The sequence below is a fragment of the Ranitomeya imitator genome, chromosome 5 (genome assembly GCF_032444005.1).
Source record: "Ranitomeya imitator isolate aRanImi1 chromosome 5, aRanImi1.pri, whole genome shotgun sequence".
NCBI classification, from domain to species: Eukaryota; Metazoa; Chordata; class Amphibia; order Anura; family Dendrobatidae; genus Ranitomeya; species Ranitomeya imitator.
In genome coordinates, this window is record NC_091286.1 from 709073957 (window position 1) to 709214744 (window position 140788).

General features: G+C 50.3%; 1 protein-coding gene across 2 annotated transcripts; it reads right to left on the reverse strand.

Moving 5' to 3' along the window:
• Positions 1-18139: 18139 nt before the first annotated feature.
• On the reverse strand, positions 18140-67287 carry NRBP1 (nuclear receptor binding protein 1). 2 transcript variants are annotated; one of them, XM_069728622.1, is made up of 19 exons: positions 67155-67287; positions 57540-57762; positions 53475-53597; positions 52027-52128; positions 49736-49825; positions 49616-49656; positions 44061-44155; positions 38177-38200; positions 33640-33723; positions 33454-33512; positions 33217-33315; positions 32861-32993; positions 29332-29434; positions 29209-29259; positions 28848-28983; positions 28717-28770; positions 19417-19480; positions 19286-19341; positions 18140-19211 (listed from the first exon to the last, which is right to left on the reverse strand). In XM_069728622.1, the coding sequence occupies exons 2-19, from the start codon at positions 57729-57731 to the stop codon at positions 19113-19115; spliced, it is 1605 nt and encodes a 534-aa protein (XP_069584723.1). In that variant the 5' UTR covers positions 57732-57762; positions 67155-67287; the 3' UTR covers positions 18140-19112. The 2 variants fall into 2 exon arrangements, with proteins under 2 accessions (XP_069584723.1, XP_069584724.1); XM_069728623.1 differs by lacking the exon at positions 38177-38200.
• Positions 67288-140788: the final 73501 nt, after the last annotated feature.

Genomic DNA, 140788 nt, shown 5'->3' on the forward strand with positions numbered 1-140788 from the left:
CACAGATCGAGTTACGTCAGACACGCCGAGGAGTGGGGGGAGAAACAGTGATTTCACAACGCCCTTTTTGACCAGACCAGCGTGATTGACAGGCGAAAACGGTGACTTTACTAAGGTATTTTGGCAGCAAAGGTGGGGATTCAGGGGACAATAAAGGCACTATTGTAACGCACAGCTCAGGCCCTATTTAATGCTATTTTTAGCTCATATTGAAAAAACGGGGTGACAGGTTCCCTTTAATTACCTGTTTCCAAAGGAGGAGTCAGCTGCATACGGGATCACGTGAACGTAACTTGCTAGATTGCAAGCTCTTTTCTCACTTTTCTGGAGATGTCTGTAAGGATTTTAATTTTTTCTCTATGATATTCCATCTTAGCTTTTTCTTTAGTTATTGTAAGTTGTGAATTTTTATTAGCTTGCTGCTTGTCTGTAAAGTATCTGTGGTCCTTCTGACCAGGTATTAACCCTGTGCCTTCTGGAGATCAGTGTGTGTCAGGAATCCCCAGAACTCATAGTTGGTGGCAGCGAGTTGTATAACAGGGATGAGGAATTTGCTGGGGGCAGTTTATGCTCCATTTACTCCAGGCATTTACATAATTAACCCATTAGTCCCCCAATATTGTACTGAAACATATTTACTTTACAGTCCTTTATTTGCACTATTGGTGAGTGTTGTTCAAATATCGACAATGGTCACCATCGTCCCACCATGTCACCTCCATATAAAGTAGGTAAAAATGCCAGATGTGAACATCCTGTGACAAGAGGCCACAGGAGACATAATCTAAATAATGAGTATTTCCTGGAGGTCACATTATGCTGGACTTCTTGAGGTTGTCCATTGGCCAGAGCAGTTGGCCATAGGTGTGGTTTTCTTCCTCTCGGCGACTTCTTTGATGTGTTCCTCCAGTTTTTGGAGATAATACTCATTCAGGAAGGTGGGCCGTTCACAGATGATGACAATTTCTGATGGTTTCCGGAGTTTTGGTTTCAGGAGCTCCACTGATCACTGGTCTCTCGACAGCAATGTTTCCAGATCAAAGATGCAGTTTGCCCAGTGTTGATGGCTCTTCCTGCAACTCTTGTGGTGCTTCCTCACTTTCTGATCACAGTCTTTAAGTAATGGAGATGATGTTGGGTTAAGTTCAGGTTTTTCGGCCTCAAGGAAAGTCTCACAATCTGTAACAGTGGTCACATGAGGAGGTCTGTAAGGATGGAAAACAAACATGAAACTACTAACAGGGCTATTAGCCAGGTCACACATAGGAAAGTCAGGACAAAATGGGGACTGAGCAGTCTGAAGTGGTGGTGGGCTGAGACGAGGTCTGAGGTCTAGGAGGAGGACAGAAAAATCTGGAGGACAGGACCGAAGAGTATGGAGGGGAAAAAATGGTCTGGAGGATGACAAATGCATCTGGAAGAGAATGACAGATGAGTCTTGATGCTGGAAAAGAATCTGGAGGAGAGGACAGAGGGTTCTGGGGGATCGCAGACGGGTCTAGAGGATAGAAGCATATGGAGAGGAAAGAGGAGTCTGGAGGAAGGGACAAACGAGTCCAGATGGTTTTGGAGGATGGGACAGGAATATTAAGGGAAACAGAGTACTTCAAAAGAGGACAAATGAGTCTTGTAGGAAGGAGCAAGAGTTTGCAAGGGGACAAAGAAGTCTGAAATAGAGGACAAATAGAAGAATCAGGAGGAGCGCACAGATGAGTCTGGAAGAGGGGACAAAAGAGTCCATAGGGGAGCAAAGAAGTCTGGAGTAGGGGACAGAGGAATCTGGAGGGGCAGAAATGAAAAGGGGAATGTATAAGTTTGGAGGGAAACAGAGTATTATTAAAGGATGACAGATTTGTTTGGAAGGGGAAAGTGGGAATTAGAAGGGGACAGAAGAGCCTGAAAGGATGACAGAGGAAGACTGGAGAGGGACTGAGGAGTATTGAGGAGGACAGAGAAATCTGGAATAAGGGACCGAGGAGTCTGCAGGGGCACAGAGAATTCTACAGAAGGACCGGAGAGTATAGAGGAGGGGATATGTGGCACCCCAGGAGTTTGGGTACCACAGTAGTGCTGTCTTCCCCACGGGGAGGATAGTGCTATGTCTGGAGACAAGTAAGTTTTCCTTTGGCAGGTTTACGCACACAACACCTTCCACTTCCAGGCCAGGAGGGGGAGCTCCAAGCCCTGTTTTAGAGCAGCTTCCCTCAATAAAGATCCTGGTTTAGAGGCGGAGAGAGCCCAGTTTGTACTAGCAGGAGTCTGTGTGTGAGGACAGACAGGAGTGGAGCACAGAGGAAAGAGAGAGCTCCAAGAGGCCACGAGCAGGCCTCTGAAGAGTGTCAGCGCAAGAATCCGGGTACCGGGAGCCTGAGGCTTTTGTGGATTATAAAACACAGAGCAGAACCGGAGGTTGTTGTTCTACAAGGACTTTGCCCATAATTACCTGTGGCACAGCAGCACCTAGGAGCCTGGAGTCACCGAGAACAGACCCCAGTTCACACGGCCCAAGCTGCCTGCCATACAGGTACCTGTCCTAGGACAGCAGAACAATTAAAGACCTTGTTGAGACACTTAATGGCAGCAGGGACTTAGAGACAGAAAGCCCAGAGTGGTAGGCTCCCACCTGACTTAACCAGGGGAACTCGCTTGTCTCTGGACTGGCCGGACTTCTTTGCCTGCCCTGTGGTCTGGTGCTGTGGACAGTGGATGCTGAAGTCTTCAGTAAAGGTAAAGAGACTGCAACCTTGTGTCCTCGTTCTTCTCTGAACCTCTCACTATATCACCATCTACACACTGGCAGCCCTGGGGATATACTTCACCTGTGGGAAGATATACCATCTAGCTGCCCTAACATCCCCCAGCGGACCCCCTAAAGCAGCGTCGGTCATCCTGACTAAATACCACAGGTGGCGTCACAAACATAAACTCTATCCCTTTAAAGACCTTTCCCTTTTACATGGGCACCCTGGGCCACAGACTGGGTCGCAGCCACCGTGACATCCCCCTGTGAAGTATCGGACCCAGTACCGAATAACCCCTAGCCCGTGGGGCAACCCAGAGGAGTCTCTTCTATGGTAGGACAGTGGTCTGGAGGGGGACTGAGTAGTTTGAAAGAAAGGACAGGATTATGGAGGTGGAAAAAAGTATTTGGAGGAGGTGTCATAGGAGTGAAGATTATGGGACAGAAGATTATGAGGAAGGCGACAGTGGAGTCTGTAGGAGGGGAAAAACATGAGAGGACAGAGGAGTATGGAGGGGAACAGAGGTCTGGAGGAAAACAAAGAAGTCTGGAGGGGGTAGGGGCATCTGAAGGATTTCAAATTATTCTAGAAGAAGGAAAAGGAATCTGACAGAGGGTAGCAGAGCAGTGTGCAGGATGACAGAGGTCAGGAGGAGGAAAGAGGACTAAGAAGTCAAAGGGAACAAATACATTTTCAGGGGAACAGACAAAGCTGGTGGAGACAGAAGGGTCTGGAGGATGATGGAGGATTCTAGAGAAGGGAAGAGTAGTATGAAGTTGAGGAGTCTCTTTGAAGAGGAACAGAAAAGTCTTATGGGATAAAAGAGGAGTCAGGAGGGGAACAGATGAATCTGGTGGAGGGAACAGTGGAGTCTGGAAGCGCGTAAAGAGGAGTCTGGAGAATGACGGGAGGACTAAAGGATGACCGCATTGTCTGGAAAGTGAAAGAGGAGTCTGGAGGGGAGTGAAATGGAAGAGGTCATCGGAGATTGAAAGGATGACCGAGTGGTCTGGAGGAAAAGAACAGAGGAGACTGGAAAGGGAGAGAAGAGGGAAGATGAATCTAATGTAGGGAACACAAGAGTCTAGAAGAGGATGGAAAAGTCTGGAGTGGACAGAGGACAAAGAATTGTAACACCCCAGTTAACCAGCTGTTACCGTGGCATTGCTTTCCTCACGAGGAGAGTGATGTCACACTGGAAGCGAGGAAGGATCCCTTTATCAGGTATCACAAACATGCAACATGTTCTTACTCCAGGCCAGAAGGGGGAGCTCTGATCCAGCTTGTGGGTGGCATATATATATATATATATATATATATATATATATTCTGGCTGGAGGGAGAGTTAGTCTGTCACAGAGGAGTGAGGAGAGAGGAAGAGACAGAGAGAGTCAGGAAGACAAAGGGGCCGTACTCCCGGAAAGGAAAGAAAGGACGGAACAGTTTGTAGAGAGCGTGAAGGAGGAAGGAGCAAAGGAGAGTGAAGAGCTGGAGAGAAAAGCTGCGACTGAGCTTCCTCCACACTGAAGCGCATGAAACCAGTAGCCGGAAGACCGAGGTTGTGGGTGTAACTTCATGCCCCAAGGCAGAAACCGGCGGACAGCAGATTGCAAGTCACCTGTCCACCATTAACACCCGAAGACACATCAGCAGATAGAGCCCTGGTCGTGATAGAGATCCTGTAAAAAGGCTCGAGTTTCCTGTCATGCGGGTAGAGTCCTTCCAAAAGGGGGACAGAGAGAGAACGTGAGGACCTTGTGTGAGGCCTAAGGCAGCAAGGGAATACAACACCACCGCGCTAGTAGAAAGGCTTCCAACCCCACCTGGTAAAGGGGACTCCAGATTCGCTTCCAAGCCAGCCGGACAATAACAGCGTCTGTAATCCGGTACCCTGGACTGCGGTTGCCTGAACTCTACAGTAAAGAGGTAAAGAGACTGCAACTTGTATCCTCTGCTGTTTCTTTCTACACCATCTTCCACCTGTCCCAACTACACCGGGAGCCCTGGGGACCCAGTTTCACTTGTGGGAAGCCATACCATCCCAGCTGCCATAACATCACCCCAGAGGACCCCTTTAAGCAGCATCGGTCAACCCTGACCGAGTACCACAGGCAGCGTCACAAACTTATTTCACAAACCCCTTTAAAGACCGTCCCTTTTACTTGGGCGCCCAGGGCCACGGAGCGGTTTGCCGCCACAATGTCACATCCCTTTAAGTACTAGACCCGGTACAGAGTACCCTGAACCCAGAATTGTAAAGGAGGACAGATGAGTGTGTTCTGTGATGAGATGGTGGTCTTGAGGGAGACAGAAGTGTGAAGGAAAACTACAGGAGAGCACATCAAATTGTAGAAAGGTCTGAGCAGAGACAGAGCAGTCTGGGGGGGATGGAGTCTGGAAGAGGAGTCATAGCAATTAAGAGGAGGGGACAGAGGTATCTGGAGGAAAATGGAGAGGTCTGAGGGGGACACAAGGGTCTTGAGGAAGGTAACAGAGGAGACTGGAGGGGGACAGAGGGGTCTGGAGGAGAGGACAGAGTGGTCTGAAAGAGGATAAATAAGTCTGGAGGAAGGAAACAGTGGAGGGGTCTCCAGGATGACATGGGGGTCTGAAGGAAAGAACAGCGGAGTTTGGAGAAAGGGACACAGGAGTCAGGGAGGACAGAAGGGTCCGCAGATTGACAGAGGAGTCAAGAGGACGGAAGAGGAGTCCGACATAGGGAACATAAGGGTCTGGAAGAAGGGACAGACGAGTCTAGAGACGGACAGAAGGTTCTTCAGCTTCACAAAGGGGCAAGGAAATGAGGATAGAAGCATAGAGGAGGATGAGAAGGGTCTGGAGAGGGACAGAGGAGTCTGAGGTGACAATGGAGTCTGGAAGAGGGGACACAGGAGTATAGAGGGGTACAAATGGTTCTAAAGCGTGACGGGTCTAGAAATGGGACAAAGGAATCCAAAGGAGGGGCAGAGAAGTCTGGAGGAGGGAATAGAGGAGGCAGAGACAAGAGGTGGGCGACGGGTGGATTTCGAGGATAGACTGCAGATCTGTATGGCTGACTGCTACGTCGGTGGACATTTTCCTTTACACACCCACAGTTATTCGGTGGCTTATTGTGGAAAAAAAAAAGAGCAACTTTGCCTTTGGGTAACATTCTGTGGTGCAATTTCCAGGGAGTCGCACAATAGGGGCATCACAATGGTGGGATTGTGATGCAGGTGCACCTTGGTCCTGGAGCATAGGGGGCCACACTCCTTTATTGGCCACCTTCGGCAGTGGCAGGGTTAGACGGAGGACGTCTCTCATAGCTGTCACTTAGTGCAGGTCCCATCTCTTCTCCGTTGCTACTTTCCTCACCTGCTGAGTTTGGTGGCAGCGATTGAAGGTTTTGGGATCAGAGCTCCTGTTTCCGTCATCTTCTGGGCTGATCTGGCGATATGTTCCTCCAGACGTTGACGAAGATGTTCCTGCAGAAATGTGGCCCTCTTCACAGTGATGACAACCTTTGGGCCAGTCATCCTTGTGCCGTGTTGCTTCATTTTCTCAGCTCCTTTGTCTTGAGCCGCCGGGATCGAGCCTTCGGGGTTTTCTCCCTATTGGAGGAAATGTGGCGGTAATATCAATCTACAGAAGCTTCTACCACTGACGTCACAGAAGAATGGAAAATGGGAGAAGCCCTTCCTCACCTTGTGTAATGCCGGGGACTGGAGGCGCGGATATGAGGAGAGGCAGCTGTGGGAAATGGAGAAGCAAGGCTAGCTGGGGTCTGCCGAGGAGCCGCTGAGAGTGGCGGTGGGGGGCTTAGAAATATGGAGAAGGCCCGATGCAGACAAGCGTATTTCTTGTTATCTGATAAAATCGGATGAATTATGCTAGCCACACACTGGTCAGAGCTTGATCAGGGTGTGATCATAGTATGGTCCGATTCTCTCAGATGAGGAGAAGATGGAGAAAAAAAAAAGTCTCCATCTTCTCCATTGTGTCACTGCAGTCAGATGTCATCAGAGTGGGTCCGATGTTTTCCATTGAATCTCATGGCCGAGTGTGATATGATAATTGGATCAAACTCTGACATGCTGCAATTTTTTCTTTTACAGACATTATCTGAGGAAGATATCGGACGATATCCGTGTGATACATACTGGCACCTGGGATAAGCAGTACAGTTTGCGCTATTTGTGCTGTTCCATGTAAGTTATGCTCTTCAGTTTCTATGTATTGTATTTTCTATGTATGTTCTTACATTTTACTCTGCTGCCACCCAGTGGCCTTATTCTGTATGGCAGCTTGTCATTAATTTATTCTTGTGGGCATGTCTTTCACTTCCGGTTCGGGGGTCAAGTCTTCTCTTCCTCTGGCAGCCATTTCATTTTCAGTTTACATGCTGTTGTGAGAGGACACGCTTGAATTGGGCTTAGGAAGGCATCAGTCTTTCGACCTCTTGCTGCTCACTCGCTGTCACTGATACACCTGCTGTACCCGACTCAACTCTGGAGAAGTTACTGTATACCATCCTACGCTGTATGTCCAGATTTCCAAATAAACAAGTCTGGATTGCACAATCCCTGGTGTGCATCATCTCTCAGGACGCTGAGCAGCATTGGTCCTGTCTGCCTCACATCGAGGAAAACTGAAGGTACGAATCTCTCTCACAACACCTATTAGTCAATCACACCTCCATTCGCCTCATGTGGGGACAGAACACTATTCCCAGGCGCCGGCGGCTGAAGGCAGCTCTCATCATTGGCTCCTGGTCTCCCTGAGATTAGCGTAACCAGGCGACAATGAGTTGCATTCAGCTCTCGCTGTATACATCATGTATTAAATGATTGAAAAAAAAAAATGGCCTGGGCCCCTGCATAGTTTTCATATCCAGCAGAGGCGGTTGATGCTACAATTCCGGGAAAGGGGCCAATATCCCAAAAGGTTCCCAGACTATTAACAGCTCACAGCAGTTTGCTTGACCAGCGATTTCTCATTTTATCAACAAAACTTACAAAACCATTTTTTTTAGGGACCACCTCACATTTGAAGTGTTTGGGGGGTCTATATGACAGAAAATACCCCAAACTGACACCATTCTAAAAACTGCACCACTCAAGGTGCTCAAAACCACATTCAAGAAGGTTAACCCTTCAGGTGCTTCACAGGAACTAAAGCAATGTGGAAGGAAAAAAATGAACATTTTTTTTTTTGTTTAAATAGTTTTTTATTGAAAGCAAATGTGAACAATACAATTTATGCATTTTCCAGTATTTTGCAAAATTTTAACATTTTCCAAGCCCCCAACAATCCCAACAAAACCCAACCCCCCCCCTCCCCTGACAGCTCATACCCAGTTATACTTTTGTTACCAGTATTGATGGTTCTTTGAGCCATTTGACTCACTTATGTCCGCTTGTTCCTCTAGCACTCTCTTCCTTTCAGAGGCCCTCATCCTCCCATTTCCCATAACTACTCATCCCAGCTCGAGCCACGGAGACCACATTTTGTCAAACGTTTCTATTTTCCCACGTCTTTTGTATACCCCCTTTTCCAAATTGAGACCATATTTAACATAATTCAGGAATTCACCCCTTGTAGGCGGTTCCTCTTTGATCCAGTTCCTTGCTATTACCTTCCTTGCCATATATAATAGCCTAGCTATTGCTATCTTCCAGGTGTTATCCACTCTGATTTCCTCTACATGTCCCAGTATACACACTATCGGATCCCTCGGCACTCTGCATTTATACGCCCCTTCCACACGGCTCATTACCACCAACCAGAAAGCAACCAGTCTTGGACATGTCCACATCATGTGGTATATTCCTGCATTCTCAGTCCCACATCTCGGGCATTCGGAGTCAGCACGCAACCCCGCTCTGTGCAACACTTCCGGTGATTTATAGACTCTGTGTAAGATGTACAGCTGCGATAGTCTGTACGGCTCACTCAGTGACACTCGTGGAACCCACTCCAACACCGACTCCCAGGTTTCATCCTCCATTGGGCCTAAATCTCTTTCCCATTTCGCTCTCGCTTTTAAAGGGAAGTCTAGCAGATGTGCATGTAGAAGGTCCTTATAAAGGGTGGTAATGACTCCCCTTGTGGACCCTTCCCCACACACGTATTCCAGAACTATGTCCTCCTGGATCTCAATACCACCACCCTTGTTCTGAGCTTTAAAAGCATGTTTCATCTGAGCATATTGATACTCCCCAGTCGGTCTCAGTCCAAACTCCCCTTGCAGCTGCGAAAAGGACTTTAATCCTCGTTGTTGAACTATCTGAGCCACCAAGTGGATTCCTTTGGCCTGCCACTCCGCCAGCACTCCAAGGGCCGCAAACTCAACCAAATTATTATTAAACCATATCGGTGTAAATTTAGTCAGCCCCGTGACCCCCCGAATCTGTCGCAGTCTGGTCCATAATTTATATATCAAAAACATAGTTGGGTATAATTTCCCCAATGCATCCAAGGAACCATCCTCCAGACACTGCGCTACCGGTCGTCGGTCCGTCATCCCCTCCATCAAGTGCTGTACCGCACTGGAAGACGCCTCCCGCGCCCAGCCCTTTAAATGTTGGCTCTGGGCTGCAAGAAAATATAACTCAGGATTAGGTAAAGCCAATCCTCCATCTTCCTTGGGTCGCTGAAGCGTCTCCAGGCGAATACGTGGGCACCGCCTCCCCCATATCAGATTTCTAAATAGAGCATTAATCTGCCGGAATTTCCCACGTGGAATCCAAACTGGCGCATTATGTAGGACGTAGAGTAATTTGGGCATCACAACCATTTTAATGAGATTAACCCTACCTACCACCGATAAGTGTAATTTATTCCACGCATCCACTTTTGCTTTAAGAGCGCCCATGAGAGGTGTCAAATTCCTATATAAAAACTCTGTAACTGGCATCGAGATCCATATTCCCAGGTATTTGAAAAGGGATACTACCTTAAGCCGCCCCTCTCCCAATGGCTCACTTCTACTCTCCTCCACCTCATCCACCTCAAAGAGGACCGATTTATCCCAGTTTATCCTCAATCCCGATAAGTCTCCAAATTTCCCAACGATCTCGATAGCCCCCTTCAAGGCTTCATCCGGGTCCGCCAGGAACAGTAAGATGTCATCTGCATATAATGCAATCTTCTCCTCCACACTCCCATATCTGAACCCAGGGACTTCATCCGACTGTCGGATCTTGGCGGCCAGTGGCTCCACAGCTAAGGCAAACAGAAGGGGCGACAGTGGGCAACCCTGCCTCGTACCTCTGGCCAGCTTTATAGGCTGAGAAAGCTCCCCATTCACTCTAATTCTAGCTGTTGGTAGTGAGTATAACAGTTGAGTCCACGCCACAAATTGCGGGCCAATACCCATACATTTCAACACCCGCCAGAGATATCCCCACTCCACACTGTCAAACGCCTTATGGGCATCCAAGGATGCAATAACCCTTCGGCCACAATTGTCAGACTTCAGCTGCAGGTTCATATGCAGCCTCCGCAGATTAACCGCTGTAGATCTGTCAGGCATAAAACCAGATTGATCCGGATGTACAAGGTTAGCAATGACGCTGGACAAACGGGTAGCTAACACCTTGGCCAAGAGCTTGACATCGATGGTTAACAGAGAGATTGGCCGATATGACTCAGGCTTCCCCAGATCCTTATCCTCCTTCGGAATAACCACTATATTAGCCTCCCTCATAGATGCTGGGAGAAACCCTTGGCATCCAGCCTCCTCCAGTACTAACTTTAATCTGGGAATCAGCACTTCCTCCAAACTTTTATAGATTTCGGCTGGTAACCCATCAACCCCAGGTGCCTTCCCATTGGCCATAGACTTCAGCGCCCGACTCAGTTCCTCCTCGGTGATAGGGGCATCGAGGCTCACCCTATCCTCCTCACTCAATTTCGGAAGACCCAGACTCTCAAGGAAAGTCTCCGTTTCTCCGGCTGACTCATTGACCTTGGAGGAATATAAGTCCGCGTAAAAGTCCGCAAAGACCTTTATAATATCCGGTGTTTCAGATACCCTGCTCCCCCCATCCGAAACCAACGAGTGTACATACGAGGTACTACGCTGAGCCGCGGCTACCACCGATAGCATGTGTCCAACTGTCTCTCCCTCCTGAAAATAAGCCACCCTCTGAAACTCCCGCTTCCTTTCAGCTTTCCCCAGCAGAATCTTTTCCATACAATTTTGCGCTGTTCTCAATCTTTTCTCTGCCTCAGAAGTCCCCAGCACAACCATCTCGTCCTCCGCGGCTTTCAGCTCCTCCAACGCCACTCTCTCCGCTTCCCTCGTCTTCCTCTTACACCTACTAATGTCTCTAAATAGTAACCCTCTCAGGTACGCTTTCATTGCATCCCAAACGGTTAGAGCATCTGTACTCCCATCATTTAACGCAAAGAATTCCGTCACCTCCTTCCCTATACCGTCCAAGTCAATGCTCTGTAACCAGTTAGGATGGATCTTCCATTCTCTCCCGCTTGCGGTCCGTGTCCCCAACAACCTAACCTCTACCTCAATTGGACTATGATCCGAAAGGGCCCTCGGCAGATAACGCACCTCCCCCACCATTGTGTCCAACAGGCGATTACCCAGTGCCATATCAATTCTGGATAGCGTAGCATGAGCCGGTGAATAGCACGAGTATCCTCTCTCCCCAACATGTCTGACTCTCCATAGATCAATCATGCCTAATTCACGCACATAGGTTCCAAATGTTGTAGTGTGCCCCTCCGACCTATTCTGGGTGTTCTTATTTTTATCCCAAAAGTCATCACAGATATTGTTCAAATCCCCAATAATTAAGATTGGCAGTGGTTCCCATCGTCCCACCCTCTCCAATACCTCCCTGATCTTCTTACTTGAATATGGAGGTGGAATATACATTGCCGCAACACACAATCTCACTCCATACAATATACATTGTATCACCACATACTGACCCTCAGCATCCACGCATACTTTCACCTCTTCATACTGCACTCCCACCGGCACCAACACTGACACACCTCTTGAGTACGTCGAAAAGGTAGAATGATACCCCTTCTGTATCCAACGTCTATTCAGTACGTCCACTTTCTCCTGTATCAAGTGCGTCTCTAGCAAGCATATCATAGAAGCCCGCTGATCCTTCGCATACTGCAAGCTCGCAGCTCTCCTAGATTTATCCGCCAGACCTCTCACATTCCAACTCAAAATCTTAAAGCGGTCCCCTATTATGTGACTCATCATCTTTAGTTGTGTCGTTACTCCCCGTTCTGAGCTGTCTAACTTCCCTTCCCACCCTCCCCCACACCCCCCAATATTATACATTCTGCCTCTTATCAAGAGTGGGGCACCATCACCCATTGCGAACACTCTTGTTAACGTAACCTTCTCCTTCCGCCTCCCGCTACCGTTTATAACAGAATTCGGCGCAATTCTTAGAAGAACAATATAATTGAACCTGTATTGTATTACAACTGCAAGAAACTAAATAAACTTTTAGTACGCTGCACACCCTTCCTCCCTCGTACTTCTCCGCCGCACCAGCTCTCCCAGTGCTTTCCCTGAGTAATATCCAACTCCACCCTCCAACCTTCACATTTCAATTACCAGTGTACTGTCAATCAATCTCTTTTTTTCCCCTTTTTGAAAGAATTAAGATACCTCCCGACCAACCCGCCCCACATTTTCAATCTCCTTTCCCTTTAAGTTTTTTAGCGTTAAGATCTATCCACTGGGTAGCGTCCTCCGGCGTCTGGAAAAAATGAATCTTATCCAACGCTACCACTCTCAGTCGTGCCGGAAACATCATGGAGTATTGCACTCCCAGTTCTCTCAGCCGTCTCTTGATACCCGTGAACATCATCCGTTGTTTCTGTACCAGGGCGGAATAGTCAGGGTAAATAGCAATTCTTTGACCTCCAATTGTCAGATCCGTCATGTCTCTAGCCTTCCTCAGGATAATGTCTCTGTCTCTGTAGTTTAGGATTTTGGCAAGCATGGTACGGGGACTTGCTCCAGGGACAGGTGGTTTCGGTGGGACCCTGTGGGCTCTCTCTACCGCAAATACTTTTGTCAGTGCTGCATCACCAAAGGTCTCAAGGAGCCAGCTTTCAATATACTCCGTGGGATTCCTCCCCTCAGTTTTTTCAGGGACACCCACTATACGAATGTTATTTCTTCTGGACCTATTCTCCAGATCCTCATTTTTTGCAGCCAGCTCCGATATTGTTTGAGCAAACTTCCTCTCCGCTTTCTGCAGCTGCACTATATGGTCTTCTGCCGTGCTCACTCTTTCCTCCACAGCCCCCACACGTTTGTCAATCTTCTGCAGGGCTGCATTTATCTGGGCTGTATCCCCTTTAACCTCCTGTATCTGCTGGGTCAGGGATTGTTTGCAGGATGATACCAGTGCAAAGACATCTCTAAGGGTGGGCTCTGCTCCTGACTCCTTATCTTCAGGTCCCCCCGCTACCACCGCCATGTCCCCATCCCTGCTCCCCTGTTGTACCTCCTGCTCCTCTGCTGGGCTTTCCTCCTCTCCTTCTGTGTCTGTGTCCCCTCCGGCGTCCTCCTCTGCTTTTCCTGTGTTCCCTGCGGCTTCCACTCTAGCAAACTGCTGGAGCTTTGCCGCCACCGCCATTCTTTTCTGGCATGCCGCGTTGTCCTTCTCCGCCTTCTCCCTGGCGTCGGCGCCATCTTGGCCGGTCCCTGCCTCGCCGGCTCCGGCGTCTCTTTGTCTCCTCCTGGTCATGTTTGCCGATCTCGGGGCCGCCGCTATTCACCGCCGCACTCCCGGGACTCTCCTGCAGCCGGTAAGCGCTTTGAATCGCCGCTCAACTGCGGCTTATCAGGATAAACTCAGCGTTAGCAGCGGGAGCGCTCTGTCACGCGTCCGCTTACATGGACGTTCAGGCCACGCCCCAAAAAAAAAAAAAAAAAAAAAAAATGAACATTTTACTTTTGACAAAAAATTTCCTTTAGACTTTTTTTTTACTTTTACAAGAGTATCAGGAGAAAATGGTCCATACAATCTGTTGTGCAATTTCTCCCGAGTACGCCGATACCCCATGTGGGGGAAATCTATTGTTTGGGTGCATGGCAGCGCTCGGAATGGAAGGAGCGCCGTTTTGTTTGGCAGCCGTCACAAACTAAAAGACGCTTTTTATTACAAAAAATAGTTTTTGCGTCTCCACATTTTGAGAGCTATAATTTTTCCATATTTTGGTCCACAGTCATGTGAGGTCTTGTTTTTTGTGGGTCAAGTTGACGTTTTTATTGGTACCGTTGTTGGGCACGTGACATTTTTTGATCGCTTTATAGTCCGATTTTTGGGAAACAGAATGAACAAAAACCAGCTATTCATGAATTTCTTTTGGGGGAGGCGTTTATACCGTTCCGCGTTTGGTAACATTGATAAAGCAGTTTTATTCTTCGGGTCAGTACGATTACAGCGACACCTCATTTATATCATTTTTTAATGTTTTGGTGCTTTTTATACGATAAAAACTATTTCATAGAAAAAAATTATTTTGGCATCGCTTTATTCTGAGGACTATAACTTTTTTATTTTTTCGCTGATGATGCTGTGTGATGGCTCGTTTTTTGCGGGACAAGATGATATTTTCAGCCGTACCATGGTTATTTATATCCGTCTTTTTGATCGCGTGTTATTCCACTTTTTGCTCGGAGGTATGATGATAAAGCGTTGTTTGCCTCTTTTTCACGGTGTTCACTGAAGGGGTTAACTAGTGGGACAGTTTTATAGAGCGGTTGTTACAGACTTGGTGATACTAAATGTGTGTACTTTTATTGTTTTTTTTTTATTTACATGAATCTATTTATTGGAGCAATATTTTTCACATTGTCCCAGGATGGGACATAATAATAATAATAATAATAATTTTTATTTATATAGCGCCAACATATTCCGCAGCGCTTTACAAATTATAGAGGGGACTTGTACAGACAATAGACATTACAGCATAACAATAATCACAGTTCAAAATATATACCAGGAGGAGTGAGGGCCCTGCTCGCAAGCTTACAAACTATGGGGAAAAGGGGAGACACGAGAGGTGGATGGTAACAATTGCTTTAGTTATTCGACATCACTATATACAGTGCAGAGCATCAGACCAGGATCTGACAGGCAGGGAAGGAGACATCTCAGGTCCTGCTCCCAGCAGGCGCTCACAAGCCACCTCCCTGCAGGACCCGGAAGGACCCCGCGGCCAAAGGGTGCCGGGGGTCTCCAAGGAGACCCTCAGGACATTGCGATCGCATTGCATTGTTCAGATGGAAGCACCCAGGGAACTCCCTCCCTGCGCGATGCTTCTCTATGCCAGGGGTTACATGCCCACGATCGGTGCTGGCATCGATCGCGGGCATTGCTGCGGGGTGACAGCTGTCACACACAGGTGTACGCTCAGCGTGAGGCCACACGATCAATGCGCCGTACTAGTACTGCTGTTTGCAGGAACGCATCTCCCGCAGAGCAGTATATGTACGGCGCATGTCGGGAAGGGGTTAATAAAAGTGTCAGCTCAGGGCACAAAAAAATAAGCCCTCGCCCGGCTCCAGATCACGAAAAATGGAGACGCTACGGGTACCGGAAAATGGCGACATGAGTGAATTTTTTTTCTTACAAATTTCGGATTTTTTTTCACCACTTAAGATAAAAAAGAACCCAGACATGTTCGGTGTCTGAACTCGTAATGACCTGGAGAACCATAATGGCGGGGAGTTTTAGCATTTAGTGAACCCAGCAAAAAAGAGGAACAACAACAGGAAAAACAAAAAGGAAAATGGCCCGGGGGTGAAGGGGTTAATTCCATGAAGTCCCAATCCATCACCTTTCTGTGGAGGAACTCGCAGGTGGGGTCCATCAGACTGGAGGATTGTGTCTCCTGTGATGTCGCACAGATGATCGGGAGGGTCCACAGTCGAGGCTCGGTGGCAGCTGCAGCTCTGACCTCAGCACCACGGGGTGGAATGTAGTGTCTCACTGTGACCTCACAAAGAGCCGCCGTATAAAGAAGCCAAGGTCCAAGTTACCCTGCAGCTGCCGGCAGACACTGACGTGGCACCCGCCATATATACTGCTGTCACTGACGTGGCACCCGCCATATATACTGCTGTCAGACACTGACGTGGCACCTGCAATATATACTGCTGCCAGACACTGACGTGGCACCTGCAATATATACTGCTGCCAGACACTGACGTGGCACCCGCCATATATACTGCTGTCACTGACGTGGCACCCGCCATATATACTGCTGTCAGACACTGACGTGGCACCCGCCATATATACTGCGGTCACTGACGTGGCACCTGCAATATATACTGCTGCCAGACACTGACGTGGCACCCACCATATATACTGGTGTCAGACACTGACGTGGCACCGCCATATATACTGCTGCCAGACACTGACGTGGCACCGCCATATATACTGCTGCCAGACACTGACGCGGCACCCGCCATATATACTGCTGTCACTGACGTGGCACCCGCCATATATACTGCTGCCAGACACTGACGTGGCACCTGCAATATATACTGCTGCCAGACACTGACGTGGCACCCACCATATATACTGGTGTCAGACACTGACGTGGCACCGCCATATATACTGCTGCCAGACACTGACGTGGCACCGCCATATATACTGCTGCCAGACACTGACGCGGCACCCGCCATATATACTGGTCACTGACGTGGCACCCGCCATATATACTGCTGCCAGACACTGACGTGGCACCTGCAATATATACTGCTGCCAGACACTGACGTGGCACCCACCATATATACTGGTGTCAGACACTGACGTGGCACCGCCATATATACTGCTGCCAGACACTGACGTGGCACCGCCATATATACTGCTGCCAGACACTGACGCGGCACCCGCCATATATACTGCTGTCACTGACGTGGCACCCGCCATATATACTGCTGCCAGACACTGACGTGGCACCCGCCATATATACTGCTGCCAGACACTGACGTGGCACCCGCCATATATACTGCTGCCAGACACTGACGTGGCACCCGCCATATATACTGCTGCCAGACACTGACGTGGCACCCGCCATATATACTGCTGCCAGACACTGACGTGGCACCCGCCATATATACTGCTGCCAGACACTGACGTGGCACCCGCCATATATACTGCTGTCACTGACGTGGCACCCGCCATATATATTGCTGTCAAGACACTGACGTGGCACCCGCCATATATACTGCTGTCAGACACCGACGTGGCACCCGCCATATATACTGCTGTCAGACACCGACGTGGCACCCGCCATATATACTGCTGTCAGACACCGACGTGGCACCCGCCATATATACTGTCAGACACCGACGTGGCACCCGCCATATATAATGCTGTCACTGACGTGGCACCCGCCATATATACTGATGTGGCACCTGCCATATACAGTACAGACCAAAAGTTTGGACACACCTTCTCATTTAAAGATTTTCTGTATTTTCATGACTATGAACATTGTACATTCACACTGAAGGCATCAAAATTAACACATGTGGAATTATATACTTAACAAAAAAGTGTGAAACAACTGAAATTATGTCTTATATTCTCGGTTCTTCAAAGTAGCCACCTTTTGCTTTGATGACTGCTTTGCACATTCTTGGCATTCTCTTGATGAGCCTCACGAGGTAGTCACCGGGAATGGTTCTCACTTCACAGGTGTGCCCTGTCAGGTTTAATAAGTGGGATTTCTTGCCTTATAATTGGGGTTGGGACCATCAGTTGTGTTGTGCAGAATGAATGATAATGGGAACCGTGCCAACTGCAATGCCCAATTCATGAGCGATAACTTTGACGACGTTCTTCCAAGGTCATGTCCTTCACCTTAAGGCACATGTCCCTCGAAGATGCTTCAACAGGTTGCCCTGAACTTGGGGTTATTGTTAATTGATTCCGTACCCCATTGAAACTGCTTGGCACAAAGGTTTATTTGATAGTAGGAAGGTGCATCGTCATTTCATGGATGTCGTTACAATTCTTACAAAGGCGGAAATTAAGGTAATCACGGAAGGAAGCTCCAGATGGCCGACTTCTTGTAGAGCTGCACTGTACTTTCCATCCTGTCACTTCCACAGTGTGGGTTACATGTCCCACGATGTACAGCGACGCTGGCAGGACCCTCGTGTGTGTAGATTCCATACCCTTATATCTCGGGGAATTCCTGCTCACACTGAGCGGCCGCTCGTCCTCCTTTTCTTGATGTTGGACTCCATGGATTTGTGTCTTACCCATTCTATAGGGTCCAGCGTTCCGTATCTTCACCATTTGTAGAGCAATGTAAGTCGGACGCTGCGCAGAACGCCGTCTCCTCCACCACTGCGTGGATTTTCAGGAAAAACTCTGACAATTTTCAGCAGGTAAATACAACAAACGTCAACTTTATTTACAGGGAAAACAAAAAAAAAAATAAAAAGTTATTAGTTACACATAAAAATGACGACACAAAGAAATACAGGTTAGGTTCATAGTGTGCAAAGCTATAGAGCGCCGTCTCCATCGCATGGCCACACTGGGGTCCAGCAGCTGTCACCGTCGTGTGCCCCCCGCCGCTCCGACACTGCTGACCCCGGAGACGACACCACATAACAATACGATCCGTGTCCTCCCACGGAGAGGTCTCAGCCGCACAAACAACTCCGACCTCCGCCAGTCACCAGCGTCCTTACACAGCGGCACAACGCTGGACCCGCCACGGCTGTAAACACTACACATGAAGCTCGAGCACTAGGAGGCTGTAGCCAGCGACAGCGGCTGCATGAAAAGCACGACAAGGCAGGAAGCCATGGTCCCCCGTCCTCTGCTGCGCAGCAAAATAGGATTGTCCCACCACCCACAGAGAGCAGACAGCAGAGTGCGGCTAACCCTCCAGAACATGGCGCTTCCACCATCAGATACATTACTCCACAAGGACGGCCGTTCTGTAGGACTAACAGGCTACTACTACGTAAACCGTGTCTAGCCTGGACATGCCAGAGAGCTTAGTCGCACCACTCACTACCTCCAGCCCAGGCAGTCCAAGGATCTTAACCAAATTGACATCTGCCAAGTTTGTCCTAAAACTGCAGAAATGCAGCTGTGACACACTGTCTGTGGCCACCATAGCCCCATGTCTGTGACCAGTCCACCATTGATCTCTGCGTCCATCCAGGAGAGTCCACAGCCGGCAACCAGATGAACTGCTGTGTCCGGCTAGGACAGTCCAGAGACCTCGAGGTTGGGCTTTCCCGTACTGTTCCTGGCTGCAGGGAGGTGGAAATGTTGAGAGAGGAGGACGATATTCCTGCTGCAGCGCGGTCTGCGTAGCTGTCCAGCCGGCTGATACTACTAATTGCTATGATGACACCGTAACAGCCATCGCATTCCCATTCCGAGCAAAGAAGAATTTACTGAAGGCTTCTTCAAGTAGACCGACAAGTCGGCTCTGGTCGGCCTGAAACATGAAGACAAGATTAGCACCGGGGGCACAGCACAGTCCTGTACGGACTCCATAGACGGGGCCCTCACCTCACTGACAAAACCCAGCTGCACCAGCTCCATGGCCAGGTCGGGGATGTGCTCATCTAAAAAGAAACGGGATAAACATGATCACAGTGGCCGACCCTAGAGAACAACCCTGCCCTCAGCTCCATACTCACTGGGCAACACGTCACAGCTCAAATGTCTATTCAGCTTATCCTCCAGCTTCAGTAACAACGTCACCTGAGGAGCAAAACCAGATGTCACGGACTAGAAGATGGAGGAGGAAGCGGACAAAGCAAGGGCGAGAGGGAGGAAGGTCTGCAGAGAAGATGAGGAGGAAGCGGACAAAGCAGAGGGCGAGAGGAAGGAAGGTCTGCAGAGAAGATGGAGGAGGAAGCGGACAAAGCAGAGGGCGAGAGGAAGGAAGGTCTGCAAAGATGAAGGAGGAAGCGGACAAAGCAGAGGGCGAGAGGGAGGAAGGTCTGCAGAGAAGATGGAGGAGGAAGCGGACAAAGCAGAGGGCGAGAGGGAGGAAGGTCTGCAGAGAAGATGGAGGAGGAAGCGGACAAAGCAGAGGGCGAGAGGAAGGAAGGTCTGCAGAGAAGATGGAGGAGGAAGCGGACAAAGCAAGGGCGAGAGAGAGGAAGGTCTGCAGAGAAGATGGAGGAGGAAGCGGACAAAGCAAGGGCGAGAGGGAGGAAGGTCTGCAGAGAAGATGGAGGAGGAAGCGGACAAAGCAAGGGCGAGAGGGAGGAAGGTCTGCAGAGAAGATGGAGGAGGAAGCGGACAAAGCAGAGGGCGAGAGGAAGGAAGGTCTGCAGAGAAGATGGAGGAGGAAGCGGACAAAGCAGAGGGCGAGAGGGAGGAAGGTCTGCAGAGAAGATGGAGGAGGAAGCGGACAAAGCATGGGCGAGAGGAAGGAAGGTCTGCAGAGAAGATGGAGGAAGCGGACAGAACAGAGGGCGAGAGGAAGGAAGGTCTGCAGAGAAGATGGAGGAGGAAGCGGACAAAGCAGAGGGCGAGAGGAAGGAAGGTCTGCAGAGAAGATGGAGGAGGAAGCGGACAAAGCAAGGGCGAGAGGGAGGAAGGTCTGCAGAGAAGATGGAGGAGGAAGCGGACAAAGCAGAGGGCGAAAGGAAGGAAGGTCTGCAGAGAAGATGGAGGAGGAAGCGGACAAAGCAGAGGGCGAGAGGGAGGAAGGTCTGCAGAGAAGATGGAGGAGGAAGCGGACAAAGCAGAGGGCGAGGGGAAGGAAGGTCTGCAGAGAAGATGGAGGAGGAAGCGGACAAAGCAGAGGGCGAGAGGGAGGAAGGTCTGCAGAGAAGATGGAGGAGGAAGCGGACAAAGCAAGGGCGAGAGGAAGGAAGATCTGCAGAGAAGATGGAGGAAGCGGACAGAACAGAGGGCGAGAGGAAGGAAGGTCTGCAGAGAAGATGGAGGAGAAAGCGGACAAAGCAGAGGGCGAGAGGAAGGAAGGTCTGCAGAGAAGATGGAGGAGGAAGCGGACAAAGCAAGGGCGAGAGGGAGGAAGGTCTGCAGAGAAGATGGAGGAGGAAGCGGACAGAACAGAGGGCGAGAGGGAGGAAGGTCTGCAGAGAAGATGGAGGAGGAAGCCGACAAAGCAAGGGCGAGAGGGAGGAAGGTCTGCAGAGAAGATGGAGGAGGAAGCGGACAAAGCAGAGGGCGAGAGGAAGGAAGGTCTGCAGAGAAGATGGAGGAGGAAGCGGACAAAGCAAGGGCGAGAGGGAGGAAGGTCTGCAGAGAAGATGGAGGAGGAAGCGGACAAAGCAGAGAGCGAGAGGAAGGAAGGTCTGCAGAGAAGATGGAGGAGGAAGCGGACAAAGCAGAGGGCGAGAGGGAGGAAGGTCTGGAGAGAAGATGGAGGAGGAAGAGGACAAAGCAGAGGGCGAGGGGAAGGAAGGTCTGCAGAGAAGATGGAGGAGGAAGCGGACAAAGCAGAGGGCGAGAGGGAGGAAGGTCTGCAGAGAAGATGGAGGAGGAAGCGGACAAAGCAAGGGCGAGAGGAAGGAAGGTCTGCAGAGAAGATGGAGGAGGAAGCGGACAAAGCAAGGGCGAGAGGGAGGAAGGTCTGCAGAGAAGATGGAGGAGGAAGCGGACAAAGCAGAGGGCGAGAGGAAGGAAGGTCTGCAGAGAAGATGGAGGAGGAAGCGGACAAAGCAAGGGCGAGAGGGAGGAAGGTCTGCAGAGAAGATGGAGGAGGAAGCGGACAAAGCAGAGGGCGAGAGGAAGGAAGGTCTGCAGAGAAGATTGAGGAGGAAGCGGACAAAACAGAGGGCGAGAGGGAGGAAGGTCTGCAGAGAAGATGGAGGAGGAAGCGGACAAAGCAAGGGCGAGAGGGAGGAAGGTCTGCAGAGAAGATGGAGGAGGAAGCGGACAAAGCAGAGGGCGAGAGGAAGGAAGGTCTGCAGAGAAGATGGAGGAAGCGGACAAAGCAGAGGGCGAGAGGGAGGAAGGTCTGCAGAGAAGATGGAGGAGGAAGCCGACAAAGCAAGGGCGAGAGGGAGGAAGGTCTGCAGAGAAGATGGAGGAGGAAGCGGACAAAGCAGAGGTCGAGAGGGAGGAAGGTCTGCAGAGAAGATGGAGGAGGAAGCGGACAGAACAGAGGGCGAGAGGAAGGAAGGTCTGCAGAGAAGATGGAGGAGGAAGCGGACAAAGCAGAGGGCGAGAGGAAGGAAGGTCTGCAGAGAAGATGGAGGAGGAAGCGGACAAAGCAAGGGCGAGAGGAAGGAAGGTCTGCAGAGAAGATGGAGGAGGAAGCGGACAGAACAGAGGGCGAGAGGAAGGAAGGTCTGCAGAGAAGATGGAGGAGGAAGCGGACAAAGCAGAGGGCGAGAGGAAGGAAGGTCTGCAGAGAAGATGGAGGAGGAAGCGGACAAAGCAAGGGCGAGAGGGAGGAAGGTCTGCAGAGAAGATGGAGGAGGAAGCGGACAAAGCAGAGGGCGAGAGGAAGGAAGGTCTGCAGAGAAGATGGAGGAGGAAGCGGACAAAGCAAGGGCGAGAGGGAGGAAGGTCTGCAGAGAAGATGGAGGAGGAAGCGGACAAAGCAAGGGCGAGAGGGAGAAAGGTCTGCAGAGAAGATGGAGGAGGAAGCGGACAAAGCAAGGGCGAGAGGAAGGAAGGTCTGCAGAGAAGATGGAGAAGGAAGCGGACAAAGCAGAGGGCGAGAGGAAGGAAGGTCTGCAGAGAAGATGGAGGAGGAAGCGGACAAAGCAGAGGGCGAGAGGAAGGAAGGTCTGCAGAGAAGATGGAGGAGGAAGCGGACAGAACAGAGGGCGAGAGGAAGGAAGGTCTGCAGAGAAGATGGAGGAGGAAGCGGGCAAAGCAAGGGCGAGAGGGAGGAAGGTCTGCAGAGAAGATGGAGGAGGAAGCGGACAAAGCAAGGGCGAGAGGAAGGAAGGAAGGTCTGCAGAGAAGATGGAGGAGGAAGCGGACAAAGCAAGGGCGAGAGGAAGGAAGGTCTGCAGAGAAGATGGAGGAGGAAGCGGACAAAGCAGAGGGCGAGAGGAAGGAAGGTCTGCAGAGAAGATGGAGGAGGAAGCGGACAAAGCAAGGGCGAGAGGGAGGAAGGTCTGCAGAGAAGATGGAGGAGGAAGCGGACAAAGCAGAGGGCGAGAGGAAGGAAGGTCTGCAGAGAAGATGGAGGAGGAAGCGGACAAAGCAGAGGGCGAGAGGAAGGTTTGCAGAGAAGATGGAAGAGGAAAGGTCTGCAGAGAAGATGGAGGAGGAAGCGGACAAAGCAGAGAGCGAGAGGAAGGAAGGTCTGCAGAGAAGATGGAGGAGGAATCGGACAAAGCAGAGGGCGAGAGGAGGGAAGGTCTGCAGAGGAGAACAGGTGGTGTGAAAGGAGGCAAGAGCCAGGAGGAGGACGAGAAGAGCCCGGAGGCTGAACACAGTGTGAGAGGAGGGAAGGTCTGCAGAGAAGATGAAGGAGGAAGCGGACAGAACAGGGGGCGAGGGGAAGGAAGGTCTGCAGAGGAGAACACGTGGCATGAAAGGAGGCAAGAGCCAGGAGGAGGAGGTGAAGCAGGAGGGAAGGTCTGCGGAAATGACTGGCAAACAAAATCTGGTGGAAAAGTGTGGAGAATGGGGGCAGTAATAAATAGAAGAGTAGATTATCTCTGGAAAATGAGGGCAGTAGTATATAGGGGTGTAGACCGTCTGTGGATGGTGAGGGCAGTAGTATATAGGGGTGTAGACAGTCTGTGGAGGGTGAGGGCAGTAGTATATAGGGGTGTAGACCGTCTGTGGATGGTGAGGGCAGTAGTATATAGGGGTGTAGACCGTCTGTGGAGGGTGAGGGCAGTAGTATATAGGGGTGTAGACCGTCTGTGGAGGGTGAGGGCAGTAGTATATAGGGGTGTAGACCGTCTGTGGAGGGTGAGGGCAGTAGTATATAGGGGTGTAGACCGTCTGTGGAGGGTGAGGGCAGTAGTATATAGGGGTGTAGACGTCTGTGGAGGGTGAGGGCAGTAGTATATAGGGGTATAGACATCGTCTGTGGAGGGTGAGGGCAGTAGTATATAGGGGTGTAGACAGCCTGTGGAGGGTGAGGGCAGTAGTATATAGGGGTGTAGACATCGTCTGTAGAGGGTGAGGGCAGTAGTATATAGGGGTGTAGACATCGTCTATGGAGGGTGAGGGCAGTAGTATATAGGGGTGTAGACAGTCTGTGGAGGGTGAGGGCAGTAGTATATAGGGGTGTAGACATCGTCTGTGGAGGGTGAGGGCAGTAGTATATAGGGGTGTAGACCGTCTGTGGAGGGTGAGGGCAGTAGTATATAGGGGTGTAGACCGTCTGTGGATGGTGAGGGCAGTAGTATATAGGGGTGTAGACCGTCTGTGGATGGTGAGGGCAGTAGTATATAGGGGAGTAGACAGTCTGTGGATGGTGAGGGCAGTAGTATATAGGGGTGTAGACCGTCTGTGGATGGTGAGGGCAGTAGTATATAGGGGTGTAGACCGTCTGTGGAGGGTGAGGGCAGTAGTATATAGGGGTGTAGACGTCTGTGGAGGGTGAGGGCAGTAGTATATAGGGGTGTAGACGTCTGTGGAGGGTGAGGGCAGTAGTATATAGGGGTGTAGACAGTCTGTGGAGGGTGAGGGCAGTAGTATATAGGGGTGTAGACCGTCTGTGGATGGTGAGGGCAGTAGTATATAGGGGAGTAGACAGTCTGTGGATGGTGAGGGCAGTAGTATATAGGGGTGTAGACCGTCTGTGGATGGTGAGGGCAGTAGTATATAGGGGTGTAGACAGTCTGTGGAGGGTGAGGGCAGTAGTATATAGGGGTGTAGACATCGTCTGTGGAGGGTGAGGGCAGTAGTATATAGGGGTATAGACATCGTCTGTGGAGGGTGAGGGCAGTAGTATATAGGGGTGTAGACATCGTCTGTGGATGGTGAGGGCAGTAGTATATAGGGGTGTAGACAGTCTGTGGAGGGTGAGGGCAGTAGTATATAGGGGTATAGACATCGTCTGTGGAGGGTGAGGGCAGTAGTATATAGGGGTATAGACGTCTGTGGATGGTGAGGGCAGTAGTATATAGGGGTATAGACGTCTGTGGAGGGTGAGGGCAGTAGTATATAGGGGTGTAGACCGTCTGTGGAGGGTGAGGGCAGTAGTATATAGGGGTGTAGACCGTCTGTGGAGGGTGAGGGCAGTAGTATATAGGGGTGTAGACATCGTCTATGGAGGGTGAGGGCAGTAGTACATAGGGGTGTAGACAGTCTGTGGAGGGTGAGGGCAGTAGTATATAGGGGTGTAGACATCGTCTGTGGAGGGTGAGGGCAGTAGTATATAGGGGTGCAGACAGTCTGTGGAGGGTGAGGGCAGTAGTATATAGGGGTGCAGACAGTCTGTGGAGGGTGAGGGCAGTAGTATATAGGGGTGCAGACAGTCTGTGGAGGGTGAGGGCAGTAGTATATAGGGGTGTAGACAGTCTGTGGAGGGTGAGGGCAGTAGTATATAGGGGTGTAGACATCGTCTGTGGAGGGTGAGGGCAGTAGTATATAGGGGTGTAGACAGTCTGTGGAGGGTGAGGGCAGTAGTATATAGGGGTGCAGACAGTCTGTGGAGGGTGAGGGCAGTAGTATATAGGGGTGTAGACCGTCTGTGGAGGGTGAGGGCAGTAGTATATAGGGGTGTAGACGTCTGTGGAGGGTGAGGGCAGTAGTATATAGGGGTGTAGACGTCTGTGGAGGGTGAGGGCAGTAGTATATAGGGGTGTAGACAGTCTGTGGAGGGTGAGGGCAGTAGTATATAGGGGTGTAGACATCGTCTGTGGATGGTGAGGGCAGTAGTATATAGGAGTGTAGACATCGTCTGTGGAGGGTGAGGGCAGTAGTATATAGGGGTGTAGACATCGTCTGTGGATGGTGAGGGCAGTAGTATATAGGGGTGTAGACATCGTCTGTGGATGGTGAGGGCAGTAGTATATAGGGGTGTAGACATCGTCTGTGGATGGTGAGGGCAGTAGTATATAGGGGTATAGACGTCTGTGGAGGGTGAGGGCAGTAGTATATAGGGGTATAGACATCGTCTGTGGAGGGTGAGGGCAGTAGTATATAGGGGTATAGACATCGTCTGTGGAGGGTGAGGGCAGTAGTATATAGGGGTGTAGACGTCTGTGGATGGTGAGGGCAGTAGTATATAGGGGTATAGACGTCTGTGGAGGGTGAGGGCAGTAGTATATAGGGGTGTAGACAGTCTGTGGAGGGTGAGGGCAGTAGTATATAGGGGTGTAGACAGTCTGTGGATGGTGGGGGCAGTAGTATATAGGGGTGCAGACAGTCTGTGGATGGTGAGGGCAGTAGTATATAGGGGTGCAGACAGTCTGTGGAGGGTGAGGGCAGTAGTATATAGGGGTGCAGACAGTCTGTGGAGGGTGAGGGCAGTAGTATATAGGGGTGTAGACGTCTGTGGAGGGTGAGGGCAGTAGTATATAGGGGTGTAGACGTCTGTGGAGGGTGAGGGCAGTAGTATATAGGGGTGTAGACAGTCTGTGGAGGGTGAGGGCAGTAGTATATAGGGGTGCAGACAGTCTGTGGAGGGTGAGGGCAGTAGTATATAGGGGTGTAGACGTCTGTGGATGGTGAGGGCAGTAGTATATAGGGGTGTAGACCGTCTGTGGAGGGTGAGGGCAGTAGTATATAGGGGTGTAGACGTCTGTGGATGGTGAGGGCAGTAGTATATAGGGGTGTAGACCGTCTGTGGAGGGTGAGGGCAGTAGTATATAGGGGTGTAGACGTCTGTGGAGGGTGAGGGCAGTAGTATATAGGGGTGCAGACAGTCTGTGGAGGGTGAGGGCAGTAGTATATAGGGGTGTAGACGTCTGTGGAGGGTGAGGGCAGTAGTATATAGGGGTGTAGACAGTCTGTGGAGGGTGAGGGCAGTAGTATATAGGGGTGTAGACAGTCTGTGGAGGGTGAGGGCAGTAGTATATAGGGGTGTAGACAGTCTGTGGAGGGTGAGGGCAGTAGTATATAGGGGTGCAGACAGTCTGTGGAGGGTGAGGGCAGTAGTATATAGGGGTGTAGACATCGTCTGTGGAGGGTGAGGGCAGTAGTATATAGGGGTGTAGACATCGTCTGTGGATGGTGAGGGCAGTAGTATATAGGGGTGTAGACAGTCTGTGGAGGGTGAGGGCAGTAGTATATAGGGGTGTAGACGTCTGTGGAGGGTGAGGGCAGTAGTATATAGGGGTGTAGACGTCTGTGGAGGGTGAGGGCAGTAGTATATAGGGGTGTAGACGTCTGTGGAGGGTGAGGGCAGTAGTATATAGGGGTGTAGACGTCTGTGGAGGGTGAGGGCAGTAGTATATAGGGGTGCAGACAGTCTGTGGAGGGTGAGGGCAGTAGTATATAGGGGTGTAGACATCGTCTGTGGAGGGTGAGGGCAGTAGTATATAGGGATGCAGACGTCTGTGGAGGGTGAGGGCAGTAGTATATAGGGGTGTAGACATCGTCTGTGGAGGGTGAGGGCAGTAGTATATAGGGGTGCAGACATCGTCTGTGGAGGGTGAGGGCAGTAGTATATAGGGGTGTAGATGCCTGTGGAGGGTGAGGGCAGTAGTATGTAGGGGTGCAGACAGCCTGTGGAGGGTGAGGGCAGTAGTATATAGGGGTGCAGACAGTCTGTGGAGGGTGAGGGCAGTAGTATATAGGGGTATAGACATCGTCTGTGGATGGTGAGGGCAGTAGTATGTAGGGGTGTACACAGTCTGTGGAGGGTGAGGGCAGTAGTATATAGGGGTGTAGACGTCTGTGGAGGGTGAGGGCAGTAGTATATAGGGGTGTAGACAGTCTGTGGAGGGTGAGGGCAGTAGTATATAGGGGTGCAGACAGTCTGTGGAGGGTGAGGGCAGTAGTATATAGGGGTGCAGACAGTCTGTGGAGGGTGAGGGCAGTAGTATATAGGAGTGTAGACATCGTCTGTGGAGGGTGAGGGCAGTAGTATATAGGAGTGTAGACATCGTCTGTGGATGGTGGGGGCAGTAGTATATAGGGGTGCAGACAGTCTGTGGAGGGTGAGGGCAGTAGTATATAGGGGTGCAGACAGTCTGTGGAGGGTGAGGGCAGTAGTATATAGGGGTGTAGACATCGTCTGTGGATGGTGAGGGCAGTAGTATATAGGGGTGTAGACAGTCTGTGGATGGTGAGGGCAGTAGTATATAGGGGTGTAGACAGTCTGTGGAGGGTGAGGGCAGTAGTATATAGGGGTGTAGACATCGTCTGTGGATGGTGAGGGCAGTAGTATATAGGGGTGTAGACAGTCTGTGGATGGTGAGGGCAGTAGTATATAGGGGTGCAGACAGTCTGTGGATGGTGGGGGCAGTAGTATATAGGGGTGCAGACAGTCTGTGGATGGTGAGGGCAGTAGTATATAGGGGTGCAGACAGTCTGTGGAGGGTGAGGGCAGTAGTATATAGGGGTGCAGACAGTCTGTGGAGGGTGAGGGCAGTAGTATATAGGGGTGTAGATGGCTGTGGAGGGTGAGGGCAGTAGTATATAGGGGTGTAGACGTCTGTGGAGGGTGAGGGCAGTAGTATATAGGGGTGCAGACATCGCTTGTGACGGCGGCTATGGTGGGGGCAGTAGTATATAGGGGTGCAGACAGTCTGTGGAGGGTGAGGGCAGTAGTATGTAGGGGTGCAGACAGTCTGTGGAGGGTGAGGGCAGTAGTATGTAGGGGTGCAGACAGTCTGTGGAGGGTGAGGGCAGTAGTATATAGGGGTGTAGATGCCTGTGGAGGGTGAGGGCAGTAGTATATAGGGGTGTAGATGCCTGTGGAGGGTGAGGGCAGTAGTATATAGGGGTGTAGATGGCTGTGGAGGGTGAGGGCAGTAGTATGTAGGGGTGCAGACAGTCTGTGGAGGGTGAGGGCAGTAGTATATAGGGGTGCAGACATCGCTTGTGACGGCGCCTATGATGGGGGTAGTAGTCGCACTGCACAGTCTTACGTGGGTCTTCGCTCCTTCGTCCACAGACTCGATGTTGCACTGCATCTGCACCACCTGCACAGCACAGACATAGAGCGTCAGCTCTGAGGATCACGGCAACGACCGCTCTAACGATGAAACCTACAACTCGCCTTCCGTGTCTCCAACTCAGCCGGTTCGGGAGTTGGGGTCTTCACAGAGGGAGGAACGACAGGGGATTTAACCACTTCCTGCTGAGGCTGCTGAGGTCGAGGAATTCCAAATGCGGTCAGGGGGTAAATGCCATTTCTACAGGACAGGAAATAAATCTGTGACCCACTACAACTCCCAGCCGACTCTCCCCTGATCTCCGTCAGCATACATAGCTTTCTCTGGCTGCGACGGACTACGACACCCAGCTGGCCTATAGCTAATATTCTCTTGCATTCCTCCTACCGAAGGTGTGATCCCAGCTGTGATGGACTACAACACCCAGCTAACCCCCGGATCTTCTCTGAGTGATTAACTGCTCACCTGACATCTTCCAGAAACTTGTCCAGCTCCAGAGCCGGGGACTGAGAGAACCTGAGGAGCAGAGAGAAGTGACAGCCAGTGGCCGGGAGGATGGAAGCAGGCATGATGGCTGACAATACTCACATCATCTGCACACCAACACGGTCACAGTGATTGATCTCCGCCAACACGGCGCTCATATCCCGGTTCTTCGTCATTTCTTCTAAGGCATTTTCAGGTATCATGTCTGTAGGAGGAGAGGACACTGCAGACCCGAACACCAGGAAAAAGGCCAGGCACAGGGCAAACGAGCAAGCCACAACTCAGAGAGCATGAGGAGGACGAGCGAGCCATGGTAGAAGGGAGAACAGGGAAGATGAGCGAGCCCCGACCAAGACGGCGAAGGGGAGGGAAGACGAGTGAGCCATGGTAGAAAGGGAAACAGGGAAGACGAGTGAGCCACGACCAAGACGGCGAAGGGCAGGGAAGACGAGCGAGCCATGGTAGAAGGAGAAACAGGGAAGATGAGCGAGCCCCGACCAAGACGGCGAAGGGGAGGGAAGACGAGTGAGCCATGGTAGAAGGGAGATCAGGGAAGATGAGTGAGCCACGACTAAGGGGAGGGAAGATGAGCGAGCCATGGTAGAAGGGTAGGGAAGACGAGTGAGCCACGACTAAGGGCTAAGGGGAGGGAAGACGAGCGAGCCATGGTAGAAGGGGAAACAGGGAAGACGAGTGAGCCACGACTAAGGGGAGGGAAGACGAGCGAGCCATGGTAGAAGGGGAAACAGGGAAGACGAGTGAGCCACGACTAAGGGGAGGGAAGACGAGCGAGCCATGGTAGAAGGGAGATCAGGGAAGATGAGCGAGCCACGACTAAGGGTTAAGGGGAGGGAAGACGAGTGAGCCATGGTAGAAGAGAGAACAGGGAAGAGGAGTGAGCCACGACTAAGGGCTAAGGGGAGGGAAGACGAGCGAGCCATGGTAGAAGGGGAAACAGGGAAGACGAGTGAGCCACTAATAAGGGCTAAGGGGAGGGAAGACGAGCGAGCCATGGTAGAAGGGAGAACAGAGAAGACGAGTGAGCCACGACTAAGGGGAGGGAAGACGAGCGAGCCATGGTAGAAGGGGAAACAGGGAAGACGAGTGAGCCACTAATAAGGGCTAAGGGGAGGGAAGACGAGTGAGCCATGGTAGAAGGGAGAACAGGGAAGACGAGTGAGCCACGACTAAGGGCTAAGGGGAGGGAAGACGAGCGAGCCATGGTAGAAGGGGAAACAGGGAAGACGAGTGAGCCACGACTAAGGGCTAAGGGGAGGGAAGACGAGCGAGCCATGGTAGAAGGGGAAACAGGGAAGACGAGTGAGCCACTAATAAGGGCTAAGGGGAGGGAAGACGAGCGAGCCACGGTAGAAGGGGAAACAGGCAAGACGAGTGAGCCATGGTAGAAGGGGGAACAAGGAAGACGAGTTAGCCATGGCTCATAGAGAGAAAAGAAAAGCAAGAGACGGCATACAAGGGAGTGAGAGAAGATAAGCGAGCCACGACTAACACAGGGCGAAGGGGAGGGAAGACGAGCAAGCTACGATTCATATAGGGAGACAGGTGAGAGAAGACGAGCGAGCCACGAATCAGACAGGGCGAAGGGGAGGGAAGACAAGTGAACCAAGGTAGAAGGGGAAACAGGGAAGAAGAGTGAGCCACTACTAAGAAAGGGTTACGGGGAGGGAAGACGAGCGAGCCATGGTAGCAGGGAAATCAGGGAAGACGAAAGAGCCATGGTAGAAAAGGGAACAGGGAAGACGAGCGAGTCACAACTAAGACTGAGAGGGAGAAAAGACGAGTAAGCTACGACTCACAAAGGAGTGAGAGAAGACAAACAAGCCACGACTAAGACAGGGCTAAGGGGAGGAAAGAAGAGCAAGCCATGGTAGTAAAGGGAACAGGAAAGACAAGTGAGCCACGACTCATAGGCAGAAAAGCAAGAAATGGCTTACAAGGAAGTGAGAGAAGACAAGCCAGCCACGAGTCAGACAGGGTAAAGGGGAAGGTAAAAGGGGAAACATGGAAGACGGGTGAGCCATGGTGGAAGGTGGAACAGGGAAGACGAGTGAGCCAAGACTAAGAGGGTTAAGGGGAGGGAAAACGAATGTGCCATGGTAGAAGGGGAAACAGGAAAGATGAGTGAGCCATGGTAGAAGGTGAAATATGGAAGATGAGTGAGCCATGGTAGAAGGGGGAACAGGGAAGACGAGTGAACCATGACTAAGACGGCGAAGGGAAGACAAGCGAGCCACGACAAGACAGGGCTAAGGGGAGGCAGGAAGAGCGAGCCATGGTAGAAGTGGAAACTTGGAAGAAGAGCGAGCCATGGTAGAAGTGGAAACGTGGAAGAGCGAGCCATGGTAGAAGAGGAAAAAGGAAAGACGAGTGAGCCACGACTAAGAAACGGCTAAGGGGAGGGAAGATGAATGAGCCATGGTAGAAAGGGGAACGGGAAAGACGAGCGAACCATGACTAGTAGGGAAAAAAGAAAAGCAAGAGACGGCTTACAAGGAAGTGAGAGAAGATGAGCGAGCCACGAGTAAGAAAGGTCTAAGGGGAGGGAAGACGAGCGAGCCATGGTAGAAGGGGTAACAGGGAAGACGAGTGAGTCATGACAGACAGAGGGAGAAAAGACGAGTAAGCTATGAATCACAAAGGAGAAGACGAGCGAGCCATGACTAAGACATGGCTAAGGAGAGGGAAGACGAGCAAGCCATGGTAGAAGATGAAATGAGTGAGCCACGACTAAGACAGGTTTAAGGGGAGGGAAGACGAGCGAGCCATGGTAGAAAGGGGAACATGGTAGACAAGTGAGCCATGGGAGAAGGGGAAACAGGGAAGACGAGTGAGCCACAACTAAGATAAGGCTAAGGGGAGGGAACATGAATGAGCCATGGTAGAAGGGGAAACAGGGAAAATGAGTAAGCCACGGCTCATAAGGGGAAGAAAAGCTCACAGCTCACATGATGGTGGGGGGGGGGTGGAGGGAGGACAGTTGAGCCATGACACACATGGGGGGAGAGAAGATGGGCGATCCATGACTGAGGGAGGGAAGACGGGCAAGCCTATAAGGCAAGGGGGGAGGGCAAAAGAAAATGAGCGATCCACGAGTCAGGGGAAGGGAAGACAAGTGATTCAAGACTCAGACAAAAAAGTGATCCATGCTGGACGGGTGTAGGGCCTAGTCAGATGAACATGCCGTGGCTCAGATGGAAGGAAACAAGCGAGTCATGGCTGACAGGGGGAGGGAAGGCAAACAAGCCATGACACATATGGGAGGATGAGCGATCCATGAAGGACGTGAATAGTGCGGATGAGCGGGCCATGGTTCAGATGGAGGGGGCATATAGAGAAGCTGAGCGAGCCAGAGCGCAGATGATGGTGGGGGGTGCAGAGGAAGAGTAACAGGAACCACAGCAAGATGGGGAAATGAGACAAAGGACCGCTGGTTAAGACAGGAGGCAGTGGAGGAGACATACGTGTCACGGTTCAGACAGTGGTAAGGGGAAGGAGACGCAGGAACCACAGCTCAGACGGGGCTCAGGGAAAAGGCACAGAAACCACGGCTCAGACTGAGGCATGGGGCAGGAGACGTACAGGCCATGATTCAGGATGGCAGTCTACTCACGCTGATGAGCCACAATACAATGAGCTGCCAGTAGCTTCAGAGACGGCACCTCAAACAGAGCCTGGTGGAAGAGGAGCTCCCGGGCAGTGGGACGTTTACTTGGGTCCATCTCCAAACACTTCTGGATGAATTCCTACCATAAAGTGACACGTAAATGAGGCCACAGTGCCAACAAGGCACCTTGTAGATATCACAACACCCAGACAGCCGGGGACGTCATCTTCCAGTTACCATACAACCAGCACATGGAGGAATGGCGTACTATCACCAGAGAACACCCCAACAATCCCTACAGACCTCCAAATTCATCAGAAGACCATGCACGGGAACATGTGGACACTCATGGGGATACTCACCCTCTGTAGGGGGTCCTCCAAAGACTGGATGGCATTGTTTATAGCCTCCTGGGGGACATAGGACGACTCTCCATTTCCTTGGATCTCTAGAACTGCCATCTGCAGACACAAAGGTCACAGTTACGAGTAGCGCCGTTCACACACAGTATCACAGCGTCAGTGGAGATTATATCTACAGCAACACCTATCAGACTGCTCAGGATACCGGCAACTCTGCCCCATCAGCCGTCACCTCACCTCCAGGGCACACATCCCGAATGAGTAGATGTCGACAGCGGTTGTCACATTTGTCACTTCTGTAACAGAAGAGACATCAGTCACAATGCTGAATACGACCTCATCGACCTGACATCCCAGAACTGGACCCAGACCCAAAACTTCCACCACAATATCACATGCTGAGCTTGCCCAATGACCAATTACCTCCATATTCAGGTGCAAAAAAGTGCAGGTTCTTCTGCTCTTCCCGACAGGTCTTCACGTGGTTGTTGATGGTGTCTGGTGCCACTGGAAAAAGGAATAATAGATCTCAAACACCACCCACAAATAGCAGCACAGAAGAAACGCAAAGGCATCGAGGAATGAGAACCCAGAAGAGTCTGCACGGAAGATCGATATCATCACTGCCCCCTCGCAGCCATCAGGCAACTAAATCATAGTCCACAAACATACACTACCCCACCCAAGGGCAAAAATCACTGAACAGCAAGCCAACCAAAGGGGAACGACAAGTAGCTAAGCATCACAGCTGACGAGAAGGCCATAAGGTCACTGTGTGGCTACAGAACACACAGGAAGTCCGAGATCGCAAACTGAAGACACGTGAAGACCACTTGTGTCCATTGTGCTTATGAGACGACCAGGTGGGGTCACCAGAGACGCGAGGCCCTAAATGGTGAGGGACGTTTTCTATAGATTACATGTGGTCACTAAAGGGCCACAGATATGAAGCCCTTAATGGTCACTGACGTCACCCAAAGACAACTCATGCTCATTATGGCCATGATAAACTGCTGGTTGATCATCATACACGTGCAGGTCCTGTAGGCAATCACTCTGGGGTCACCACCTGCTGATAATTGGGATTGTAAAGTTACAGAAAATCTTGTGGTCTGGGATAAAGTCAGACTTTAATATGAAAGTTATCAATAAACTCAAGTGTTTAAGATGGCGCATCCGCATCTCCGAGCAGAAGCCTTCTCCAGTAACCACCTTGGAGAAGAACTCAAATACGGAAAAAGGACAATAGTGGAATGTGATGACGAGACGTGACCGCCACGAAGCATTAATGTCCTGCCTGATGGAGCAGACACGTGCGAATGACACGGGCTGCGCCTCGCAATGCCGAGAGGTGACCAGAGAAAGGAACGAGAAATGCTGAGCAAACCTAAGAGCGAAGAGATTCTGGATCAACGTAACGCTCACTACATCCGGCTGCACGAATCACCCAACAAGTGTATGTGACCAGCACCGGTGAGGGGATACCAGGCAGTAGGTGCTGTTGCCCCCTACATCATGAAGGTCAGCAACGGCTTCACAGTCAAACCTCGTTCTCCATAATCAAAAGGTCTTCTGGACTCCAAACTAGGGCTACTCAGAAGTCAAAGTCACTGAAGAATTCACACCCCAACCTGGAGAACAAAATAATGGGGCCAGAAAACCTCCGGGTCACATCACAGGAGAACCAACCACTACTCCAATCATCAGGAGCCCAATGTCTGGAGCATCTCAACCTGAGCAACCCTAAAATACAAACTCGATGAGCTGATGCTTCCCTTCCGTGTCTCCTAACAGTGGTCGCTCTGGAGGCCTGACCACCATCCATCCATCGAAGGTGCCAGTGCAAAATATGGAGGCCATAGCAATGCCCCATGTGCACTATGCGATACCAACAAGTCCCAGCACATAGCTGCAATCAATCATTCACCCCACTGTACACGCGGGTTATCAGGAACATTGCTAAACTCTCTGCAAAGAAACAATGAACAACAATGTAAATCTCTGATCACCAGTAATCTAACAGAGGGTTCTCCAAATTCACCACAAATGCCAGCATTACTGACTGATGAGGCCTCAAGATTGTTCATCCTTTCACGAACGACCATTTTGGCTATGCATCACATTGGCATCAGGTTACAACAGCCAGATTCCTAAGGAATTTCAGTCCAGTCCTTGTAGACAGATCACTAATATTAAAGGTTTTGCTGCAGCTACCTTCTTCACATCTCAAAGATTTACTAAGGGATTCGAGTCAGACGACTGATGGCCCCTCCAGAATCTTCCAGGACTTCTTCCACGCCTTAGTGGACTGGGAGGTGCTGGGATCATTGTCTTGTTGGAAGGCCTAATGATGCCGGAGCTTCAGCTCCACACAGAAGGCAAGACGTTCTTGTAGGATTTTACTGTAGACATTGCCGAGCCTCCATCATACTTCACTGTAGACATCACAGAGTCCCCACCGTGCTTCACTGTAGTCATTAATAAGCCCCCGCCTTGTTTCACTGTAGACAGAGTCCCCACCATGCTTTACTGTAGACAGAGTCCTCACTGTGCTTTACTGTAGACATCAGAGTCCTCACCGTGCTTCACTGTAGACATCACAGAGTCCCCACTGTGCTTCACTGTAGTCATTAATAATCCCCCGCCTTGTTTCACTGTAGACAGAGTCCCTACCATGCTTCACTGTAGACATCAGAGTCCCCACCATGCTTTACTGTAGACATCAGTGTTCTCACCGTGCTTTACTGTAGACATCACAGAGTCCCCACTGTGCTTCACTGTAGACTGAGTCCTCACTGTGTTTTACTGTAGTCATTAATAAGCCCCCGCCATGCTTCACTGTAGATATCAGAGTCCTCGCCATGCTTGACTGTAGACATCAGAGTCCCCACCGTGCTTTACTGTAGACATCACAGAGTCCCCACCATGCTTCAAAGTAGTCATTAATTAGTCCCCACCGTGCTTCACTGTAGTCAGAGTCCTCGCCATGCTTCACTGTAGACATCAGAGTCCTCGCCATGCTTTACTGTAGACAGAGTCCCTACCGTGCTTGCTTCACTGTAGACATCACAGAGTCCCCACCATGCTTCACAGTAGTCATCAATTAGCCCCCACCGTTCTTCACTCCTCATCTTGGCATGCTTAGCATGTCAATCTCCGCAAGAAGAAACGATACTCACTGTAGACATCACAGAGTCCCAGCCATGCTTTACAAGACATCACCGATTCCCAACCGTGCTTCTTTGTGGACATCACCGCGCCCCTTTTGTGCTTCACTGTAGTCATTACCAAGACTCTGCCGTGCTTCTCTGTAGAAATCAACGAGCCCAACCATATGTCTGGAAAGCTCCAGAGATTTGTCAACAGAACAGAATCCCAGAACTTCTGTGGTTGTGTCTAGGATTTGAGCACTTTGGAGGTGACTTTTCTTGAGCTTTTGGGTGTATATCTTCTCCAGGTCTTCAGAAGTCCCTGGAACGTTTTTGAGCACCTGCAGGAATCTGTCTACCACATCCAGGCAGTCTAGCCGGTGTTCCTGCGGCTTTGTGCAAGGAGCTCTTCTCTTACAAGCTGGGAATTTCAGCGAGCTGGAGAGGATTACCCATAAGGAGGAGAGTAAGGTTCCACAAGCTGGTGTCTGGCGATGCTTCACGTCAGCAGGTCCCACCAGCCATTGTGGTCTGCTAAGTACTAAACAGGCTGGTCATGAAGGGGGAAATCATTGCGAGCAGTCAGTAAAGAGGCGATCCGTGGAGATTTGTGACCAGCGATTTACATTATTTGTGTTTACAGCAGAAAGATTGTACATTTTAGTAATAAACCGAAATGACAACGTGACTGACTGCAGTCGTGGATCGCGGGATTTACAACCTCACCGGCGTTGACTTTTCAGAAACAATCAATGATATTCGGACATGGTAGCCGTCTGGATATCGTTTACTGCAGACTCTGCTCTGCTAATGTGCAGCCATGAGGTGACCACCATTACCTGAAAGCGAGCCCCCAGCAGGGTCCGCAGAGATCTCACCCCCCACCCATCCATTCCCCAGCACAGAGCATCGAGAAGCAAGCAGCGGAGGGCGAGCATCAGAGCCCCCCACCCACAATCCCTGCAGAGGAGGTGGAAATGCAATGAAGATGAGAAAGGGTTAAAGAGAAGCCATCTATGGGGACATGCACACATGGAGGGGCTCCTACATGCTACGGAGCTACAAAAGTCAGCAGCAAACAAACCCGGAAAGGCGGCCGAGCTCCTGACCGGCCAAGCCAGAGAGAGGAAAAGGGTACAAGCGATCCCACCGCCCCGAGCCGCAGTCACCCATGTAACCAGGATTGTCAGGAGGGACGCCGCACTCTCCAGGAGGGACGCCGCACTCTCCAGGAGGGACGCCGCACTCTCCAGGAGGGACGCCGCACTCTCCAGGAGGGACGCCGCACTCTCCAGGAGGGACGCCGCACTCTCCAGGAGGGACGCCGCACTCTCCAGGAGGGAAGCCGCACTCTCCAGGAGGGAAGCCGCACTCTCCAGGAGGGAAGCCGCACTCTCCAGGAGGGAAGCCGCACTCTCCAGGAGGGAAGCCGCACTCTCCAGGAGGGAAGCCGCACTCTCCAGGAGGGAAGCCGCACTCTCCAGGAGGGAAGCCGCACTCTCCAGGAGGGAAGCCGCACTCTCCAGGAGGGAAGCCGCACTCTCCAGGAGGGAAGCCGCACTCTCCAGGAGGGAAGCCGCACTCTCCAGGAGGGAAGCCGCACTCTCCAGGAGGGAAGCCGCACTCTCCAGGAGGGAAGCCGCACTCCAGGAGGGAAGCCGCACTCTCCAGGAGGGAAGCCGCACTCCAGGAGGGAAGCCGCACTCCAGGAGGGAAGCCGCACTCCAGGAGGTGACATGGGCGAGTGCCACAAGCTGAACACAGATACAATGCAACAACAGGAACATCACAGAGCTGAAGAGTCGTCTCACCATTAGCAAAAATCCTATGAAAGACTGGTGTGGAGACAGAGCGGCCGAAGCAGGAGATAAAACGAGACAAGTCAATGAGTGGATGGAACGGCTGGGGTGGAGGAGGATGTCATAAATACAGGAGGTGGGACATGCACCGCCGCGCTCACACCAACCCGCCAGCCACAGGGGACCGCTGCACCCGCGCACACACACGGGGACCGCTGCACCCGCGCGCACACACACGGGGACCGCTGCACCCATACAATCACACACGGGGACCGCTGCACCTGTACAAACATACTGGACCCGGGGACCGCTGCACCCGTACACACACACGGGAACCGCTGCACCCGTACACACACACACACACACGGGGACCGCTGCACCCATACAATCACACATGGGGACCGCTGCACCTGTACAAACATACTGGACCCGGGGACCGCTGCACCCGTACACACACACGGGAACCGCTGCACCCGTACACACACACACACACACACACACACACGGGGACCGCTGCACCCATACAATCACACACGGGGACCGCTGCACCTGTACAAACATACTGGACCCGGGGACCGCTGCACCCGTACACACACACGGGAACCGCTGCACCCGTACACACACACACACACGGGGACCGCTGCACCCATACAATCACACATGGGGACCGCTGCACCTGTACAAACATACTGGACCCGGGGACCGCTGCACCCGTACACACACACGGGAACCGCTGCACCCGTACACACACACACACACACACACACACGGGGACCGCTGCACCCATACAATCACACATGGGGACCGCTGCACCTGTACAAACATACTGGACCCGGGGACCGCTGCACCCGTACACACACACACACACGGGAACCGCTGCACCCGCACTGGGCCTGGGGACCGCTGCACCCGCGCGCACGCACACGGGAACCGCTGCACCCATACAATCACACACGGGGACCGCTGCACCTGTACAAACATACTGGACCCGGGGACCGCTGCACCCGTACACACACACTGGGCCCGGGGACCGCTGCACCCGTACAAACACACTGGGCCCAGGGACCACTGCACCCGTACAAAACACACTGGGCCCGGGGACCGCTGCACCCGTACAAAACACACAGGGCCCGGGGACCGCTGCACCCGTAAAAAACACACTGGGCCCGTGGACCGCTGCACCTGTACAAAACACACTGGGCCCGTGGACCGCTGCACCCGTACAAAACACACTGGGCCCGTGGACCGCTGCACCCGTACAAAACACACTGGGCCCGTGGACCGCTGCACCCGTACAAAACACACTGGGCCCGGGGACCACTGCACCCGTACAAAACACACTGGGCCCGTGGACCGCTGCACCCGTACAAACACACAGGGCCCGGGGACCGCTGCACCCGTACAAAACACACTGGGCCCGGGGTCCGCTGAACCCGTACAAACACACTGGGCCCGGGGACCACTGCACCCGCGCGCACACACGGGGACCGCTGCACCCGTACCAACACACTGGGCCCGGGGACCGCTGCACCCGCACATACATCCACACACACGGGGACCACTGCACCTGTGCACCCGCCTGAGGACCGCTGCACCTGTGCGCACACACACGGGGCCCGCTGCACCTATGCACGCACACATGGGGCCCAGGGACCGCTGCACCTGTGCATGCACACATGGGGCCCATGGACCGCTGCACCTGGGCACAGAAATGAGAACAGCTCCACATGTGCAAACATACTGGGTCCGGGGACGACTGCACCTGCGCAAGCACACACACACAGGAACCGAGAACCATTGCACTTGTGCACAAATGCACGGGGCAGCTACACTCTTTCCAATCACCTTAGATAAAGCAGCGGCACACACTCCTTTCCCTCCTCTCAGGAGCGGCAGCAAAACTAACGCCTTACATTCCTCCTTCCAGGAATAGCAGCACTAACTCCTTCCACCAGTAGATGCAGCGGCACACACTCATTCTAACCCTCCCCCGAGGAGCGGCACACACTCCTTCTAACCCTCCCCCCAGGAGCGGCACACACTCCTTCTAACCCTCCCCCCAGGAGCGGCACACACTCATTCTAACCCTCCCCCGAGGAGCGGCACACACTCCTTCTAACCCTCCCCCCAGGAGCGGCACACACTCCTTCTAACCCTCCCCCCAGGAGCGGCACACACTCCTTCTAATCCTCCCCCGAGTAGCGGCACACACTCCTTCTAATCCTCCCCCCAGGAGCGGCACACACTCCTTCTAATCCTCCCCCCAGGAGCGGCACACACTCCTCCTAATCCTCCCCCCAGGAGCGGCACACACTCCTCCTAATCCTCCCCCCAGGAGCGGCACACACTCCTTCTAATCCTCCCCCCAGGAGCGGCACACACTCCTTCTAATCCTCCCCCCAGGAGCGGCACACACTCCTTCTAATCCTCCCCCCAGGAGCGGCACACACTCCTTCTAATCCTCCCCCCAGGAGCGGCACACACTCCTTCTAATCCTCCCCCCAGGAGCGGCACACACTCCTTCTAATCCTCCCCCCAGGAGCGGCACACACTCCTTCTAATCCTCCCCCCAGGAGCGGCACACACTCCTTCTAATCCTCCCCCCAGGAGCGGCACACACCTTCTAATCCTCCCCCCAGGAGCGGCACACACTCCTTCTAATCCTCCCCCCAGGAGCGGCACACACTCCTTCTAATCCTCCCCCGAGGAGCGGCACACACTCCTTCTAATCCTCCCCCCAGGAGCGGCACACACTCCTTCTAATCCTCCCCCCAGGAGCGGCACACACTCCTTCTAATCCTCCCCCCAGGAGCGGCACACACTCCTCCTAATCCTCCCCCCAGGAGCGGCACACACTCCTCCTAATCCTCCCCCCAGGAGCGGCACACACTCCTTCTAATCCTCCCCCCAGGAGCGGCACACACTCCTTCTAATCCTCCCCCGGCAGCGGCACACACTCCTAATCCTCCCCCCAGGAGCAGCACACACTCCTTCTAATCCTCCCCCGGCAGCGGCACACACTCCTAATCCTCCCCCCAGGAGCGGCAGCGGCACACACTCCTCCTAATCCTCCCCCGAAGAGCGGCAGCGGCACACACTCCTTCTAATCCTCCCCCAGGAGCGGCAGCAGCACACACTCCTTCTAATCCTCCCCCAGGAGCGGCAGCGGCACACACTCCTACTAATCCTCCCCCCAGGAGCGGCAGCGGCACACACTCCTACTAATCCTCCCCCTAGGAGCGGCACACACTCCTCCTAATCCTCCCCCAGGAGAGGCAGCAGCACACACTCCTAATCCTCCCCCCAGGAGCGGCAGCGGCACACACTCCTCCTAATCCTCCCCCGAAGAGCGGCAGCGGCACACACTCCTTCTAATCCTCCCCCAGGAGCGGCACACATTCCTTCTAATCCTCCCCCCAGGAGAGGCAGCGGCACACACTCCTTCTAATCCTCCCCCCAGGAGCGGCAGCAGCACACACTCCTTCTAATCCTCCCCCCAGGAGAGGCAGCAGCACACACTCCTTCTAATCCTCCCCCCAGGAGAGGCAGCGGCACACACTCCTTCTAATCCTCCTCCCAGGAGCGGCAGCGGCACACACTCCTTCTAATCCTCCCCCGAGGAGCGGCAGCAGCACACACTCCTACTAATCCTCCTCCCAGGAGCGGCACACACTCCATCTAATCCTCCCCCGGCAGCGGCACACACTCCTTCTAATCCTCCCCCGAGGAGCGGCAGCAGCACACACTCCTACTAATCCTCCTCCCAGGAGCGGCACACACTCCATCTAATCCTCCCCCGGCAGCGGCACACACTCCTTCTAATCCTCCCCCGAGGAGCGGCAGCAGCACACACTCCTACTAATCCTCCTCCCAGGAGCGGCACACACTCCATCTAATCCTCCCCCGGCAGCGGCACACACTCCTAATCCTCCCCCCAGGAGCGGCACACACTCCTACTAATCCTCCCCCCAGGAGCGGCAGCGGCACACACTCCTTCTAATCCTCCCCCAGGAGCGGCAGCAGCACACACTCCTTCTAATCCTCCCCCAGGAGCGGCAGCGGCACACACTCCTTCTAATCCTCCCCCAGGAGCGGCAGCGGCACACACTCCTTCTAATCCTCCCCCAGGAGCGGCAGCGGCACACACTCCTCCTAATCCTCCCCCCAGGAGCGGCAGCGGCACACACTCCTTCTAATCCTCCCCCAGGAGCGGCAGCGGCACACACTCCTACTAATCCTCCCCCAAGGAGCGGCACACACTCCTCCTAATCCTCCCCCCAGGAGAGGCAGCAGCACACACTCCTTCTAATCCTCCCCCCAGGAGCGGCAGCGGCACACACTCCTTCTAATCCTCCCCCAGGAGCGGCAGCGGCACACACTCCTTCTAATCCTCCCCCGAGGAGCGGCACACACTCCTTCTAATCCTCCCCCCAGGAGAGGCAGCGGCACACACTCCTTCTAATCATCCCCCCAGGAGCGGCAGCGGCACACACTCCTTCTAATCCTCCCCCAGGAGCGGCAGCGGCACACACTCCTTCTAATCCTCCTCCCAGGAGCGGCACACACTCCATCTAATCCTCCCCCGGCAGCGGCACACACTCCTAATCCTCCCCCCAGGAGCGGCACACACTCCTACTAATCCTCCCCCCAGGAGCGGCAGCGGCACACACTCCTTCTAATCCTCCCCCAGGAGCGGCAGCAGCACACACTCCTTCTAATCCTCCCCCGAAGAGCGGCAGCGGCACACACTCCTTCTAATCCTCCCCCCAGGAGCGGCAGCGGCACACACTCCTTCTAATCCTCCCCCAGGAGCGGCAGCAGCACACACTCCTACTAATCCTCCCCCGAAGAGCGGCAGCGGCACACACTCCTACTAATCCTCCCCCAGGAGCGGCAGCGGCACACACTCCTACTAATCCTCCCCCAAGGAGCGGCAGCGGCACACACTCCTCCTAATCCTCCCCCCAGGAGAGGCAGCAGCACACACTCCTTCTAATCCTCCCCCCAGGAGCGGCAGCGGCACACACTCCTTCTAATCCTCCCCCAGGAGCGGCAGCGGCACACACTCCTTCTAATCCTCCCCCCAGGAGAGGCAGCGGCACACACTCCTTCTAATCATCCCCCCAGGAGCGGCAGCGGCACACACTCCTCCTAATCCTCCTCCCAGGAGCGGCAGCGGCACAAACTCCTCCTAATCCTCCCCCGAGGAGCGGCAGCGGCACAAACTCCTCCTAATCCTCCCCCGAGGAGCGGCAGCGGCACACACTCCTTCTAATCCTCCCCCGAGGAGCGGCAGCGGCACACACTCCTTCTAATCCTCCCCCGAGGAGCGGCAGCAGCACACACTCCTTCTAATCCTCCCCCTCAGGAGCGGCACACACTCCTCCTAATCCTCCCCCCAGGAGCGACGGCAACACACACACTCCACTCTCTTGATGGCAGCACACACACACTCCACTCTCTGACGGCAGCACACACACACACTCCACTCTCTGACGGCAGCACACACACACACTCCACTCTGACGGCAGCACACACACTCCACTCTCTGACGGCAGCACACACACACACTCCACTCTCTGACGGCAGCACACACACACACTCCACTCTCTGATGGCAGCACACACACACACTCCACTCTCTGACGGCAGCACACACACACACTCCACTTTCTTGACGGCAGCACACTCTGGCAGGTGCGGACATACACGAGGTTGGAGGAGCTCAGGTTAGTGTCTGTGTCCTCAGTGCCCTGCTCTATTTTTTCCTTCTATCTCATCGCCCATTTATTGCAACATACAAGTGTTGTTAATACCAGCAGCTACAAAGCAGATATTAGTATTACTGCCTGGCAGGTGTGAGCTGCTGTCACCGGAGACAGCGAGCGGAGACTTACCGGAGCCAATCTTGATGAGTCCATTATGCTGAATGAAGATGGTGTCACAGGTCAGATTTCCATGGATGATCGGAGGGTCACAGGAGTGGAGGTAACTGTGGGAAAAAAAGAGACAAAAAGCTTACCACCTATACACCCTCACAGCTGAGCACAGGGCAGTAGACCACGACTGACACCGACTGTAATATTATAATACTACCCCCTACACGAGTCACCATCTACTGCTATAACCTACACACCCTCACAGCTGAGCACAGCGTGGTACACAGCGACCGACACCTCCGACTGTAATAGTATAATACTACACCCTAAACAAGTCACCATCTACTACTATAACCTACACACCCTCACAGCTGAGCACAGCGTGGTACACAGCGACCAACACCTCCGACTAATAGTATAATACTACACCCTAAACAAGTCACCATCTACTACTATAACCTACACACCCTCACAGCTGAGTACAGCGTGGTACACCACGACTGACACCCCGGACTGTAATAGTATACTACTACACCCAGCACAGGTCACCATCTACTACTATAACCTACACACCCTCACAGCTGAGCACAGCGTGGTACACAGCGACCGACACCTCCGACTAATAGTATAATACTACACCCTAAACAAGTCACCATCTACTACTATAACCTACACACCCTCACAGCTGAGCACAGCGTGGTACACAGCGACCGACACCTCCGACTAATAGTATAATACTACACCCTAAACAAGTCACCATCTACTACTATAACCTACACACCCTCACAGCTGAGTACAGCGTGGTACACCACGACTGACACCCCCGACTGTAATAGTATAATACTACACCCTACAGAAGTCACCATCTTCTACTATAACATATACACCCTCACAGCTGAGCACAGCGACTGACACCTCCGACTGTAATAGTATAATACTACACCCAGCACAGGTCACCATCTACTACTATAACCTACACACCCTCACAGCTGAGTACAGCGTGGTACACCACGACTGTAATAGTATAATACTACACCCAGCACAGGTCACCATCTGCCACAATAACCTACACACCCACACAGCTGAGCACAGGGTGGTACACAGCGACTGACACCCCGGACTGTAATAGTATAATACTACACCCAGCACAGGTCACCATCTACTATAACCTACACACCCTCACAGCTGAGCACAGCGTGGTACACAGCGACCGACACCTCCGACTGTAATAGTATAATACTACACCCAGCACAGGTCACCATCTACTATAACCTACACACCCTCACAGCTGAGCACAGCGTGGTACACAGCGACTGACACCCCGGACTGTAATAGTATAATACTACACCCAGCACAGGTCACCATCTTCTACTATAACACACACCCTCACAGCTGAGCACAGCGTGGTACACAGCGACCGACACCTCCGACTGTAATAGTATAATACTACACCCAGCACAGGTCACCATCTACTACCATAACCTACACACCCTCACAGCTGAGCACAGGGTGGTACACAGCGACCGACACCTCCGACTGTAATAGTATAATACTACACCCAGCACAGGTCACCATCTTCTACTATAACACACACCCTCACAGCTGAGCACAGCGTGGTACACAGCGACCGACACCTCCAACTGTAATAGTATAATACTACACCCAGCACAGGTCATCATCTTCTACTATAACACACACCCTCACAGCTGAGCACAGGGTGGTACACAGCGACCGACACCTCCGACTGTAATAGTATAATACTACACCCAGCACAGGTCACCATCTGCCACAATAACCTACACACCCACACAGCTGAGCACAGGGTGGTACACAGCGACCGACACCTCCGACTAATAGTATAATACTACACCCTAAACAAGTCACCATCTACTACTATAACATATACACCCTCACAGCTGAGCACAGCGACTGACACCTCCGACTGTAATAGTATAATACTACACCCAGCACAGGTCACCATCTACTACTATAACCTACACACCCTCACAGCTGAGTACAGCGTGGTACACCACGACTGTAATAGTATAATACTACACCCAGCACAGGTCACCATCTGCCACAATAACCTACAAACCCACACAGCTGAGCACAGGGTGGTACACAGCGACCGACACCTCCGACTGTAATAGTATAATACTACACCCAGCACAGGTCACCATCTACTATAACCTACACACCCTCACAGCTGAGCACAGCGTGGTACACAGCGACCGACACCTCCGACTGTAATAGTATAATACTACACCCAGCACAGGTCACCATCTACTACTATAACCTACACACCCTCACAGCTGAGCACAGCGTGGTACACAACGACTGACACCCCCGACTGTAATAGTATAATACTACACCCAGCACAGGTCACCATCTACTACCATAACCTACACACCCTCACAGCTGAGCACAGCGTGGTACACAGCGACTGACACCTCCAACTGTAATAGTATAATACTACACCCAGCACAGGTCACCATCTACTACTATAACACACACCCTCACAGCTGAGCACAGGGTGGTACACAACGACTGACACCCCCGACTGTAATAGTATAATACTACACCCAGCACAGGTCACCATCTTCTACTATAACCTACACACCCTCACAGCTGAGCACAGCGTGGTACACAACGACTGACACCCCCGACTGTAATAGTATACTACTACACCCAGCACAGGTCACCATCTACTACTATAACCTACACACCCTCACAGCTGAGCACAGCGTGGTACACAACGACTGACACCTCCGACTGTAATAGTATAATACTACACCCAGCACAGGTCACCATCTTCTACTATAACCTACACACCCTCACAGCTGAGCACAGCGTGGTACACAGCGACCGACACCTCCGACTGTAATAGTATACTACACCCAGCACAGGTCACCATCTACTACTATAACCTACACACCCTCACAGCTGAGCACAGCGTGGTACACAACGACTGACACCTCCGACTGTAATAGTATAATACTACACCCAGCACAGGTCACCATCTACTACTATAACCTACACACCCTCACAGCTGAGCACAGCGTGGTACACAGCGACTGACACCTCCGACTGTAATAGTATAATACTACACCCAGCACAGGTCACCATCTTCTACTATAACACACACCCTCACAGCTGAGCACAGCGTGGTACACAGCGACCGACACCTCCGACTGTAATAGTATAATACTACACCCAGCACAGGTCACCATCTTCTACTATAACACACACCCTCACAGCTGAGCACAGCGTGGTACACAGCGACTGACACCTCCGACTGTAATAGTATAATACTACACCCAGCACAGGTCACCATCTTCTACTATAACACACACCCTCACAGCTGAGCACAGCGTGGTACACAGCGACCGACACCTCCGACTGTAATAGTATAATACTACACCCAGCACAGGTCACCATCTTCTACTATAACATATACACCCTCACAGCTGAGCACAACGACTGACACCCCCGACTGTAATAGTATAATACTACACCCAGCACAGGTCACCATCTACTACCATAACCTACACACCCTCACAGCTGAGCACAGCGTGGTACACAACGACTGACACCCCCGACTGTAATAGTATAATACTACACCCAGCACAGGTCACCATCTTCTACTATAACACACACCCTCACAGCTGAGCACAGCGTGGTACACAGCGACCGACACCTCCGACTAATAGTATAATACTACACCCAGCACAGGTCACCATCTTCTACTATAACCTACACACCCTCACAGCTGAGCACAGCGTGGTACACAGCGACTGACACCCCCGACTGTAATAGTATAATACTACACCCAGCACAGGTCACCATCTACTACCATAACCTACACACCCTCACAGCTGAGCACAGCGTGGTACACAACGACTGACACCTCCGACTGTAATAGTATAATACTACACCCAAAACCAAAACGAAAAAAAGATGATCAGGAGGTCACTGGGCAATTCTTATGGTTGCTCTACAGATGGAGATTTCTATAGACAGGCGGAGGATCTTGACGAACGCCTGCGGGAGCGAGGATTCAGTAATCGTATGATCAATAAGGCATATAACCGTGCCAGATATTCTTCCAGAAACGGTTTACTACACGCCAATCGAAAGACTGTAATGACGGGAGATTCGTCACTAACTTCCACTCACACTTTCCTAAGATGAGGAAGATCCTTGATAGATCCCGGCATATTTTGAAGGCCGATCCGGTCATTACTAGATTTATCCCTGAAAGGGTCATTACAGCTAGGAGGTCGAGTAACCTGCGGGATCGAGTGGTCCATCGCCATTACACGGGAGACACATATCATTTCTGCAGATCTGCATTTATATACTGCCCGGGTGTTCCTATATCCCATCCGTATATTACATGTAAGATATATTAGGCTGTCTCCACCTAACTTTTCCTCGTATATGTTGTAAATCATATCTCCATGTATGGCTAATGTTTTTATACTCCTATTGGGTATTGATCGTGTATAGCGATGAAGTTGTTATCCCTACCCTGCACGCTCCCGCCGCCTTGTCGCCGCTGCCCATTGTCGGCGTCTCTACACGCGGGTCTAGTCTCGTGACTTCTCCTCCTTGTGATGCCGGCGCTGGCTGTTGCCTCGGCGGTGCGTCACTTCCAGGCCGGGAGCGCAACTTCCGGTGACGCGAGTCACTGAGCGCCTATGCAGTGCTATTTAAGACGGGCTGGGAGCAGTCTCGTCAGGTCCCTTGAGAAAGGAAAGGTCCGAAACGCGCGTCGGGGTGGATGCGCTTCCCTGCACTTCAGCTTTACCCCTGTATCTCTGCCACTGACAGGTAAATATTGGTGACCGGTTTACATGGTCCTTGTTGGACACGGTCTCTCCCATTTGGAGGACTCTGTGGTGGTGTTACTTTAATATATAGAGAGATAGACATAGGGGCATGGTGACCGGATGATATTTTACTATGTGGCTGCGACTGGTAGCGGTTTATTAAAGGGACTACCCTATGGTTATATCACCTAGTTAAGCTGCTGTTCCAGGCGATGGCGTCGCTTACCATGTATTACACTAAGTGAATGTGTCGCTCTATTTCACCTTCTTCCCCAATTTGGTGCTATGTAATTGTAATATTTTGTTAATAAAATGTATATGCATCTTTTTTCTGACCTTTTGATCATCTTTTTTTTGTTTTGGTTTTGTATGACATGTGATGATAGGTCTGGTAATCCAGCGGACACATGGAATGGGTTAATATGTGGCGAATAATTATGATTGTGTGTCTGTGTCATTTTTGCTTTATATGGTGATACTACACCATCTGCCACAATAACCAATAAACCATACGTGGACGTATACAGGGACGTGGAGGGGCGCCACCCTATTCGGAGCCCATCTATTGGGCACAGTGGATGCGTGCAGCGAGAGGTGGCTATGGCTGGGGAGGACTTGGCACATTCAGTGCTTGTAACCATGTCCCCTGGCAGATTACTGCCGATCCTGTGACCTCATCCGATGATGACAACACGCCTGACAATAAAGAGTTGTCAGAGTCAGCACCGAGGCCCCACTCACCTGAGTGCAGACAGGATCTGCGTGCACCATCTCTTCCAGGCCTGTGGACATAAGTACAATCATCAGACATGGCGGACGGAGCAGCAGGGTGCGCCATCACACCACAGGGCTCATCCTCACCTTCTCATTCATCGTCTTATGGTTTTTCTTTGTCTTTTTCAGAAATTGTTTGAGGCTCCCGGACGACATGTATTCTGTGATGAAAATCACCTGTCCGGATAAGAGGCGTGAAAATGGTTGTCAGCAAAGATAACGGGGTTGTCAGGAGTCCAGGGACCTGTAATACGGCTGCAGGACGGGCACAGGGATACGTGAGGGTGGTACATAACAGCGACACCTATGGACAGCGCCCCAGAGAGACACATGGTGCCAATGCGTGCACCATGGAGGTAAACTCACTATACAAGCCAGCAGAGGGGACAGCAGTGAGGAGCAGCAGTGGGGGGCAGCAGTGAGGAGCAGCAGTGGGGGGCAGCAGTGAGGAGCAGCAGTGGGGGGGCAGCAGTGAGGAGCAGCAGTGGGGGGGCAGCAGTGAGGAGCAGCAGTGGGGGGGCAGCAGTGAGGAGCAGCAGTGGGGGGGCAGCAGTGAGGAGCAGCAGTGGGGGGGCAGCAGTGAGGAGCGGCAGCAGTGAGGAAGCAGCAGTGAGGAGCAGCAGTGGGGGGGCAGCAGTGGGGGGGCAGCAGTGAGGAGCGGCAGCAGTGAGGAAGCAGCAGTGAGGAGCGGCAGCAGTGAGGAAGCAGCAGTGAGGAGCGGCAGCAGTGAGGGAGCAGCAGTGAGGGAGCAGCAGTGAGGGAGCAGCAGTGAGGAGCAGCAGTGAGGGAGCAGCAGTGAGGGAGCAGCAGTGAGGGAGCAGCAGTGAGGGAGCAGCAGTGAGGGAGCAGCAGTGGGGAAGCAGCAGTGAGGAGCAGCAGTGAGGAGCGGCAGCAGTGAGGGAGCAGCAGTGAGGAGCGGCAGCAGTGAGGAGCGGCAGCAGTGAGGAGCAGCAGTGAGGGAGCAGCAGTGAGGGAGCAGCAGTGAGGGAGCAGCAGTGAGGGAGCAGCAGTGAGGGAGCAGCAGTGAGGGAGCAGCAGTGAGGGAGCAGCAGTGAGGAGCGGCAGCAGTGAGGGAGCAGCAGTGAGGGAGCAGCAGTGAGGAGCGGCAGCAGTGAGGGAGCAGCAGTGAGGAGCGGCAGCAGTGAGGAGCAGCAGTGAGGGAGCAGCAGTGAGGGCGCAGCAGTGAGGGAGCAGCAGTGAGGGAGCAGCAGTGAGGGAGCAGCAGTGAGGGAGCAGCAGTGAGGGAGCAGCAGTGAGGGAGCAGCAGTGGGGGGGCAGCAGTGAGGGAGCAGCAGTGAGGGAGCAGCAGTGAGGGAGCAGCAGTGAGGGAGCAGCAGTGAGGAGCAGCAGCGGGGGGGCAGCAGTGAGGAGCAGCAGCGGGGGGCAGCAGTGAGGAGCAGCAGCGGGGGGGCAGCAGTGAGGAGCAGCAGCGGGGGGGCAGCAGTGAGGAGCAGCAGCGGGGGGGCAGCAGTGAGGAGCAGCAGCGGGGGGGCAGCAGTGAGGAGCAGCAGCGGGGAAGCAGCAGTGAAGAGCAGCAGTGGGGAAGCAGCAGTGAGGAGCAGCAGTGGGGGGGCAGCAGTGAGGAGCAGCAGTGGGGGGGCAGCAGTGAGGAGCAGCAGTGGGGGGCAGCAGTGAGGAGCAGAAGTGGGGGGGCAGCAGTGAGGAGGAGCAGCAGTGGGGGGGCAGCAGTGAGGAGCAGCAGTGGGGGGCAGCAGTGAGGAGCAGCAGTGGGGGGCAGCAGTGAGGAGCAGCAGTGGGGGGCAGCAGTGAGGAGCAGCAGTGGGGGGGCAGCAGTGAGGAGCAGCAGTGGGGGGCAGCAGTGAGGAGCAGCAGTGGGGGGCAGCAGTGAGGAGCAGCAGTGGGGGGCAGCAGTGAGGAGCAGCAGTGGGGGGCAGCAGTGAGGAGCAGCAGTGGGGGGCAGCAGTGAGGAGCAGCAGTGGGGGGCAGCAGTGAGGAGCAGCAGTGGGGGGGCAGCAGTGCAGATATTCATTATAGGGTAACAACCTTAAACGTTTTTTTTCCATGAAGATTAATTTCCTGCAGATTGGTGGGGTCCAAGTCCAGTAACAGCCACCGATTGCTTAGCAGCCCCCCTCCCACCCCCCTGAAAAGCACACAGGTCCTGTCTGAGTGCACACATACAGCGAGGTACGGATTCAATAGAAAGCATAACCTTCGCAGTTATCGAGCATTTGGTGGAAATCTCAGGACCCGGACCACCACGGATCTGCAGGCAACAAATTCAAAATGAAGTTACTCTGCAAATCAAGCTTCGGCTGAGGAGCTGACGGCACATGGTGACCTGTGTGTACAGTGTACATAGGGCGACCCACATTCACACACATCGGGAGACACGCGGACAGATGGCAGGGACTCACCCTCGCTCTGTTCTCCTTCACGTCCGCCCAATACTTGTGGAACTTGACAATGTTGAGATGTTCCAACTGGATGAGATTATCAAACACGGCCTTCACCTTTTCCTGGAAGAGACGTCACCAGAGAACACGTCAACCAACCTGAGCCACCCCAACATTACCAGGACCACCTCACCAGAGACACCCACATTATTACTTATACTTATGGTCTGGCTCCTTATGTATGGCTCTAAGTATACAGCAGAAATATTCCCAGAAATGAACCACTTTTATTAAATGTACTAAATTCCTTTCTCTTCCTCTCACCATGCTGACTTACGCTTAACAGTTTTGGCTCCATTACTCCTCACTCTCCTTTAATATCCGCATACCCCAGCACCCTTTAACCAAATAATAATCTCTTCTGCCCTCTTGCCTCCCCCCCCCCCACCTGACCTCCTCCTCATCACATCTCTCCTACATAAAACAAGCTGGCCACTGTCTCTGCTTCTCCTCACCGCTGGCGACATACCTCCCATTATTTCCCCCTCCTATCGCTCCAAACCCAATATCAACACCCGAAATCTCGCCCACTTCAAATCCGTGCCCCCAACGCCCACCACCCTGCTCCCTCTCTCTGGATCACTCTGGAATGCCCGCTCCAACTGCAAATAAACTCCATTATGATTCACGACCTCTTAATATTTCCTTCTTGGGCCTCAGCGAAACATGTCTGACACCGCCTCCCCTGCTGCACTATGTTATGGCAGCCTCTACTTCACCCACACTCCTCGCCCTGGCAACAGACATGGTGGAGGAGTGGGCCTTATTTCTTCCAACTGTACCTTTAACCCAATCCCACCTCTACCCTCTCTTATCCTCCCCTCTTTTGAAGTCCACACTGTCCGCTTCTACTCTCCCTCCAACCTCCTAGTGGCCGTCATATACCGACCTCCGGGCCCGACCACTGCCTATATTGACCACTTCTCCACCTGGTTTCTTCTCTTTCTCTCTGCTGACACTCCCACCATCATCATGGGTGACTTCAACATCCCCACTGATACCCACAAGTCTGCAGCCTCAAAACTCCTGTCGCTCACTTTATCTTTTGTACTTACTCAGTGGTCCTCCTCAGCCACCCACACAGATGGACATACATTAGACCTGGTCTTCACGGGTTTCTGCTCTCTCTGTCACTTCACCACCTCCGCTCTCCCTCTATCGGACCACCATCTACTCGCGTTCTCATCCCTGTCCCCCTCACCTGTCACCCATGTCCACCAACTTCCCGCACCCCCGCAGAAACCTCGCACATCTAGACACTTGCTCAATATCTGACTACCAGGACCACCCCACCAGAGACACCCCATCATTACCAGGACCCCCACCAGAGACATCCCATCATTACCAGGACCCCCACCAGAGACATCCCATCATTACCAGGACCACCCCACCAGAGACCCCGTACCCACCTCCTGCAGCTTGAAGTTCTTCCTTTCAGAGAACTGCACCTCGTTCCAGACCACCTCCACCCCTTCTTCGGTGTCCATGGCGAGATAGGCGCTGTCGATGCCTGGCACATTTCGCTGGTTCACCTGCAGGGGGCGACACCATTCACACTGTTCAGTTCCTGCCATATGTGAAAGGATCTTACTACAGTCAGCAGCTACTGCCAGAGGGGCGTCCGGCCCCCCAGGGAAGGCGGAGGAAATAGCGTACATCGATGGTGGTACCGTGTGATTGGAGGAGGACGCCGCTGGCAGATGTGCGAGGTGTCCTATAGTTCTCCACCGGTGGCCAAATACAGAGACGCTCCACAAGAGAGGGGTCACGAGCCTCTGCGGGACATCAGGGGCGTCCGGCCCCCCAGGGAAGGTGGAAGAAATAGCGTACATCGATGGTGGTACCGTGTGATTGGAGGACGCCACCGCTGGCAGATGTGCGAGGTGTCCTACTGCCCCACAGAAACGCTCCACAAGAGGGGTCCCGAGCCTCTGCGGGACATCAGGGGCGTCCGGCCCCCCAGGGAAGGTGGAGGAAACAGCATACATCGATGGTGGTACCGTGTGATTGGAGGACGCCACCGCTGGCAGATGTGTGAGGTGTCCTACTGCCCCACAGTTCTCCACCGGTGCCAGATACAGAAACGCTCCACAAGAGAGGGGTCCCGAGCCTCTGCGGGACATCAGGGGCGTCCGGCCCCCCAGGGAAGGCGGAGGAAATAGCGTACATCGATGGCGGTACCGTGTGATTGGAGGACGCCACCGCTGGCAGATGTGCGAGGTGTCCTACTGCCCCACAGAAACGCTCCACAAGAGGGGTCCCGAGCCTCTGCGGGACATCAGGGGCGTCCGGCCCCCCAGGGAAGGTGGAGGAAACAGCATACATCGATGGTGGTACCGTGTGATTGGAGGACGCCACCGCTGGCAGATGTGTGAGGTGTCCTACTGCCCCACAGTTCTCCACCGGTGCCAGATACAGAAACGCTCCACAAGAGAGGGGTCCCGAGCCTCTGCGGGACATCAGGGGCGTCCGGCCCCCCAGGGAAGGTGGAGGAAATAGCGTACATCGATGGCGGTACCGTGTGATTGGAGGACGCCACCGCTGGCAGATGTGCGAGGTGTCCTACTGCCCCACAGTTCTCCACCGGTGCCAGATACAGAAACGCTCCACAAGAGAGGGGTCCCGAGCCTCTGCGGGACATCAGGGGCGTCCGGCCCCCCAGGGAAGGTGGAGGAAATAGCGTACATCGATGGTGGTACCGTGTGATTGGAGGAGGACGCCACTGGCAGATGTGCGAGGTGTCCTACTGCCCCACAGTTCTCCACCGGTGCCAGATACAGAGACGCTCCACAAGAGAGGGGTCCCGAGCCTCTGCAGGAGTAATCAGAGGGGGGTTCTGGATAACATGGAAGGGAAAACATAAAATAATGATGGTGCAAGGAGTAGAAGGTTCAGCCGCCTCAGACACCGAGCCGCTGCAATACCGGGCCATGAACAGGAGGGGCGCTGTGTCCACAGATAACAGCGTCCATAAAGTAATGATAAAGAAGCGCTGCAGCAGCCCACCGACACCTACGGGGTATAGCCTCCGGCACACAGACGTCAACGGGATGGAGAAGCGGCTGCAGGACAGCAGCACAGAGGACAGAAAACTGAGCATCAGAAGCAGAGAAACGGCCGAGGAGGGAGACGGCCGCTGCTGAGTCAGGAGGAGGCAGCAGCCAGGAGGGCTAGGGAGGAGGAGGCCACCGCAGCCAGGAGGAGGAGGCTGCAGCCAGGAGGGCTAGGGAGGAGGCTGCCACCGCAGGCAGGAGGGCTAGGGAGGAGGGGGAGGCCACCGCAGGCAGGAGGGCTAGGGAGGAGGGGTAGGCCACCGCAGGCAGGAGGGCTAGGGAGGAGGGGTAGGCCACCGCAGGCAGGAGGGCTAGGGAGGAGGGGGAGGCCACCGCAGGCAGGAGGGCTAGGGAGGAGGGGTAGGCCACCGCAGGCAGGAGGGCTAGGGAGGAGGGGGAGGCCACCGCAGGCAGGAGGGCTAGGGAGGAGGGGGAGGCCACCGCAGGCAGGAGGGCTAGGGAGGAGGGGGAGGCCACCGCAGCCAGGAGGGCTAGGGAGGAGGGGGAGGCCACCGCAGCCAGGAGGGCTAGGGAGGAGGGGGAGGCCACCGCAGGCAGGAGGGCTAGGGAGGAGGGGGAGGCCACCGCAGGCAGGAGGGCTAGGGAGGAGGGGGAGGCCACCGCAGGCAGGAGGGCTAGGGAGGAGGGGGAGGCCACCGCAGCCAGGAGGGCTAGGGAGGAGGGGGAGGCCACCGCAGCCAGGAGGGCTAGGGAGGAGGGGGAGGCCACCGCAGCCAGGCACACGGGCAGCGCCGGCGGGGACGACGGCACACGGGCAGCGCCGGCGGGGACGACGGCACACGGGCAGCGCCGGCGGGGACGACGGCACACGGGCAGCGCCGGCGGGGACGACGGCACACGGGCAGCGCCGGCGGGGACGACGGCACACGGGCAGCGCCGGCGGGGACGACGGCACACGGGCAGCGCCGGCGGGGACGACGGCACACGGGCAGCGCCGGCGGGGACGACGGCACACGGGCAGCGCCGGCGGGGACGACGGCACACGGGCAGCGCCGGCGGGGACGACGGCACACGGGCAGCGCCGGCGGGGACGACGGCACACGGGCAGCGCCGGCGGGGACGACGGCACACGGGCAGCGCCGGCGGGGACGACGGCACACGGGCAGCGCCGGCGGGGACGACGGCACACGGGCAGCGCCGGCGGGGACGACGGCACACGGGCAGCGCCGGCGGGGACGACGGCACACGGGCAGCGCCGGCGGGGACGACGGCACACGGGCAGCGCCGGCGGGGACGACGGCACACGGGCAGCGCCGGCGGGGACGACGGCACACGGGCAGCGCCGGCGGGGACGACGGCACACGGGCAGCGCCGGCGGGGACGACGGCACACGGGCAGCGCCGGCGGGGACGACGGCACACGGGCAGCGCCGGCGGGGACGACGGCACACGGGCAGCGCCGGCGGGGACGACGGCACACGGGCAGCGCCGGCGGGGACGACGGCACACGGGCAGCGCCGGCGGGGACGACGGCACACGGGCAGCGCCGGCGGGGACGACGGCACACGGGCAGCGCCGGCGGGGACGACGGCACACGGGCAGCGCCGGCGGGGACGACGGCACACGGGCAGCGCCGGCGGGGACGACGGCACACGGGCAGCGCCGGCGGGGACGACCGCACACGGGCAGCGCCGGCGGGGACGACCGCACACGGGCAGCGCCGGCGGGGACGACCGCACACGGGCAGCGCCGGCGGGGACGACCGCACACGGGCAGCGCCGGCGGGGACGACCGCACACGGGCAGCGCCGGCGGGGACGACCGCACACGGGCAGCGCCGGCGGGGACGACCGCACACGGGCAGCGCCGGCGGGGACGACCGCACACGGGCAGCGCCGGCGGGGACGACCGCACACGGGCAGCGCCGGCGGGGACGACCGCACACGGGCAGCGCCGGCGGGGACGACCGCACACGGGCAGCGCCGGCGGGGACGACCGCACACGGGCAGCGCCGGCGGGGACGACCGCACACGGGCAGCGCCGGCGGGGACGACCGCACACGGGCAGCGCCGGCGGGGACGACCGCACACGGGCAGCGCCGGCGGGGACGACCGCACACGGGCAGCGCCGGCGGGGACGACCGCACACGGGCAGCGCCGGCGGGGACGACCGCACACGGGCAGCGCCGGCGGGGACGACCGCACACGGGCAGCGCCGGCGGGGACGACCGCACACGGGCAGCGCCGGCGGGGACGACCGCACACGGGCAGCGCCGGCGGGGACGACCGCACACGGGCAGCGCCGGCGGGGACGACCGCACACGGGCAGCGCCGGCGGGGACGACCGCACACGGGCAGCGCCGGCGGGGACGACCGCACACGGGCAGCGCCGGCGGGTGGAGTTTGGAATAACGCCAGTTACATGACTGGAGAAGAATGAGAAGAACATAAGATACATGTCACCTCTTCTCGCCTCTTCTGCCAGCGCCCACACGGCGACTCCTCCAGGATCTCGGACTCGTCCTCACTCTCCTCCTCCTCTTCCTCTTGGGCCGGCACAGAAGGGGCACTCACTGGGGGCGACATGGAGACCGCACTGTCCAGTTTAGGGTCCGAGCCTGTACTGGGGGCCGCTTTATTTTCCCCTTCAGACATTATGGTGGACTGGAGTCAAAGAAGAAGGCACCTGAAAATGAGAAGAGGAGCGAAACATAAGAAGACCCCAAACTGGGGACCACCGGGGGGCAGAAAGATCAGCACAATGCACGGGGGAGGGGCGGTATAGCATATAATGTACGGGGGAGGGGCGGTATAGTATATAATGTACAGGGGGAGGGGCGGTATAGTATATAATGTACGGGGGTAGGGGCGGTATAGCATATAATGTTCAGGGGGGAGGGGCGGTATAGTATATAATGTACAGGGGGGAGGGGCGGTATAGTATATAATGTACAGCGGAGGGGCGGTATAGTATATAATGTTCAGGGGGTAGGGGCGGTATAGTATATAATGTACGGGGGTAGGGGCGGTATAGTATATAATGTACGGGGGTAGGGGCGGTATAGTATATAATGTACGGGGGGAGGGGCGGTATAGTATATAATGTACGGGGGGAGGGGCGGTATAGTATATAATGTACGGGGGGAGGGGCGGTATAGTATATAATGTACGGGGGGAGGGGCGGTATAGTATATAATGTACGGGGGGAGGGGCGGTATAGTATATAATGTACGGGGGAGGGGCGGTATAGTATATAATGTACAGGGGGAGGGGCGGTATAGTATATAATGTACGGGGGGAGGGGCGGTATAGTATATAATGTACAGGGGGAGGGGCGGTATAGTATATAATGTACAGGGGGAGGGGCGGTATAGTATATAATGTACAGGGGGAGGGGCGGTATAGTATATAATGTACAGGGGGAGGGGCGGTATAGTATATAATGTACAGGGGGAGGGGCGGTATAGTATATAATGTACAGGGGGAGGGGCGGTATAGTATATAATGTACAGGGGGAGGGGCGGTATAGTATATAATGTACAGGGGGAGGGGCGGTATAGTATATAATGTACAGGGGGAGGGGCGGTATAGTATATAATGTACAGGGGGAGGGGCGGTATAGTTTATAATGTACAGGGGGAGGGGCGGTATAGTATATAATGTACAGGGGGAGGGGCGGTATAGTATATAATGTACAGGGGGAGGGGCGGTATAGTATATAATGTACAGGGGGAGGGGCGGTATAGTATATAATGTACAGGGAGGGGCGGTATAGTATATAATGTACAGGGAGGGGCGGTATAGTATATAGTGTACAGGGAGGGGCGGTATAGTATATAGTGTACAGGGGGAGGGGCGGTATAGTATATAGTGTACAGGGAGGAGCGGTATAGTATATAGTGTACAGGGGAGGGGCGGTATAGTATATAATGCACGGGGAGGGGCGGTATAGTATATAGTGTACAGGGGAGGGGCGGTATAGTATATAATGTACAGGGGGAGGGGCGGTATAGTATAAAGTGTACAGGGAGGGGCGATATAGTATATAGTGTACAGGGAGGGGCGGTATAGTATATAATGTACAGGGAGGGGCGGTATAGTATATAATGCACGGGGGGAGGGGCGGTATAGTATATAATGTACAGGGGAAGGGGCGGTATAGTATATAATGTACGGGGAGGGGCGGTATAGTATATAATGTACAGGGGAGGGGCGGTATAGTATATAATGTACAGGGGAGGGGCGGTATAGTATATAATGTACGGGGGGAGGGGCGGTATAGTATATAATGTACGGGGGGAGGGGCGGTATAGTATATAGTGTACAGGGAGGGGCGGTATAGTATATAGTGTACAGGGAGGGGCGGTATAGTATATAGTGTACAGGGAGGGGCGGTATAGTATATAATGCACGGGGGGAGGGGCGGTATAGTATATAATGTACAGGGGGAGGGGCGGTATAGTATATAATGTACGGGGGTAGGGGCGGTATAGCATATAATGTTCAGGGGGGAGGGGCGGTATAGTATATAATGTACAGGGGGGAGGGGCGGTATAGTATATAATGTACAGCGGAGGGGCGGTATAGTATATAATGTTCAGGGGGGAGGGGCGGTATAGTATATAATGTTCAGGGGGGAGGGGCGGTATAGTATATAATGTACGGGGGTAGGGGCGGTATAGTATATAATGTACGGGGGTAGGGGCGGTATAGTATATAATGTACGGGGGGAGGGGCGGTATAGTATATAATGTACGGGGGGAGGGGCGGTATAGTATATAATGTACGGGGGGAGGGGCGGTATAGTATATAATGTACGGGGGGAGGGGCGGTATAGTATATAATGTACGGGGGGAGGGGCGGTATAGTATATAATGTACGGGGGGAGGGGCGGTATAGTATATAATGTACAGGGGGAGGGGCGGTATAGTATATAATGTACGGGGGGAGGGGCGGTATAGTATATAATGTACGGGGGGAGGGGCGGTATAGTATATAATGTACAGGGGGAGGGGCGGTATAGTATATAATGTACAGGGGGAGGGGCGGTATAGTATATAATGTACAGGGGGAGGGGCGGTATAGTATATAATGTACAGGGGGAGGGGCGGTATAGTATATAATGTACAGGGGGAGGGGCGGTATAGTATATAATGTACAGGGGGAGGGGCGGTATAGTATATAATGTACAGGGGGAGGGGCGGTATAGTTTATAATGTACAGGGGGAGGGGCGGTATAGTATATAATGTACAGGGGGAGGGGCGGTATAGTATATAATGTACAGGGGGAGGGGCGGTATAGTATATAATGTACAGGGGGAGGGGCGGTATAGTATATAATGTACAGGGGGAGGGGCGGTATAGTATATAATGTACAGGGAGGGGCGGTATAGTATATAATGTACAGGGAGGGGCGGTATAGTATATAGTGTACAGGGAGGGGCGGTATAGTATATAGTGTACAGGGGGAGGGGCGGTATAGTATATAGTGTACAGGGAGGAGCGGTATAGTATATAGTGTACAGGGGAGGGGCGGTATAGTATATAATGCACGGGGAGGGGCGGTATAGTATATAGTGTACAGGGGAGGGGCGGTATAGTATATAATGTACAGGGGGAGGGGCGGTATAGTATAAAGTGTACAGGGAGGGGCGATATAGTATATAGTGTACAGGGAGGGGCGGTATAGTATATAATGTACAGGGAGGGGCGGTATAGTATATAATGCACGGGGGGAGGGGCGGTATAGTATATAATGTACAGGGGGAGGGGCGGTATAGTATATAATGTACGGGGAGGGGCGGTATAGTATATAATGTACAGGGGAGGGGCGGTATAGTATATAATGTACAGGGGAGGGGCGGTATAGTATATAATGTACGGGGGGAGGGGCGGTATAGTATATAATGTACGGGGGGAGGGGCGGTATAGTATATAGTGTACAGGGAGGGGCGGTATAGTATATAGTGTACAGGGAGGGGCGGTATAGTATATAATGTACAGGGGGAGGGGCGGTATAGTATATAATGTACAGGGGGAGGGGCGGTATAGTATATAATGTACGGGGGGAGGGGCGGTATAGTATATAATGTACGGGGGGAGGGGCGGTATAGTATATAGTGTACAGGGAGGGGCGGTATAGTATATAGTGTACAGGGAGGGGCGGTATAGTATATAATGTACAGGGAGGGGCGGTATAGTATATAATGCACGGGGGGAGGGGCGGTATAGTATATAATGTACAGGGGGAGGGGCGGTATAGTATATAATGTACGGGGAGGGGCGGTATAGTATATAATGTACAGGGGAGGGGCGGTATAGTATATAATGTACAGGGGAGGGGCGGTATAGTATATAATGTACAGGGGAGGGGCGGTTTAGTATATAATGTACAGGGGGAGGGGCGGTATAATATATAATGTACAGGGGGAGGGGCGGTATAGTATATAGTGTACAGGGGAGGGGCGGTATAGTATATAATGTACAGGGGGAGGGGCGGTATAGTATATAATATAGAGGGGGAGGGGCGGTATAGTATATAATGTACAGGGGGAGGGGCGGTATAGTATATAATGTACAGGGGGAGGGGCGGTATAGTATATAATGTACAGGGGGAGGGGCGGTATAGTATATAGTGTACAGGGAGGGGCGGTATAGTATATAGTGTACAGGGAGGGGCGGTATAGTATATAGTGTACAGGAGGGGCGGTATAGTATATAGTGTACAGGGGGAGGGGCGGTATAGTATATAGTGTACGGGGGAGGGGCGGTATAGTATATAATGCACGGGGGGAGGGGCGGTATAGTATATAATGTACAGGGGGAGGGGCGGTATAGTATATAATGTACGGGGAGGGGCGGTATAGTATATAATGTACAGGGGAGGGGCGGTATAGTATATAATGTACAGGGGAGGGGCGGTATAGTATATAATGTACAGGGGAGGGGCGGTTTAGTATATAATGTACAGGGGGAGGGGCGGTATAATATATAATGTACAGGGGGAGGGGCGGTATAGTATATAGTGTACAGGGGAGGGGCGGTATAGTATATAATGTACAGGGGGAGGGGCGGTATAGTATATAATATACAGGGGGAGGGGCGGTATAGTATATAATGTACAGGGGGAGGGGCGGTATAGTATATAATGTACAGGGGGAGGGGCGGTATAGTATATAGTGTACGGGGGAGGGGCGGTATAGTATATAATGTACAGGGGGAGGGGCGGTATAGTATATAGTGTACAGGGAGGGGCGGTATAGTATATACAGTGGAGCAAAAAAGTATTTAGTCAGTCAGCAATAGTGCAAGTTTCTCCACTTAAAAAGATGAGAGGCGTCTGTAATTTACATCATAGGTAGACCTCAACTATGGAAGACAAACTGAGAAAAAAAAATCCAGAAAATCACATTGTCTGTTTTTTTAACATTTTATTTGCATATTATGGAGGAAAATAAGTATTTGGTCAGAAACAAACAATCCAGATTTCTGGCTCTCACAGACCTGTAACTTCTTCTTTAAGAGTCTCCTCTTTCCTCCACTCATTACCTGTAGTAATGGCGCCTGTTTGAACTTGTTATCAGTATAAAAGACATCTGTCCACAACCTCAGACAGTCACACTCCAAACTCCACTATGGTGAAAACCAAAGAGCTGTCGAAGGACGACAGAAACAAAATTGTAGCCCTGCACCAGGCTGGGAAGACTGAATCTGCAATAGCCAACCAGCTTGGTGCGATGAAATCAACAGTGGGAGCAATAATTAGAAAATGGAAGACATACAAGACCACTGATAATCTCCCTCGATCTGGGGCTCCACGCAAAATCCCACCCCGTGGGGTCAGAATGATCACAAGAACGGTGAGCAAAAATCCCAGAACCACGCGGGGGGACCTAGTGAATGAACTGCAGAGAGCTGGGACCAATGTAACAAGGCCTACCATAAGTAACACACTACGCCACCATGGACTCAGATCCTGCAGTGCCAGACGTGTCCCACTGCTTAAGCCAGTACATGTCCGGGCCCGTCTGAAGTTTGCTAGAGAGCATTTGGATGATCCAGAGGAGTTTTGGGAGAATGTCCTATGGTCTGATGAAACCAAACTGGAACTGTTTGGTAGAAACACAACTTGTCGTGTTTGGAGGAAAAAGAATACTGAGTTGCATCCATCAAACACCATACCTACTGTAAAGCATGGTGGTGGAAACATCATGCTTTGGGGCTGTTTCTCTGCAAAGGGGCCAGGACGACTGATCCGGGTACATGAAAGAATGAATGGGGCCATGTATCGTGAGATTTTGAGTGCAAACCTCCTTCCATCAGCAAGGGCATTGAAGATGAAACGTGGCTGGGTCTTTCAACATGACAATGATCCAAAGCACACCGCCAGGGCAACGAAGGAGTGGCTTCGTAAGAAGCATTTCAAGGTCCTGGAGTGGCCTAGCCAGTCTCCAGATCTCAACCCTATAGAAAACCTTTGGAGGGAGTTGAAAGTCCGTGTTGCCAAGCGAAAAGCCAAAAACATCACTGCTCTAGAGGAGATCTGCATGGAGGAATGGGCCAACATACCAACAACAGTGTGTGGCAACCTTGTGAAGATTTACAGAAAACGTTTGACCTCTGTCATTGACAACAAAGGATATATTACAAAGTATTGAGATGAAATTTTGTTTCTGACCAAATACTTATTTTCCACCATAATATGCAAATAAAATGTTAAAAAAACAGACAATGTGATTTTCTGGATTTTTTTTTCTCAGTTTGTCTCCCATAGTTGAGGTCTACCTATGATGTAAATTACAGACGCCTCTCATCTTTTTAAGTGGTGGAACTTGCACTATTGCTGACTGACTAAATACTTTTTTGCCCCACTGTAGTGTACAGGGGAGGGGCGGTATAGTATATAATGTACAGGGGGAGGGGCGGTATAGTATATAATGTACAGGGGGAGGGGCGGTATAGTATATAATGTACAGCGGAGGGGCGGTATAGTATATAATGTACAGTGGGAGGGGCGGTATAGTATATAATGTACGGGGGAGGGGCGGTATAGTATATAATGTACAGGGGGAGGGGCGGTATAGTATATAATGTACGGGGGAGGGGCGGTATAGTATATAATGTACAGGGGGAGGGGCGGTATAGTATATAATGTACAGCGGAGGGGCGGTATAGTATATAATGTACGGGGGGAGGGGCGGTATAGTATATAGTGTACAGGGAGGGGCGGTATAGTATATAATGTACAGGGGGAGGGGCGGTATAGTATATAATGTACAGGGGGAGGGGCGGTATAGTATATAATGTACGGGGGAGGGGCGGTATAGTATATAATGTACAGGGGGAGGGGCGGTATAGTATATAGTGTACAGCGAGGGGCGGTATAGTATATAATGTACGGGGGGAGGGGCGGTATAGTATATAGTGTACAGGGAGGGGCGGTATAGTATATAATGTACAGGGGGAGGGGCGGTATAGTATATAGTGTACAGGGGAGGGGCGGTATAGTATATAATGTACGGGGGGAGGGGCGGTATAGTATATAGTGTACAGGGAGGGGCGGTATAGTATATAATGTACAGGGGGAGGGGCGGTATAGTATATAGTGTACAGGGAGGGGCGGTATAGTATATAATGTACAGGGAGGAGCGGTATAGTATATAGTGTACAGGGGAGGGGCGGTATAGTATATAGTGTACAGGGAGGGGCGGTATAGTATATAGTGTACAGGGAGGGGCGGTATAGTATATAATGTACAGGGGGAGGGGCGGTATAGTATATAGTGTACAGCGAGGGGCGGTATAGTATATAGTGTACAGGGAGGGGCGGTATAGTATATAATGTACAGGGGGAGGGGCGGTATAGTATATAGTGTACAGCGAGGGGCGGTATAGTATATAGTGTACAGGGAGGGGCGGTATAGTATATAATGTACGGGGGGAGGGGCGGTATAGTATATAGTGTACAGGGGGAGGGGCGGTATAGTATATAGTGTACAGGGGGAGGGGCGGTATAGTATATAGTGTACAGGGAGGGGCGGTATAGTATATAATGTACGGGGGGAGGGGCGGTATAGTATATAGTGTACAGCGAGGGGCGGTATAGTATATAGTGTACAGGGAGGGGCGGTATAGTATATAGTGTACAAGGGGAGGGGCGGTATAGTATATAATGTACAGGGGGAGGGGCGGTATAGTATATAATGTACAGGGAGGGGCGGTATAGTATATAGTGTACAGGGCGAGGGGAGGTATAGTATATAATGTACGGGGGGAGGGGCGGTATAGTATATAATGTACAGGGAGGGGCGGTATAGTATATAGTGTACAGGGAGGGGCGGTATAGTATATAGTGTACAGGGAGGGGCGGTATAGTATATAGTGTACAGGGAGGGGCGGTATAGTATATAGTGTACAGGGGAGGGGCGGTATAGTATATAATGTACAGGGGGAGGGGCGGTATAGTATATAATGTACAGGGGGAGGGGCGGTATAGTATATAATGTACAGGGGGAGGGGCGGTATAGTATATAATGTACAGGGGGAGGGGCGGTATAGTATATAATGTACAGGGGGAGGGGCGGTATAGTATATAATGTACAGGGGGAGGGGCGGTATAGTATATAATGTACAGGGGGAGGGGCGGTATAGTATATAATGTTCAGGGGGGAGGGGCGGTATAGTATATAATGTACAGGGGGAGGGGCGGTATAGTATATAATGTACAGGGGGAGGGGCGGTATAGTATATAGTGTACAGGGAGGGGCGGTATAGTATATAGTGTACAGGGAGGGGCGGTATAGTATATAGTGTACAGGGGAGGGGCGGTATAGTATATAATGTACAGGGGGAGGGGCGGTATAGTATATAATGTACAGGGAGGGGCGGTATAGTATATAGTGTACAGGGGAGGGGCGGTATAGTATATAGTGTACAGGGAGGGCGGTATAGTATAGTGTACAGGGAGGGGCGGTATAGTATATAGTGTACAGGGAGGGGCGGTATAGTATATAATGTACAGGGGGAGGGGCGGTATAGTATATAGTGTACAGGGGAGGGGCGGTATAGTATATAGTGTACAGGGAGGGGCGGTATAGTATATAGTGTACAGGGAGGGGCGGTATAGTATATAATGTACAGGGGGAGGGGCGGTATAGTATATAATGTACAGGGGGAGGGGCGGTATAGTATATAATGTACAGGGGGAGGGGCGGTATAGTATATAGTGTACAGGGAGGGGCGGTATAGTATATAATGTACAGGGGGAGGGGCGGTATAGTATATAATGTACAGGGGGAGGGGCGGTATAGTATATAATGTACAGGGGGAGGGGCGGTATAGTATATAGTGTACAGGGAGGGGCGGTATAGTATATAATGTACAGGGGGAGGGGCGGTATAGTATATAATGTACAGGGGGAGGGGCGGTATAGTATATAATGTACAGGGGGAGGGGCGGTATAGTATATAATGTACAGGGGGAGGGGCGGTATAGTATATAATGTACAGGGGGAGGGGCGGTATAGTATATAATGTACAGGGGGAGGGGCGGTATAGTATATAGTGTACAGGGGAGGGGCGGTATAGTATATAATGTACAGGGGGAGGGGCGGTATAGTATATAATGTACAGGGGGAGGGGCGGTATAGTATATAATGTACAGGGGGAGGGGCGGTATAGTATATAATGTACGGGGGGAGGGGCGGTATAGTATATAATGTACAGGGGGAGGGGCGGTATAGTATATAATGTACGGGGGGAGGGGCGGTATAGTATATAATGTACGGGGGGAGGGGCGGTATAGTATATAATGTACAGGGGGAGGGGCGGTATAGTATATAGTGTACAGGGAGGGGCGGTATAGTATATAATGCACGGGGGGAGGGGCGGTATAGTATATAATGTACGGGGGGAGGGGCGGTATAGTATATAATGTACAGGGGGAGGGGCGGTATAGTATATAATGTACAGGGGGAGGGGCGGTATAGTATATAATGTACAGGGGGAGGGGCGGTATAGTATATAATGTACAGGGGGAGGGGCGGTATAGTATATAATGCACGGGGGGAGGGGCGGTATACCGGGAATGTGCGGAGGCTGCGCTCGTCCCTCAGGCTCCGGTCTCGGTCTCGGTCTCCGGTCCCGGCTGTATGGTGACAACCTGCGTCAGCTGAAGCCTCGGCACGGGTGACGTCAGACGCACAGAACGTGCTACGTAAGGACCTGGGTGAGCTGGGCGGGGCCGGGATGAGGGCACGTACTTCCTGATAGACGTAATGACGTAATATCTTACTGGCCACACGTCGTTACGTCTCACTACTACGGCGTGCCGCACAGGTCTTTTCTCTCCGGTTTCTGCTCTTGTGAAGTGGGCGTTGCTTTCTGCAGAGGGCGTGGCCTGACAGTGCGCGGTTTCTGTCCAAGCAAGAGACTCGTTTACAGCAATGCCAGAAACTGAAGTGTGTGGTGTCCATAGCGACCAGTTTCATCGGCCAATCACAGTGCGGCTTCTTGTTCACATTTTAATTTTATTTTTTTTTAAGTTTAAAGGGGCCGTAAACTACTAGGAGAAGCCTCATCCATCCAGGCTCCCCCCGTGTAACCCCCTCACCCACCCCCCGTGTAACCCCCTCACCCACCCCCCGTGTAACCCCCTCACCCCCCCATGTAACCCCCTCGCCCCCCCGTTTAACCCCCTCACCCCCCCATGTAACCCCCTCACCCCCCCCGTTTAACCCCCTCACCCCCCCGTTTAACCCCCACACCCCCCCATGTAACCCCCTCACCCCCCCCCCCGTGTAACCACCTCACCCCCCGTGTAACCCCCTCACCCCTGTGTAACCCCCTCACCCCCCCGTTTAACCCCCTCACCCCCTGTGTAACCCCCTCACCCCAGTCGCTCCTGTATAACTCCTGCACCCCGCCCCCTGTGTAACCCCCTCACCCCCCTGTGTAACCCCCTCACCCCCCTGTGTAACCCCCTCACCCCCCCGTGTAACCCCCTCACCCCCCCATGTAACCCCCTCACCCCCCCCCGTGTAACCCCCTCACCCCCCTGTGTAACCCCCTCACCCCCCTGTGTAACCCCCTCACCCCCCCCGTGTAACCCCCTCACCCCCCCGTGTAACCCCCTCACCCCCCCGTGTAACCCCCTCACCCCCCCATGTAACCCCCTCACCCCCCCGTGTAACCCCCTCACCCCCCTGTGTAACCCCCTCACCCCCCCCCCCCGTAACCCCCTCACCCCCCCCCCCGTGTAACCCCCTCACCCCCCCCCGTGTAACCCCTCACCCCCCATGTAACCCCCTCACCCCCCCGTGTAACCCCCTCACCCCCCCGTGTAGCCCCCTCACCCCCCTGTGTAACCCCCTCACCCCCCCGTGTAACCCCCTCACCCCCCCCCCCGTGTAACCCCCTCACCCCCCCATGTAACCCCCTCACCCCCCCCGTGTAACCCCCTCACCCCCCTGTGTAACCCCCTCACCCCCCCCCCCGTGTAACCCCCTCACCCCCCCGTGTAACCCCCTCACCCCCCATGTAACCCCCTCACCCCCCCGTGTAACCCCCTCACCCCCCGTTTAACCCCCTCACCCCCCCGTGTAACCACCTCACCCCCCGTTTAACCCCCTCACCCCCCCGTGTAACCCCCTCACCCCTGTGTAACCCCCTCACCCCCCCCGTTTAACTCCCTCACCCCCCGTGTAACCCCTCTCACCTCAGTCGCCTCTGTCTAACTCCTGCACCCCGCCCCCTGTGTAACCCCCTCACCCCCCTGTGTAACCCCCTCACCCCCCGTGTAACCGCCTCACCCCCCCGTGTAACCCCCTCACCCCCCGTGTAACCCCCTCACCCCCCGTGTAACCCCCTCACCCACCGTGTAACCCCCTCCCCCCCGTGTAGCCCCCTCACCCCCCGTGTAACCCCCTCACCCCCCCGTGTAACCACCTCACCCCCCGTTTAACCCCCTCACCCCCTCGTGTAACCCCCTCACCCCTGTGTAACCCCTCTCACCTCAGTCGCCTCTAACTCCTGCACCCCGCCCCCTGTGTAACCCCCTCAACCCCCTCACCCCCTGTGTAACCCCCTCACCCCCCTGTGTAACCCCCTCACCCCCCCGTGTAACCGCCTCACCCCCCCGTGTAACCCCCTCACCCCCCGTGTAACCCCCTCACCCCCCGTGTAACCCCCTCACCCACCGTGTAACCCCCTCACCCCCCGTGTAGCCCCCTCACCCCCCGTGTAACCCCCTCACCCCCCGTGTAACCCCCTCACCCCAGTCGCTCCTGTATAACTCCTGCACCCCGCCCCCCATGTAACCCCCTCACCCCATGTAACACCCTCACCCCCCGTGTAACCCGCTCACCCCGTGTAACCTCTTCACCCCCCCATGTAACCCGCTCACCCCCCGTGTAACCCCCTCACCCCCATGTAACCCCCTCACCCCCCGTGTAACCCCCTCACCCCCCGTGTAACCCCCTCACCCCCGTGTAACCCCCTCACCCACCGTGTAACCCCCTCACCCCCCGTGTAACCCCCTCACCCCCCGTGTAACCCCCTCACCCCCACATGTAACCCCCTCACCCCCCATGTAACCCCCTCACCCCCGTGTAACCCCCTCACCCCCCGTGTAACCCCCTCACCCCCCGTGTAACCCCCTCACCCCCTGTGTAACCCCCTCACCCCAGTCGCTCCTGTATAACTCCTGCACCCCGCCCCCCATGTAATCCCCTCACCCCCCGTGTAACCCGCTCACCCCCCCGTGTAACCCCCTCACCCCCACATGTAACCCCCTCACCCCCCATGTAACCCCCTCACCCCCGTGTAACCCCCTCACCCCCCGTGTAACCCCCTCACCCCCCGTGTAATCCCCTCACCCCCCGTGTAACCCGCTCACCCCCCCGTGTAACCCCCTCACCCCCATGTAACCCGCTCACCCCCCGTGTAACCCCCTCACCCCCCGTGTAACCCCCTCACCCCCATGTAACCCCCTCACCCCCCGTGTAGCCCCCTCACCCCCATGTAACACCCTCACCCCCCGTGTAACCCGCTCACCCCCGTGTAACCCCTTCACCCCCCATGTAACCCGCTCACCCCCCGTGTAACCCCCTCACCCCCATGTAACCCCCTCACCCCCCGTGTAACCCCCTCACCCCCCCATGTAACCCGCTCACCCCCCCATGTAACCCGCTCACCCCCCCGTGTAACCCGCTCACCCCCCCGTGTAACCCCCTCACCCCCACATGTAACCCCCTCACCCCCCATGTAACCCCCTCACCCCCGTGTAACCCCCTCACCCCCCGTGTAACCCCCTCACCCCCCCGTGTAACCCCCTCACCCCCGTGTAACCCCCTCACCCCCTGTGTAACCCCCTCACCCCAGTCGCTCCTGTATAACTCCTGCACCCCGCTACAGGACCACATTACAAGAGAGAGATGCTGAGAGAGAGACAGAGAGAGAGACAGAGAGCGCGAGACCGAGGTTGAGAGACAAAGAGACTGAGAGAGACAGACTGACAGAGAGACAGACAGACTCACAGAGACAGAGAGAGCGAGAAAGAGAGACTGACACAGAAACTCAGATCGAGACAGAGAGAGCAAGACAGAGAGCGAGATTGAGACAAACTGAGAGAGCCTTAAACAGAGACTGCTAGAGAGTGACAGAGACTGAGAGAGACTGACACAGAGACTCAGAGACAGACTGAGACAGAGAGAAAGACAGCGAGACTGAGAGAGATAGAGAGCGAGACAGAGAGCGAGACCATGACTGAGAGAGACAGAGACTGAGAGAGACAGACAAAGAGACAGACTGAAAAGAGACTGACAGAGACAGAGAGACTGATAGAGATTGAGAGAGACTGACAGAGACTAAGAGCGAGACTAAAGGTACCTTCACACTGAGCGACTTTAGAACGATATCTGTAATGCTGTGCTATCAGGCAACACAGCGTGCAGTAATCAGCGCACATACAGAGATCTGGCAATAACCCAAAAACAATAGGACGAGCTCTGAGACGTGGAATCTCTGCAGACTGCAATACCTGAACCTATCCTCACACAACTAAAAGCAGCAGTGGATTGCGCCTATCACTACCTATGCAACTCGGCACTGCCTGAGGAGCTGACTAGCCTGAAGATAGAAATACAAGCCTGACTTGCCTCAGAGAAATACCCCAAAGGAATAGGCAGCCCCCCACATATAATGACTGTTAGCAAGATGAAAAGACAAAACGTAGGAATGAAATAGATTCAGCAAAGTGAGGCCCGATATTCTAGACAGAGCGAGGATAGCAAAGAGAACTATGCAGTCTACAAAAAACCCTAAAGCAGAACCACGCAAAGGGGGGCAAAAAGACCCACCGTGCCGAACTAACGGCACGGCGGTGCACCCTTTGCGTCTCAGAGCTTCCAGCAAAAGAGAAAAGCACAGCTGGACAGAAAAAACGGAAACAAAAACAAAGTAACACTTATCTAGCAGAGCAGCAGGCCACAGGAAAGATGCAGTAGCTCAGATCCAACACTGGAACATTGACAAGGAGCAAGGAAGACAGACTCAGGTGGAGTTAAATAGCAAGGCAGCCAACGAGCTCACCAAAACACCTGAGGGAGGAAGCCCAGAGGCTGCAATACCACTTGTGACCACAGGAGTGAATTCAGCCACAGAACTCACAACAGTACTCCCCCTTGAGGAGGGGTCACCGAACCCTCACCAGAACCCCCAGGCCGACCAGGATGAGCCACATGAAAGGCACGAACAAGATCTGGGGCATGGACATCAGAGGCAAAAACCCAGGAATTATCCTCCTGAGCATAACCCTTCCATTTGACCAGATACTGGAGTTTCCGTCTAGAGACACGAGAATCCAAAATTTTCTCCACAATATACTCCAATTCCCCCTCCACCAAAACAGGGGCAGGAGGCTCCACAGATGGAACCATAGGTGCCACGTATCTTCTCAACAACGACCTATGGAATACATTATGTATGGAAAAGGAGTCTGGGAGGGTCAGACGAAAAGACACCGGATTGAGAATCTCAGAAATCCTATACGGACCAATAAAACGAGGTTTAAATTTAGGAGAGGAAACCTTCATAGGAATATGACGAGAAGATAACCAAACCAGATCCCCAACACGAAGTCGGGGACCCACACGGCGTCTACGATTAGCGAAAAGCTGAGCCTTCTCCTGGGACAAGATCAAATTGTCCACTACCTGAGTCCAGATCTGCTGCAACCTGTCCACCACAGAATCCACACCAGGACAGTCCGAAGACTCAACCTGTCCTGAAGAGAAACGAGGATGGAACCCAGAATTGCAGAAAAATGGAGAGACCAAGGTAGCCGAGCTGGCCCGATTATTAAGGGCGAACTCAGCCAACGGCAAAAATGACACCCAATCATCCTGGTCAGCAGAAACAAAACATCTCAGATATGTTTCCAAGGTCTGATTGGTTCGTTCGGTCTGGCCATTAGTCTGAGGATGGAAGGCCGAGGAAAAAGATAGGTCAATGCCCATCCTACCACAAAAGGCTCGCCAGAACCTCGAGACAAACTGGGAACCTCTGTCAGAAACAATATTCTCAGGAATGCCATGCAAACGAACCACATGCTGGAAGAACAAAGGCACCAAATCAGAGGAGGAAGGCAATTTAACCAAGGGCACCAGATGGACCATTTTAGAAAAGCGATCACAGACCACCCAAATGACCGACATCTTTTGAGAAACGGGAAGGTCAGAAATGAAATCCATCGAAATATGTGTCCAAGGCCTCTTCAGGACCGGCAAGGGCAAAAGCAACCCACTGGCACGTGAACAGCAGGGCTTAGCCCTAGCACAAATCCCACAGGACTGCACAAAAGCACGCACATCCCGTGACAGAGATGGCCACCAGAAGGATCTAGCAACCAACTCCCTGGTACCAAAGATTCCTGGATGACCGGCCAGCACCGAACAATGAAGTTCAGAGATAACTTTACTAGTCCACCTATCAGGGACGAACAGTTTCTCGGCCGGACAACGATCAGGTTTATTAGCCTGAACTTTCTGCAACACTCTCCGCAAATCAGGAGAGATGGCAGACACAATGACTCCTTCCTTGAGGATACTCGCCGGCTCAGATAACCCCGGAGAGTCGGGCACAAAACTCCTAGACAGAGCATCCGCCTTCACATTTTTAGAGCCCGGAAGGTACGAAATCACAAAATCAAAACGAGCAAAAAATAACGACCAACGGGCCTGTCTAGGATTCAAGCGCTTGTCAGACTCGAGATAAGTAAGATTCTTATGATCAGTCAATACCACCACGCGATGCTTAGCTCCCTCAAGCCAATGACGCCACTCCTCGAATGCCCACTTCATGGCCAGCAACTCTCGGTTGCCCACATCATAATTACGCTCAGCAGCAGAAAATTTCCTGGAAAAGAAAGCACATGGTTTCAACACTGAGCAACCAGAACCTCTCTGTGACAAAACCGCCCCTGCTCCAATCTCAGAAGCATCAACCTCGACCTGGAACGGAAGAGAAACATCTGGTTGACACAACACAGGGGCACAGCAAAAACGACGCTTCAACTCCTGAAAAGCTTCCACGGCAGCAGAAGACCAATTAACCAAATCAGCACCCTTCTTGGTCAAATCGGTCAATGGTCTGGCAATGCTAGAAAAATTACAGATGAAGCGACGATAAAAATTAGCAAAGCCCAGGAATTTCTGCAGACTTTTCAGAGATGTAGGCTGAGTCCAATCCTGGATGGCCTGGACCTTAACCGGATCCATCTCGATAGTAGAAGGGGAAAAGATGAACCCCAAAAATGAAACTTTCTGCACACCGAAGAGACACTTTGATCCCTTCACGAACAAGGAATTAGCACGCAGTACCTGGAAAACCATTCTGACTTGCTTCACATGAGACTCCCAATCATCAGAGAAGATCAAAATGTCATCCAAGTAAACAATCAGGAATTTATCCAGATACTCACGGAAGATGTCATGCATAAAAGACTGAAACACAGATGGAGCATTGGCAAGTCCGAACGGCATCACCAGATACTCAAAATGACCCTCGGGCGTATTAAATGCCGTTTTCCATTCATCTCCCTGCCTGATTCTCACCAGATTATACGCACCACGAAGATCAATCTTAGTAAACCAACTAGCCCCCTTAATCCGAGCAAACAAGTCAGATATCAATGGCAAGGGATACTGAAACTTAACAGTGATCTTATTAAGAAGGCGGTAATCAATACACGGTCTTAGCGAACCATCCTTTTTGGCTACAAAAAAGAACCCTGCTCCCAATGGTGATGACGATGGGCGAATATGTCCCTTCTCCAGGGATTCTTTCACATAACTGCGCATAGCGGTGTGTTCAGGCACGGACAAATTAAATAAACGACCCTTAGGGAATTTACTACCAGGAATCAAATTGATAGCACAATCACAATCCCTATGCGGAGGTAGAGCATCGGACTTGGGCTCTTCAAATACATCCTGATAATCAGACAAGAACTCTGGGACCTCAGAAGGGGTGGATGACGAAATAGACAAAAATGGAACATCACCATGTACTCCCTGACAACCCCAGCTGGATACCGACATAGAGTTCCAATCTAATACTGGTTTATGGGTTTGTAGCCATGGCAACCCCAACACGACCACATCATGCAGATTATGCAACACCAGAAAGCGAATAACTTCCTGATGTGCAGGAGCCATGCACATGGTCAGCTGGGCCCAGTACTGAGGCTTATTCTTGGCCAAAGGTGTAGCATCAATTCCTCTCAATGGAATAGGACACCGCAAAGGCTCCAAGAAAAACCCACAACGTTTAGCATAATCCAAATCCATCAGATTCAGGGCAGCGCCTGAATCCACAAACGCCATGACAGAATACGATGACAAAGAGCATATCAAGGTAATGGACAGAAGGAATTTGGACTGTACAGTACAAATGACGGCAGAGCTATCGAACCGCCTAGTGCGTTTAGGACAATTAGAAATAGCATGAGTAGAATCACCACAATAGAAACACAGTCTGTTCAGACGTCTGTGTTCTTGCCGTTCTACTTTAGTCATAGTCCTGTCGCACTGCATAGGCTCAGGTTTACTCTCAGACAATACCGCCAGATGGTGCACAGATTTACGCTCGCGCAAGCGACGACCGATCTGAATGGCCAAGGACATAGACTCATTCAAACCAGCAGGCATAGGAAATCCCACCATTACATCCTTAAGAGCTTCAGAGAGACCCTTTCTGAACAAAGCCGCTAGTGCAGATTCATTCCACAGAGTGAGTACTGACCACTTCCTAAATTTCTGACAATATACTTCTACATCATCCTGACCCTGGCATAAAGCCAGCAAATTTTTCTCAGCCTGATCCACTGAATTAGGCTCATCGTAAAGCAATCCAAGCGCCTGGAAAAACGCATCAACATTACTCAATGCAGGGTCTCCTGGCGCAAGAGAAAACGCCCAGTCCTGTGGGTCGCCGCGCAAAAAAGAAATAATAATCAAAACCTGTTGAATAGGATTACCAGAAGAATGAGGTTTCAAGGCCAGAAATAGCTTACAATTATTTTTGAAGCTCAGGAACTTAGTTCTATCTCCAAAAAACAAATCAGGAATAGGAATTCTTGGTTCTAACATAGATTTCTGATCAATAGTATCTTGAATCTTTTGTACATTTATAACGAGATTATCCATTGAGGAGCACAGAGCCTGAATATCCATGTCCACAGCTGTGTCCTGAAGCACTCTAATGTCTAGGGGAAAAAAAAAAAAAAACTGAAGACAGAGCTGAGGAAAAAAAAAAATGATGTCAGGACTTCTTTTTTCCCTCTATTGAGAATCATTGGTTTTGGCTCCTTGTACTGTTATGCTGTGCTATCAGGCAACACAGTGTGCAGTAATCAGCGCACATACAGTGATATGGCAATAACCCAAAAACAATAGAACAAGCTCTGAGACGTGGAATCTCTGCAGACTGCAATACCTGAACCTATCCTCACACAACTAAAAGCAGCAGTGGATTGCGCCTAACACTACCTATGCAACTCGGCACTGCCTGAGGAGCTGACTAGCCTGAAGATAGAAATACAAGCCTGACTTGCCTCAGAGAAATACCCCAAAGGAATAGGCAGCCCCCCACATATAATGACTGTTAGCAAGATGAAAAGACAAAACGTAGGAATGAAATAGATTCAGCAAAGTGAGGCCCGATATTCTAGACAGAGCGAGGATAGCAAAGAGAACTATGCAGTCTACAAAAAACCCTAAAGCAGAACCACGCAAAGGGGGGCAAAAAGACCCACCGTGCCGAACTAACGGCACGGCGGTGCACCCTTTGCGTCTCAGAGCTTCCAGCAAAAGAGAAAAGCACAGCTGGACAGAAAAAACGGAAACAAAAACAAAGTAACACTTATCTAGCAGAGCAGCAGGCCACAGGAAAGATGCAGTAGCTCAGATCCAACACTGGAACATTGACAAGGAGCAAGGAAGACAGACTCAGGTGGAGTTAAATAGCAAGGCAGCCAACGAGCTCACCAAAACACCTGAGGGAGGAAGCCCAGAGGCTGCAATACCACTTGTGACCACAGGAGTGAATTCAGCCACAGAATTCACAACAGATATCGCTAGCGATCCGTGACGTTGCAGCGTCCTGGATAGCGATATCGTTGTGTTTGACACACAGCAGCGATCTGGATCCTGCTGTGACATCGCTGGTCGGAGCTGAAAGTCTGGAACTTTATTTCTTCGCTGGATCTCCCGCTGACATCACTGAATCGGCGTGTGTGATGCCGATCCAGCGATGTGTTCACTGGTAACCAGGGTAAACATCGAGTTACTAAGCGCAGGGCCGCACTTAGTAAACCGATGTTTACCCTGGTTACCTAAAAAAAAAACACACTACATACTTATATTCCGGTGTCTTGTCGCGTCCCTCGCAGTCAGCTTCCCGCACTGACTGTAAGCACCGGCCGTAAAGCAGAGCGGTGACGTCACCGCTGTGCTCTGCTTTACGGCCGGCCGGCGGTCACAGTCAGTGCGGGAAGCTGACTGCGAGGGACGCGACAGACACCGGAATGTAAGTATGTAGTGTTTGTTTTGTTTTTTTAGGTAACCAGGGTAAACATCGGGTTACTAAGCGCGGCCCTGCGCTTAGTAACTCGATGTTTACCCTGGTTACCCGGGGACCTCGGCATCGTTGGTCGCTGGAGAGCTGTCTGTGTGACAGCTCTCCAGCGACCACACAGCGACGCTGCAGCGATTGGCATCGTCTATATCGCTGCAGCGTCGCTTAATGTGACGGTACCTTAGAGACAAACTGAGAGCGAGACAAAGACTGAGCCAGAGAGAGAGTGACAGAGAGAGTCTGACAGAGAGACAGAGAGAGACAGAGACAGCGAGAGACAGAGACTGACAGGGAGACACAGAGAGAGACTGACCCTGAGAGAGACAGAGACTCAGAGAGAGGCTAAGAGAGCGAGACAGAGAGTGAGCGAGACAGAGCGATCGAGACAGACAGAGAGCGAGCGAGACAGAGAGAGAGCCAGAGAGAGAGCGAGCGAGACAGAGAGAGCGAGCGAGACAGAGAGAGAGCGAGACAGAGAGCGAGACAGAGAGAGACTGACAGAGAGACAGACAGCGAGGGAGACTGACAGAGCAAAACGGATGCAAGAAACCTCAGGGACTTGTCAGGAGAGGAACAGTGTCCTGCCTCCTCGTTACTGCACAGTGCAGTTACCTCCAGTCCCCTGCAGCCTGAGCTCCTACGTCGTCCTGTCCGGCTGCTCCTGTATCCAGGGCTCAGGGAGGGAAGAAGCAGCGTCCTGAAGTCTCTTCAGCAGACACCACACAGCCGGCAATGTGTGCGTGTCTGCAGCATGCTCTGCTGGAGGCAGCAGGTACAGTGCCGGCACCCAGCGTCCCCGGACGGACACATGCTCCTCTACAGAACAGGCCGCGGCAGTGCAGGGAGATTCTGTCCCTGCTCTACCGCAGAGCTCAACTATATTGGCGTGCACAGCAGGCTAATATAGTTAAGGGTAGCGTAGCTCCAGGTGGGCCCCTCTGAGCTCCGGGCCCGGGGCGACCGCACCCTCTGCCCCCCGTGTAGATACGCTACTGTAGAGAGCAGACATGATGTTGGAGACTGCGGACAGTCAGTGGCGTTCTGTAGTACAGCGGGGGTATGTCCTATTCTATGTATGTCCTATTCTAATGTATAATGTATAATGTTCTTCTGACAACTCCACTGTCATGTCAACTATGTAATTCTTTTATGATTTTTATGATTTGATTTAAGTTGTGCTGCTGTGATACCATAATTTCCCACGGGATCAATAAAGTGTATCGTATCGTAAAGTCAGGGGATGACGTGTATAGTTGTGTGTCATCGGCATAAAGATGGTACTGAAAGCCAAATCTGCTGATGGTCTGTCCAATTGGGGCCGTGTAGAGGGAGAAGAGAGGGGGGCCAAGGACTGAGCCCTGAGGTACCCCGACAGTGAGAGGAAGAGGAGATGAAGTGGAGCCAGAGAACAGACCACTGAAGGAGCGGTCAGAAAGATAGGAGGAGAACCAGGAGAGAGCAGTGTCCTTAATGCCTAGTGACTGGAGTCTAGAGAGTAGGAGAGGGCGGTCAACAGTGTCGAAAGCTGCAGAAAGATCGAGAAGAATGAGCCGAGAGTGGTCACCGTTACATTTTGCTGTCAGAAGGTCATTGGTCACCTTGATGAATTAACAAATGTGGAATTATATACTTAACAAAAAAGTGTGAAACACCTGAAAATATGTCTTATATTCTAGGTTCTTCAAAGTAGCCACCTTTTGCTTTGATGACTGCTTTGCACACTCTTGGCATTCTCTTGATGAGCTTCAAGAGGTATTCACCGAGAATGGTCTTCCAACAATCGTGAAGGAGTTCCCAGAGATGCTTAGCACTTGTTGGCCCTTTTGCCTTCACTCTGCGTCCAGCTCACCCCAAACCATCTTGATTGGGTTCAGGTCTGGTGACTGTGGAGGCCAGATCATCTGGCGTAGCACCCATCACTCTCCTTCTTGGTCAAATAGCCCTTACACAGCCTGGAGGTGTTTGGGGTCATTGTCCTGTTGAAAATAAATGATGTTCCAACTAAACGCAAACTGGATGGAATAGCATGCCGCTGCAAGATGCTGTGGTAGCCATGCTGGTTCAGTATGCCTTCAATTTTTATTAAATCCCTAACAGTGTCACCAGCAAAGCCCCCCCCCCCTCCCCCCCATACCATCACACCTCCTCCTCCATGCTTTACAGTGGGAACCAGGCATGTAGAGTCCATCCGTTCACCTTTTCTGCGTCACACAAAGACACGGTGGTTGGAACCAAACATCTCAAATTTGGACTCATCAGACCAAAGCACAGATTTCCACAGGCCTAATGTTCCTTCCTTGTGTTCTTTAGCCCAAACAAGTCTCTTCTGCTTGTTGCCTGTCCTTAGCAGTGGTTTCCTAGCAGCTGTTTTACCATGAAGGCCTGCTGCACAAAGTCTCCTCTTAACAGTTGTTGTAGAGATGTGTCTGCTGCTACAACTCTGTGTGGCATTGACCTGGATTCTAATCTGAGCTGCTGTTAACCTGCGATTTCTGAGGCTGGTGACTCGGATAAACTTATCCTCTGAAGCAGATGTGACTCTTGGTCTTCCTTTCCTGGGGCGGTCCTCATGTGAGCCAGTTTCTTTGTAGCGCTTGATGGTTTTTGCCACTGCACTTGGGGACACTTTCAAAGTTTTCCCAATTTTTCGGACTGACTGACCTTCATTTCTCAAAGTAATGATGGCCACTTGTTTTTCTTTACTTAGCTGCTTTTTTCTTGCCATAATACAAATTCTAACAGTCTATTCAGTAGGACTATCAGCTGTGTATGCACCAGACTTCTGCACAACACAACTGATGGTCCCAACACCATTTATAAGGCAAGAAATCCCACTTATTAAACCTGACAGGGCACACATGTGAAGTGAAGACCATTCCCGGAGACTACCTCTTGAAGCTAATCAAGAGAATGCCAAGAGTGTGCAAAGCAGTCATCAAAGCAAAAGGTGGCTACTGTGAAGAACCTAGAATATAAGACATAATTTCAGTTGTTTCACACTTTTTTGTTAAGTATATAATTCCACATGTGTTACTTCATAGTTTTGATGCCTTCAGTGTGAATGTACAATGTTCATAGTCATGAAAATACAGAAAAATCTTTAAATGAGAAGGTGTGTCCAAACTTTTGCTTTGTACTGTATATATCACCAGTCTCAGGCCAGGAGTATCTATCTATCTATCTATCTATCTATCTATCTATCTATCTATCTATCTATCTATCCCTCCAATCTGTCACTGCTGGGATCCCCCAATAACACCAGAATGGTATGCTGCCACCAGTTCATCGTTAGCTATAAGGCCTCTCCGTTAACAAGCTTATATCAGGTCAGAAACCAACCCCAGGTAGCATATAAGTACTTGCCGAACTTACAGACGTGGGAAATCTGGTTTCAAGATAAAAGAGCAGTAAGGAGAGAAAACTTCCGCACTACAGCTACTGTGCAGAAATGGCCGCCTGATAAGGTAACTGTGTAAGTGGAAGTTGGCTCCCTGCTCCCTTATCGGGCTGTAGTAGCTGTAGTGTAGCTGTAGTGCAGCAGTTTTCTCTCCTTACCGGTTCAGCATGTGTTCACCAGACAGCTGGACAGACTCCACCACTGTGTCCCCCCTTTTATGTATAGGATTTTTTTTTTAATTTAAGTGGTGAAAAAAAAAGTTTCAATGAAAAAAACTTTTTGCTTCTGTTGCCATTTTTTCTGAGACTCCATTTGTGTGATCTGGGGCCGGTGCCGGCTCATTTCTTGCGCCCTGACCTGACATTTTTATTGATACCATTTGGTGGAGATTCTATGTTTTGATTACATTTTTGTGAAAAAAATGTAAATGTAAAAAGCTCAACATTATAAAGTTGTGTGCAGCATCTGGGGGTTCAAGGTGCTCACCACACATCCAAACTCAGTGGCGCCCCTTCCCTTCCGAGCCCTGCCCGGTGTCCTAAAAGTGACTATTCCCATTTATGGAGTATCAGTGTATTCAGGAGAAATTGCACAACACATTGTATTACACAACTTCTCCTGTTACCCTTGTGAAAAAAAAATTGGGGCTAACATAACATCTTTATAGGAAAAATGTAATGTTTTTTATTTTCACAGCTCAACATTATAAACTTCTGCGAAGAATCTGGGGGTTCAAGGTTCTCGCCACACATCTAGACACGTTCCTTGAGGGGTCTAGTTTCCAAAATGGCATCCCTTATGGGAGAGTTCCACTGTCCTTTACAGGACAGAGAACATTATGGGGACATTATTACAGGATGGGTATCATCATTACAGGATGGGGGACATTATTACAGGATGGATATCATCATTACAGGATGGGGGACATTATTACAGGACGGGGGACATTATTACAGGAAGGAGGCCATTATTCCAGGATGGAGGACATTATTACAGGATAGGGACATTATTACAGGACAGGGACATTACTAAAGGATGGGGGGACATCATTAACCCCTTCCCGACGTGTCGTACTAGTACTGCGCTGCGGGAACTGCCTTTCTGCCCGGAGCAGTACTAGTACGGCGACACGATCACCGTGGCCTCATGCTGAGCGCCGCGGTGATCGGGTGCGGGTGACAGCTGTATGTGACAGCTAACACCCCGCAGCAATACCCACGATCCGTGCTAGCACCGATCGCAGGCATTTAACCCCTCTGACGCTGCTGTCACTAGTTACAGCGGCATAGAGAACAATTGCACAGGGAGGGGGCTCCCTGCGCTCTCCATCCATGGAGACCCCCGGCTCCAAGATGGCTGCGGAGTCCTTCCGGGTCCTGGAGTGAGGTGGCTTGCAGGCGCCTGCTACAGTGCTATGCAAAGTGTCAGATCAGCGGTCTGACTTTATATAGTGATGTCCCCCCTGGGACAATGTTATAATGTTAAAAAAAAATAAAAAAAATAGAATGTGTAAAAATATATATATATTTTTTTTTTTTAAATCCTCAAATAAAAAAAATATTTTTCCAAAAAATCCATTTATGTAAATAAAAACAACAATAAAAGTACACATAGTTAGTATCGCCGCGTCCGTAACGACCTGACCTATAAATCTGTCCCACTATTTAACCCCTTCAGTGAACACCGTTTAAAAAAAAGCAAGGCATAAAACAACGCTTTATTATCATACCGCCGAACAAAAAGTGGAATAACACGCAATCAAAAAGACAGATATAAATAACCACAGTACCGCTGAAAACGTCATCTTGTCCCACAAAAAACGAGCTGCCATAAAGCGTCATCAGCGAAAACATAAAAAAGTTATAGTCCTGAGAATAAAGCGATGCAAAAATAATTATTTTTTATATAAAATAGTTTTTATTGTATAAAAGCGCCAAAACATAAAAAAATGATATAAATGAGGTATCGCTGTAATCGTACTGACCCGAAGAATAAAACTGCTTTATCAATTTTACCAAACGCGGAACGGTATAAACGCCTCCCCCAAAAGAAATTCATGAATAGCTGGTTTTTGGTCATTCAGCCTCACAAAAATCAGAATAAAAAGCGATCAAAAAATGTCACGTGCCCGAAAATGTTACCAATAAAAACGTCAACTCGTCCCGCAAAAAACAAGACCTCACATGACTCTGTGGACCAAAATATGGATAAATTATAGCTCTCAAAATGAGGAGACGCAAAAACTATTTTTTTCAATAAAAAGCGTCTTTCAGTGTGTGACGGCTGCCAATCATAAAAATCCGCTAAAAAACCCACTATAAAAGTAAATCAAACCCCCCTTCATCACCCCCTTAGGGAAAAATAATAAAATAAAAAATGTATTTATTTCCATTTTCCCATTAAGGTTAGGGTTGGGGCTAAAGTTAGGGCTAGTGTTATGACCTGGTGGTCAGGACAATAATGGACCTAGTGGTTAAGAGCACACGGAATGACCTGATAGTTACTGATAATAAGGACGAGCTCTGGGACGTGGGAACTCTGCTGACCGCAATCCCTAAACCTATCAAACACACTAGAAATAGCCGTGGATTGCGCCTAACGCTCCCTATGCAACTCGGCACAGCCTAAGAAACTAGCTAGCCCTGAAGATAGAAAAATAAAGCCTACCTTGCCTCAGAAAAATTCCCCAAAGGAAAAGGCAGCCCACCACATATAATGACTGTGAGTAAAGATGAAAATACAAACACAGAGATGAAATAGATTTAGCAAAATGAGGCCCGACTTACTGAACAGACCGAGGATAGGAAAGGTTACTTTGCGGTCAGCACAAAAACCTACAAAAAGACCACGCAGAGGGCGCAAAAAGACCCTCTGCACCGACTCACGGTGCGGAGGTGCTCCCTCTGCGTCCCAGAGCTTCCAGCAAGCAAGAAAACAAATTAAAAAGCAAGCTGGACAGAAAAATAGCAAACCAAAGAAATACAAGCTGGAACTTAGCTTCTGATGGGAAGACAGGTCACAAGAACGATCCAGGAGTGAACAGACCAATACTGGAACATTGACAGGTGGCATGGAGCAAAGATCTAAGTGGAGTTAAATAGAGCAGCAGCTAACGAATTAACCTCGTCACCTGTGAAACTCAGAAACACCCACCAGAGGAAGTCCATGGACAGAACCAGCCGAAGTACCATTCATGACCACAGGAGGGAGCCCGACAACAGAATTCACAACAGTACCCCCCCCTTGAGGAGGGGTCACCGAACCCTCACCAGAGCCCCCAGGCCGACCAGGATGAGCCAAATGAAAGGCACGAACCAGATCGGCAGCATGAACATCAGAGGCAAAAACCCAGGAATTATCTTCCTGACCATAACCCTTCCACTTGACCAGGTACTGGAGTTTCCGTCTCAAAATACAAGAATCCAAAATCTTCTCCATCACATACTCCAACTCCCCCTCAACTAACACCGGGGCAGGAAGATCAACGGATGGAACCACAGGCGCCACGTATCTCCGCAACAATGACCTATGGAACACATTATGAATGGCAAAAGAAACAGGAAGGGCCAAACGAAATGACACAGGATTGATAACCTCAGAAATCTTATACGGACCAATGAAACGAGGCTTAAACTTAGGAGAGGAAACCTTCATAGGAACATAACGAGACGACAACCAAACCAAATCCCCAACACGAAGTCGGGGACCCACACAGCGCCGGCGGTTAGCGAAACATTGAGCCTTCTCCTGGGACAATGTCAAATTGTCCACCACATGAGTCCAAATCTGCTGCAACCTATCCACCACAGTATCTACACCAGGACAGTCTGAAGACTCAACCTGCCCTGAAGAGAAACGAAGATGGAAACCAGAAATGCAGAAAAACGGCGAAACCAAAGTAGCCGAGCTGGCCCGATTATTAAGGGTGAACTCAGCCAACGGCAAAAAGGACACCCAATCATCCTGATCAGCAGAAACAAAGCATCTCAGATATGTTTCCAAAGTTTGATTAGTTCATTCGGTTTGGCCATTTGTCTGAGGATGGAAAGCCGAGGAAAAAGACAAATCAATGCCCATCCTAGCACAAAAGGATCGTCAAAACCTTGAAACAAACTTGGAACCTCTGTCAGAAACGATGTTCTCCGGGATACCATGTAAACGAACCACATGCTGGAAAAATAATGGCACCAAATCAGAGGAGGAAGGCAATTTTCGACAAAGGTACCAAATGGACTATCTTAGAAAAGCGATCACAAACCACCCAAATGACCGACATCTTTTGAGAGACGGGGAGATCCGAAATAAAATCCATAGAAATATGCGTCCAGGGCCTCTTCGGGACCGGCAAGGGCAAAAGCAACCTACTGGCACGAGAACAGCAGGGCTTAGCCCGAGCACAAGTCCCACAGGACTGCACAAAAGAACGCACATCCCGCGACAAAGACGGCCACCAGAAGGATCTAGCCACCAAATCTCTGGTACCAAAGATTCCAGGATGCCCAGCCAACACTGAACAATGAATCTCAGAGATAACTCTACTAGTCCATCTATCAGGGACAAACAGTTTCTCCGCTGGGCAACGGTCAGGTCTATCAGCCTGAAATTTTTGCAGCACCCACCGCAAATCAGGGGAGATGGCAGACAAAATTACGCCCTCTTTGAGAATACCCGCCGGCTCAGGAACACCCGGAGAGTCAGGCACAAAACTCCTTGACAGGGCATCAGCCTTCACATTCTTAGAGCCCGGAAGGTACGAAACCACAAAATCAAAACGGGAGAAAAATAATGACCATCGAGCCTGTCTCGGATTCAACCGTTTGGCAGACTCAAGATAAGTCAAATTCTTGTGATCTGTCAAGACCACCACGCGATGCTTGGCTCCTTCCAGCCAATGATGCCACTCCTCGAATGCCCACTTCATGGCCAACAATTCACGATTACCAACATCATAGTTACGCTCAGCAGGCGAAAACTTTCTAGAAAAGAAAGCACATGGCTTCATCACCGAGCCCTCAGAACTTCTTTGCGACAAAACAGCCCCTGCTCCAATCTCAGAAGCATCAACCTCAACCTGAAACGGAAGCGAAACATCTGGCTGGCACAACACAGGGGCAGAAGAAAAACGACGCTTCAACTCCTGAAAAGCCTCTGCAGCCGCAGAAGACCAATTGACCACATCAGCACCCTTCTTGGTCAAATCAGTCAACGGTTTAGCAACAGCAGAAAAATTAGCGATGAAGCGCCGATAAAAATTAGCAAAGCCCAGGAACTTTTGCATGCTCTTCACAGATGTCGGCCGAGTCCAATCGTAAATGGCCTGGACTTTAACAGGGTCCATCTCGATAGTAGAAGGGGAAAAAATGAACCCCAAAAATGAAACCTTCTGAACTCCAAAGAGACACTTTGACCCCTTCACAAACAAGGAATTCGCACGAAGGACCTGGAACACCATTCTGACCTGCTTCACATGAGACTCCCAATCATCCGAAAAGACCAAAATATCATCCAAATACACAATCAGGAATTTATCCAGTGTAGCATGGCTAAAGGGTGTGTAGTCGATGGGAGGTATGTGCCACATAAGTGCCTTGTTGCTGTAATGTAGCCCGGAATATTGCGTTGTTTTATATAACCATATGTTTGTGTTTCAGGACCTGTGGTGATGTCAGACCACATGGCTAATCATGTGATAGATTACTGGGTGTGGTTAGTCCTATATAAGACTGGCTAATCCTTTACACAGCAGATATGTGTGGAGGTGAAACCCTCCTGAGTGTGTTCGGCTTCAGGACTGAGCCGGATGAACTGGACACTTGTTTTCCTTTGCCTGAACCAAAGGCTATTTTGCTTTCTGTTGTTTTGCCACATGGTTTATGAAGCAATAAACCCAGTGAACTTTAAAGGAACACGTCTCCTGAGTGTCAGCCGTCGCAGCTGAGTGAGTGAAATCGCTACAATTGGTGGAGACCTGCGAGCAGCGTTCCCAGCGGAGACGTGAGTTTATTTTTGAATGTCCTGGGTCAAGGCTGTTGCAAGCCAGCAAGCATTGCCGGAGAAAATGGAGGACCTGCTGAAACACTTGGTCCAGCAGGAGCAAAGGCAGCAAGAGACCAACAGGCTGTTGATGCAGCAGATACAACAAAGCCAGCAGCAGATACAACAGAGCCAGCAGGAGCATCAGCAGCAGATGCAGCTTCTGGCAACCGCCATCCAGGGCAAGGCGAGCGCCCCAACCCCAGGTTTGGCTGATGACACCCACGTCCGGAAGACGGTAAGACGTGCATTGCAGAAAATGACTCCCGGGGATGATGTTGAGGCCTTCCTGACGGTGTTTGAGAGGGTCGCTGAGAGGGAAAAACTTCCGCCAGAGCAGTGGGCAGAGGTACTTGCGCCATACCTGACGGGGAGAACCCCAGAAGGCGTACTATGATTTGACCTTGCAGGATGCCAAAGAGTATCACAAATTGAAAGCCGAGATTCTCGCACGTCTGGGGGTGACACTGACTGTCAGGGCACAGCGAGTTCACTCCTGGGGCTATCACCGGGACAAACCACCTCGTTCCCAAATGTTTGATCTGTTGCACCTGGTCCAGAAATGGCTGCAGCCAGAGACCTCTGCGCCTGCACAGATAGTAGAACGGGTGATGATGGATCGGTTTGTCCATTCCCTCCCGAGGCCTATACAGTCTTGGGTTGCCCAGGGTGATCCCCAGAATGCCGACGAGCTGATCGGACTGGTTGAGAGATACCAAGGGTTGGAAGGCTCCTTCGGGAGGCAGCCCATGCCGTACTGGGGGTCCCAGAGGGCAGCTGAGTCCCAAAAAGGGGTGGTGCGTCCAAGGTCACAAAGGGCGGGGGAGGTGGTGCCCAAGGTCCCCACGGGTGATGTTATTTGTTGGAGGTGCCACAAGCCAGGACATATAGCTGCCCGTTGTTCCCAAGCCACTGAGCAGATGGACTGCAGCATGGGACGCCGTTGTTCATACTATGCGTATCCAGTCTGTAGTGTGAACTCTCCATCCAACGAGGGACCTCAAGCGTGTCCCGTAAAGGTGAACGGTCGAGCAGTAACGGCACTGTTAGACTCGGGGAGCCTAGTGACCCTGGTGAGGGCCACTTTTCCTCTTCATCTGCTCCCAGGAAAGAAGGTCGGAGTGCGGTGCATACATGGTGATGCAAAGGACTACCCTATGGCCAGGGTGGACATTGAAACGGCATGTGGCACTGAATCCCACATAGTCGGCGTAGTTCAGGACTTGTTGCACCCTATAATTATTGGCCGGGATTTCTGTTTGTTTTGGGATTTGTGGGGAAAGGGTTCTGAGCTCCCTGGCAGGGAACCAGTGAACCCTGGAACGGTATCGCCACACCCAGAGGCAGACAGCTTTCCTTTTTGTGTTCTGGTTGGGGATGAGGAGGAAGTATCCCCTACATCTGACATTCTGGAGTTAGAGGTTACTGGTGAAAATTTTGGGACTGCCCAACATAGGGACCCCACTCTGAGGGAAGCCTTTAATAATGTCACAGTTATTGACGGGGTGGTACAGGAGCCGGGGGCAGACAAAAGATTTCCCCATTTTCTGTTGAGGGGGGAATTGTTGTACCGGGTCACAAAAATAAGGGAGGAGTTGGTAGAGCAGTTGATAGTGCCGGGTCCGTATAGACGGAAAGTGTTGGACATGGCCCATTCACACATCTTGGGTGGACACCTAGGGGTGGAAAAAACGCAGGAACGGGTTGTGCAGAGGTTCTATTGGCCTGGGTGTCACCGGGAAATAGTGAACTATTGCAGGTCCTGCCCTACATGTCAGCTAACTGCTCCTACTCCTCATTTCCGGAACCCCCTTGTGCCACTGCCCATTATTGAGGTACCGTTCGAGAGAATTGCCATGGACTTGGTCGGTCCCTTAGTTAAATCAGCTCGGGGCCATCAGTATATATTAGTCATCCTGGACTATGCCACACGCTATCCTGAGGCAATTCCCTTGAGGAATTCTTCCTCAAAGAGCATAGCCCGCGAGTTGGTCCATGTCTTTTCCCGGACAGGTCTGCCAAAGGAGATCCTGACTGACCAGGGTACACCTTTCATGAGCAAGGTGATGAGGGAGTTATGCAAAGCCCTGAAGATCTCCCAGTTGAGGACCTCGGTGTACCATCCCCAGTCAGATGGTCTTGTTGAGAGGTTTAACAAGACTCTAAAGAGCATGCTGAGAAAAGCTATAGAGAAAGACGGTAGAGACTGGGATTGTCTCTTACCCTATCTGATGTTTTCCATTCGTGAAGTTCCACAGGCCTCCACAGGGTTCTCACCGTTTGAGCTTCTGTATGGCCGACATCCACGAGGACTCCTGGATATAGCCAAGGAAACCTGGGAAGCCGAAGTCACGCCCCACAGAAGCGTCATTGAGCATGTGGCCCTGATGCAGCAGAGGATTGCAAAGGTGATGCCTATCGTGAAAGAACACCTTCTCCAAGCACAAGAAGCTCAAGCCAGGGTCTACAACCGGTCTGCAAGAGTGAGGCAGTTCAATTCGGGAGACCGAGTTCTGGTGTTAGTTCCAACGGTGGAAAGCAAGTTCTTGGCCAAATGGCAAGGGCCATATGAGGTTGTCGAGAAACTTGGTGAGGTAAATTATAAAATTCACCAACCAGGAAGACGGAAACCATTCCAAGTTTACCATGTCAACCTCATCAAGCCATGGCAAGATAGAGAGCCGACAGTTACTCCGTCATTGTTAAGCAACCCAGAAGGTGAGGTTGGAGCGGTTACTATAGCAGAGACGCTATCGAAAACCCAGAAACAGCAGTGCCGGGAGTTACTCCAGAAAAACAGGGACCTGTTTTCAGAATTGCCAGGATACACGAAGGTCATAGAGCACGAGGTCCTAACAGAGCCCCATGTGCGGGTGAATGTGAAACCTTATCGTATTCCTGAGGCTCGTCGAGAAGTTATCTCCAAGGAAGTGGAGCGTATGTTGAGGCTTGGAGTCATTGAGGAATCCAAGAGCGGTTGGTCAAGCCCAATTGTCCTGGTCCCAAAACCTGATGGAGAGTGGAGGTTTTGCAACGACTATCGGAAGTTGAATGAGGTCTCCAAGTTCGACGCTTATCCCATGCCCCGTATTGATGAGCTCATCGAAAGGATTGGGCACGCCAGATATATATCCACCTTGGATCTGACAAAGGGGTATTGGCAGATCCCCATGGCGCAGGAAGCCAAGGAGAAGACAGCCTTTTCGACACCTGATGGATGCTTCCAGTATGCCCGGATGCCGTTTGGCCTACAGGGAGCTCCGGCGACCTTCCAGAGGGCTATGGATAGAGTTCTTGCACCCCATAAGGCCTACGCTGCTGCGTACCTAGATGATATCGTCATCTTTAGCCCGGACTGGGAGAGTCATCTGGAGAAAGTCCAAGCGGTGTTGGATGCTATAAGAGAGGCCGGATTTACTATAAACCCAAAGAAGTGTGCCTTGGGTAAAGAAGAAGCTAAGTACCTTGGATACATAGTGGGTCACGGAGAAATAAAACCCCAAATCAGTAAAGTGGAGGCAATTCAAACGTGGCCAAAACCAGTTTCCAAGAAGCAAGTTAAAGCCTTCCTGGGAATCGTGGGATATTACAGGAGGTTCATCCCAAACTTCGCCACGATGGCTGTGCCTCTGACTGACCTGCTAAAAGGGACAAAACCAGTAATGGTTAAGTGGTCCGAAGAAACAGAGTCAGCCTTCCAAGAAATGAAAAACGCTTTGTGTAAGCAACCCGTTCTGATGGCCCCAAACTTCAAGAAAGAGTTTATTCTTCAGACAGATGCCTCAGATGTTGGGGTGGGAGCAGTCCTTTCCCAAGAACTACATGGGGAGGAGCATCCTGTTCTCTATCTGAGTAGGAAGCTGTCCTCATCTGAAAAGAACTACTCAGTCGTTGAGAAGGAGTGCTTGGCCATAAAATGGGCAGTGGACACATTACGGTACTATCTGCTGGGACGTAAATTTAGACTGATATCCGACCATGCCCCACTTAGGTGGATGAGGGAAACGAAGGGTAGAAATGCTAGGGTCACCCGTTGGTTCTTATCCCTGCAGGACTTCAGTTTCCATGTGGAACATCGGGCCGGAAAGCTGCACGGTAATGCGGATGCCCTATCAAGAATCCCTTGTTTAGTGGGAGAAAGTGCCAAGCCCCACGGCTTTAGGCAGAGGGGGGAGGTATGTAGCATGGCTAAAGGGTGTGTAGTCGATGGGAGGTATGTGCCACATAAGTGCCTTGTTGCTGTAATGTAGCCCGGAATATTGCGTTGTTTTATATAACCATATGTTTGTGTTTCAGGACCTGTGGTGATGTCAGACCACATGGCTAATCATGTGATAGATTACTGGGTGTGGTTAGTCCTATATAAGACTGGCTAATCCTTTACACAGCAGATATGTGTGGAGGTGAAACCCTCCTGAGTGTGTTCGGCTTCAGGACTGAGCCGGATGAACTGGACACTTGTTTTCCTTTGCCTGAACCAAAGGCTATTTTGCTTTCTGTTGTTTTGCCACATGGTTTATGAAGCAATAAACCCAGTGAACTTTAAAGGAACACGTCTCCTGAGTGTCAGCCGTCGCAGCTGAGTGAGTGAAATCGCTACACCAGGTACTCTCGGAAGATGTCATGCATAAAGGACTGAAATACTGATGGAGCATTGGAAAGCCCGAATGGCATAACCAGGTACTCAAAATGGCCCTCGGGCGTATTAAATGTTGTTTTCCATTCATCGCCTTGTTTAATACGCACAAGATTATACGCCCCTCGAAGATCTATCTTGGTGAACCAACTAGCCCCTTTAATACGAGCAAACAAATCAGACAGCAACGGCAAAGGATACTGAAATTTGACTGTAATTTTATTAAGAAGGCGGTAATCAATACAAGGTCTCAAAGAACCATCCTTCTTGGCCACAAAAAAGAACCCTGCTCCTAACGGTGATGACGACGGGCGAATATGGCCTTTCTCCAAGGATTCCTTTATATAACTCCGCATAGCGGCGTGTTCTGGCACAGATAAATTGAACAATCGGCCCTTAGGAAACTTACTACCAGGAATCAAATTAATAGCACAATCGCAATCCCTATGAGGAGGTAGGGCACTGGCTTTGGGCTCATCAAATACATCCCGATAATCCGACAAAAACTCTGGAACTTCAGAAGGAGTGGAAGACGAAAAAGACAAAAATGGAACATCACCATGTACCCCCTGGCAACCCCAGCTGGACACAGACATACATTTCCAGTCCAATACTGGATTATGAACCTGTAGCCATGGCAACCCCAAAACGTCCACATCGTGCAGATTATGCAACACCAGAAAGCGGATATCCTTCTGATGTGCAGGAGCCATGCACATGGTCAATTGGGTCCAATACTGAGGCTTATTCTTGGCCAAAGGAGTAGCATCTATTCCTCTCAATGGAATAGGATACTGCAAGGGCTCCAAGAAAAAACCACAGCGCCTAGCATACTCCAAGTCCATCAAATTCAGGGCAGCGCCTGAATCCACAAATGCCATAACAGAATAGGATGACAAAGAGCAAATCAGAGTAACAGACAATAGAAATTTAGACTGTACCGTACCAATGGTGGCAGACCTAGCGAACCGCTTAGTGCGCTTAGGACAATCGGAGATAGCATGAGTGGAAGCACCACAGTAAAAACATAGCCCATTCCGACGTCTGTGTTCTTGCCGTTCAGCTCTGGTCAAAGTCCTATCACATTGCATAGGCTCAGGCCCATGCTCAGATAGTACCGCCAAATGGTGCACAGCTTTACGCTCACGCAAGCGTCGATCGATCTGAATGGCCAAGGACATAGACTCATTCAGACCAGCAGGCATGGGAAACCCCACCATGACATCCTTAAGGGCTTCAGAGAGACCCTTTCTGAAGATTGCTGCCAGGGCACATTCATTCCACTGAGTGAGCACAGACCACTTTCTAAACTTCTGACAATATATCTCTGCTTCATCCTGACCCTGACACAGAGCCAGCAAGATTTTCTCTGCCTGATCCACTGAATTAGGTTCGTCATAAAGCAATCCAAGTGCCAGGAAAAACGCATCAACATCACGCAATGCCGGATCTCCTGGCGCAAGGGAAAATGCCCAGTCTTGAGGGTCACCACGCAACAAAGAAATAATGATTTTTACTTGTTGAACAGGGTCACCTGAGGAGCGAGGTTTCAAGGCAAGAAACAATTTACAATTATTTTTGAAATTCAAGAACTTAGATCTATCACCAAAAAACAAATCAGGAATTGGAATCCTAGGCTCTGACATCGGATTCTGAACCACAAAATCTTGATGGTTTTGTATCCTTGTAGTGAGATTATCCATCCAAGAGGACAGACCTTAAATGTCCATGTTTACATCAGTGTCCTGAACCCCCCAGAGGTAAAGGGGAAAATAGAGACAAAACACACTGCAAAGAAAAAAAAATGGTCTCAGAACTTCTCTTATCCCTCTATTGAGATGCATTAGTACTTTGGGCCGCCTGTACTGTTATGACCTGGTGGTCAGGACAATAATAGACCTGGTGGTTAAGAGCACACGGAATGACCTGACAGTTACTGATAATAAGGACGAGCTCTGGAACGTGGGAACTCTGCTGACCGCAATCCCTAAACCTATCAAACACACTAGAAATAGCCGTGGATTGCGCCTAACGCTCCCTATGCAACTCGGCACAGCCTAAGAAACTAGCTAGTCCTGAAGATAGAAAAATAAAGCCTACCTTGCCTCAGAGAAATTCCCCAAAGGAAAAGGCAGCCCCCCACATATAATGACTGTGAGTAAAGATAAAAATACAAACACAGAGATGAAATAGATTTAGCAAAGTGAGGCCCGACTTATTGAACAGACCGAGGATAGGAAAGGTTACTTTGCGGTCAGCACAAAAACCTACAAAAAGACCACGCAAGGGCGCAAAAAGACCCTCCGCACCGACTCACGGTGCAGAGGCGCTCCCTCTGCGTCCCAGAGCTTCCAGCAAGCAAGAAAACAAATTAAAAAGCAAGCTGGACAGAAAAATAGCAAACCAAAGAAATACAAGCTGGAACTTCGCTTCTGATGGGAAGACAGGTCACAAGAACGATCCAGGAGTGAACAGACCAATACTGGAACATTGACAGGTGGCATGGAGCAAACATCTAAGTGGAGTTAACTAGAGCAGCAGCTAACGAATTAACCTCGTCACCTGTGAAACTCAGAAACACTCACCGGAGGAAGTCCATGGACAGAACCAGCCGAAGTACCATTCATGACCACAGGAGGGAGCCCGACAACAGAATTCACAACAGGCTAGGGTTTGGATTACGTTTACTGTTGGGGTTAGGGGTGTGTTAGGGTGTCAGGAACATGAGGTATTTGACGGTGTATTATCGCGCACACTGAACTCTGCTACATCCAAGAGCAGAGGACAGACACCCACTGCAGATTTGACTCCCCCTTCTTTTCTCTGCCTACAGCACAGTGGAATTCAAGACACTCGTTTCTCCCTCCCCAGGAATGTCTTCGTTTGCTACTGTGAAGCTAAACGTAAAGAGTAGAAAAGCATGACGATTCCTTTGTGCAGCTACAGTGGTCCAATAAGACCAAATATATCATAACAGGATAGGCACAGAAATAGGCTGTCCATATTTCCGCAAGGACAGGGTTCCTAGCTGGTGGGATTGGGGAGCCCAGCACGCAGTGGAAAGTGAGAAACACATTACTGTTTAACTGGGGCTCCCAGCCCAGACGTGTTTCCACTTAAATTAACCATCAGGACTTGCTGAGCATAGTGATAACTGTGTCTTTCTGCTACGAGGTTCATACGCCAAAAAATGGGTAAAAAGGGCATTTCATAACTCTGAGAAAAGAGGAGTGCATTTCATAACTCAGCCCACTCAGTGATGTCACGACGAGAGGGCATATCTTAACCCTGCTGAGTTGTGAGTGTGTCTTTTGTCTGGGGTCTAGCTGCTGTACAGATGTGCTATGTACCTAGATGTGTGCATGCTCCACAACACACCGCCAGCTATGATGATGCAATGACATAATAACCTGTAAGTGTTCTTTTCAATTTTAATCCTTTTTTTTAAATTTGTAAATGTATTGTACATATGATTTTTCTCCTTTATAATATTGTTTTTTACCTCAGTAAACACTGCCTACCTTTTTTGGAGTAAATTATAAAAGTACTAGCTTGTCTCTCCTTGTTATATAACGAACTGTCGCGTGAAACAATTGGGGGTTCAAAGTGCTCACCACACATCTAGATAAGTTCCTTAGGGGGGGTCTACTTTCCAAAATGGGGTCACTTGTGGGAGGTTTCCACTGTTTAGGCACATCAGTGGCTCTCCAGATGCGACATGTGTTATGATCAGGTGACCCTGGAGCAGCATGAAAACTTTCACTGGAGTAGGTGGTAACTATACTGACCGCAAACCCTGATCTTAACACCGCTACTAGAAGTAGCCTGTTGTGAGTTCTGTTGTCGAACTCCCTCCTGTGGTCGTGAATGGTACTTCGGCGAGTTCTGTCTATGGGCTCCCTCTGGTGGCTATGAGTGAAGCTGCTGCTTCTGAGGTTCCTTACACAGGTGATGTGGGTTATCCTTTGGTTGGCTTCTCTATTTAACTCCACTCAGATCGTTACTCCATGCCAGCTGTCAATGTTTTAGCATTGGTTCAGTTCGCTCCTGGATCTGCCTGGTGACCTGTCTTCTCCTGCAGAAGCTAAGTTCCTTATTGTTATTTTTGCTCATTGTTTCACCGTGAGTCGGTGCGGAGGACCCTTTTGCACACTCTGCGTGGTCTTTTGTAGGTTTTTGTGCTGACCGCAAAGATTCCTTTCCTATCCTCTGTCTATTTAGTAAGTCTGGCCTCCCTTTGCTGAAACCTATTTCATTTCTGCGTTTGTGACTTTCATCTTTACTCACAGTCATTATATGTGGGGGGCTGCCTATTCCTTTGGGGAATTTCTCTGAGGCAAGGTAGGCTTTATTTTCTTCTCTAGGGCTAGCTAGCTCTGAGGCTGTGACGAGGCGCCTAGGGAGCGTCAGGAGCGCTCCACGGCTATTTTTAGTGTGTGCGATAGGATTAGAGCTTGCGGTCAGCAGAGCTCCCACATCCCAGAGCTCGTCCTGTATGAGTTTAACTATCAGGTCGTGCCGGGTGCTCCTAACCACCAGGTCATAACAGTACAGCTGGCCCAAAGTATTAATGCATCTCAATAGAGGGATAAGAGGACTTCTGAGACCATTTTTTTTTTCTTTGCACTGTGTTTTGTCTTTCTTTTCCCCTTAACCTTTGGGTGGTTCAGGACACAGGTGTAGATATGGACATTCAAGGTCTGTCCTCTTGTATGGATCATCTCTCTGCAAGGGTACAAAACATTCAAGATTTTGTGGTTCAGAATCCGATGTTAGAGCCTAGAATTCCTATTCCTGATTTGTTTTCTGGGGATAGATCTAGATTCTTGAATTTCAAAAATAATTGTAAACTGTTTCTAGCTTTGAAACCCCGCTCCTCTGGTGACCCCGTTCAATGTGTAAAAATCATAATTTCTTTGTTGCGTGGTGACCCTTAAGACTGGACATTTTCCCTTGCGCCAGGAGATCCTGCATTGCGAGATGTAGATGCGTTTTTTTCTGGCGCTTGGATTGCTTTATGATGAGCCAAATTCAGTGGATCAGGCAGAGAAAATCTTGCTGGCTTTGTGTCAGGGTCAGGATGAAGCTGAGGTGTACTGTCAGAAGTTTAGAAAGTGGTCTGTGCTTATGCAATGTGATAGGACTTTGACTAGAGCTGAACGGCAAGAATACAGACGTCGGAATGGGCTGTGTTTTTACTGTGGTGAATCCACTCATGCTATCTCCGATTGTCCTAAGCGCACTAAGCGGTTCGCTAGGTCTGCCACCATTGGTACGGTACAGTCTAAATTTCTTTTGTCCGTTACTCTGATTTGCTCTCTGTCGTCCTATTCTGTAATGGCATTTGTGGATTTAGGCGCTGCCCTGAATTTGATGGACTTGGAGTTTGCCAGGCGCTGTGGTTTTTTCTTGGAGCCCTTGCAGTATCCTATTCCATTGAGAGGAATTGATGCTACGCCTTTGGCCAAGAATAAGCCTCAGTACTGGACTCAATTGACCATGTGCATGGCTCCTGCACATCAGGAGGATATTCGCTTTTTGGTGTTGCATAATCTGCATGATGTGGTCGTTTTGGGGTTGCCATGGCTACAGGTCCATAATCCAGTGTTGGATTGGAAATCTATGTCTGTGTCCAGCTGGGGTTGTCAGGGGGTACATGGTGATGTTCCATTGCTGTCAATTTCGCCTTCCACTCCTTCTGAAGTCCCTGAGTTTTTATCAGATTACCGGGATGTATTTGAAGAGCCCAAATCTAGTGCCCTACCTCCTCATAGGGATTGCGACTGTGCTATTAATTTGATTCCTGGTAGTAAGTTTCCTAAGGGCCGTCTGTTTAATTTATCTGTGCCAGAGCACGCCGCTATGCGGAGTTATATAAAGGAATCCTTGGAGAAGGGTCATATTCGTCCGTCGTCATCACCATTGGGAGCAGGGTTCTTTTTTGTGGCCAAGAAGGATGGTTCTTTGAGACCTTGTATTGATTACCGCCTTCTTAATAAGATCACAGTCAAATTTCAGTATCCTTTGCCGCTGCTGTCTGATTTATTTGCTCGGATTAAGGGGGCTAGTTGGTTCACCAAGATAGATCTTCGATCTTCGAGGGGCGTATAATCTTGTGCGAATTAAACAGGGTGATGAATGGAAAACAGCATTTAATATGCCCGAGGGCCATTTTGAGTACCTGGTTATGCCATTCGGGCTTTCCAATGCTCCATCAGTATTTCAGTCCTTTATGCATGACATCTTCCGAGAGTACCTGGATAGATTCATGATTGTATATTTGGATGATATTTTGGTCTTTTCGGATGATTGGGAGTCTCATGTGAAGCAGGTCAGAATGGTGTTCCAGGTCCTTCGTGCGAATTCCTTGTTTGTGAAGGTGTCAAAGTGTCTCTTTGGAGTTCAGAAGGTTTCATTTTTGGGTTTCATTTTTTCCCCTTCTACTATCGAGATAGACCCTGTTAAAGTTCAGGCCATTTACGATTGGACTCAGCCGACATCTGTGAAGAGCTTGCAGAAGTTCCTGGGCTTTGCTAATTTTTATCGTCGCTTCATCGCTAACTTTTCCAGTATTGCTAAACCGTTTACTGATTTGACCAAGAAAGGTGCTGATGTGGTCAATTGGTCCTCTGCGGCTGTAGCGGCTTTTCAGGAGTTGAAGCGTCGTTTTGCTTCTGCCCCCGTGTTGTGCCAGCCAGATGTTTCGCTCCCTTTTCAGGTGGAGGTTGATGCTTCTGAAATTGGAGCAGGGGCTGTTTTGTCGCAAAGAAGTTCTAATGGCTCGGTGATGAAACCCTGTGCCTTCTTTTCTAGAAAATTCTCGCCTGCTGAGCGCAATTATGATGTGGGCAATCGGGAGTTGTTAGCCATGAAGTGGGCATTCGAGGAGTGGCGACATTGGCTTGAAGGAGCTAAAGATCGCGTGGTGGTCTTGACGGATCACAAGAATTTGACTTATCTCGAGTCTGCCAAACAGTTGAATCCTAGACAGGCTCGATGGTCGCTCTTTTTCTCCCGTTTTGATTTTGTGGTTTTATACCTTCCGGGATCTAAGAATGTGAAGGCTGATGCCCTGTCAAGGAGTTTTGTGCCTGACTCTCCGGGTGTTCCGGAGCCGGCGGTGTCACGATATGGTATGAAATATCATAAGTAGTTCTCTTGCTAGCCTGCGTGGGCTAAGCCCCCCCTTCTTGCCGGGATGCTGCAACAGTTGGGAGCTTCAAATCCCTTCCCTTTCATTCAGCCAAGAGCTGCTTGCCAGTGTATGGGGGAAGAGAGGTTTTATTGCCCTGGGGTCGTAAATTCCAGGCTCGGACGAAAGTCCCTCACCCCTCCCACCTTCACCAGTTAGAACTGGAAAAGTGGCTCCAAAAATTCATGAAAGATTCTTTGTTTAGTTTTTGTTAGATATTAGGCAAATACGAAAATATATATTCTTATTCTCACTCGGTGTATCTACACATCCCATGAAACTCGGGCTTCTAACTCCGTCTGGTAAAGAAGTAGGGTTTTCTCTGTAAATATGTATCCCAGATAGGACATATTTGATCTCATTAGAATGCTCACGTTAATCCGAGATGAATGATAGGTTTGGTTTGACTCTGTCATGTGTTGTAGCGAAGTTATAGCAAGTAGATAAATTTAAGATTGAAGTACTCAGAATGTAGAGAGAGGAGGGTCTGGATAAGCCAGCCCTTCTGTGATGTCAAAGCCTTAAGGTATTAAGTGTCTGGCAGGCTCCCCAGCTCAGTCTCTCTGCTTGATTTCTTCTTCTGGACTTCTTGTCCTATTGTCCTGGAAGAGCTGAGTACATCCCATGGACTGGGATGTATGGAAACTGCACTAGCCTGGGGTGTCCGCCATGCTTTTAACATGTGAGTGTTATCTTTTCTAATTTATTCCCTTTATGTTATAATTACCCATGTACATATTTGCAATTGTCTCATTTATAACATCTTTATAAAATATTTTTGATAAAGCACTGCCTAATTTTTTATGGGATATAATATTATATATTAGTCCGTTCTCCTGTTCTAAACCGTACCCTAAGTCTCTTGAAGGGAAAATACGCTACTGTTACTGTTGTGTTGGGTTAGCTTCGGACCCATTTAATCGAAGCTGGTGGCAGTGATACCGATAGTGTGCAGACTTTTGGGTGATGCTGAAGCGGCTGCGGGGTTAATAATTATTGTTCCTGTCTGAGTGGGAGTAGTTATCGCGTCGCTGCAGCGTGCCCAATAGCCAGTACATAGCAGGCAGCCTTTCTGGCGACTAATTACCCAGGGTGCAGTACCTAATCTGACCTGAGAGTAAGGGGGCGCCAGAGAACTGCAAGTGTTAAGTGGAACTGTAAGCGGGATATACATAAATCCCTGCAGTTCGTGGTATATAGAAAAGCAGTGGGAAAACCAGGGATTCAAGCTTCAGGAGGCTAATTTGCATATTCCAGGTGCCTTCTGGGAGAAGCGAAGTCTCCCTAAGCTAGAAGATCGTTGGGTACAGCCGGGACCAGCTGCTTCGAAAGCATCACCAAACCAGGGATTCAAGCTTCAGGAGGCTAATTTGCATATTCCAGGTGCCTTCTGGGAGAAGCGAAGTCTCCCTAAGCTAGAAGATCGTTGGGTACAGCCGGGACCAGCTGCTTCGAAAGCATCACCAAACCAGGGATTCAAGCTTCAGGAGGCTAATTTGCATATTCCAGGTGCCTTCTGGGAGAAGCGAAGTCTCCCTAAGCTAGAAGATCGTTGGGTACAGCCGGGACCAGCTGCTTCGAAAGCATCACCAAACCAGGGATTCAAGCTTCAGGAGGCTAATTTGCATATTCCAGGTGCCTTCTGGGAGAAGCGAAGTCTCCCTAAGCTAGAAGATCGTTGGGTACAGCCGGGACCAGCTGCTTCGAAAGCATCACCAAACCAGGGATTCAAGCTTCAGGAGGCTAATTTGCATATTCCAGGTGCCTTCTGGGAGAAGCGAAGTCTCCCTAAGCTAGAAGATCGTTGGGTACAGCCGGGACCAGCTGCTTCGAAAGCATCACCAAACCAGGGATTCAAGCTTCAGGAGGCTAATTTGCATATTCCAGGTGCCTTCTGGGAGAAGCGAAGTCTCCCTAAGCTAGAAGATCGTTGGGTACAGCCGGGACCAGCTGCTTCGAAAGCATCACCAAACCAGGGATTCAAGCTTCAGGAGGCTAATTTGCATATTCCAGGTGCCTTCTGGGAGAAGCGAAGTCTCCCTAAGCTAGAAGATCGTTGGGTACAGCCGGGACCAGCTGCTTCGAAAGCATCACCAAACCAGGGATTCAAGCTTCAGGAGGCTAATTTGCATATTCCAGGTGCCTTCTGGGAGAAGCGAAGTCTCCCTAAGCTAGAAGATCGTTGGGTACAGCCGGGACCAGCTGCTTCGAAAGCATCACCAAACCAGGGATTCAAGCTTCAGGAGGCTAATTTGCATATTCCAGGTGCCTTCTGGGAGAAGCGAAGTCTCCCTAAGCTAGAAGATCGTTGGGTACAGCCGGGACCAGCTGCTTCGAAAGCATCACCAAACCGCGCGCCGTAATTTTTGCCTGTAGGACATTATTGCAAGAGAGCTTGGCTGAGTAGATTACACAAGAAGGAAAACACACAGCAAGTCAGCAGGATCTAGGAGCAACATGGCAGATGTGACAACCTACATGGTGAGCTGCAGCATGTGCTACATGTTCACAGATCGACCAGAAGAAGAATCCAATTTCACCTGTCAGAAGTGTAGACTAGTGGCCCTTTTAGAAGAAAAGGTGCGGGGTCTGGAAGAAAGAATAGCAACTTTGAAACTCATCAAAGAGAATGAAGACTTTCTAGACAGAACAGAAGCATCTCTACTGGTCACAGAAGGTGCAAAAAGTGTCAGAGAACCTCCAAAAGCAGATGAGTGGAAGCATGTGACCAAAAGAAGCAAGAAGACCATGGAGAAATCACCAACCACACAACTGAAGAACCGATATCAAATCTTTGTAGAGGATGAAGATGGCACACCTAAGAATGAAGCAATACCAGCAAGCAAAAAAGAAAAGGGCACACAGCAACAAGTGACAGCAAAAAGTACAGCCAAGAAGCAACGAAGAGTGGTGGTGGTGGGAGACTCACTACTGAGAGGCACAGAAGCAGCCATCTGCAGACCGGACATAACTGCAAGAGAAGTATGCTGCCTTCCAGGTGCGATGATCAAGGATGTGACCGATAGGATACCAAAGCTCTTCAGCTCCAAGGACGTCCACCCATTTCTTCTGATACATGTTGGCACCAATGACACGGCAAGGAAGGACCTACCGACAATCTGCAAGGACTTTGAAGAGTTGGGGAAGAAAGTAAAGGAACTGGATGCACAGGTAGTTTTTTCTTCTATCCTTCCAGTAGACGGGCATGGCACCAGGAGATGGAACAGGATCCTTGATGCAAACAACTGGCTAAGACGATGGTGCAGACAACAAGGATTCGGATTCCTGGACCACGGTGTGAATTACTGGTATGATGGACTCCTCGCCAGAGACGGACTACACCTCAACAAACCTGGGAAACACACATTCGCCAGAAGACTCGCTACACTCATCAGGAGGGCGTTAAACTAGAAGAAGAGGGGACGGGAAGAAAAACATTAGACTCAAACAAAGACGACCCAGGAAAACATACTCAGAAGGGAGGTAAGAACATTTCTAAAACAATCCACAGTGAGGAGATTGGAACAAAACAAAATCCTCTAAACTGCATGCTCGCAAACGCCAGAAGCCTGACAAACAAGATGGAAGAACTAGAAGCAGAAATATCTACAGGTAACTTTGACATAGTGGGAATAACCGAGACATGGTTAGATGAAAGCTATGACTGGGCAGTTAACTTACAGGGTTACAGTCTGTTTAGAAAGGATCGTAAAAATCGGAGAGGAGGAGGGGTTTGTCTCTATGTAAAGTCTTGTCTAAAGTCCACTTTAAGGGAGGATATTAGCGAAGGGAATGAGGATGTCGAGTCCATATGGGTTGAAATTCATGGAGGGAAAAATGGTAACAAAATTCTCATTGGGGTCTGTTACAAACCCCCAAATATAACAGAAAGCATGGAAAGTCTACTTCTAAAGCAGATAGATGAAGCTGCAACCCATAATGAGGTCCTGGTTATGGGGGACTTTAACTACCCGGATATTAACTGGGAAACAGAAACCTGTGAAACCCATAAAGGCAACAGGTTTCTGCTAATAACCAAGAAAAATTATCTTTCACAATTGGTGCAGAATCCAACCAGAGGAGCAGCACTTTTAGACCTAATACTATCTAATAGACCTGACAGAATAACAAATCTGCAGGTGGTTGGGCATTTAGGAAATAGCGACCACAATATTGTGCAATTTCACCTGTCTTTCACTAGGGGGACTTGTCAGGGAGTCACAAAAACATTGAACTTTAGGAAGGCAAAGTTTGACCAGCTTAGAGATGCCCTTAATCTGGTAGACTGGGACAATATCCTCAGAAATGAGAATACAGATAATAAATGGGAAATGTTTAAGAACATCCTAAATAGGCAGTGTAAGCGGTTTATACCTTGTGGGAATAAAAGGACTAGAAATAGGAAAAACCCAATGTGGCTAAACAAAGAAGTAAGACAGGCAATTAACAGTAAAAAGAAAGCATTTGCACTACTAAAGCAGGATGGCACCATTGAAGCTCTAAAAAACTATAGGGAGAAAAATACTTTATCTAAAAAACTAATTAAAGCTGCCAAAAAGGAAACAGAGAAGCACATTGCTAAGGAGAGTAAAACTAATCCCAAACTGTTCTTCAACTATATCAATAGTAAAAGAATAAAAACTGAAAATGTAGGCCCCTTAAAAAATAGTGAGGAAAGAATGGTTGTAGATGACGAGGAAAAAGCTAACATATTAAACACCTTCTTCTCCACGGTATTCACGGTGGAAAATGAAATGCTAGGTGAAATCCCAAGAAACAATGAAAACCCTATATTAAGGGTCACCAATCTAACCCAAGAAGAGGTGCGAAACCGGCTAAATAAGATTAAAATAGATAAATCTCCGGGTCCGGATGGCATACACCCACGAGTACTAAGAGAACTAAGTAATGTAATAGATAAACCATTATTTCTTATTTTTAGTGACTCTATAGCGACAGGGTCTGTTCCGCAGGACTGGCGCATAGCAAATGTGGTGCCAATATTCAAAAAGGGCTCTAAAAGTGAACCTGGAAATTATAGGCCAGTAAGTCTAACCTCTATTGTTGGTAAAATATTTGAAGGGTTTCTGAGGGATGTTATTCTGGATTATCTCAATGAGAATAACTGTTTAACTCCATATCAGCATGGGTTTATGAGAAATCGCTCCTGTCAAACCAATCTAATCAGTTTTTATGAAGAGGTAAGCTATAGGCTGGACCACGGTGAGTCATTGGACGTGGTATATCTCGATTTTTCCAAAGCGTTTGATACCGTGCCGCACAAGAGGTTGGTACACAAAATGAGAATGCTTGGTCTGGGGGAAAATGTGTGTAAATGGGTTAGTAACTGGCTTAGTGATAGAAAGCAGAGGGTGGTTATAAATGGTATAGTCTCTAACTGGGTCGCTGTGACCAGTGGGGTACCGCAGGGGTCAGTATTGGGACCTGTTCTCTTCAACATATTCATTAATGATCTGGTAGAAGGTTTACACAGTAAAATATCGATATTTGCAGATGATACAAAACTATGTAAAGCAGTTAATACAAGAGAAGATAGTATTCTGCTACAGATGGATCTGGATAAGTTGGAAACTTGGGCTGAAAGGTGGCAGATGAGGTTTAACAATGATAAATGTAAGGTTATACACATGGGAAGAGGGAATCAATATCACCATTACACACTGAACGGGAAACCACTGGGTAAATCTGACAGGGAGAAGGACTTGGGGATCCTAGTTAATGATAAACTTACCTGGAGCAGCCAGTGCCAGGCAGCAGCTGCCAAGGCAAACAGGATCATGGGGTGCATTAAAAGAGGTCTGGATACACATGATGAGAGCATTATACTGCCTCTGTACAAATCCCTAGTTAGACCGCACATGGAGTACTGTGTCCAGTTTTGGGCACCGGTGCTCAGGAAGGATATAATGGAACTAGAGAGAGTACAAAGGAGGGCAACAAAATTAATAAAGGGGATGGGAGAACTACAATACCCAGATAGATTAGCGAAATTAGGATTATTTAGTCTAGAAAAAAGACGACTGAGGGGCGATCTAATAACCATGTATAAGTATATAAGGGGACAATACAAATATCTCGCTGAGGATCTGTTTATACCAAGGAAGGTGACGGGCACAAGGGGGCATTCTTTGCGTCTGGAGGAGAGAAGGTTTTTCCACCAACATAGAAGAGGATTCTTTACTGTTAGGGCAGTGAGAATCTGGAATTGCTTGCCTGAGGAGGTGGTGATGGCGAACTCAGTCGAGGGGTTCAAGAGAGGCCTGGATGTCTTCCTGGAGCAGAACAATATTGTATCATACAATTATTAGGTTCTGTAGAAGGACGTAGATCTGGGTATTTATTTATTATGATGGAATATAGGCTGAACTGGATGGACAAATGTCTTTTTTCGGCCTTACTATGTTACTATGTTACTATGTTACCTAGAATAAGCCCCTGCTGTAAACTAAGAGGTCAATAACCTTGTGTGTGTTTTCTCATCACATTGTTAGCAGTGGAGGGATAACTAAGATAAGCCCCCCTGCACATGTGATAGCCGTCTGTTGGCCTAAAGTCCCCCGACCCGTGACGTAGGGGTGAAGGTCACGGTGTGAATCCTGACCAATTGGTGACTGCGGTCAGGGGAATCGTGAAAGGTGGGTATTCTTAAAGAAGGGGTAATTTTGTCTGCCATTTCCCCTGATTTGCGGCGTGTGCTGCAAAAGTTTCAGGCTGATAGACCTGACCGTTGTCCTACGGAGAAACTGTTTGTCCCTGATAGATGGACTGGCAGAGTTATCTCGGAGATTCATTGTTCAGTATTGGCTGGTCATCCTGGAATCTTTGGTACCAGAGATTTGGTGGCTAGATCTTTTTGGTGGCCTTCTTTGTCACGGGATGTGCGTTCTTTTGTGCAGTCCTGTGGGATTTGTGCTCGGGCTAAGCCCTGCTGTTCTCGTGCCAGTGGGTTGCTTTTGCCCTTGCCGATTCCGAAGAGGCCCTGGACGCATATTTCCATGGATTTTATTTCTGATCTCCATGTTTCTCAAAAGATGTCGGTCATTTGGGTGGTTTGTGATCGCTTCTGTAAGATGGTCCATTTGGTACCCTTATCTAAACTGCCTTCCTCCTCTGATTTGGTGTCATTGTTTCTGCTGATCAGGATGATTGGGTGTCCTTCTTGCCTTTGGCTGAGTTCGCCCTTAATAATCGGGGCAGCTCGGCTACTTTAGTTTCTCCTTTTTTCTGCAATTCTGGTTTCCATCCTCGTTTCTCTTCAGGGCAGGTTGAGCCTTCGGACTGTCCTGGTGTGGATGCGGTGGTGGACAGGTTGCAGCAGATTTGGACTCATGTGGTGGACAATTTGACATTGTCCTAGGAGAAGGCTCAACGTTTCGCTAACCGCCGGCGTTGTGTTGGTCCCCGACTTCGTGTTGGGGATTTGGTTTGGTTGTCATCTCGTCACGTTCCTATGAAGGTTTCCTCTCCTAAGTTTAAGCCTCGTTTCATTGGACCATATAAGATTTCTGAGGTTCTTAATCCTGTGTCATTTCGTTTGGACCTTCCAGCTTCTTTTGCCATCCATAATGTGTTCCATAGGTCGTTGTTGCGGAGATACGTGGCGCCTATGGCTCACTCCATTGATCCTCCTGCCCCGGTGTTGGTCGAGGGGGAGTTGGAGTATGTGGTGAAGATTTTGGATTCTCGTGTTTCGAGACGGAAACTCCAATACCTGGTCAAGTGGAAGGGTTATGGTCAAGAAGATAATTCCTGGGTTTTTGCCTCTGATGTTCATGCTGCCGATCTTGTTCGTGCCTTTCATTTGGCTCATCCTGACCGGCCTGGGGGCTCTAGTGAGGGTTCGGTGACCCCTCCTCAAGGGGGGGGGGAACTGTTGTGAATTCTGTTGTCGAACTCCCTCCTGTGGTCGTGAATGGTACTTCGGCGAGTTGTCTATGGGCTCCCTCTGGTGGCTATGAGTGAAGCTGCTGCTTCTGAGGTTCCTTACACAGGTGACGTGGGTTATCCTTTGGTTGGCTTCTCTATTTAACTCCACTCAGATCGTTACTCCATGCCAGCTGTCAATGTTTTAGCATTGGTTCAGTTCGCTCCTGGATCTGCCTGGTGACCTGTCTTCTCCTGCAGAAGCTAAGTTCCTTATTGTTATTTTTGCTCATTGTTTCTTTGTCCAGCTGGTTATCCTGATTTTGTCTTGCTAGCTGGAAGCTCTGGGATGCAGAGTGGCACCCCCCGCACCATGAGTCGATGCGGAGGACCCTTTTGCACACTCTGCGTGGTCTTTTGTAGGTTTTTGTGCTGACCGCAAAGATTCCTTTCCTATCCTCTGTCTATTTAGTAAGTCTGGCCTCCCTTTGCTGAAACCTATTTCATTTCTGCGTTTGTGACTTTCATCTTTACTCACAGTCATTATATGTGGGGGGCTGCCTATTCCTTTGGGGAATTTCTCTGAGGCAATTTAGGCTTTATTTTCTTCTCTAGGGCTAGCTAGCTCTGAGGCTGTGACGAGGCGCCTAGGGAGCGTCAGGAGCGCTCCACAGCTATTTTTAGTGTGTGCGATAGGATTAGGGCTTGCGGTCAGCAGAGCTCCTACATCCCAGAGCTCGTCCTGTATGAGTTTAACTATCAGGTCGGGTGCTCCTAACCACCAGGTCATAACAGTAGCCGTGGGGTGTGCCTAACAAAACCTAGACACCTCGACACAGCCAGAGGACTAAATACCCCTATAGATAGAAATAGGAATTCTACCTTGCCTCAGAGCAGAACCCCAAAGGATAGGCAGCCCCCCACAAATATTGACTGTGAGTAGTAGAGGAAAAGACACACGCAGGCAGGAAACAGGTTTTAGCAAATGAGGCCACACTAGCTAAATAGGAAAGGATAGGACAGGATACTAAGCGGTCAGTATTAAAAATCCTTCCAAAAATATCCACAGCAGAAAATACAAAAACTCCACCATCTAACTAAAGATGTGGAGCGTATATCTGCATCTCCAGAGAATCCAACAAGACTGAGAAAACACTGACACAGTCTAAGCTGGACAAGAGAAAAACAAATGAATAGCACACAATATTAGCACACTGCATGTGTGCCACAGAAAAAGAAACAGACACTTATCTTTGCTGAATTGGCAGCTAAGCAGGAGAAGCCAGAAAGTGAACCAACACTTCCCAAGAAACATTTACAACTGGCAAGGACTAATGAATCCTGCACACCTAAATATCCCAGTCAGAACTGCAATCAGCAGACACACCTGGCCAGGACTGCGAATCAGAGACAACTGCATTCCCACCTACAACCACTGGAGGGAACCCAAAAGCAGAATTCACAACAGACATGGCATCTGATCTCAATTCCAGCCAATTCTGCGTTGAAAAAGTCAAACGGCGCTCCTTCCCTTCCGAGCTCTGCCATGCACCCAAACAGTGGTTCCCCCCCACATAAGGGGTATCAGCATACTCAGGACAAGTTGCACAACAACATTTGGGGTCCAATTTCTCCTGTTACCCTTGGAAAATAAAAAAATTGTGGCGAAAAGATCATTTTTGTGAAAAAATATGATTTTTTATTTTTACGGCTCTACATTATAAACTTCTGTGAAGCACTTGGGGGTTCAAAGTGCTCACCACACATCGAGATTAGTTCCTTGGGGGGGATCTACTTTCCAAAATGGTGTCACTTGTGGGGGGTTTCCACTGTTTAGGGGCTCTCCAAATGCGACATGGTGTCCGATATCAATTCCAGCCAATTTTGCATTGAAAAGTCAAAGGGTGAAGCAGCACCCTTCCGAGCTCTGCCATGCGCCCAAACAGTGGTTTACAAGCACTCACCACAGGTAGAGAGGTAATAGAGGGAAAGATAGGAATGTACCAACCACATGAGAAAAGGACAATGAGGAAATCATACACCCAAAACAGCACCCAACAATCTCCAGCAGCAACAACGATCTCCAACTCAGCACAGCATCTCCAAGGAAATAGGAAGTAAAGCTTTCACTGGCGAGAAGGTCTGGCCAGATTTTATAGGGAGAGGAAATGACCAGATCCGAAGAAGCTGAAATAGAGCTGCAAGTTTCTGACCAGTATAAACAGGGTCGTTAACCTCTTCAGCACCAAAAGAATGTAAATCCATTTACTATGAGCCACAGACACAGGCGGAAGTTCTGCACGTCTCAGGGTATGTTCCCATGGTCAGTAAATGCTGCTGGTTGGACGCTGCATACATCCGCAGCATCCAACCTGCAGTGGCCAGATGTTACAGCATAGTGGATGGAATTTCATGAAATCCCATCTCCACTATGCATCCTGAGATGCCTCCGGCTGCCCTGCAGAAAAGGGCATGCAGCACGTCTTTCCAGACCGCAGCATGTCAATTTATGTAGCGCAGACATAAACTACCCCTTCACTAGCATTAGATGTGACACAACCGCATTATCTTCCTAGTCACATGTGTATTAAGTGCGAGAACGCAGCTTACCATGCATGTGTACTAATTTAAATAATGTGTTACCTTGTTTCAGCCGGAAGTTCGTGTACACTGCAGATCTCGCAGCAGATAAAAGGCCTGGAGTTGATTTGAGGTGCGGTGCTGCATTTGGAAGGTTTTGCTGTGAAGTAAACATGCTGTAAAGGAGCTCTCCATGCAGGTGAAACAAGCCATCCTTAAAGGGAACCTGTCACCCCGAAAATCGCGGGTGAGGTAAGCCCACCGGCATCAGGGGCTTATCTACAGCATTCTGTAATGCTGTAGATAAGCCCCCGATGTTACCTGAAAAAGGAGAAAAAGACGTTATATTATACTCACCCAGGGGTGGTCCCGCTGCTGGTCAGGTCTGATGGGCGTCTCTGGTCCGCTGCGGCGCCTCCTATCTTCATACGATGACGTCCTCTTCTGATTGTCGGGGTCGTCACGACAACACCCTTCATCCACCAGTCATTCCAAATCAGATTAAAAGCATGTTGGTACCGGATAAGAATGAGTCAGACACAATGCTGGTTCAAACTCATTGCATGCTCGTATGTAACGTCACAGCAACAACTTTATTTTCTAATACACAACATTATATGATCTATTGGGGGAAGGTGTGCAGAGGGCGGGGTTAGGCGGGGTTTAAGCAATGTATCTAGTATTCAGTCCTTCTGGTTGGCTCTGACGTCATCTGATGAATCTTCCTTTGTCCACATCTTGTTAAGTTTCGATTTCCAGAGAAATGATACTTGTCCTTCTGGAATGTGTAACTTGTTCCTTCAGCCGAGTGAAAGTGGGGCAAAGGTGAATACTGGCAGCCATCTTAAATACAATTACATATGCATTAGCAAGCGAAGGGGAAAAACTTATTGTTTCACAGCATAAGAATATACAAAAGTACAAAGAGTATAAAGACATATATTTTTACCTTGACATGATCATCAGCCACGGCTCCGGCGCAGGCGTACTTTGCTCTGCCCTGTTGAGGGCAGACAAAGTACTGCAGTGCGCAGGCGCTGGGCCTCTGACCTTTCCGGCGCCTGCGCACTGCAGTACTATCCTCTGCCCTCAAGAGGGCAGAGCAAAGTACGCCTGCGCCGGAGCCGTGGCTGAAGATCAGAAGAGGACGTCTTGTAATGAAGATGGGAGGCGCCGCAGCGGAGCAGAGACGCCTGTTGTGAATTCTGTGGTCGAGCTCCCTCCTGTGGTCACAAGTGGTACTTCGTCTGATTCTGTCTATGAGCTTCCGTTGGTGGATGTGAGTGGTACTACGGCTTCTAAGTTTCCTTCTTCAGGTGATGTGGTGAAGTGGTTAGGTGCTGCTCTATTTAACTCCACCTAGTGCTTTGCTCTTGGCCTCCAGTCAATGTTCTAGTGTGGATCTTGCTTTCTCCTGGATCGTTCCTGTGGCCTGTCTTTCCTGCATAAGCTAAGTTTTGCTGGTGTTACTTTTGTTGCTATTTTTTCTGTCCAGCTTGCACTATTGGTTTTTCTTGCTTGCTGGAAGGTCTGGGACGCAGAGGGGGTACCTCCGTACCGTTAGTCGGTGCGGAGGGTCTTTTTGCACCCTGTGCGTGGTTGTTTGTAGGGTTTTGTGTTGACCGCAAAGTAATCTTTCCTATCTTCGGTCTGTTCAGTCAGTCGGGCCTCACTTTGCTAAAATCTATTTCATCTCTGTGTTTGTACTTTCATCTCAACTCACAGTCATTATATGTGGGGGGCTGCCTTTTCCTTTGGGGAATTTCTCTGAGGCAAGGTAGGCTTATTTTTCTCTCTTAGGGCTAGCTAGTTTCTCAGGCTGTGATCGAGGCGCCTAGGCCTGGACAGGAGCACTCCACGGCTACCTTTAGTGTAGTATGATAGGATTAGGGATTGCGGTCAGCAGAGTTCCCACGTCTCAGAGCTCGTCCTTGTTATTGGTAACTGTCAGGTCACCTTGTGTGCTCTTAACCACTAGACCCATTGTGGTTCTGAATTACCTGTTCATAACAGTACTGGAGGCCCAAAGTACTAATGCTTCTCAATAGAGGGAAAAAAGAAGTTCTGAGACCATTTTTTTTTTCTTTGCACTGTGTTTTGCCTTTTTTTCCCCCTAGACATTTGGGTGGTTCAGGACACAGGTGTAGTGATGGACATTAAAGGTCTGTCTTCATGTGTGGATCATCTCACTGCAAGAGTACAAAATATTCAAGACTTTGTGGCTCAGAATTCTATGTTAGAACCAAGAATTCCTATTCCTGATTTGTTTTCTGGAGATAGAGCTAAATTTCTGAGTTTCAAAAATAATTGTAAACTGTTTCTGGCTTTGAAACCTCGCTCCTCTGGTGACCCAGTTCAACAAGTTAGGATCATTATTTCTTTATTACGTGGCGACCCTCAAGACTGGGCATTTTCCCTTGCGCCAGGAGATCCTGCATTATGTAATATTGATGCGTTTTTTCTGGCGCTCGGATTGCTGTATGAAGAACCTAATTCAGTGGATCAGGCAGAGAAAAATTTGCTGGCTCTGTGTCAGGGTCAGGATGAGGTAGAGGTATATTGTAAGAGGTTTAGGAAGTAGTCCGTGCTCACTCAGTGGAATGAATGTGCGCTGGCAGCGATTTTCAGAAAGGGTCTCTCTGAAGCCCTTAAAGATGTCATGGTGGGATTTCCTATGCCTGCTGGTTTGAATGAGTCTATGTCTTTGGCCATTCAGATCGGTCGACGCTTGCATGAGCGTAAATCTGTGCACCATTTGGCGGTATTATCCGAGCATAAACCTGAGCCTATGCAGTGCGATAGGACTTTGACCAGAGTTGAACGGCAAGAACACAGACGTCGGAATGGGCTGTGTTTCTACTGTGGTGATTCCACTCATGCTATCTCCGATTGTCCTAAGTGCACTAAGCGGTTCGCTAGGTCTGCCACCATTGGTACGGTACAGTCAAAATTTCTTTTGTCCGTTACTTTGATCTGTAACATAGTAACATAGTAACATAGTTAGTAAGGCCGAAAAAAGACATTTGTCCATCCAGTTCAGCCTATATTCCATCATAATAAATACCCAGATCTACGTCCTTCTACAGAACCTAATAATTGTATGATACAATATTGTTCTGCTCCAGGAAGACATCCAGGCCTCTCTTGAACCCCTCGACTGAGTTCGCCATCACCACCTCCTCAGGCAAGCAATTCCAGATTCTCACTGCCCTAACAGTAAAGAATCCTCTTCTATGTTGGTGGAAAAACCTTCTCTCCTCCAGACGCAAAGAATGCCCCCTTGTGCCCGTCACCTTCCTTAGTATAAACAGATCCTCAGCGAGATATTTGTATTGTCCCCTTATATACTTATACATGGTTATTAGATCGCCCCTCAGTCGTCTTTTTTCTAGACTAAATAATCATAATTTCGCTAATCTATCTGGGTATTGTAGTTCTCCCATCCCCTTTATTAATTTTGTTGCCCTCCTTTGTACTCTCTCTAGTTCCATTATATCCTTCCTGAGCACCGGTGCCCAAAACTGGACACAGTACTCCATGTGCGGTCTAACTAGGGATTTGTACAGAGGCAGTATAATGCTCTCATCATGTGTATCCAGACCTCTTTTAATGCACCCCATGATCCTGTTTGCCTTGGCAGCTGCTGCCTGGCACTGGCTGCTCCAGGTAAGTTTATCATTAACTAGGATCCCCAAGTCCTTCTCCCTGTCAGATTTACCCAGTGGTTTCCCGTTCAGTGTGTAATGGTGATATTGATTCCCTCTTCCCATGTGTATAACCTTACATTTATCATTGTTAAACCTCATCTGCCACCTTTCAGCCCAAGTTTCCAACTTATCCAGATCCATCTGTAGCAGAATACTATCTTCTCTTGTATTAACTGCTTTACATAGTTTTGTATCATCTGCAAATATCGATATTTTACTGTGTAAACCTTCTACCAGATCATTAATGAATATGTTGAAGAGAACAGGTCCCAATACTGACCCCCACTGGTCACAGCGACCCAGTTAGAGACTATACCATTTATAACCACCCTCTGCTTTCTATCACTAAGCCAGTTACTAACCCATTTACACACATTTTCCCCCAGACCAAGCATTCTCATTTTGTGTACCAACCTCTTGTGCGGCACGGTATCAAACGCTTTGGAAAAATCGAGATATACCACGTCCAATGACTCACCGTGGTCCAGTCTATAGCTTACCTCTTCATAAAAACTGATTAGATTGGTTTGACAGGAGCGATTTCTCATAAACCCATGCTGATATGGAGTTAAACAGTTATTCTCATTGAGATAATCCAGAATAACATCCCTCAGAAACCCTTCAAATATTTTACCAACAATAGAGGTTAGACTTACTGGCCTATAATTTCCAGGTTCACTTTTAGAGCCCTTTTTGAATATTGGCACCACATTTGCTATGCGCCAGTCCTGCGGAACAGACCCTGTCGCTATAGAGTCACTAAAAATAAGAAATAATGGTTTATCTATTACATTACTTAGTTCTCTTAGTACTCGTGGGTGTATGCCATCCGGACCCGGAGATTTATCTATTTTAATCTTATTTAGCCGGTTTCGCACCTCTTCTTGGGTTAGATTGGTGACCCTTAATATAGGGTTTTCATTGTTTCTTGGGATTTCACCTAGCATTTCATTTTCCACCGTGAATACCGTGGAGAAGAAGGTGTTTAATATGTTAGCTTTTTCCTCGTCATCTACAACCATTCTTTCCTCACTATTTTTTAAGGGGCCTACATTTTCAGTTTTTATTCTTTTACTATTGATATAGTTGAAGAACAGTTTGGGATTAGTTTTACTCTCCTTAGCAATGTGCTTCTCTGTTTCCTTTTTGGCAGCTTTAATTAGTTTTTTAGATAAAGTATTTTTCTCCCTATAGTTTTTTAGAGCTTCAATGGTGCCATCCTGCTTTAGTAGTGCAAATGCTTTCTTTTTACTGTTAATTGCCTGTCTTACTTCTTTGTTTAGCCACATTGGGTTTTTCCTATTTCTAGTCCTTTTATTCCCACAAGGTATAAACCGCTTACACTGCCTATTTAGGATGTTCTTAAACATTTCCCATTTATTATCTGTATTCTCATTTCTGAGGATATTGTCCCAGTCTACCAGATTAAGGGCATCTCTAAGCTGTTCAAACTTTGCCTTCCTAAAGTTCAATGTTTTTGTGACTCCCTGACAAGTCCCCCTAGTGAAAGACAGGTGAAACTGCACAATATTGTGGTCGCTATTTCCTAAATGCCCAACCACCTGCAGATTTGTTATTCTGTCAGGTCTATTAGATAGTATTAGGTCTAAAAGTGCTGCTCCTCTGGTTGGATTCTGCACCAATTGTGAAAGATAATTTTTCTTGGTTATTAGCAGAAACCTGTTGCCTTTATGGGTTTCACAGGTTTCTGTTTCCCAGTTAATATCCGGGTAGTTAAAGTCCCCCATAACCAGGACCTCATTATGGGTTGCAGCTTCATCTATCTGCTTTAGAAGTAGACTTTCCATGCTTTCTGTTATATTTGGGGGTTTGTAACAGACCCCAATGAGAATTTTGTTACCATTTTTCCGTCCATGAATTTCAACCCATATGGACTCGACATCCTCATTCCCTTCGCTAATATCCTCCCTTAAAGTGGACTTTAGACAAGACTTTACATAGAGACAAACCCCTCCTCCTCTCCGATTTTTACGATCCTTCCTAAACAGACTAACCCTGTAAGTTAACTGCCCAGTCATAGCTTTCATCTAACCATGTCTCGGTTATTCCCACTATGTCAAAGTTACCTGTAGATATTTCTGCTTCTAGTTCTTCCATCTTGTTTGTCAGGCTTCTGGCGTTTGCGAGCATGCAGTTTAGAGGATTTTGTTTTGTTCCAATCTCCTCACTGTGGATTGTTTTAGAAATGTTCTTACCTCCCTTCTGAGTATGTTTTCCTGGGTCGTCTTTGTTCGAGTCTAATGTTTTTCTTCCCGTCCCCTCTTCTTCTAGTTTAACGCCCTCCTGATGAGTGTAGCGAGTCTTCTGGCGAATGTGTGTTTCCCAGGTTTGTTGAGGTGTAGTCCGTCTCTGGCGAGGAGTCCATCATACCAGTAATTCACACCGTGGTCCAGGAATCCAAATCCTTGTTGTCTGCACCATCGTCTTAGCCAGTTGTTTGCATCAAGGATCCTGTTCCATCTCCTGGTGCCATGCCCGTCTACTGGAAGGATAGAAGAAAAAACTACCTGTGCATCCAGTTCCTTTACTTTCTTCCCCAACTCTTCAAAGTCCTTGCAGATTGTCGGTAGGTCCTTCCTTGCCGTGTCATTGGTGCCAACATGTATCAGAAGAAATGGGTGGACGTCCTTGGAGCTGAAGAGCTTTGGTATCCTATCGGTCACATCCTTGATCATCGCACCTGGAAGGCAGCATACTTCTCTTGCAGTTATGTCCGGTCTGCAGATGGCTGCTTCGGTGCCTCTCAGTAGTGAGTCTCCCACCACCACCACTCTTCGTTGCTTCTTGGCTGTACTTTTTGCTGTCACTTGTTGCTGTGTGCCCTTTTCTTTTTTGCTTGCTGGTATTGCTTCATTCTTAGGTGTGCCATCTTCATCCTCTACAAAGATTTGATATCGGTTCTTCAGTTGTGTGGTTGGTGATTTCTCTTTGTCATCTTATTCTGTCATGGCATTTGTGGATTCAGGCGCTGCCCTGAATTTGATGGACTTGGAGTATGCTAGGCGTTGTGGGTTTTTCTTGGAGCCCTTGCAGTGTCCTATTCCATTGAGAGGAATTGATGCTACGCCTTTGGCCAAGAATAAGCCTCAGTACTGGACCCAACTGACCATGTGCATGGCTCCTGCACATCAGGAGGATATTCGCTTCCTGGTGTTGCATAATCTGCATGATGTGGTCGTGTTGGGGTTGCCATGGCTACAAGTCCATAACCCAGTATTAGATTGGAAATCAATGTCTGTGTCCAGCTGGGGTTGTCAGGGGGTACATGGCGATGTCCCATTTCTGTCTATTTCGTCATCCACCCCTTCTGAGGTCCCAGAGTTCTTGTCAGATTACCGGGATGTATTTGATGAGCCCAAGTCCAATGCCCTACCTCTGCATAGGGATTGTGATTGTGCTATCGATTTGATTCCTGGTAGTAAGTTTCCTAAAGGTCGACTGTTTAATTTATCTGTGCCTGAGCACGCCGCTATGCGGAGTTACGTAAAAGAGTCCTTGGAGAAGGGTCATATTCGCCCGTCATCGTCGCCATAGGGAGCAGGGTTCTTTTTTGTGGCCAAGAAGGATGGTTCGCTGAGACCTTGTATTGATTACCGCCTTCTAAATAAAATCACGGTCAAATTTCAGTACCCCTTGCCGCTGCTATCTGATTTGTTTGCTCGGATCAAGGGGGCTAGTTGGTTCACCAAAATAGATCTTCATGGTGCGTATAATCTTGTGCGTATTAAGCGGGGCGATGTATGGAAAACTGCATTTAATACGCCCGAGGGCCATTTTGAGTACCTGGTTATGCCATTCGGACTTGCCAATGCTCCATCAGTGTTTCAGTCCTTTATGCATGACATCTTCCGAGAATACCTGGATAAATTCCTGATTGTATACTTGGATGATATTTTGGTCTTCTCGGATGATTGGGAGTCTCATGTGAAGCAGGTCAGAATGGTGTTCCAGGTCCTGCGTGCTAATTCTTTGTTTGTGAAGGGATCAAAGTGTCTCTTTGGTGTTCAGAAGGTTTCATTTTTGGGGTTAATTTTTTCCCCTTCTACTATCGAGATGGACCCTGTTAAGGTCCAGGCCATCTATGATTGGACTCAGCCGACATCTCTGAAGAGTCTGCAAAAGTTCCTGGGCTTTGCTAATTTTTATCGTCGCTTCATCTGTAATTTTTCTAGTATTGCTAAACCATTGACCGATTTGACCAAGAAGGGTGCTGATGTGGTCAATTGGTCTTCTGCTGCTGTGGAAGCTTTTCAAGAGTTAAAGCGTCGTTTTTCTTCTGCCCCTGTGTTGTGTCAACCAGATGTTTCGCTTCCGTTACAGGTCGAGGTTGATGCTTCTGAAATTGGAGCGGGGGCTGTTTTGTCGCAAAGAGGTTCTGATTGCTCGGTGATGAAGCCATGCGCCTTCTTTTCCAGGAAGTTTTCGCCTGCTGAGCGAAATTATGATGTTGGCAATCGAGAGTTGCTGGCCATGAAGTGGGCATTCGAGGAGTGGCGTCATTGGCTTGAAGGAGCTAAGCATCGCGTGGTGGTCTTGACTGATCACAAGAACTTGACTTATCTCGAGTCTGCCAAACGGTTGAATCCTAGACAGGCTCGTTGGTCACTGTTTTTCTCCCGTTTTGACTTTGTGGTTTCGTACCTTCCGGGCTCTAAAAATGTGAAGGCGGATGCCCTGTCTAGGAGTTTTGTGCCCGACTCTCTGGGTTTGTCTGAGCCGGCGGGTATTCTCAAAGAGGGAGTAATTTTGTCTGCCATCTCCCCTGATTTGCGGCGGGTGCTGCAAAAATTTCAGGCTAATAAACCTGATCGTTGCCCAGCGGAGAAACTGTTTGTCCCTGATAGGTGGACGAATAAAGTTATCTCTGAGGTTCATTGTTCGGTGTTGGCTGGTCATCCTGGAATCTTTGGTACCAGAGATTTAGTGGCTAGATCCTTTTGGTGGCCGTCTCTGTCGCGGGATGTGCGTTCTTTTGTGCAGTCCTGTGGGATTTGTGCTCGGGCTAAGCCCTGCTGTTCTCATGCCAGTGGGTTGCTTTTGCCCTTGCCGGTCCCGAAGAGGCCTTGGACACATATCTCTATGGATTTTATTTCGGATCTCCCCGTCTCTCAAAAAATGTCGGTCATTTGGGTGATTTGTGATCGTTTCTCTAAGATGATCCATTTGGTACCCTTGTCTAAATTACCTTCCTCCTTTGATTTGGTGCCATTGTTCTTCCAGCATGTGGTTCGTTTACATGACATTCCAGAGAACATCGTTTCTGACAGAGGTTCCCAGTTTGTTTCGAGGTTTTGGCGAGCCTTTTGTGCTAGGATGGGCATTGATTTGTCTTTTTCCTCGGCTTTCCATCCTCAGACAAATGGCCAGACTGAACGAACCAATCAGACCTTGGAAACATATCTGAGATGCTTTGTTTCTGCTGATCAGGATGATTGGGTGTCCTTTTTGCCGTTGGCTGAGTTCGCCCTTAATAATCGGGCCAGCTCGGCTACCTTGGTTTCGCCGTTTTTCTGCAATTCTGGGTTCCATCCTCGTTTCTCTTCAGGGCAGGTTGAGTCTTCGGACTGTCCTGGTGTGGATACTGTGGTGGACAGGTTGCAGCAGATTTGGACTCATGTAGTGGACAATTTGACCTTGTCCCAGGAGAAGGCTCAACGTTTCGCTAACCGCAGGCGCTGTGTGGGTCCCCGACTTCGTGTTGGGGATTTGGTTTGGTTGTCATCTCGTCATATTCCTATGAAGGTTTCCTCTCCTAAGTTTAAGCCTCGTTTCATTGGTCCGTATAGGATTTCTGAGGTTCTTAATCCTGTGTCTTTTCGTTTGACCCTTCCAGACTCTTTTTCCATCCATAACGTATTCCATAGGTCATTGTTGCGGAGATACATGGCACCTATGGTTCCATCTGTTGATCCTCCTGCCCCGGTTTTGGTGGAGGGGGAGTTGGAGTATATAGTGGAGAAGATTTTGGATTCTCGTGTTTCGAGACGGAAACTCCAGTATCTGGTTAAGTGGAAGGGTTATGGTCAGGAAGATAATTCCTGGGTATTTGCCTCTGATGTCCATGCTGCCGATCTTGTTCGTGCCTTTCATATGGCTCATCCTGGTCGGCCTGGGGGCTCTGGTGAGGGTTCGGTGACCCCTCCTCAAGGGGGGGAATACTGTTGTGAATTCTGTGGTCGAGCTCCCTCCTGTGGTCACAAGTGGTACTTCGGCTGATTCTGTCTATGAGCTTCCATTGGTGGATGTGAGTGGTACTGCGGCTTCTAAGTTTCCTTCTTCAGGTGATGTGGTGAAGTCGTTAGGTGCTGCTCTATTTAACTCCACCTAGTGCTTTGCTCTTGGCCTCCAGTCAATGTTCTAGTGTGGATCTTGCTTTCTCCTGGATCGTTCCTGTGGCCTGTCTTAAGCTCTGGGACGCAGAGGGGGTACCTCCGTACCGTTATTCGTGCGGAGGGTCTTTTTGCACCCTCTGCGTGGTTGTTTGTAGGGTTTTGTGTTGACCGCAAAGTAATCTTTCCTATCTTCGGTCTGTTCAGTCAGTCGGGCCTCACTTTGCTAAAATCTATTTCATCTCTGTGTTTGTACTTTCATCTCAACTCACAGTCATTATATGTGGGGGTCTGCCTTTTCCTTTGGGGAATTTCTCTGAGGCAAGGTAGGCTTATTTTTCTCTCTTAGGGCTAGCTAGTTTCTCAGGCTGTGATCGAGGCGCCTAGGCCTGGACAGGAGCGCTCCACGGCTATCTTTAGTGTGGTATGATAGGATTAGGGATTGCGGTCAGCAGAGTTCCCACGTCTCAGAGCTCGTCCTTGTTATTGGTAACTGTCAGGTCACCTTGTGTGCTCTTAACCACTAGACCCATTGTGGTTCTGAATTACCTGGTCATAACAGACGCCCATCCGACCTGACCAGCAGCCGGACCGCCCCTGGGTGAGTATAATATAACGTCTTTTTCTCCTTTTTCAGGTAACATCGGGGGCTTACCTCACCCGCGATTTTCGGGGTGACAGGTTCCCTTTAAGCTGCGAAAACACAAAAAACCCATACGAGAAATTGCTACAATATTAGGAGTGGCAAAATCTACAGTTTGTTACATCCTAAGAAAGAAAGAAAGCACTGGTGAACTCATCAATGCAAAAAGACCTGGGCGCCCACGGAAGACAACAGTGGTGGATGATCGCAGAATAATCTCCATGGTGAAGAGAAACCCCTTCACAACATCCAACCAAGTGACCAACACTCTCCAGGTCGGCGTATCAATATCCAAATCCACCATAAAGAGAAGACTGCATGAAAGTAACTACAGAGGGTTCACTGCACGGTGCAGCCACTCATAAGCATCAAGAATAAAAAGGCTAAAAACATCTAAAAAAGCCGCACAGTTCTGGAAGAACATTCTATGGACAGATGAAACCAAGATCAACCTCTACCAGAATGATGGAAAGAGAAAAGTATGGCGAAGGCGCAGTCCAGCTCATGATCCAAAGCATACCACATCATCTGTAACACACGGCGGAGACAGTGTGATGGCGCGGGCATGCATAAACCCAGTGGAGGCAGTGTGATGGCGCGGGCATGCATGGCTGCCAGTGACACTGGGTCACTAGTGTTTATGGATGATGTGACACAGGACAGAAGCAGCCGAATGAATTCTGAGGTCTTCAGAGCCGCCATACTGTGTGCTCAGATCCAGCCAAATGCAGCCAAACTGATTGGTCGTCGTTTCATACTACAGATGGACAATGACCCAAAACATAAAGCCAAAGCAACGCAGGAGTTTATTAAAGCAAAGAAGTGGAATATTCTGGAATGGCCAAGTCAGTCACCTGATCTCAACCCAATTGAGCAGCATTTCACTTGTTAAAGACTAAACTTCAGACAAAAAGGCCACAAACAAACAGCAACTGAAAACTACCGCAGTGAAGGCCTGGCCGAGCTTCAAAAAGGAGGAAACACAGCGTCTGGTGATGTCCATGAGTTTAAGACAACGTCCTCAGCAAGAGCCAAGCAGGGTTCATGCCGAACCACCGCACCACTGACCACATCTATACTCTGCACAGCCTCATTCAGAGACACGTCTACAATACAAAGAATGGCAAGATATACGCCTGCTTTGTGGAGTTTAAAAAGGCCTTTGATTCAGTGTGGCACCCGGGCTTATTCCTGAAACTGCTGGAGAGTGGAATAGGAGGAAAGACCTACGATGTCATCAAAAGCTCCTACACCAAGAACCGCTGCAGCGTGAGTGTGAACGGCAAAAGAACGGCTTATTTCCAGCAGAGCCGCGGAGTCAGACAAGGCTGCAGCCTAAGTCCAACGCTCTTCAACATCTACATCAACGAGCTGGCTACCACCCTGGAATCCTCCTCAGCACCAGGTCATACCCTCCACGACGCTCAGGTGAAATTCCTACTGTATGCAGATGACCTGCTGCTGCTGTCACCAACCGAGAAAGGCCTCCAGGACAACCTGAAAATCCTAGAGAAATTCAGCTTCACCTGGGCTCTACTGGTCAACCTAAAGAAAACCAACACCATGGTGTTCCAGAGGAGAAAGAGAAGATCAGACCAACACCCATCATTTGTCCTCAACAACTGCGACCTCACAGGAACGGACAAATATACCTACCTGGGCCTAGAGATTCACCGGTCAGGGAGCTTCAAACAAGCCATAGAGACCCTGAAAGACAAGGCCTGCAAAACCTTCTATGCCATCCGAAGGAAACTCTACCATCTGAAGCCACCAGTGAGGGTCTGGCTAAAAATCTTCGACTCCATCATCGCCCCAATCCTCCTATATGGCAGCGAAGTCTGGGGTCCTCACACCTACCCAGACTGGTCAAAGTGGGATTCCAGTCCAACAGAAATATTCCACCTGGAATTCTGCAAGCACCTTCTCCAGGTCCATCGGAGCACCTCCAACAGTGCTTGTCGGGCCGAGCTGGGCAGATTCCCTCTACACCTAACAGTTCTAAAGAGCGCGCTGTCATTCCGGGCTCACCTGCATAGGAGCAATCCAAGCTCCCATCACCATAAAGCCCTGATACATGTAGGTGAAACAGAAAAACCAGAACCCTCGGAACAGCCCAGCCAAACCCAACTGGAGCAGAACACCAATCACAACAACCTGACAAAAGCCGGAATTAGGAAGATGGCAGACGAAGGCCAGGAGAGGTATGTCAGTGACTGGAAGAATTATATCATCAGCTCACAGAAACTGACCATGTACCGGAGTCTACAGAGAGACTACAGACTGGCCCCATATCTGGAGAAACTCCCGGACCCCAGAGACCGCCAGATCCTGAGCCGATATAGACTCAGTGCCCACAGTCTGGCCATCGAATGTGGCCGACACAGGCAGAGCTACAAGCCCAGGGAGGAAAGACTGTGCCAACACTGTGACCAGGAGGCCATAGAGGACGAAACCCACTTCCTGCTACACTGCTCCAAATACTCAGCAGTGAGGGACACTCACTTCAGGTGACTCTCACATCTCTTCCCAGACTTCATCACCATGAAGGAGGAAGAGAAAACATATATCCTGCTGGGAGAAGAAGAGAAAGCAGTGGAGATAGCAGCGCGGTATGTGAGCGAATGTCATAGACTGCGAGAAAGAGAACTGTGAAGCCATGGACTATAGCCCCCACAATGGATCTGCCCCATCCACCTCCCCTATGCCATGAACTATAGCCCCTACCCTGGGGATCTGCCCCATCCACCTCCTTTATACCATGGACTATAGCCCCCACAATGGATCTGCCCCATCCACCTCCCCTATGCCATGGACTATAGTCCCCACCCTGGATCTGCCCCCATCAACCTCCTCTATGCCATGGACTATAGCCCCCACAATGGATCTGCCCCATCCACCTCCCCTATGCCATGGACTATAGCCCCCACAATGGATCTGCCCCATCCACCTCCCCTATGCCATGGACTACAGCCCCAACCCTGGATCTGCCCCAATCCACCTCCCCTATGCCATGGACTATAGCCCCCACAATGGATCTGCCCCCATCCACCTCCCCTATGCCATGGACTATAGCCCCCACAATGGATCTGCCCCATCCACCTCCCCTATGCCATGGACTATAGCCCCCACCCTGGATCTGCCCCCGTCCACCTCCCCTATGCCATGGACTATAGCCCCCACAATGGATCTGCCCCATCCACCTCCCCTATGCCATGGACACCCTGGATCTGCCCCCATCCACCTTCCCTACAGCTCCTACCCAACATCCCCACAGTCCCTATCCCTATTGCCTTTATACACTTGCTTTGGCAAAACTGATGCGTATTTGGTCCTGCCAATAAAGCTTCTTTGAATCTTGACTTCAGGCAGTCGTTGCCAACAAAGGGTTTTCAACCAAGTACTAAAAATGAACATTTTATTTACAATTATTGAATCTGTCCAATTACTTTTGGTCCCTTTATAAACAGGGTGGCACATGTTAAGGAGCTGAAACTCCTAAACCCTTCATCCAATTTTAATGTGGATACCCTCAAATGAAAGCTGAAAGTCTGAACTTCAACTGCATCTGAATTGTTTGTTTAAAATTCATTGTGGTAATGTCTATAACCAAAATTAGAAAAATGTTGTCTCTGTCCAAATATATATGGACCTAACTGTATATCTTCTCGGCGGACAGGTATGGTATACTGTTGCTTATTTATTTTATTTCTCTTACAGGAGAACAAGGGCGTCGATGGAATAAGCGATGCAGTAAGTATGGTGTAATTAACCCCTTAGTGACAGAGCCAATTTGGTACTTAATGACCGAGCCAATTTTTACAATTCTGACCACTGTCACTTTATGAGGTTATAACTCTGGAACGCTTCAACGGATCCCGCTGATTCTGAGATTGTTTTTTCGTGACATATTGTACTTCATGTTAGTGGTAACATTTCTTCGATATTACTTGCGATTATTTATGAAAAAAACGGAAATATGGCGAAAATTTTTAAAATTTTGCAATTTTCAAACTTTGTATTTTTAGGCCCTTAAATCAGAGAGATATGTCACGAAAAATAGTTAATAAATAACATTTCCCACATGTCTACTTTACATCAGCACAATTTTGGAAACAACATTTTTTTTTGTTAGGGAGTTATAAAGGTTAAAAGTTGACTAGCAATTTCTCATTTTTACAACACCTTTTTTTTTTAGGGACATCACATTTGAAGTCACTTTGAGGGGTCTATATGATAGAACAGGGGTCCCCAACTCCAGGCCTCGAGGGCCGCCAACAGTGCAGGTTTTCAGGATTTCTTTAGTATTGCATCGGTGGTAATGTGATCATCTGCCTAAGTGATGATTCCAACCCCTGTGCAATACTAAGGAAATCCTGAAAACCTGCACTGTTGGCGGCCCTCGAGGCCTGGAGTTGGGGACCCCTGTGATAGAAAATAACGAAGTGTGACACCATTCTAAAAACTACACCCCTCAAGGTGCTCAAAACCACATTCAAGAAGTTTATTAACCCTTTACGTGCTTCACAGGAACTGAAACTGTCAAGGTGAAAATATATATCTTTATACACTTTTGTACTTTTATATATTCTTATGCTGTGAAACAATAAGTTTTTCCTTCATGCTTGCTAATGCATATGTAATTGTATTTAAGATGGCTGCCAGTATTCACCTTTGCCTTAGTTTTTGTTCTTGCCAAGAATCTACTTTCGTTTCTGAAGCTAAAGTATCGTTTCTGGAGAAATGGAAACTTAAAGTGACGTGGAGGAAGGAGGATCCATCATATGACGTCAGACCAACCAGAAGGACTGAATACTAGATACATTGCTTAAACCCCGCCCTCTGCACACCTTCCCCCAATAGATCATATAATGTTGTGTATCAGGAAATAAAGTCAGTTGCTGTGACGTTACCTCTACGTGTGGAGGCACGAGCAGGCACTGAGTTTGAACCAGCTTTTGTCTGACTCATTCTTCACCCCGGTACCACTGCTCTTATTCTGATTTGGAATGACTGGTGAAGGAAGGATATTGTCGTGACGACCCCGACAATTTGGCGCCCAACGTGGGGCGTGGCCGGCAATCCGAGACCCCCTGGACCCATGCCTGGACGTCCGTGGACGACACCCGTAGTGGCTGACCTCGAGGACTGATCATCCTCTAAGCACGGTAAGTGGAGATCACATACTATGTATGTGTCACACTTGCTAGTGTTTCAGCCATTATTGGTTAGTCTGTGGTCTCCTTGGGTCTGGGGAGTGACCGGTCGAGTGGTGAGACCAAGCGCGATCCCGTGCCACGCTTCGAACCAGAAACTGAGAGACGTCGCACTCTGCGCGTCCTCATGTACACACCTCCTCCACCGGTCATTGTACTCCATTCAACCACCCTACCCGTGACTATTGCCTAGTAGTGATAGAGCGAAAGATTGAGGAAGTTTGTGGATTGGGGGCGGCTTTGAGAAAGGGACAGGAGACGCAGCTTCTGTGATATTGTACCAACTAGGTAATTAAGACGTCCCGAGAGGGGACCACCTGTTTTTCTGTGGAGGGCTCTCACTAGGAGACCGCCTCCCGACTGTTTAGAATATCGTGACAGGGTAGACTGTTAATCACGGGTGTTCAGGGGTTAGCAACAGGATATCGAGCGCGAGGCTCTTTATTCATAACACGTCGAACGCGAGGCTCCGTGTTGTTTTTTGATGGGAATACCGTGTTGTTACCGCTGTCAGCGATCCTGGGCTGCAGCAGGGCGTAGTATTCTGTGAGTCATGTGGCGTCTCTTGAAGCAGAAGAAGTCCGTGCCCCACGAGTTAGTAGAGTCACGGGAGGGCAAGAAGGCAGTCAAGAATGTTGAGAGGTTGATGGAGAGGGAGGATCATAGGATGCAGAGCCCATGTTTGGTTATAAAATACCTCAATCATTAGTTTTTCTAGGGTGTTCTGGCATATGAGTTGTGTGAAGGTTTTGTAGAAATGAATTAAGTCTGAAAACGGCTGTATTTCGTTACTCTGTGGTTTTCCGAGACACCTGATGGGAGGGGTCAAACAGCTGCGCTGTGCCTTTCTTCTTTGTGTTGAGGAATGCTGTGATGTTCTTATCTGTTCCGTGTTTCTGGTATGGAGGGGGTCGAGTCGCTGCGTCCTCTCCTTGTGTAGTAAGAATTATTGTAAGTTTAAAGTAAAATATGGTGTTTTGTTTTAGAAGGCACTTGTAAGAGATTGTTTGGTTATCAGTGTGATTGAAAAATTGGTAGAAGATTCACCTGTTTCCAAGTTGAATGATTGATATATAGCAAATTAAGGATTAACAGAGAAAGTGAATTCGGATCTGTTTTGTTACGTTGGAAAAAAAAAAAAAAAAAAAAGGAAAGTTGTCTATTGCTATGAAAAAAAAACCCAAAAAAAACTGGATGTCCAAGAAGGAACTGAGAAAGTGACTGAGATTAATGTGTTGGGAAAACAAACAATAAGAATTTTGGTACAGGGGGGGCTCCCTGTTAGGTAATATGGTCCCTCCCCAGGAAATTAAGCCTCTTCTCCCGACTGTAAGCTCTGTGCCCCTTAACCCCAAGGCACCAATATATCCTAGACTGCCGAGAAGTTCTATGGGCGTCTTATGGTAGTGTTTAAAGATCTGGGGTTTTCACTGTATAATAAAGCCCATTCACACGTTTTTGTGGTAGCTTTGATGTTCGAATTTTAAATCTGAATTGAAAGAGGCAATAATGTCAGTTAAGGCCCCGTCACACATAGCGAGATCGCTAGCGAGATCGCTGCTGAGTCACAAGTTTTGTGACGCAACAGCGATCTCAGTAGCGATCTCGCTATGTGTGACACGTACCAGCGATCAGGCCCCTGCTGTGAGATCGCTGGTCGTGTCGGAATGGCCTGGGCCATTTTTTGATCGTTGAGGTCCCGCTGACATCGCTGAATCGGAGTGTGTGACGCCGATTCAGCGATGTCTTCGCTGGTAACCAGGGTAAACATCGGGTAACTAAGCGCAGGGCCGCGCTTAGTAACCCGATGTTTACCCTGGTTACCATCCTAAAAGTAAAAAAACAAACGCTACATACTTACCTATCGCTGTCTGTCCTCGGCGCTTTGCTTCTCTGGTCTGGCTGTGAGCGCCGGTCAGCCGGAAAGCAGAGCGGTGATGTCACCGCTCTGCTTTCCGGCCGCTGTGCTCACAGCCAGACCAGAGAAGCAGAGCACCGAGGACAGACAGCGATAGGTAAGTATGTAGCGTTTGGTTTTTTTTTACTTTAACGATGGTAACCAGGGTAAACATCGGGTTACTAAGCGCGGCCCTGCGCTTAGTTACCCGATGTTTACCCTGGTTACCGGGGACCTCGGGATCGTTGGTCGCTGTAGAGCTGTCTGTGTGACAGCTCTCCAGCGACCAAACAGCGACGCTGCAGCGATCCGGATCGTTGTCGGTATCGCTGCAGCGTCGCTATGTGTGACGGGGCCTTTAGACCTGACATCGAGAATTCCACTCCGGACGATGCATTAAAAGTAGTACAAAGTTCCCAAAAGAACTTAACCCATTCTGTATCAGCAGCTGCGCTCTGTAGCCCCCACCGCAGCTTCAAGGAGCAGGAACAGCAGCTTCAAGGACACAGCTAGTTCCTTATCAGTGGCCCACTAGACTCCAGCTCCAGCCCCCCTCCCCTACACAAATCCAGTCTCATACTCCAATATCCATTTTAACCCTGTGTCTGGAAATCTCTCTCGCCATGTTAATTCTCAGACCAAGGAAGCCATTGTTGCCACTGTTAGTTTTCACAAGTATCTGGCAGATCTGAACTGTCGGGTTTCGGCCTCGAAACTTCGGTTCTGCCTTGGTCAAGTAATATTTTTGGGTCACTGTCTCCTTCAGGGTGCCAGACACCTCACAGAAGAAAAATAGCCGTCAGCTACAAAGGATGAGACTGAGCTCCAGCGTTTCCTTGGACTATGTACTTATTGTTGTTAGTGGATACCGGACGCATCCCGCATAATGCTACCTCTCTACAATGCCCTGAATGACTTTTCAAGATATGGTGATGATTTTGGCAGATTTCACACCGGATACGCTGTTACTACAGAAGACACTGTATTGCATGCAGCTGCACTCCCTCCCTCCCTGTCAGCACAAGAAGTAGAAGTTCAGGATCTGTCTACTGCATGTGTTCTAGCCAAAGACAGGTGGGCTAATAAATACACGGACTCACAGCATGCATTTGGTATTGCTCATGATTTCGGAGCCCTATGGACCAATCGAGGGTTTGTTACTACCGCCGGGACTCAGTGAAGAATGCTGAAGCTGTTAAAGCCCTCATGGACTCAATCGAATTACCTACTCAGGTGGCCATTATCAAAGTTAAGGAGCACGGTACTATGGAACAGACCACAGACTGTTGGTAACACCTGTGCGGATATGCAAGCAAAGGCCGCTGCTTTCCTACCCGTTGAACTGACCATACCAGCTATGGTGACCACACGCTCTCAGCGTAAACAGTTACAAGAAACACTGACTCTACAGGAACCTGATGATCTATGCCAGACTGAGGTCTTCTGTCGGAACCCGCGAGACCGCTTAATGACGATGCAGAGAATGTCTCCAAAGGAAGAAGTGAAGCAGTGGAAAGCTGATGGAGCACGTATGGACAATGGCCGCTGGAAAAAGGACCAACTTGTGTGTCTCCCTAAGCGGATGTACCCTGCTATTGCCACGTGGGCGCATGGGCCCACACATCGAGGTATCTGTCAGACCTGCAATCCCGGTCAACTTCAACGTGTAACCCCGAAGCACCTTGCTAAGCCCGACTATCCTTTCCAAAACCTCACGTTGCCTAAGTCTGGAAGGTATGAATATTGTCTGGTGGTTGTCGATATGTTCTCCAATTGGCCAGAAGCATTCCCTGTTACCAACGTGACTGCAAAGACCACAGCAAAGAAACTGATGGAAGTTATATGCAGATACGGTGTTCCAGAAGTTGCTGAAAGTGATCAAGGCCCGGACTTTTCTTCTCATGTGTATCAGGAGGTTCTGACAATGCTTGGATCCACTGTAGCCCTCCATACCATCCACAATCCAGTGGGAAAGTTAAGAGGCTGAATGACACACTGAAGGGACAATTGACCAAAATGATGCAGGAGACTACGGCTCCATGGCCAGGGCTCTTACACATTCGTACTACCCCTATTGCAAAACATGGCCTGTCCCCATGTGAGATATTGTTTGGTGCTAGGTTCTCAGTTGTAAATTTTCAGTCTCAGTAGTTGTCAGAAGAAATTGACTGTGCTGTTCAATGTTATTCAACTTAGTAAAAATGTTGCTAACACCCATGTTTTAGTTTCTTCTTTCCTTCCAGATTCAGCAGAAACCGATATTGGTCACAATTTGAAGCCTGGTGGTTTTATGGTCGTGAAAAGCTATGTCAGAAAACACGGACTAGAACCCTTGTATGACGGTCCCTACCAAGTCCTCCTCATTACTCCTATGTCAGTAAAGCTGGAAGGAAGGCCGACATGGATCCATGTGTCGCACTGCAAGCTGGTCAAACAGACTAGTAGCAAATAAGGGGACATAATGTTTTAGTTTTTCGTATTTCCATATAATAATAATATTGGTAACCGTATGGGACAGTCTAAATTCCCCAATATCCTTGAATAATAAGTTTGTACAATATCATGAAAGATTAGTAGTACAGATGGGTATAGCCAATAAAATTGTCAGTTCTATTTCCATTTACCCTATGATTACACAAATGTGGGATAAATTGCTTAGGGCCACAGATTATCCAGATGATCAAATTTGGGATATATTGGATATACTTAATACCACTGCCTGTGTTATGAATCTGTTGAAGGGTCTAAAGTCCACTGATTGCTCAGATTATGTCCCACTAATTCATGAAGAACCCACACGAAAGGTCCCAGGAGGGATAACCGTATTAGCTGACAATTATACCTGCTATAATACCCACGACACTACAGGTACACCAGTAGGGGTCTTCGAGACAGGTTTCTGCAAAGAGAACAGTTCCCTAGATACTGATTTGCTAGCTAATCATACACAGTATATGTACGACATTTCTTGGTTATGTGGAGATGGTAAGCTCCGTCCTAGGTTGCCTAATGCCTGGACAGGTCAATGCACCCTTGTTAAACTAGCTATGCAGTTCAAGATTTTACCTTGGGATCCAGAGACACCTGATGAATATACCAGAAAGAGAAGTCTCGATTAGCTCCACATGAGTTATGAAGAAGATCCATTGGTATATGTCGATGGCATTGGAGTGCCAAGGGGGGTGCCTGACCAATTTAAAGCCCAGAACCAGATCTATGCTAGCTTTGCTTCCATAATCCCACAGGTGCAGATTAATAAAAATGTTGATTGGATCAATTACATATATTACAGTGAACAAAGGTTTGTCAATTTTACCTGTGATGCTTTCCAAGGTATAGTTGAGGAGTTAGGCCCTAACACTAGAATGACCCTCCAAAACCGACTAGCCCTTGATATGATCTTAGCTGAGAAAGGAGGAGTCTGTGGGATGGTGGGAGAGGAATGTTGTACCTATATCCCTCAGAACTCTGGGGTAAATGGAAAGACCATGATAGCCCTTTAAAAGTTAAATGGGTTAGCAGCAGAATTAAAATCTAATGCTGGAGTAGACACATCTTTCTTTTCCGGTTGGTTGGGCTCAAAGGATTCAACAAGCTTGTCTAGTACTGATTGCTCTCCTTGTAGTTGGATCGATAATCCTCTGTTGTGTTATTCCCCTGTATAAAAAGGTTATCACTGAGGCAACTCCGACTGGCACCTTCCTCAACCAAAAAGTAGACCCATCAGAGTACGATAGCACTGATCCAGGGGAGATCCCCAAGTATGTCCCCCTCAAGAAGATAGACAATACCCCCTACTCTCAGATGAAGCTAAGAGATTTAGTTTAGGGACAGCGGGAGAACTCCATGTGAGACTAGTGAAGGGTTCAGCTGCCTGGAGGCCTCTCACAAGGGGAGAGCTTCTGAGGTGTCTGGATGAAGAAATCCACCTCCCCTTTCCCCATCACATGGACAGTCTCGAAGGATCTCTTTTTAGGGAAAAACTTAGTGTTTAGGGGGGATTGTCAAGGTGAAAATATATATCTTTATACACTTTTGTACTTTTATATATTCTTATGCTGTGAAACAATAAGTTTTTCCTTCATGCTTGCTAATTCATATGTAATTGTATTTAAGATGGCTGCCAGTATTCACCTTTGCCTTAGTTTTTGTTCTTGCCAAGAATCTACTTTCGTTTCTGAAGCTAAAGTATCGTTTCTGGAGAAATGGAAACTTAAAGTGACGTGGAGGAAGGAGAATCCATCATATGACGTCAGACCAACCAGAAGGACTGAATACTAGATACATTGCTTAAACCCCGCCCTCTGCACACCTTCCCCCAATAGATCATATAATGTTGTGTATCAGGAAATAAAGTCAGTTGCTGTGACATTACCACTACGTCTGGAGGCACGAGCAGGCACTGAGTTTGAACCAGCTTTTGTCTGACTCATTCTTCACCCCGGTACCACTGCTCTTATTCTGATTTGGAATGACTGGTGAAGGAAGGATATTGTCGTGACGACCCCGACAAAACAATGTGGAAGGAAAAAATGAACATTTAACTTTTTTTTGCAAACATTTTAATTCAGAACCATTTTTTTTTATTTTCACAAGTGTAAAAACAGAAATGTAACCATACATTTTGTTATGCAATTTCTCCTGAATACGCCAATATCCCATATGTGGGGGTAAACCACTATTTGGGCGCACCGCAGAGCTTGGAAGTGAAGGAGCGCCGTTTGACTTTTTCAATGCAGAATTGGCTGGAATTGAGATCGGACGCCATGTTGCGTTTGCAGAGCCCCTGGTGTGCCAAAACAGTGGAAACCCCCCACAAGTGACACCATTTTGGAAACTAGACCCCTTAAGGAACTTATCTAGATGTGTGGTGAGCACTTTGAACCCCCAAGAGCTTCACAGAAGTTTGTAACGTAGAGCCGTGAAAATAAAAAATCGCATTTGTTTACACAAAAATGATCTTTTCGCCCACAAATTCTTATTTTCACAAGGGTAACAGGAGAAATTAGACCACAAAAGTTGTTGTGCGATTTCTCCTGAATACGTTAATACCCCATATGTGAGGGTAAACCCCTGTTTGGGCGCACAGGAGAGCTCGGAAGTGAAGGAGCGCCGTTTTTCTTTTTCAATGTAGAATTGGCAGGAATTGAGATTGGACGCCATGTCGCGTTTGGAGAGCCCCTGATGTGCCTAACCAGTGGAAACCCCCCACAAGTGACACCATTTTGGAAACTAGACCCCTTAAGAAACTTATCTAGATGTGTGGTGAGCACTTTGAACCCCCATGTGCTTCACAGAAGTTTATAACGTTGAGCTGTGAAAATAAAAAATCGCATTTTTTTCTACAAAAATGATCTTTTTGCCCCCAAATTTTTATTTCCACAAGGCTAACAGGAGAAATTAGACCACAAAAGATGTAGTACAATTTCTCCTGAGTACGTCGATACCCAATATGTGGGGGTAAACCACTGTTTGGGCGCACCGCAGAGCTTGGAAGAGAAGGAGTGCAGTTTTACTTTTTCAATGTAGAATTGTCTGGAATTGAGATCGGACGCCATGTCGCGTTTGGAGAGCCCCTGATGTGCCTAAACAGTGGAAACCCCCCACAAGTGACACCATTTTGGAAACTAGACCCCCCAAGGAACTTATCTAGATGTGTGGTGAGAACTTTGAATGCCCAAGTGCTTCACAGAAGTTTAGAATGCAGAGTCGTGAAAATAAAAAATATTTTTTTTCCACAAAAAAGATATTGTAGCCCCCAAGTTTTTATTTTCACAAGGGTAACAGGAGAAATTGGACCACAATAGTTGTCCAATTTATCCCGAGTATGCTGATACGCCATATGTGGGGGTAAACCACTGTTTGGACGCACGGCAGAGCTCGGAAAAGAAGGAGCGCCGTTTTGCAATGCAGACTTTGATAGAATGGTCTGTGGGCGTTATGTTGCGATTGCAGAGCCCCTGATGTACCTAAACAGTAGTAACCCCCCACAAGTGACCCCATTTTGGAAACTAGACCCCCCAAGGAACTTATCTAGATGTGTGGTGAGAACTTTGAATGCCCAAGTGCTTCACAGAAGTTTAGAATGCAGAGTCGTGAAAATAAAAAAATATTTTTTTTTCCACAAAAAAGATTTTGTAGCCCAAGTTTTTATTTTCACAAGGGTAACAGGAGAAATTGAACCCCAAAAGTTGTTGTCCAATTTATCCCGAGTACGCTGATGCCCCATATGTGGGGGTAACTCACTGTTTGGGCGCACAGCAAAGCTCAGAAAGGAGGGAGCACCATTTGACTTTTTGAGCACAAAATTGGCTGTCGTGTTTGGAGACCCCCTGATGTACCTAAACAGTGGAAACCCCCCAATTCTAGCTCCAACCCTAACCCCAACACACCCTTAACCCTAATCCCAACCCGATCCATAATCCTAATCACTAACGATAATCACAACCCTTACCCCAAAACAACCATAATGTCAACCCTAACCATAACCCTAATCAAAACACTAAATCCAACACACCCCTAATCCTAATCTGAACCCTAACCTCAAACCTAACCCTAATCCCAATACACCCCTAATCACAACCCTAACCTTAACCCTAATCCCAAAATTAACCCTAATCCCAAGCGTAACCCTAATGCCAACCCTAACACCAACCCTAATCCAAACGCTAACCCTAATCCCAACTCTAACCCTAACTTTAGCCCCAACCCTAACCCTAACTTTAGCCCCAACCCTAAGGCTACTTTCACACTTGCGTCATTTGGCATCCGTCGCAATCCATCGTTTTGGACAAAAAACGGATCCTGCAAATGTGCCTGAAGGATGCTTTTTTTGCCCATAGACTTGTATTGCCGACGGATCGTGACGGATGGCCACACGTTGCGTCCGTCGTGCACTGGATCAGTTGTGTTTTGGCGGACCATCGGCACAAAAAATGTTCAATGTAACGTTTTTTTGTACGTCGCGTCCGCCATTTCTGACCGCGCATGCGTGACCGTAACTCCGCCCCCTCCTCCCCAGGACATAGATTGGGCAGCGGATGCGTTGAAAAACTACATCCGCTGCCCACGTTGTGCACAATTTTCATAACGTGCGTCGGTATGTCGGGCCGATGCATTGCGACGGCCCCTGTTGTGAATTCTGTTGTCAGGCTCCCTCCTGTGGTCATGAATGGTACTTCGGCTGGTTCTGTCCATGGACTTTCTCTGGTGCCTGTGGGTGTTTCTGAGTTTCCTTCCACAGGTGACGAGGCTAATTCGTTAGTGGGCTGCTCTATTTAACTCCACTTAGATCTTTGCCCCATGCCAGCTGTCAATGTTGTACTATGGCTCTAGTTCGCTCCTGGATCGTTCTGAGTTCCTGTTGCTCCAGCAGAAGCTAAGTTCCTCTGTGCTATTTTTTCTGTCCAGCTTGCTTTTGTCAATATTGCCTTGCTTGCTGGAAGCTCTGGGACGCAGAGGGGTGCCTCCTGCACCGTGACTCGGTGCGGAAGGTATTTTTCCCTGCACGCTGACCGCAAAGTAACCTTTTCTATCCTCGGTCTGTTCAGTAAGTCGGGCCTCACTTTGCTAAATCTATTTTATCTCTGTGTTTGTATTTTCATCTTTACTCACAGTCATTATATGTGGGGGGCTGCCTTTTCCTTTGGGGAATTTCTCTGAGGCAAGGTAGGCTTTATTTTCCTATCTTCAGGGCTAGCTAGTTTCTTAGGCTGTGCCGAGTTGCATAGGGAGCGTTAGGCGCAATCCACGGCTATTTCTAGTGTGTTTTGATAGGTTTAGGGATTGCGGTCAGCAGAGTTCCCACGTCCCAGAGCTCGTCCTTATTATCAGTAACTATCAGGTCCATTATTTGTCCAAACCACCAGATCATAACAGGCCCCGTACCGACGTAAGTGTGAAAGAAGCCTAACCCTAAATTTAGCCCCAACCCTAAATTTAGCCCCAACCCTAACCCTGAGTTTAGCCCCAACCCTAAATTTAGCCCGAACCCTAACCCTAATTTTAGCCCCAACTGCTCTTCTCCTGCCGGCCGGCAGATGGCGATAGATGGCGAGCGCACTGCGCATGCGCCCGCCATTTTCTTTTCCCCGGCAGCCAGGAAGAGCAGCAGGAGTACCCAGGGACACCGGTGAGTATGATAGGGTCCCCGAATCCCCCTATTTCTCTGTCCTCTGATGTGCGATCACATCAGAGGACAGAGAATTACACTTTGCTTTTTTTTTTTTGCGGTCGCCGGTAAACAGTTAATTACCGGCGATCGCAAAACAGGGGTCGGTAAAACCGACCCCGATCATGTTCTTTGGGGTCTCGGCTACCCCCGGCAGCCGAGACCCCAAAGATTCTCCCGGTGCCGGCCGGCGGGCGCACTGCGCATGCGCCCGTCATTTTGAAGATGGCGGCGCCCAACGGGAGCCACGAGGAGCACCGGGGGAGATAGGTAAGTATTGGGGGGCTACCTGGGACCCCATTTCTCTGTCCTCTGATGTGCGATCACATCGGAGGACAGAGAAATTAAAAAGAAATCGCGTTTTTTTTTTGCGATCGCCGGTAAACGGTTAATTACCGGCGATCGCAAATGCGGGGTCGGTAAAAAAAACCCCGAATCATGTTCTCTGGGGTCTCGGCTACCCCCAGCAGCCGAGACCCCGGAGAAAATCCGACTCTGGGGGGCGCTATTTACTTTTTCCACAGCGCCGTTAATTAACGGCGCTGTGGTTTAAGTACCCTTAGCGGCCGCCGTTAAAAGGCGTATCGGCGGTCGTTAAGGGGTTAAGATCTATTAAAGGATTCTGTGTCATTATTTGAATTAAAGGACTTTATTCTGGCCATGTCTTTATTTACCATATAACTATAGGATTAGCAATGGATAGATGTCTTATAAACAGTTCTCCATTACTAAGCCGTGGGCTTGATGTCACCTGAGAAAACAAAGGTGACATCAACCCCACAAATACTACCCCAATTGCCACCGCTATAGGTTAAGTGGGAAGAGCTAGGTAAAGTGCCACAATTGGCGCACCTTTGGATGTGCCAGTTATGGGGCGGCTGCAGGCTGCTATTTTTAGGCTGGTGAGGGCCAAAATCCATAGGCTTCGCCAGCCAGAATGCCAGGCGCAGCTGTCTGCTTTTTCCATGGTTGGTTAAGAAACATAGGGGGACCCACGCTGTTTTTTTTGGGAAGGGATCCCATTACTTTTGCTAGCCATCCAAGGTAAGCATACTGCTGGTATTATCAGGCTGGTAAGGTTCTGAAATACCAGTCCCAGTAGTCTGCTTTACCCTGGCTGGTTAACAAATAAAGAGGGACCCCACACTATTTTTTTATTAATTATTATTTATTTAATAAAAGAGGAGGGCACCTGTTAGGGTTGGTGGATTACACTAACTAAAATAGATAGTAAAGTGTTGTTGAACTGCTGCTAGTGAGTAATGATGGAACACACGACAAGCGATTACTTGTACACAGAGTTGCCGCCACTCAGTGTGAACAAGAGGTTGAGTTCCAAGCTCTGTTACTCCACAGAGAGGAACAGTACAGAAACAAAAGAGATGCTCAGCAACTGAGCTGTGACGCTTGCACACAGAAATGAAAGCACTGCTCTGCACTGAGCTGTCACTCGCACACAGAAATCAAAGAGCTGCTCAGCAAATGAGCTGTGTCACACACAGAAACCAAAGAGATGCTCTGCACCTGAGCTGTGTCACTCGCACACAGAAATGAAAGCACTGCTCTGCACTGAGCTGTGTCACTCGCACACAGAAACGAAAGAGCTGCTCAGCAAATGAGCGGTGTCACTCGCACACAGAAACAGAACAGATGCTCTGCCTCTGAGCTGTGTCACTCGAACACAGAAATGAAAGAGATGCTCTGCACTGAGCTTTGTCACTTGCACACAGAAATGGAACAGATGCTCTGCAACTGAGCTGCGTCAAGTCACATACAGAAAGGGAACACATGCTCTGTAACTCAGCTGTTTCACTTGAACACAGAAACAAAAGAGCTGCTCTGCACCTGAGCTGTGTCACTTGCACACAGAAACAAAAGAGCTGCTCAGCAAATGCGCTGTGACGCTTGCACACAGAAACAGAACAGATGCTCTGCTCCTGAGCTGTCACTCGAACACAGAAATGAAAGAGATGCTCTGCACTGAGCTGTCACTTGCACACAGAAACGGAACAGATGCTCTGCAACTGAGCTGTGTCAAGTCACATACAGAAAGGGAACACATGCTCTGCAACTGAGCCGTTTCACTCGAACACAGAAACAAAAGAGCTGCACTGCACCTGAGCTGTGTCGCACACAGAAACGGAATATATGCTCTGTATAATACTCTGACTAGGGTTGTGCTTGCTCTGGAACTCGGCTGTGTTAACGGCACACATGTAGGAACCAGATGCTAAGCCAACAGCTAATTATCCACACTGACGCTAGCTGCCTGCCTACGTGTACAGTCCCAAGCTAGACAGACACACAACACATGCAGAGTAGTAGAGACTCCACTCACACAGCTGTACATAAAATGATACTGGGGCGACGCTGGGGGCTGTTTACACATAAGACTCCGCCCCAAATACTTACGCCCAGTCGGGCAAGACATCGCGCGTGGGCCAATCCGGAGCTGTCACATCACAGGAGATGTCCGACCAATAGGAAGACGCCACCTCACGGACATGCTCAGTAAGGTGATTTCTGGATGTAGACTTCAGAGGGTCCAGTTGTCGCTGCCTACCACTGGTTACCATAGACTTGACTGGAAAGCCAGCAGTAACCAGACGAACAGCACGAGCCTGAGCATGACGCTGGGACCGACGTCCGTGCTGAGCAGCTCCCGCAGAGGCAGGTAAGGCCGGGGATCTACCCCGTGCAGAGGGAGAATGCCGGCACTAACAACCTCTCTCTGTGCGTCCGGCTGGGTCACAGGATTCACTGTTATGTAAATTAGCTTATGTAATTAGGAAGATAACACAGCGGAGACCGAGCGTCTCCACTACATAAATAGACATGCTGCAGTCTGGGAAGATGCGCCACATGTCCGTCTCTGTGGGTGATCCACAGGCATCAGTGCGCACACAGCGGAGATAGGGTTTCTTGAACAGCTGGACACTGGATGTACGCAGTGTTTACTGACTGTGGGAACGTACCCCAATATATCTGCAAACAGGAAGTCACTTTTTTTTCCTTCCCAGAAGCCAACTTTCAATTAGCTTTATTTCAAGTGACGAAGAAAACGCATCAAAAACGCAGATGACCTGCCAGTGACCTCAGATGCAGATTTTGCCTGTGTGAAATCCTGAGCACACAGCGAGCCATTCCTGACCGCGGGCACACACCCCCAGGGATCCGCTCCTTCCGTGTGCACACCCTCAGGGATCCGCTCCTTCCGTGTCCACACCCTCAGGGATTCGCTCCTTCCGTGTGCACACCCTCAGGGATCCGCTCCGAACGTGGGCACACCCTCAGAGATCCGCTCCGGACGTGGGCACACACCCTCAGAGATCCGCTCCGGACATGGGCACACCCTCAGGAATCCGCTCCGGACGTGGGCACACATCCTCAGAGATCCGCTCCGGACGTGGGCATACACCCTCAGAGATCTGCTCTGGACATGGGCACACCCTCAGGGATCCGCTCCGGACGTGGGCACACACCCTTAGGGATCCGCTCCTTCCATGTACACACACCCTCAGAGATCCGCTCCGGACGTGGGCACACACCCTCAGAGATCTGCTCCGGACATGGGCACACACCCTCAGGGATCCGCTCCGGACGTGGGCACACACCCTCAGGGATCCGCTCCGGACGTGGGCACAACCTCAGGGATCTGCTCTGGACGTTGGCACACCCTCAGAGATTCGCTCCGGACGTGGGCACACACCCTCAGGGATCTGCTCCGGACGTGGGCACATACCTTCAGAGATCCGCTCCGGACATGGACACACACCCTCAGGGATCCGCTCCGGACGTGGGCACATACCCTCAGAGATCCGCTCTGGACGTGGGCACACACCCTAGGGATTTACTCCGGACGTGGGCACACCCTCAGGGATCCGCTCCTTCCGTGTGCACACCCTCAGGGATTCGCTCCTTCCGTGTGCACACCCTCAGGGATCCGCTCTGAACGTGGGCACACCCTCAGAGATCCGCTCCGGACGTGGGCACACACCCTCAGAGATCCGTTCCGGACATGGGCACACCCTCAGGAATCCGCTCCGGACGTGGGCACACACCCTTAGGGATCAGCTCCTTCCGTGTGCACACATCCTCAGAGATCTGCTCCGGACATGGGCACACCCTCAGGGATCCGCTCCGGACGTGGGCACACACCCTTAGAGATCCGCTCCTTCCGTGTGCACACACCCTCAGAGATGCGCTCCGGACGTGGGCACACACCCTCAGAGATCTGCTCCGGACATGGGCACACACCCTCAGGGATCCGCTCCGGACGTGGGCACACACCCTCAGGGATCTGCTCCGGACGTGGGCACACACCCTCAGGGATCCACTCCGGACGTGGGCACAACCTCAGGGATCTGCTCTGGACGTTGGCACACCCTCAGAGATTCGCTCCGGACTTGGGCACACACCCTCAGGGATCCGCTCCGGACATGGGCACATACCTTCAGAGATCCGCTCCGGACATGGACACACACCCTCAGGGATCCGCTCCGGACGTGGGCACATACCCTCAGAGATCCACTCCGGACGTGGGCACACACACTAGGGATTTACTCCGGACGTGGGCACACCCTCAGAGATCCGCTCCGGACGTGGGCACATACCCTCAGAGATCCGCTCCGGACGTGGGCACATACCCTCAGAGATCCGCTCCAGACGTGGGCACACACCCTCAGGGATTTACTCCGGACGTGGGCACACCCTCAGGGATCCGCTCCTTCCGTGTGCACACCCTCAGGGATCCGCTGCTTCTGTGGGCACACACCCTCAGGGATCCGCTCCAGACGTGGGCACACCCTCAGGGATCCGCTCCTTCTGTGTGCACACCCTCAGGGATCCGCTCCTTCCGTGTGCACACCCTCAGGGATCTACTCCTTCCGTGGGCACACACGCTCAGGGATTCGCTCTGGACGTGGGCACACATGCTCAGGGATCCGCTCCGAATGTGGGCACACCCTCAGAGATCCACTCCGGACGTGGGCACACACCCTCAGAGATCCGCTCCGGACGTGGGCACACACCCTCAGAGATCCGCTCCGGACGTGGGCACACCCTCAGAGATCCGCTCTGGACGTGGGCACACACCCTCAGGGATCCGCTCCAGACGTGGGCACATACCTTCAGAGATCCACTCCGGACATGGACACACCCTCAGGGATCCGCTCCGGATGTGAACACATACCCTCAGAGATCCGCTCTGGACGTGGGCACACCCTCAGGGATACGTGGGCACACCCTCAGGGATCTGCTCCTTCCGTGGGCACACCCCCTCAGAGATCCGCTCTGGACGTGGGCACACCATCAGGGATCCGCTCCGGACGTAGGCACACCCTCAGGGATACGTGGGAACACCCTCAGGGATACGTGGGCACACCCTCAGGGATACGTGGGCACACCCTCTGGGATACGTGGGCACACCCTCTGGGATACGTGGGCACACCCTAAGGGATACGTGGGCACACCCTCAGGGATACGTGGGCACACCCTCAGGGATACGTGGGCACCCCCTCTGGGATACGTGGGCACACCCTCAGGGATATGTGGGCACACCCTCAGGGATACGTGGGCACACCCTCAGGGATACGTGGGCACACCCTCAGGGATACTTGGGCACACCCTCAGGGATACGTGGGCACACCCTCAGGGATACGTGGGCACACCCTCAGGGATACGTGGGCACACCCTCAGGGATACGTGGGCACACGCTCTGGGATACGTGGGCACACCCTCAGGGATACGTGGGCACACCCTCAGGGATACGTGGGCACACCCTCAGGGATACGTGGGCACACCCTCAGGGATACGTGGGCACACCCTCAGGGATACGTGGGCACACCCTCAGGGATACGTTGGCACACCCTCAGGGATACTT

Bases quoted from the DNA above. Each gene is read 5' to 3' on its own strand.
- NRBP1 (XM_069728622.1), bottom strand. From the start codon at position 57,731: ATGTCTGAAGGGGAAAATAAAGCGGCCCCCAGTACAGGCTCGGACCCT. The intron at 38,201-44,060 runs GTAAGTCTCCGC...TCTCCACACCAG, and splicing joins ACTCATCAAGATTGGCTCCG to TCTTTCATAGGATTTTTGCT. The intron at 33,316-33,453 runs GTGAGGTGACGG...TTGTGTCTGCAG, and splicing joins TCGGGATGTGTGCCCTGGAG to ATGGCAGTTCTAGAGATCCA.